Source organism: Marmota flaviventris, chromosome 9, assembly GCF_047511675.1.
Source record: "Marmota flaviventris isolate mMarFla1 chromosome 9, mMarFla1.hap1, whole genome shotgun sequence".
Lineage (NCBI taxonomy): Eukaryota > Metazoa > Chordata > Mammalia > Rodentia > Sciuridae > Marmota > Marmota flaviventris.
In genome coordinates this window covers 7,856,115-7,995,622 of record NC_092506.1, presented here as the reverse complement: position 1 = coordinate 7,995,622, position 139,508 = coordinate 7,856,115, and the positions used below count along the sequence as shown (strand labels likewise).

The 139,508-nt window shown below is 57.3% G+C and overlaps 3 protein-coding genes, 1 long non-coding RNA gene and 1 other non-coding gene across 18 annotated transcripts; 4 read left to right on the top strand and 1 right to left on the bottom strand.

Moving 5' to 3' along the window:
* The first annotated feature begins 183 nt into the window (after positions 1-183).
* Slc22a11 (solute carrier family 22 member 11) lies at positions 184-12,081 on the top strand. Of its 2 annotated transcripts, XM_027944035.2 has the most exons (10): positions 184-576; positions 1,459-1,562; positions 3,910-4,064; positions 4,143-4,311; positions 5,665-5,788; positions 7,195-7,310; positions 9,086-9,300; positions 10,400-10,508; positions 11,114-11,317; positions 12,018-12,081. In XM_027944035.2, exons 1-10 carry the CDS (start codon positions 184-186, stop codon positions 12,079-12,081), a joined length of 1,653 nt encoding a protein of 550 aa, XP_027799836.2. The 2 variants fall into 2 exon arrangements, with proteins under 2 accessions (XP_027799836.2, XP_027799837.2); XM_027944036.2 differs by lacking the exons at positions 9,086-9,300; positions 10,400-10,508.
* A 15,816-nt stretch (positions 12,082-27,897) lies between these two features.
* Slc22a12 (solute carrier family 22 member 12) lies at positions 27,898-33,000 on the top strand. Its single transcript, XM_071616908.1, has 10 exons — positions 27,898-28,299; positions 28,860-28,963; positions 29,312-29,466; positions 29,541-29,709; positions 30,928-31,051; positions 31,156-31,298; positions 31,521-31,699; positions 31,974-32,082; positions 32,302-32,505; positions 32,937-33,000. The coding sequence occupies exons 1-10, from the start codon at positions 27,898-27,900 to the stop codon at positions 32,998-33,000; spliced, it is 1,653 nt and encodes a 550-aa protein (XP_071473009.1).
* A 4,344-nt stretch (positions 33,001-37,344) lies between these two features.
* Nrxn2 (neurexin 2) lies at positions 37,345-133,469 on the bottom strand. 13 transcript variants are annotated; one of them, XM_027944038.3, is made up of 21 exons: positions 132,740-133,469; positions 121,008-121,025; positions 116,311-116,340; positions 114,068-114,139; positions 109,482-109,783; positions 93,989-94,150; positions 92,885-93,323; positions 87,748-88,134; positions 87,365-87,568; positions 81,802-81,828; positions 80,211-80,339; positions 79,443-79,824; positions 78,704-78,894; positions 77,122-77,295; positions 76,709-76,828; positions 64,473-64,654; positions 60,224-60,395; positions 56,709-56,798; positions 53,011-53,336; positions 50,798-50,876; positions 37,345-38,995 (listed from the first exon to the last, which is right to left on the bottom strand). In XM_027944038.3, the coding sequence occupies exons 1-21, from the start codon at positions 133,467-133,469 to the stop codon at positions 38,109-38,111; spliced, it is 5,103 nt and encodes a 1,700-aa protein (XP_027799839.1). In that variant the 3' UTR covers positions 37,345-38,108. The 13 variants fall into 13 exon arrangements, with proteins under 13 accessions (XP_027799839.1, XP_027799841.1, XP_027799840.1 ...); XM_027944040.3 differs by having other exon boundaries at positions 80,211-80,330; XM_027944039.3 differs by having other exon boundaries at positions 114,068-114,136.
* On the top strand, positions 89,725-89,827 carry LOC114100149 (U6 spliceosomal RNA). The gene has a single exon (XR_003583989.1). It is a non-coding gene; the product is annotated as a U6 spliceosomal RNA (small nuclear RNA).
* LOC114099669 (uncharacterized) lies at positions 133,181-134,252 on the top strand. Its single transcript, XR_003583940.2, has 2 exons — positions 133,181-133,265; positions 133,839-134,252. It is a non-coding gene; the product is annotated as an uncharacterized lncRNA (long non-coding RNA).
* Positions 134,253-139,508: the final 5,256 nt, after the last annotated feature.

The window sequence follows — 139,508 nt, the reverse complement described above, 5'->3', positions numbered from 1 at the left end:
AGGATAAGGAGGAATTCCCTCAAAGCCATTCCAGGACCTCTCCGGACTGGCTCAGCTAGTTACAGGACTACTGTCCCTCCCCGGCCTAGTCAGGGCGAGGGACCTGGATCTTGCATATGCAACTGGTCCCAAGCAGCAGGTCAGGCCCTTACCTGTCCACTGACCACCAGGGTCGGCTCTGCCATGGCATTTGAACAGCTCCTGGAGGGGACCGGGGGCATGGGCCTCTTCCAGGCCCTGCAGGTCTTGACCCTGCTGCTCCCGGCCATCTGGATGCCTTCCCAGCTGCTCATGGAGAACTTCTCCGCTGCCGTCCCGGACCACCGCTGCTGGGCCCGCGCCCTGGACAATGGCTCCGAGACCCCCACAAACCTCTCCCTTGAAGCCCTCCTGGCTGTCTCCATCCCACGGGGCCCCAACCAGCAGCCACACCAGTGTCTCCGCTTCCGCCAGCCACAGTGGCAGCTCCTGGACCCCAACGCCACGGCCACCAACTGGAGCGAGGCCGCCACAGAGCCGTGTGTGGACGGCTGGGTCTATGACCGCAGCAGCTTCACCTCCACCATTGTGACCAAGGTAAGGGACTCCCCACATCAGCCTGCTCAGCTTGCCTCCCGTGACAGCCACCCACCCATAGCTGAGGACCCAGTGGCCTGTGTCGCTGATGATACAGGACGTGCTACTCTTTCATGTTAAAGAGTTACTCGGTGATATTTGTTAAAGTGCCCGAAGGAAGACTTTACCCAGGACATTGTGATAGGGTCAGAGATTGGGCTCAGTCCAAATATAAATGGGCGACGTGTAGGCGAGGAACTGGGAGGACCAGTGGCTGAGGGGGGTTGTGGCTAAACCGACCTTGCAGGATTCCTGCCAAGTCAGGCCAGGCCGTCAGACGGCACTGGAGGGGGCGGAGGAGGCTGAAGAACCGCCAGATACTCAGAGTGGGATGTCCTTGCTAAACTCACTTGGCGGGTTCTTTGCTAAAATCAGATAGTGCAGGAAGTTCCCAGGTGGGCCTAGGAGAAGGTTCAGGAAAATGACCAGGGTTTGGCCAAGCGAAGAATTTTTCTCACTCCATCCGTATTTCCTGGCCGCCTGTGGTGACCCCCGTCTGGACCTGGGCTGGGTCACTGGTGGATGAGGAGGCCCCTGGGGGTGTCCCGTCGGCATTTCAACCAGGAGCGTGGGCAGAGCAGACCCTCCCGCTGCAGCTTTTAGGTGGCAGTCACTGTTCCCATGATTGTCTCTGGTCCCAACCTCCCCTCGGTCGTGGGGGGAGGGTCCTATGATGGCCTCTACCTGGCAAGCAAAGCTGTGAGGACCGTGCCGCTGTGCAGCTGGGTGACCCTGGAGCATTGAGGTCACTGCTAGCAGACCCGTCTCCCACGCCATGGCCTGCCACCAGGAGCTAGGGACCCATGGTGGGTGGCTGACAGTTGCCTCCTCCTCTTCTTCCAGTGGGACCTGGTGTGCAGCTCCCGGGGCCTGAAGCCCATGGGCCAGTCCGTCTACATGGCCGGGATCCTGGTGGGCTTCTTCTTCTGGGGCCTCCTTTCCCACCGGTGAGTCTCTCCTCCCCTCTGGCCTCCCTCAAAACAGAATCACAGAGGCCAAAGGCACAGAGGTACCAGATGAGAGTCCCTCTTCCCTAGGAGATGGAGCCCCTAGATCTGCCCTGTGTCCTGAGCTGCAGGGACAGAGACTCCCGAGAACCTGACATCTGAGCCTCCGTGCTGTAGCCTGGACGGTGGGACTCGACCCTCGGCCGCGGCACCCAGCTGCCCTGAGCAGCTACTGTGAGCCAGGGGCTGTGCGCCCTGCCCCCGGGAGCCAACGGCCTCCTGAGAGAAACAGGCTCCTCGTTTTCTGAACTCCGGGCTCATGACGTGCAGTGGAACAGAAATATGGGCAGGGGCCATGGGGACAGGACGGGGTGGACTCAGATGGGGGGTGGAGGGATTTCTAGAGGAAGTGGCATGGAGCAGAGGCCCGCAGGGCAGACTGACAGAGAGGAAGAAGCCAGAGGGCGTCAGTTGTGTCCAGGGCTGCATTGCCCAGTGGTCAGGGCCATGTCCTGTGTCACACAGGCCTGAAGAGGTGGACAAAGGCCAGAGCCGGGGGACCTGCAGGCCTGGTTGGGCTGCTCTCCTGCCTCTGAAGTGACCAGATCCTGCCCCTCACACCCCCCAACGGCATTGTCTTGCGTGTCCTGAGATGGGGTGTCCCCTCAGCCCTCCTCCCTCAGGCAACACGGGGACAGTTCTGGGCCCACATGCTCCTGGCTCCTGTGAGTGGGAGGCCAGCTCTGCATGGGGGTCCCTGTCCCTCACAGCTGCTCGTCACCCCCGCCCCTCCAGGTCTCCTCCTCCTGCCTCCTCAGTGCCTCCACTGCCTGGCCGTCCCTTCCAACCCAGAGGCTGCTCTAGGTGTCCCTTAGACCTTGGCCAGGCTCCCCGGAGTGAACCCTCTCCCATGTCCACTGCCCCACCCTCAGGTCAGCCAGCCACAGGCCTGCTGCCCACGGCCGCTCCCCTCCCCCACCGAGCGGCCCTCACCTCCCCACCAGCCTCTCCTCTGCCCCTTGGTCCTCCAGTCCCAAGGCCTCCCCTGGACATGTCACGTGGGCCAAGCACCTGCCAGGCACAGGGACACACTCGGTCTCCAGGAGAAATGGGTGGGGAAGGAGGCGGGGAGGGGAGCACTCAGCTTGTCCAGGACACAGATGAGTAAGTGAGTCACCACGGAAAGGTACCGCAGCTACAGAGCAGGCAGGAAAGAACCGGCCAGGACAGGGCAGATTTGCAGATGGACTGGAGCCTCCTCTGACCAGGTCACGTTTACACTCAGACCTGAGGCTGAGAGGAAAGCTCTCCTGGATGACCTTCCTTCTCTAAGCTTCCAGAACATCCACACTCCTGGTTTGCCACCCGCCTACCAGGGAGCTCAGCCTGTCCCTGCCCATCCATCCCTCCCCAGGTGGACACAAAGCTAGTCCAGCCACTTCCACTGCGCCCGCTGGGCCAGGCGCCCACTGCTGACCATACCTAATTGGCCCTCAATCTAGAGGTCTAGGAGGCAGCACAAAAGCTCAGGCACTATCCCCCCCAACACCCCGGCCCACCAAGGCACCGTCCTGTCCCCAGGGAGCCCAGCAGAGTTGTCATTACTGTGCTGTATTGTCCTGACCACGGCAGGACCCAGGCAGCCTGCGAGTGGTCCGGGTTCCACACTCAGGGACTCCATCCCAGGACTCGCTGTGTCCTGGGGGCCATCTATACTGGAAGCCAAGCTGGGATTGATCTGTGGGTCTCCTGGTCTGGGCCTGGTGTCCACGCTCCTGGGTGCTGTGCAGACACGCAAGGCCAAGGTCTGCCCCCAGCTCCACCTGCTCAGTGTGCACTGCAATTGCACTGAATGAGTCGCATCTGGGGCTGGGCTGGTCTGGAGGACACGGCGAGCCCGGGCACCAGGATGGGGGTCGGCCTGGTCTCCTGGGACTTCCTGTCCCCGTGGGCAGGTGAGGACCGGGCTGGCTTGCCTAGGGCCATGTGCACTTGGCCTCCTTACTCCTACAGCCCCCTTGCTTGGGTTTTGATTTTCACAACAAACCCATGAGGCACGTCATTATGAACATCCCAGTGTGTGCCCAGGTCACCCAGGAAGGGCAGCGCTGGACTCAAAGCCAGGCGCATCTGACACCAAAGCCCACGTTCTTGACCACGGGCCGCACTGCCCCTGAGGGCACAGCACCTGGTGTATGGAGACCAGTACTCCGTGTGCACTCCCAGCAGCTCCAGAAGCTTCCAGAAGGCTTTGCACCAGTCTCCTTGACCTCGGGGGGCCCTCAAAGGCAAGCGCTTTGCCGCGCATCCTCGTCCTCCAGGCCCTGCTTGCTTGTCTCCCCAACAGGTTCGGGCGGAAGCCGATGCTGAGCTGGTGCTGTCTGCAGGTGGCCGTGGCCAGCACCGGCACCGTCTTCTCCCCGAATTTCTTCATCTACTGCAGCCTCAGGTTCCTGAGCGCTTTCGGGCTAGCGGGCCTCATCCTGACGTTGTCAACACTGAGTGAGTCCCTTGGGGGTGCCCCTGCCCTGGGGTGGGGGGAGGGCACACCCTCACTTGTGCGTCTGCATCGCCTTCCAGTGGTGGAGTGGACCACAACCCACAAGAGGGCTGTTTCCATGACGATACTGGGATGCACCTTCAGCACGGGCCAGATGGCCCTGGCCGGCCTGGCCTTCGCCCTGCGGGACTGGAGGGACCTCCAGCTGGCCGTGTCCGTGCCCTTCTTTGCCATCTCCCTGATATCCTGGTCAGTGCAGGGTGGGGTGTCCTCCTGAGGGGGACCCGGGGTGGCAGGGAGTCCCTTCCTCCCACTCCACTGCCCTGGCTAGCTGCGGTCCTGACCTGTGGGGAGCCCTAGATGGCGATGACATGAGCTGGGCCCTCCCTGCTCACCAGGCAGTTTCCGGTGACATTTCAAAAAAGACAAATAATGTTTCTACCTTTTTTTTTTTTTGAAAATGGGAAGATCTGGGGCCACCGGCCCGGAGTCCCGCCAGAGTCCCAGAGCAGACTTTGCCTTTGGGCTGGGCTGCGGGTGGCGTGACTTCCTTGGCTCACACCCGTCCCCAACACCAGGTCAGTCCTTCCAATCACTTGGCATCAAGTCATGAGGACCGACGTTGGCTAGGAAAACACATCACTGTCACTGTGCTTCTTGGTGCTGCAGAAATCCCTGAGGTCTGGGAACACCTGCTTGTGTGGGGACTGGGGGAGGGGACTCAGGAGAACAAATACAAATTAGTGTCACCGTAAGTTCTCTTGAGCTGGAGCCCGGCAGAGCCGGGCCCTGATGAGCCTGCTGTGGGCGGGTAGAGGATGACACTCGCCCTCAAATATTTACTGAGCTCCTGCTGCAGGCCAGACATCAGACCAAAACAGACAAAAAGTCACCACTGTCATGGAGTTTGTATTCTGTAAACAGGATTGACAGGAAGGAAGGCGGCCATCCCATAATTGTACAGATTAGGTCACCTTGGTCACGTGGGGCCGGTGCCTACCTGGTGTGGCTCACAACACCAGGGGCGTATCAACACGTCTTCTAATAAGGAAGATGAAGTTATTGGATCGGAACCCTGGCAAGCTGCCTCTTGAAACCACGGTGTCAGACTCCCCCAGAAGTCCTTCTCAGCTACCCTGCACCCGAGCCCCGGTGCACGGGGCAAATCATTAGGGAAATGCTTCTCCCAGCCCATCTGTCCCTGAGGTTGGGGAAGGGCAGTCGCTCAGTTCTGCCTGGGGATGTTTCAAATGAGCCTTAAACAAAAATGAGCTCAGTACCACGTGGCCATTCTATTAGAGAAGTGGCCCCCAAATCACTGGACAGGTGGCCACCTCTGGGGACCTCCCCTGCCCAGGCATCCTGGCCAGACGCACAGCTCAAGTGGGAAGGTTCTCGGCATCTGAGGGTGGCCAGGCATTGGGACCCAATTCTGAGCCTCCTGGCCTGGCACTGGAAGCACCCAAGAGGAAAAACCTGTCTGTCTTTGGTACCATCCAGCTGGAGGCCCGGCCACCCACTGCCCCTCCCCCCATGACCCAGAGAGTCCCAGTGGGGACAGGGACAGTCAAGTCCCGACCAAAGCACCTGCTTCCTCAACAGGTGGCTGCCAGAGTCTGCCCGGTGGCTGATTATCAGGGGCAAACCAGAACAGGCGCTTCAGGAACTCAAGAAGGTGGCCAGGATAAACGGCCACAAGGAGGCCAAAAAGACGCTGACCATAGAGGTGAGATGCCGCTGTTTGTGACCCACAGTGTGAAACTCGACCTGGGAAAGGACATCCACTGAGGTGTCCCCCTGTGTTATCAGCACCATCCCACTACGATTTCCCAACGCCTCCACCCACTCCACCAACAGCACAGCCGTCAGCATCTCTACGAACACCGACCTCCACACCGTCATATTCCCATCTCCACAGCCATGCAAACACCATTACCACCGTCACCGTCACCACCGTCACCATGAATATCACCACCATCGCCATCATCACCGCTGTCACCACCACCAGCACCATCACCACCACCATCACCATTATCATCATCACTACCATCATCACCACAATCACCACTGTCACCACCATTACAATCACTACATCACCACTGTCACCATCACCACCATCACCATCATCACCACCATTACTATCATTGTCACCATCACCATCACCACCAGCACCATCACCACCATCACCATCACCACCATCACTATCACCATCACCATCACCATCACCACCATCACCATTGTCACCACCATCACCATCACCATCATCACCACTGTCACCACCATCACCACTGTCACCACCATTACAATCACTACATCACCATTGTCACCATCACCATCACCACCATCACCATCACCATCACCATCACCATCACCATCATCACCACTGTCACCACCATCACCACTGTCACCACTATCACCATCACTACCATCACCATTGTCACCATCACACCACCATCACCATCACCACCACCATCATCATCACCCCCATCACAACCACTGTTACCACCACCACCATCACCTTCACCACCGTCATCACTATCCTCACCATCATCACCCAAAACAAAACACCTCATTATCACCTGCACCACCCACCGCCAGCCCGCACGTGCTGCACACCTGCCTCCTGGCACTTCTTAGTGTATTTGGGGAGCAGGTTGTGCTTATTTAAAGGAGGCTCTTTCCAGAAAGCAGGTGTCAGATGGGGACATGCTGCAGAGACTAGAGGAACCCTGAGCTCTTGGGGGTGGGAGGACCGAGCAGGCTTCCAAGGAGGAAGTCATGGTGGGGCTGAGATGAAGACAGGGTGGGCAGGACCAGAGGCACAGGAGGACAGGGTGGACACTCGGGGAGCACTGAGGAGTGGCTTGGCTACAGCAAGCCTGCCCTGGAGCCAGCCAGGGGACGGAGATGGACAGGGGCCAGAGGCCCCTCCTCCGCTCAGGCAAGGTGGCCTTGGGAAACGTCAGGGGTCCAGAGGGAAAATTCTCTGCCCCATGGCACCCTAGCACTGGGCACACCAGTGTCCAGAAGCCAAGACCATCTGCCCACCCCTCCCCACACCTGGACACCACTCTAGGCGTGAGGCAGGCAGGGCCATTGTCCCAACACCACTGTGCCCTGTTCTCCCTGGAGGTGCTGATGTCCAGCATGGAAGAAGAGATGGCCTCTGCAGAGGACCATGGGTCAGTGCTGGACCTCTTCCGTGTGCCAATGCTCCGCTGGAGGACCTGTGCCATGCTGATGGTGAAGTACGCTGTCCTGGTCCCTTCTCCCAGAGACAGGACGGGGACATGGGCTGGTGTCCAGGCAACACAGTGTCCTCAGGCCTCACAGGAGTGCCCAGGAGGCCAGAGGCCTGGCAGGCAGGGAGGGTGGAAGGGACCCAGAGGCTGGTTTGGGTTTGGCCAGCTGTGGAGCCAGCACTGGTCAGGCTGCAGCCTGGGACCAACCGAGGCTGCTGTGGGCCTTGGAGACTTATCCCAGCAGCTGCACCCCCGGAGGGCCACCGGGCGGGCATCGCCTCTCCCCTCAGGGCACCCCACTCCACGGAGGGGGAAAGTGGAGGCCAGCAGGCTCAGTAACCCACCCAAGATGATGGAGCTGGCGCTAGAACCCAAACTGCGCGGCCTCCCTGCACATGGGCTCTGTCACCACCAGGCCCCCTCCAGGGAGGCCCCGCCTGGGGCCCAGGGCCACCTGGGACCTGCAAAAGCCCCTTAAATTCCTTTGAAGTGACGTCCAACAGCTTATTAAGAATGAAGATCAGGTTTGATTAGAATTTTATTTTGAAATAAGACTGAAGATAGGGAAAAAGTTTATTTTGTGCTGTATATAACTACATACGGGCTATTCCAGCAAGTGTTCACCACCTCGGACAAAGAATAGGATCAAATGCTTTTTAAACTCTTTTATTTTTAGCCTAATTTTTTCTGATAAATCAGGAGGAGGCCAACATCCAGGGCCACTCCCCACCCCCACCCCCTCCACCCCCGCTCAGAACACCTTGCAGGCTCCCTCCTTTCCGGCCAGTTTCCTCCGTTATGCAGACAGAGGCTGCGAGCCGAGACCCTCTTGGGTTTCAGCTGATAATCCAGCTGTTACCGAGGAAGGTTCCAGATCCCTGAGTGTCCTGGCCACTTTGGGCCCCATTCATGCTGGCCTCAAGTGACACTTGCATAGAAACCCTGAGCTCTGCCGGCTTTGGGTCGCAGTAGTCGTGGCCAGAAGGCAGGGCTGGGGGCAGCGGTCATCCTAAGAGGATGGGGACAGATTTTAAAAGGGGCTGGGGTTAATTTCACCTCACCGTGGGGCTGAGTGTAAATCTAAATCCCGCCTCCAGAGGGTGGAAACTCAGGTTCTGTGGTTCAGATGCCCGGGGACTCCAGGGCTGGGGCTGCCCCCAGGAGCCCACCGGAGAGGAGGGAGGCAGGCAGGGGTCTCGGGGAGCTTGGGGCTGGGTGGCTCTTCCAGCCTCTGGGGCTCTTGTGGGCCGCGGCCACCAGCTGAGGACAGCACTCCCGAGGGCTGGGAAACGGGACCTCTGCCCTGAAGGAGCCTTGGCTGCACAGTCCCCTGGGGACCCACCGGGTGAGTGTCCTGTCTTTCAAGACTTCAAGGATGTAGCATCTGGAGACCCGTCCGTGTGACTAGCTTCTAGAAACCAAGCCAGAGGGGCTGGGGGGCACTGAAGGGGCAGCACAGCTTGACCCATGGAGACCCTGAGACTGGCCTTGGGACCAACCAAGACAGCGTCAGGTCATCCAGCTGGTCAGTGGCCAGGGAGCCCCGGAGGCACCGCCCCAGCCCGTTGCCACCCTGTCCGGGTGTGGACTGGAGGCCGAGGCCTCCCTGCCTCTTTCTGGGCAAGCCTGGCCCTGGGAGACACGTCCCGCACTAGACAAGCTTTTTGCGCTCTGGCCATGGCAAGCTCTGATGGGCAGACCTCGTGGGTGGTGGGAGGTGACTCGGGGGCTGGGGTCCCTCTCCTCTGTGGGCCGGGACCCACCTCTGGCTCTGCCCGCAGCTTCTCCCTGCTGTTCTCCTACTACGGGCTGGTCCTGGACCTGCAGAGCCTGGGCAGGGACATCTTCCTCCTGCAGGCTCTCTTCGGAGCCGTGGACTTCCTGGGCCGGGCCACCACCATCCTCTCGCTCAGGTTCTTTGGCCGCCGCATAACGCTGGCGGGCTCCCAGGCCCTGGCCGGCGTCTCCATCCTGGCCAACATGCTGGTGCCACAAGGTGAGGCCCAGGGACCCGCTTCCCTGCCCACCCCACCGCACTGGCCATCTGGCCTCCTCCCCTCCCCCAGCCCCAGAGAGGAGCGTGTTTGTGGCCACAGTCACTGTCCGCCAGCTCTGACGGTCACACATCGCCGCCTTTGTTGCCGTGGCTCAGGAATCCAGTGCCCCCAGCCAGCCCTGCCCCCGAGGTTCAGAGAGGCCAAGCTGGTGCCCAAGGTCACTCAGCTAGCGAGACAGACGGGGGGCGGGTAGAGCTGTTGCTCACACTGAGGCGGAGAGAGCGCCGAGCACAGTGGGTGTGTGCGTTGTGCGAGCCGTGTGCGTGCGTGTGCGTGTGTGCACATGCATTTCTTCTCTCATTAAACAGCACGTCAGGCGTGTGCAGGGATCTGGGGAGCTGCCAAGGGCCCCGTCTTCCTTTCTTCTTTCTGAATGAGGCTGTGAAGCCCCAGAACTGGGAGGGAGGCAGAGGATGCTCGCGGCAGCCAGGAGGGTCTGATGGAGGAGGAGGGAGACGGTGTCCCACCCCGCAGGCCCCAGCAGGAGCCCGAGCGCCCAGTGACAGGCCGCACTGAGAACACATCCAAAGACCAAGCCTTTCCGTGGGATCTCACCGACAGTTTAGAAGATTTTCCTATTTTTTTTCCTTAGGTGCTGGGGATCAAACCCAGGGCCTCACCCATGCTAGTCCGCGCTCTGCCACAGAGCCACACCCAGCCCTCGAGGCCCTTCGTGACCAGGGGTGGGAGGGGAAGTCGAGGCCCTTGGCAGAGTGAGCCAGACCGGGACCTTCTTGCCAGGCTCGTGCCACACCCCGCCCTGGTGCCTGCAGACAGGCCAAGGCAGTGAGATGGCTTCTGGGGCCCGGCACACCCAGGACCTACCAGGGGCCTGGTGGCCTCTCCTACACAGCCAGCTGCCCCCAGAGGCCCAGCCCACGGCCAGGCGACCTCATTCTGCACTGTCCCCACCTGGCTCTGGTGGCTGGCCCGGCATCAGCCCTGCCGGGGGCTGGCAGGAGAACGCAGCCCCCTGCTTCCGCCAGCAGCTCTCGGGGTGCCCCTCGTGCAGACCCACTGCCCCCTTCCTCTGCGCAGACCTGCAGACCCTGCGCGTGGCCTTCGCTGTGCTGGGGAAAGGATGCTTTGGGATGAGCCTGACCTGCCTCACCGTCTACAGGACGGAGCTCTTCCCAACCCCGCTGCGGTAGGCTGGGCGTGCCTGGAAGGGCCGTCAGGGTTAGGGCAGGGCGAGAGAGGGACCCCAGGAGGGCCCTGGGAGGCACCCCGGGATCCACAGCCAGGGCCGGGAAGGACCTCCCAGGACAGGCGGACTGGGGCCTCCTGCCGGGGGCTTGCCATCCTCGGGTCCCCTCGGCAGACGGAGGCTGCAGGACCGGCCTCTGGAGCCTGCAGCAGCCCACGGTTGACAGTCGGGTAGACTGAGGCTGGGGTGACAGACTCGCCTGGCAGAGGGCGGGAGCAGCTCGTGGGGCCACTGGTGGTGCGCCCGTTCTCCCGGCTGCCCGTCCTCTCCTGAGCGTGCTTTGGATGAATATTTACTGAGTTTGTGGCTGTCGTGGGGAAACCTGAACTCAGTGGCCTCCCAGGAGCGCTGAGGTGAGCCCCGGTCACCTAAAGAAATGACAGACCCTGCAGAGTCTCCTAAAGGACCAGATGGGAAAATCCAGGTGGCCCGTGGAGGAGGCAGCATTTCGGGCGGCCTTGAGGAGCGCCACTCTGCAGCCCTTCCCCGGCACCCCGCTGCTGCAGTGGCAGCCGTGATGTGGCCCTGGGCCCTCTTCCCCACAGGATGACCGCGGATGGCTTCCTGCAGTCGGTAGGCCGCCTGGGAGCTATGGTGGGCCCGCTGGTCAGGATGGACCACCAGGCGCTGCCCCTGCTGCCCCCGATCTCCTACGGCGCCATCCCCATCGTGTCCAGCCTGCTTCTGTTCTCCCTCCCGGAGACCCAGGGACTGCCCCTCCCCGACACCATCCAGGACCTGGAGAGTCAGTGAGTGCCCGCGGCCACCCGGGGAGGGACTGGATGGAGCCGGGTTGGGGTTCAGCTCCACAGCCACCCTGCGGGGACGATGACAGGCTGCTCCCGCTGATGGGCAGAAAGGCAGGTGGGAGGGATGAAGTGACGGAGCCCAGGGTCCTGGCCTGGCTGCAGCTGCACCTTAGGCAGGAAAGGTGATGGCTAGGGACAGGCCCAGCCGCCAGCCAGCCTGGGGCGAGCGCCCAAGCAGGTTCCGGAACCTCTCACCAAAACCCACCCGAGAAGGCCCACAGCGTCTTCCCTGGTCCTGGTCCCCTGTTCCCACCAAGGCCAGGCCAGAGGGACGCACTGTGAGTGCTTTCCACGCCCCCGCCCCACCCTGCAGGAGCAGATCCTGCCACCTGCATACCTTCCTCCCGAGAATAGAAGGAGGGGACATTCCCCCACTCCGTCTTGTAGCCAGACCCCCCCCAGGGCCTGCCCAGAAGCCAGGTGGAGGTGCCGCAGCTCACTCCACGGAAGCAGGGCCTTGATTCATTCTTTGACTTACTTCAAAGATGGCCCTTGCCTATTGTTTGAGCACTGTCCTGGGTTGGGGGACACAGCACAGGAAAAGCCCTAAAGTCGCAGGCTCCCCTTCCCTAACCCGGCCCCACCCCGCCCTCCGGGCTGCAGCTGCTTCACCCCCACTCTCCTCTCTGGACTATTCTAGGGCATCAGCTGTGGCCAGGGGCGACCAGCAAGAAGTGGTCACTCTAGAAAGCACCTGGCTCTAGAAATCTGCCGTGTGGAGCCCTTTGGTAAAAAAACTTTTGGGGACAGAGTTGCCTCTTCTCCCATCCGAGGGTGGAAGCCAGGTGGTCTCGCCCAGCCTGGCTGCCTCGGTCAGCTCCATGGACGCCGCGGGTCCTGTCCCTTCCCTGCCACGCCCACACTTCACACACCTACTCAGCCACCCCGACTGGAGACGGGCTTCCACCCTCACCCCCACCACTTACAGAGCCCTCATCTGTGAAGGGGAAATGATTTTGGGGCCTCCCTCCCAGCATGGGCCGGAGCTGGCTAAATGAGCCTGCTAGAGGAGGTGCCAGGGACAGGTGCGCAGGTCGCGTCCTGCACCAGCACCCAGCCAAGAGGCAGGTGGGGTCTGAAATCCAGCCCAGCCACCCTGGACCAGCCGCCTGCCACACAGGGGCTGTGCCACTCTGAATAAGGAACTGTTTACCCATCCATCGGGGATCACAGGGGTGGCCAAACACGGGTCAGTTGGATTGACAGCACTTTATTAGTCACGCACCTTCACAGTCCAGGGAAGACGACTCCATACGGCACACAGAGGTCCTGCACCAAGGACAGCCGGGACTGTGGGAGGCCGGCATTGTCGTGCGGAGAGGGTGGGCTGCTCCTGGCTCCTATAAGTGGGTGTGATTGGCCTGTTTGCTGGTGGGCAGGGAACGGAACCCCCACTGGGGTAGAGGTGACAGGAACTGTACTCGGTGCCCGCATAAGGAGGGACCTCTCTCACATGCGACGCACACAGACCAATCAGTCTTACCTCCTCGCACTCCAAATCCATCTACTTCTCCTTCTCTGTGGCGACCACCTTGATCCATGCCTCCGTCGCCTCTGGTCCTGACTGGTCCCTGACATCCGCACCGTCCTCATACGCAGCCTCAATGCTTATTTAGAAACACAGTTCAAACCCCCTCTCTGCTTAAAACCCTCCAGTGACTCAGAATGCAGGTCACATGTCCCCCCCCCACAACAGGTCTCTCCTTGGGCAGCCCCTGAAGGTCCCCAACATGATCTCACACACAGTATAATTTAAAGACTTTAAATCAGATGAAAGATGTTTTGGGACCAGAAAGTCTCTTCAAACTATGTAACACAATTCTAAATAATCCATGAGTCAAAGAAGAAAGCACAAGTTTTAAGAAAGTAGAAAAAGAAAAAAAAAGTTGATTCAACCTAAATTAAGCAGAATAAACAAAATAACAAATAGGAGAAATCAGAGAAATAGAAAAATAATAAAGTCAATGAAACCTAAAGTTGGCTCTTTGAGAAAATCAATAAAATGTTTAGACTTCTAGCTATGCTCATCAGGAAAGAGATAGAAAAGATGTCTACTACCAACAAAAGGGAAAGCAAATCCTACAGACTTTACAATGATAATCACAGACTATTATTACCCTATATACATGTGTGATTGCACCACTGGTGGGACTCTGCACCGAGTTCAGCCAGAGGAAGAAGTTGAGCTCCATTTGTATACAATGTGTCAAAATGCATTCTACTGTGATGAACAACTAATTACAATGAATTTATTTTATTTTATTTTTATTTTTTATTTTTTATTTTTTGGTATTAGGGATTGAACTCAGGGTCTTTTGCATGCAAGTTGATTTAAAAAACAAAGAGAGACTATTATGGGAAATATTCTACCAATAGATTCAACCACTTAAGTGAAACTAACAGATTTCTTGAAAGACTCACCCCCAAACTCACTCCAGAGGAATATGTAACCTTGTTACCCCTGAATCTATTAAAGAAATTATATTTATGATTAAAACCTTCTCATGGAAAAAAAACTCCCCTCCTGGATGTTTTTCCTAGTGAATTCTGTCAAACATTTCAGCAAAAAATAATAGTCACTTGGGGGCTGGGTTGTAGCTCAGTGGCAGGGTGCTTGCCTAGCACATGTGAGACACTGGGTTTGATTCTCAGCACCACATCAAAATAAATAAAATAAAATAAAGGCATGGTGTCCATCTACAACTATAAGAACATTTTTAAAAAATAATAATAGTAACTCGACACAAATTCTTCCAGAAAATTGAAAAAGAGGTAACGCTTCCCAACTCATTCCATTAGCCTTGTATCACCCTGATGCTAAACCAGAAAAAGACAAGAAAACTGTGAACCAATATTGTCCATGGACACAGACACAGTCATCCTTCCTCCCCCCCCCCCTTTCTTTCTTTCTTTCTTTCTTTTTCCAGTTCTGGGATGAAAGGACCTCACTGGTGCAGGGCAAGCACTCTACCCCAGAGCCTCGCCTCCAGCCCAAGACACACAATGTCTTGACAGTGAGCAAGTTGGCTCCAATAACATACTGCAAAAAGGACATTATGGCCACGTGGACTTTACTCAGGAATGCAAAGTGGGTCTGACGTTTGAAAATCAAGGTTAACAAATTAAATTCTAACAAACTTTTTAGGTTCAATAGATGCAGTAATAATATTTGACAAAATTCAAAATCCATTCCTGATACACAACGCTCAGCAAATAGGCATGAGAGGGAACTTCCTCACCCTTAGAAAGGACATCTGTGGCCCTAAGGAAGGCACTCTGCTGCCCTAGAGGTAACACCACTTTTTTTTTTTTTTGTAGTACTGGGCATTGAACCCAGGGCTTCCTATGTGCCAGGCAAGTGCTCTGCCACTGAGCCACATCCCAGTGTCCACCTTTTCTGGGGGACAGTGTCTCACTAAGTTGCACAGGCTGGCCTTGAACTTGCCATCCTCCTGTCTCAGCCTCACAAGTAGCTGGAATTCCAGGCACAGGCCACCATACCCAGCTGGTAACCTCATATTTCTTTCCATAAGACTGAATGTGCGATCAGGAACGAGGCTAGGGGGTCCCCACCTCACCACCTCAGCTCAACACTGGCCTAGTGAAAGCAGCAAGGCAAGAAATGGAAATAAAAGGCATACAAATCCGACAGGAGACAAAACTGTCCTTATTTGCAGGTGACATAGTTGTCTAGCAGGGACTAAAAATCTCAGTGTGATCAAAATGTCGATTCTCCAAAATTTATAGATAGAAAGAAATCCCAAAGAAATTGACAGCAGACTATTTTGTTTATATTGACAGTCGCATTCTAACATTTATATGTAAATGCAAAGAATCTGGATTAGCCCAAAATAATTAAAAAGAAAGAAAGGGCTGTGGACAAACCTCAGTGATGGAGCTCACCTAGCGAGGGTGAGGCCCTGGGTCGGATCCCCAGCACCAGAAAGGTTTATTCATGTGACAGAGAGAGACCAGAAGCAGAGTCATGCACAAATGGTGAACTGACTTTCCAATTGTGTCCAAATCAATTAAATGAGGAAAGGATAATCTTTTCAACAAATGATTCTCAAACACTGGGTGGCCACATAGGTAAAGGGGGGAGGGAGGGGGGACTCGGCGCTAATTCACACCATAGCCAAAAATTAACCCTATCATAGACTTAAGTGTAAATATTAAAATTATAAAAATTTTTAGAAGAAAACTGGAGAAAATCTTAGCAACCTTGGGTTTGGCCAACATTCTTAAATACAACACAAAAAATATGAGAGGAAAAAATGATCCATGGAATTCCCTAAAAAGTAGAAACTCTGCTTTTTCGAAAGACATTGTTTCAAAAATAAATTGGCAGGCCACAAGCTGGGGGACACATCCGAACACCCTGTGACAAAGGACTTCCCTTCAAGAAGCTGGAGGAACACTTCCAATTCAACAACAAAACCATCCCATTTTTATAACATGCAAAAGTCCCGGGCAGATGCCTCCCAAAGAGGATGTATGGGCGCCCGCCAATAGGCACAGGAAAAGACGCGACATCGCTAGGAAAATGCAAATCCAACCGCAGCCAACACCGGCTCGCGCCCACCCAGCTGGCGAAAAATGGAAAGACCGAGTATTGGAGAAAACATGGAACAACTGTGGCCCCGTGAAGTAGAATGGCCACTTGGATAAAAAGAGAGGCCATTTCTTAAAGGTTTTAACCTCCAGGGCTGTGGCTGGGTGGAAGGGGGCTCGCCTCGCCTGCGTGAGGCCCTGGTTCCATTCCCAGCACACAAGAAAAATAAGATTTAACATCCACCAGCAGAGGACCCGGTCATTCCCATTCCCGAATATTTACGAGGATAAACTGAGCTTGGCCCAAGCAACAATTTGTATTGAATGTTCATAGCGACTTTATTTGCAATGACTGAGACCTGGAAGCAACAGGTATCCATCAACAGGTGACTAGAGAAACAAAGGTGGACACATCCACACGGTGGAATTCTATGCATATGTTTTTATGCTCACACACAATTGGGTGAAACGAAAACTGATCTTCAGCAATCAGTGTTAGAGGCGTGTTTAGTGTTCGGTGATCCATCAGTGTTTGCCAGGATTAGGGGAGGGGAAGGACAAACGGCCCAGGGAGCTGGACTGCGGAGGGAGATGTCTGTGGCTTTGCTCGTGGAGGTGGCTTCGCGGGTGTACACAGGTGTCACATGTATGGTTGATCATACTGGAGAAATTGATCCTTGGGCTGGAGCTGTGGCTCAGAGGTCGAGCACTCGCCTAGCATACATGAGGCACTGGGTTCGATCCTCAGCACCTCATAAAGTAAAATAAAGACATTGTGCTCACCTATAACTAAAAAATAAATATTTTTTTAAAAGAAATTTATACGTTAAAAAAATATGTTTTTGGTGCTGGGAGTGGAGCCCACGGCATTACACATGCTGAGCAGGTGCTCGACCTCTGAGCCGCACCCCCAGCTCTGTGTGGGTCTTTTTTCCAGCCAGATCTGGCTGCGGAGGAACAGGCGTGGGATTCAGGATGCCCACAGTGATGACGCTAATTAAGGTCCCCAAGAGGCTCGGCAGTATTGCTGTTGGTACCCTTCGATATTCATGCAGTGGAGCCTGAACCTCTGGATGTGATGATGGCCACCTTACTGACCTTCCCCAAAGCCCTTGAGAAAAACGTTGCAGAAATCCAAACGGAAGATCTTTCTACAAAATACCTGAGCACTGTTCTTCAAAACCGTCAAGGTCAGGATAAACAAGAGAAGATGGAGTACTGCCGCGGCCCAGAGAAGGAGTCACAGTGGGGCAGGAGAGGCAGTGCCGCAGCTGGGTCCAGCAAGGGAGCTAGGGAATTAGTGGGAAAGGACCAAGTCTGGTGTCCAACAGCAGCACTGCCGCAGGGTGGCGGTGCCAGGATCGGCCTGCAGGGGCAGTGTGGAGCTCAGCCCCTGCAGCAGAGGCAATGGCCACTATGGTCCAGCCCACTGTTGCCATGGAGCTTGTGAGCCCGGGGACTTTTAAGTCAAAGGAGATATGATTTTTATGTGAACTGTTCCAATGTTCAAGGTCAGCTGGACTGTAAATCCCAGCCTCTGGACCACATCAAATATGTCTGGAGGCTCCAAGCCGTGCTTACCTTCCAGCAGAGCCACATGAGGACACTCTGGCCAGAGCAGCTGGCCAGCCCCCAGCTGCTTCCTTTCCAGGACCCCTCCAGCAGCCTCCCAGGGTAAGGGACATCTCTGCAGCAGCAGGACCTCCCTGCACCAGCTGTGACCCAGCAGCCCCTAAGCTGCCTCCCTGGGGGTCAGCCTCCTCAAGGCCCAGGCTGAACCTGACCTTCCCCCAGACTCTAGGCCATTCCATCTGGGTCAGCGGCCTCGACTTCCACTCAGCCATTAAAGGTGGAGGCTAGGGGTTGTCCGTGAGCCCTCCCTCTCTCACGCCTGTGATGACTCTAATTAAGCTCACCAAGTCCCCCTGCTTCCCACCCCACCTTGGGTTCAATCCCAAATGCTAAAGAGACCCCTCAGGGCCCTGAGTGACCAGCGTCCACCCATGCCAGCTTCATCCTTGCTCACTGGACTCACAGTGTCATGGCCCCCATCACAGCAGGGTCCTTGCACATAGTGTCCCCTGTGGGGCTGCTCTCCCCTCCATGCTCCGCTCTTCCCCGGCCTCCGGTGTGAGCTGTGAGCCCTCGCCCCTTCCCCGGCCACGCCTTCCTGGCCATCGGCCCTCCCGTCTCTGCTGGTGACTCCTGAACCCAGGGTTGCTCTACCTGAGCTACATCCCCCAGCCCATTTTGTTTGTTTGTTTTGAGACAGGGTCTTGCTGAGTTGCTGAGGCTGGCCTCGAGCTTGAGTTCCTTCTGTCTCAGCCTCCCGAGCCACCAGGATTACAGGCACGCGCCACCACGCCCCGTCCCAAGCCTCCGTCTCCTCGAGTTAGCAGTCAGCCTGTGGTGCCCCCCACTCCACCCCAACGTGCAGGCAGGACGCTTGGTCTTGTCCTTCACCACGTCCCAGACTGGCTCGAGGTCTTCTTGGTAACTGCTGGATGAAGAGTGCAGAGGCCAAGCGAACCTGCCATCCCTCTGCCCCCATCTCAAAACCAAGTGTCCTCAAAACCAAGGGTGTGGGTGAATGGTGCCCACACACCTGTGGCCCTCGGCCTGTGTGTGTGCTTGTGTGTCCCCGTAGACCAAGGCCAGGGCTGACCTTCACAGACCAGGCCAGGAGAGAGACAGGAAGAGGCTGAGGCTGAGAGGGACCCCCGCAGGGACAGGAACCACCAGGAGCAAGAAGCCTCACTCCATGCCCCAAACCCTCCTGGGCTCTGCTCAGCAGCACTGACGGGGGCGAACCCATCGCAGGAAGCCCTCAGAGGCCCACCCTCCTGACATCTGCGACACGGGTGTTCTTGTGTTGAAAATAAGAAAAACAAGAGATCTTCCTAAAACCACCGAGCACGCAGGAGCCATATGTGAAAGGATGAGTCACATTTCGACCCAGATTTACACCGTCTCACTCTGTGGCGCACGGTCTGGGGCCTCGTCTTCCAAACACAGATCTGACCCCGGGCCAAACCTGGCTCCCTGGGAGCCCTTCTGAGGTTCAGCCTCAGGGGGCTCGTGTGTGCGGTTCCCCTGGGCCTCCTTGTCCAAAATCATTTAAAATAATGGAATAAAAATAGCAACGTGTCCACGGCCCTCACTGTTGTCGGAGACTGTTGTTGTAAGTTATTATTACGTTATCTACCTGTGCTCATTTCGTCCTCACAAGAACATAATGAGATCAGAACTATTATCATCCCCAAGAGAGGAAACTGAGACAGAGAGGTTCAGCAACTTTCCCGAGGCCACACAGCCTGGGCAGGGCAGGGATTCAAATTCAAGCAGCCTGACACCAGCCTGTGTGGATAACCACTGGACCACACTGCCTCTCACTTCAGGAGAATTTGTGGGGCTTGTTAAAGGCGAGGCCAGCACGGGTTACTCTGATCTCAGTGTGGCTTCTCCACCCACAGAAGCAGAGAACGCTCCTACTCACACTGTTGGCACACGCTGCCAGCCAAATCCTGCCACCGTGTTTTCCGGTGAGATAGAGGGTTTATGCCAAAATCCACATCACGCGTCCCCCCCGCCAGCTAGACTTGTCCTCAAATCCACTTCACATGGCTCCTCCGAACAACAGCCCCAAGAATACGGCTGTCACGCGTGAGCCCAGGAGGGACGCCGGGATTCCACCTGGCCAGCGGCTCCCGCGCCTGGCCAAGGCTGGGAAGCGGCCCAGCGGGTGGGGGCAGAATCTGCGCCCTGCCTTGTTCAAATGTGCCAGCAGGTCGCTGCGGGCTGTGGGCAGGACCCTCTGCAGAACACAGGGCGGCGCGAAGTTCAACCTGTTTGAGCAACTCCCGTCTTGACAGCCCGGTTCCGACGGCTGGTTAACATCTCTCCGTTGAATTTTAACATGAAGGATCTTTTTGACACAGCAAGGAGAGCGAAGTCCCTTTGGAGCAGGGAGGCCAGACTGGCAGGAGCCGCGGGGCACATGAAAGGGAAGGGAGCAGAGCCAGCTGCCCCGGCCCTCTCCTTGACCTATTTCCAGCGGATTTGCTCAACAGACCGTTAGAGCAGGCCACCCCGGCAGGGGCTTTGGGGACACGGGGAGAGGGTCTCCAGGTCCATGGCAGCACACACAGGGGGCCAATTAAAGCCACTAGTAGAAGACAGTCACCACAAGCCCCAAGCACCCACCCCGCTGGTACCAAGCCAGATGCCCTATGCCACCCTCCACACCCAACAGCCCCCGGGAAGGCGGCAGGCACACAGGTGGCCGGCCACCCCTGCTCCCAGGAGCCACCGGAGGAAAACGCATTTGGATTCCAGCAGGGTCCCAGCAATGCTGCAGAATGGCGACCCAGTGTCCCCTCGGTGCCAGGCAGGGGCAGCACACGGGCCACAGGGGTGGAGAAGTCAGCTGGGGGAGGAGGCTGCGTCTGTCTGGGAAAACCTGTTACTGGTCCAGAGGGAGGAGGGCCAAGCTGGCGGCCTGGGGGGCACAGGCGTCAAGGGTTCCGTGGCAGTGACCGACCCGGGGCTCTCTCTAGGGAGATGGGATGGGCCTTGGGGCCCAGGAGAGAGGACACGAGGGCCCCACCAAGGAGGGGGATTTGGTGCTGGAGCAGGGACCCTGTCTGTGGCTTCGGTGGCTCCCCACACTCTCGGTCCCATGAGCCTCCAGTCAAATTTGTTAGTTAAGGACTCAGACCCTCGGGCAGGACGGGGGCTGGGTCCCCATTCTGCCACCGGGGACCGGGAGACCTGGCTTCACCACTCTGCGACGCCATTCCTGCCTCTGTAAAAGGGGGTCTAAGAAGCCAGGCGTGTGGTGCAATCCCAGCGCCTCGGGAGGCTGAGGCAGGAGGATCGCAAAGAGCAAGACCTGTCTCAAAATTTAAAATTTAAAAAAGAAGAAAAAAGGCGGGGGGTGTAACTCAGGGGTAGAGCACCCCCGGGTTCAATCCCCAGTACCACGGAAAAAGAGGGGGTCCCGCCCCTCAGAGCCGCGGGAGAAGACTCGCGCGGCCTCTCCTGGGTGGCTGGAGACAGGATGCGCCTTCACGTCCTGAAGACAAATTGCAAAGGGGGTGCACGTGTCCCTTTCACACATGAGGAGCTCAGTGGGCGCAATGGGGCTGGTGCTGACCGCCACCCTGCACCTGCCTGGCCCTGGCCCTGCACCTGGCCTTGTTGGGGACTCGGGGCTCTAGAAGGCCTGCAACTGCGACCTGACTCCTGTCACCTGGCTCAAGGTGGGACTGGCAAGAGGTCCTCCAGGACAGGAGACTGTGGGACAGCCACCTGCTGGAGCCAGGGACAGGGACACATGGCAGACGCTCCGTGGGACAGAGCCCGGGCCGCAAAAGGAACAAAGAGCATTCCCAGGAGCCCCTTGGCCTCTCTGGACCTAGGGAGCCGCCTACAGCTCCCAGCAAGGACCTCAGGCCCCCGGCTGGCAGAGTCCTTCTCAGGGAGATCTCTTTCGCCCCAGAGAGGCGGGGAGGAGAGGAGGCGCCAACCTCACATGGAGGATCTGTCGGTCTGGGGAGCCTGGAGGGCACCGAGCCCGGGCAGGCGCCCCTGGAGGAACTCAGGCTGGTGGCCACCTCCTCCAGCAGCCTGCCAGGATTGGCCCAGGCCGGCTCGGGGCTTTGCTGAGTCACTGGCAGTCAGCACCCCTCCGGCCCTTTCTCCTGTCTGGCTTGGGACCAGAGGCAGCTGCTGTCACCACAGGACATTGGGGACTGGGAGGAATCACGAAAATCCTGCTGCACTATCCAGGAAGATGTCCCCTGTGCACACTCAGGAATGAAAAAGAAGGTCCACAAAGAGTTGCCTGAGCCTGTTCTCAGAAAGCCGGCCCTGGTGGTGGCGACCACACCCCAGCTCCCAGGCCAGCTCTGGGCCTCTCAGCAACGCTGTCTCCTCCACCCACGTTGCTCCAGGGCCTCCCTGTTCCTCGACCTCCCTTCCGTCCCCCGTGGGGTCCTTGGCACACACTATTACAACGCGATCCCAAACCCCAAAGAAAACTCTGGGTCTTTGAAGCAAAGACAAAGATTTCTTCTGGCCAGGGCCGGGGAGCCAGAAGCAGACAGTTCTGAAGCCCGAGGCACTGAACGCGGCGGAGGGGCCACCTAAAAACAGAAAAGCCACAGAGAAGGGGGGCGGGGGAGGCAGGTACAGTCCCAAGACCCATTCCATAAAGTGCCACCAAGTTCTCAGAACAGGCACCTCCCGTGGCCACTCAGGAAGGGGGTTTAAAGCCCTGTGGTCAGGGCGCAGGCGGGTCAGGGGTCAGCTTCCACGGGAGTGGGCTCCGGCAGAGAGGGGCCAATGGTACGCAGGGCCGGACGTCCGCGCAGAATGGGACCAACATGATTTCACTTTCAAGTCAGCCATCGCCACACGACAGACAAGAATTTCAGCTGGGGCCAGTCAGAGACCCGGAGGAGGGTTTATTTAGAAGTAGAGGCTCACTCAAGGGAGAAAGGGGGGCATCTGCAGTGAGCTGGCTTGGGGGTTCCTGGCTCTTCTTTTAAAGGAAACCTGGAGAAAGGTGGGCATGGGAAGGTGGCAGGACCCCGAGATGAGTCCCGGTGGTCTGGTCAGTCTTGGGAGCCTCCATTACCTATCACGGGGTAGCCAGCACCTCGCCAGGGGATTCTCCCCTGCTCAGGGGGATAAGCCTCCTGAGAAATGAAAGTCTAGAATGATCAGTGAAGAGCAAAAGACCGTGAGTCAGAAAGAGTTTTAAAGATGGAGCCCTGATGGGTCCAGTCCACACAGGAGCCGGAGATGGACAACTAGAAAAATGGCTCCCGGGGTTCACTCAAGGGGGCACACCAAAGGCAGGGGCAAGGCTTCTCGGGCGGAGTCTTGCGTCCTGACATCTTGCAGTCAGCAGGTTGATTGGCATCTGGGCAGGTCACCCCATCTCCGGGGGGCTGGGCGTCTGGGTGGTTGTAGCAGGTCACCCCATCTCCGGGGCTGGGCGGGGCCAGCAGAGCCAAATGGGGCTCACTATGTGTGTGGGCGGTCAACCAGAGGAAATGTCCACTGCAGGTTTCCTGACTCCAGATTAACCTGTTCACTAGGCTGCGACGCGCAATATCATCCACACCCAGTCCCCGGGTGGCTCTCGACCATCGCCCGATCAGTACGCAGTGCTGGGAAGGCCCCTACACTACAGAGTCCTCAAGATTGTCACCTCCCTTTGCTTAATCTATTTCCTGGGGGTCATTGACAGTGTACAGGTAAATTTACAGATCTCCCAGGAGTTGGGGAGTATCAGGCCTGGAAGAGAAGCAGGCTTAGGAGCAACAGACCTAGAAAAGTACGCAGAACTTCGGAATTATTATTATTATCTGTACAGGGGATTGAACCCAGGAGTGCTTAACCCCTGAACCACATCCCCAGCCCTTTCTTTTATATTTTATATAGCAGGGTCTCACTAAGTTGCTGAGGCTGGCTTTGAACTCGCGATCCTCCTGCCTCAGCCTCCCAAGCAGCTGGGATTACAGGTGTGCGCCACAGGCAAGCCCTGGAGAGGCTCTGTCCACCCGCACACTTGCTCCAGAGTCTTCAGCTGTGGCTGGGAGGCATCGGCCCAGCCAGGAACCACCTCCTCGCAGTCTGCCCTCGAGGTGAGTCCTTGGGACAGCTCTTACCAGTGGACGGGAACCTGACCAGCGTGCACCACTTCCGGGCTAGGACGGTCCGAGTGCGGGTGACTGGCTGTCCTCCCTTCTCCTCCATGGCTGGATACACATGAGCACCACAGACGGGAAGAGCCGGTGTCCCGGAAACCTCATGGAAGAAAGCTGCCCACTGAGCAGCAACACACAGTAGGGACTTTACACCATCGAGAGCTAAACTTCTAGGCTGGGCACATAGCTCAGTTGGTAGAGGGCTGCCTCGCAGGCACAAGACCCTGGGTTCACTTCCAAGAACCTAAAAAAAAACAAAAACAAAAACCACCACTAAACATCTAGCTGCTCACAGTGGTGCACAGTGAGCTCAGCTCAGGACACTGAGGCAGGAGGACCTCAAGTTTGAGGCCAGCACAGGCCACTTAGCATGACCTTGTCTCAAAATAAAAAAAGGACTCGGGGGGCTGGGATTGTGGCTCAGTGGTGGAGCGCTTGCCTAGTATGCATGAGGCACTGGGTTCGATCCTCAGCACCACATAAATGTAAAATAAAGATATTGTGTCCACCTAAAACTTAAGAATAATTTTTTTTAAAGGACTGGGATATAATTCAATGGTAGAGTGCCCCTGGATTCGATCCACAAAAATAACTAACTGATTAACAAAATAAATAAACCTCTGCGGAAATAGACCTCTATGGTGTCTGAGCCGTTATATATTTGGGGGTTGCTTGTTATAGCAGCTAGCATCAGTCTGCTCCATTCAAACCACTTCCCCGATTCCCAGCTTCTCCGTATACAAAGTTTCTTAATGTGTAACTGCATTCACTGATCCTGCTTCCTCTCCTCCAGTCCTCAAGGAACCCAGGCCGGTGGGGATTTCACTCCTAGTCCACAGCAAACCCTCAAGCCATGGTCACTGGAGAAGTCCACGCTGCGGCTCCCCGGCCGGTCCTCATCTCCCCCACCCCCAGACTTGACCTTGTGGATGACCCGGTCAAACGCTCTCCATCCAGCTCCTGGAACCCGGGTGTCCTGGTTTTCCACACCACACTGGTTTTGCCGCCTACACACACACACACACACACACACACACCTCTCTCTCTCTCTCTCTCTCTCTCTCTCTCTGGCCCCGCCTCTCTTATTGACCTCTCAAAACCAGAGACTGGAAGGCTCAGCCTCAAACCACCCCTCCTGGCTATGAAAGGTCACTCCCAAAGTGGACTCATCCAGCCCTGTGACCTGAAATGCCTTTCATGCCCTAGTAACTCCCAGTCACTCCGTGACACCCCCGCCCGGATGGCTCACGCCATGCCAAGCTCACAGCATCCCAACCCAGCATTTCCTTCCCCGGGGCTAGTGCGGACCTGAGCCCCTTACCAATACTGCTGGCCTGCCTGACCCCACGGCTCCTGGGGGCCCCTCCCCCACACGGCTCCTTCCTTCATGGAAGCCAGGGGTCTTTTAATACATATATCAGAGCTGTAGGAGCTGTGGGTTCTGATCCTGCAGCTGGTCGCCCCCAACTCCTCCCACTCTCTCTGCTCACTGCACCCTGACCACACTGACTCCCTTACTACTCCTTGAGTGTCCAAGAACATTCGTACCCCAGGGCCTTTGCCCAGGCTCACCCTCCGCCTTGAGTGTTCTCCAGCTGAGTGTCTTGTCTCTCACCTACTCAGGTCTCTTCCGATATCACCCCCAGAGAGAGGTCTCCCCTGATGGCACTGCTTAAAGTAGCCCCCTAAACTCTTTTTTAAAAAATATTTTTAGTTGTGGATGGACACAATGCCTTCATTTTGTTTATTTAGTTTTATGTGGTGCTGGGGATCGACACCAGAGTCTCACACAGGCTAGGCAAGCGCTCTACCACCGAGCCCCAGCCCCAGCCTGCCCCCTTCACTCTTTACCCTTTATGTGGCCTAGTAGCTCTCCGTGGCATACTCACTACTTTTCGTGTATTTCTTGGCCAGCTTCCCCTCCCCCACGGGCAGGCCTTCCCACAGAGCATGAGAGGAAGGCAGGGAATGATCTCCTGGGTTCCCTGCTCTATCCCCAGGGCTCCCTGCAGAAGCTGGCACCTCGTCAACATGCTGTGAAATCTACTCTGTGAATGGGTCTCCATAGCAACCAGAAAAGCTCATTCCGAATCCTCTTGGAGAGTGAGGAAATGAGGGTGCCCATGAAACAAGAAGTGGAAATTAGGAAACAAGAACAGGCAGAACCAAAATAATGGTAGAGTCAGAATAGGAAGAACCAAATAGGGATTTTGAAATGAAAATTACAAATTCTGAAAATAAAACGTCCATGATTGGAGGAATAAAAATCTTAATAGGAGGTTTAAAAAGCAAAATGAATTCAACTAAAGAGCAAGTTGGGAAGCTGGATCCTGAAACTGAGTAGCCCCCACAAGGAGGATACTGGTTCCAATGGATCCTGGATTACATTGGGATTATGTAAGTCAAGCATTTGCTCATTAATTAATTTACTCATTTAATCCACGCTTGAGTGCTAACTATGTGCCAAGTGATGGGATGAGCAGTGAACAAAATAGCCATTATCTGCACCTTCAAGGAGCTTCCATTCAAATGGTAGGAAGCTAAACAGAAACAAATGAATGAGTAACGTGTACTGTGACCCATGGTGGTAAGTATAGCGGAGACAAAAGATGTAAGAAACGGAACTGGGGGTGCCAAGGATGGGGGCAGATGAAGTTTAGTCAGGGAGTTCAGAGAAGTCCATGCTGAGAAGAAGCCTTCCTAACACAGACTTGAAGGAATCCTCAGGATTCCACGGGAATCTCTGGGAGAAGAGGGGCCCAGGCAAGAGGAACAGCAGGTGCAAAGGCCCTGAGGCAGACATGCATGTGGCACAAAGTACAGCAAGGAGGTCGTGGGAGCTGATGTGTGGAGAGCAAGGACTAGAGATGAGCTTGGAGAGGCAATGGCTGGCCCAACGGCGTCACTGTAAAGATTGGCTTTTACTCTGAGAGAGGTGAGGAGGTGCGGCCATGTTTTGAGCACAACCGTGATGTGGCCTGACTGGAGTGAACCAGAACCCCTGTTCTTCAGGCGGAGAATATTCCATAAAGGCTCAAAGGTGCAAGCAAGGAGTCTATGGAGAGGCCACTGCACTGACCCAGGAGCTTCACCCCGACAGGCCAAGATGGTCGCCGTGGAGCGGGTGGCATTCCTGAACGCTTTTTCCTTTGTACCGCGGATTGAACCCAGGGGCGCTTAACCACTGAGTCACATCCCAGCCCTTTTTATATTTCATTTAGAGACAGGGTCTTGCTAGGTTGCCTAGGGCCTCGCTAAGTTGCTGAGGCTGGCTTTGAACTCGCGATCCTCCTGCCTCAGCCTCCCAAGCTGCTGGGATCCCAGGAGAGCGTCACTGCACCTGGCCCCCGGACAAGTTTTGAAGGTGAACTGACGGGATTCCCCTGTGACCCCCTGGTGTCGTCCTGAGCAGCTGGAAGGATGGAGCCTCTAAAAGCTGAGACAGGGAAGCTGCCAGGGAGGCACCTGTGGGGACCTCAGCCTCGGCCATGCCAAGGTGGCTGTGGACACCCTGAGCTCAGGGCATCGGGTGAACTCAGAAAGCCCCACTGTGACTCAGGAGAGGGTAGCGGCAGAGGGGATGCAGGCCTCAGTGATGGCAGCCCACAGGCTAGGAGGCATGGGGACACATGTGTCCCCGAGCCCACGCCGCTGGAGGCTCCAAGAACAGGGGAATCCCGGGGCCACCTGCTCTTGGGCCAACCCATGGCCACAGCCACCCTGTGAGGCAGGCAGGGGCCCTGGGGGGTGGCACGCAGCCACGGGCGCAGAGCCCGGGTTCCCTGAGGCAGAGGGAGGCCAGCCCTGCCGATCCCCTGCGCCTGCGCCTCCCTCAGGGCCGGGTTAAACTTTGTCTGGGATGATTGCTAAACCCTCTGCCCTAAGCGGCCCCTGGTCACACTTTAATTCCAGCGTGGGTGGCTTCCGTCTCCAAGTCCCACTTTCCAAAGTCAGCTTTTTCCAGAGGCCCAGGGCAGCAGTGTCCCTGGGACATGTGGGTGGCCTCAGGGTCACAGCATGTGGCTCCAAGGCTCGGTGGGAGCCACCCCAAGTGACAGCCAGTGAGCGGATGCCAAGGAGCCCCAGGCCCAGCTCTGCAAAGCCGGTGGCCCCTGACATGCTCCCGGCTGCCCGGCTGGGGACGCTGGAGTGGTCACTGCTGTGGGAAGCGCAGGCCTGTGGCTCGTGGCCCTGGGCCCTGGACCAGCTTCTGTGAAGCGGGCGCCTCCCTGGGCCCCCTGGGCCGGCGCCATGGCATTTCCGGAACTCCTAGACCAAGTAGGTGGCACGGGCAGGTTCCAGATTCTCCAGCTGATGGCCCTGGTGGTCCCCGTCGTCCTGCTCACCATGCAGAACATGGCAGAGAACTTCTCGGCCGCCGTGCCCAGCCACCGCTGCTGGGTGCCCCTCCTGGACAACGGCACCAGCCAGGCCGGCGTCACAGGGGCCCTGAGTCCCCAGGCCCTCCTGGCTGTCTCCGTCCCACGGGGCCCCAACCAGCAGCCACACCAGTGTCTCCGCTTCCGCCAGCCGCAGTGGCAGCTCCTGGACCCCAACACCACGGCCACCAACTGGAGCGAGGCCGCCACAGAGCCGTGTGTGGACGGCTGGGTCTATGACCGCAGCAGCTTCACCTCCACCACCGTGACCACGGTAAGGGGCCACACCTGGCTCCTGGGGGTCAAAGCCACAGATCAGTAGTTGGACTCAAAACGGTCCAGTCCTAGGAAGGGCCACCTCCCCAGGCCTCCCTTGCTCCGGGGTCAGCTCTCAGCCGGGCCTCTGCCACACGGACGGGGACCTCCCAATGGGTCTGCTGACACTTGGCTGTCAGTCATGGGGCGCTTAGTGACCATTTGCTGGGTTCCTCCAGGACAAAGCACACAGGGCAAGCCCAGGTGCCTTCTCATAAGGGACATGAGACAAATCTGGGCCAGTGGAGAGGGGCAGCTGGTCCCAGCAAGCAGGAAGGGGCGTTTCTGTGAAGAAGCGGAGGAGTGTGGCCTCTGGACAGGGCAGGGGCAATAGGGAGCCACTGAGGGCTTGGTGGGGTGGCAGTGCACTCCTCAGGAAACCAAGCCACACTGTGGTGCCCTGGCAGAACCCGGGGGCCCTGCTCCACGCCCCCAGAGGGGGCCCCCTCCGTAGGAGCCACCCACTAGCTCCCCGGCCCCCGCCCCCCTGGGCTCACCCCTCCCCCGCTCTCCCACCAGTGGGACCTGGTGTGTGACTCTCAGTTCCTGAAGCCCGTGTCCCAGTCCATCTATCTGGCGGGGGTCCTGGTGGGAGCTGCGGTGTGTGGCCACGCCGCGGACAGGTGAGCCCCCCGGTCCTGGTGGGTCCCTTTTCCATGTCACCAGAGCAAGTCTGGTCGCTCCTCGGGCCACAGGGTCACTCGCCTTGCTCTGGGGCTGTAGAGTGTCATTGTGGCTCGTCACTCTGCGCGTGGCCACACCAGCCTTGGGTGCCTGGAGGGCCTCTGGTGACGGGCAGCCCTTCCCCACTGAGCACGCCTTCCGCTGACCTCCAGCGCTCCCTGACGCTCCCGAGGTCTGACCAAGGGCAGCTTCCCGGGCTCGGTGGGCACAGGGTGGGCTCCACAGGTCCAGATCCCGGTGACCCCGCCACACGCCCTGGATCCGCCACCCTGGTGTGTGTGCCGCAGGTTCGGGCGCAAGAGGGTGCTGACGTGGAACTACCTGCAGACTGCCGTGTCGGGGACGGTGGCTGCCTTCGCCCCCACCTTCCCCCTGTACTGCCTGTTCCGCTTCCTGGTGGCCTTCGCCGTGGCGGGCATCATGATGAACTCGGGCAGTCTCCGTAGGTCCCCCAACCTGGGGCCGTGCAGGGTAGGCTGTGACGGGCCTCCGGCTGACCCACGCCGTCTCCCGCAGTGATGGAGTGGACATCGGCCCGGGCCCGCCCCTTGGTGATGACCTTGAACTCCGTGGGCTTCAGCTTTGGCCAGATGCTGATGGCCGCGTTGGCCTATGGTGTGCGTGACTGGTCGCTGCTGCAGCTGGCCATCTCCGTGCCCTTCATCCTCAGCTTTGTGTACTCATGGTGGGTGCCGCACCCTCTCCCCTCCTGGAAGAGACCCTGCCCGCTCTTGAGGAGCCCAGTGTAGGAGACTCTCCGTTCCCTGGGGACAGAAGGCTGTCAGGGAGGGAGGCCAGGGTCACTTGGGCTGGAGGGAGCCTGCACACCACAAGCCTGTGACGCAAACTCACTCCAACCCGGGGTTCGCTCGCCCAGGATTACGTCCCGAGGCCTCCAGGAGCCCCCATACTCACTGTCTGTGGCCTAGGTGTTGCTACTTGGCCACCCCAAAGCACACAGTGGGTACGGCCCAGGGCCTCCCCCTCGAGGGTCTCAGCCAGCATCTCCAACCCCTCCAAGTGCTGCAGACCTCAAACTGCGCCCCACCCCAGCTTCAGCGTCAGCTCCAGGTGCCTGTGACACCTCCCTACCAACACCTGCTCTCCCCACGTTGGGGGCAGTCCCCCACCTGATGCTGGAGTCCAAAGGCCCCCAACACCTCTCCCTTCCTCCCTGTGCCCGAGTCTGACAAGCCACTGGGGCTCGTCGACCGTAGTCTGTACCCCCAGCCCCCTTCTGTCCCCTGTTCTGCAAATCCCAGACAAGCTCAGGACCCTGGTGGGTGTGAGGCAGGTGGCTCCCCACAGGACAGCTCACCTGGCTAAGGGACCTGGGCCTGCAGGAGGCTCCGTGGGGAGTGGTGGGCAGGCAACACATCGCAGGCCGGGGCAGGCGGCCGTGGGCGCAGCCAGACGTGAGGGGTCCAGAGGGGGTGACGGGGGCTGGCCAACGGGTGACATCACAGACCTGCTCCTGGCCTGCGCCTGGGGAGGAAGGTGAGACTTTGGCAGCAAGAAGGATGAACAGGGGGCTGCGTGACACCAGGGGCGCTGGAGCAGGAGACCCACTCTGTGGACTCGCAGCCCCTGGGGCCTGGGTGCAGCCCAGCCTGGCTCCTGAAGGAGGTGGGGGAGGGCTGTGGGGCAGGAGGAGGTGGGAAGGAACAAGGGTCACCCACCGGCAGCAGCTGGTCCAGGGACAGAGGGTGGGCCCCAACCCCAGCCCAGGGAGGAGGGAGGCGGAGGGCCACCTGCTGAACCCTGCTGTCCCCTGCAGCATGGACCCGACAGCTCTGAGCCTGAGGCTGTGGTGCCAGGGAGGCCCCTTCCAGCTGAGAGACAGGGGACAGAGAGGAGGAGGGGGAGGGGCAGGCAGTGACCCCCACACACCCCTGCACTCCAGGTGGCTGCCTGAATCCGCAAGATGGCTCCTCATCACGGGCAAGCTGGACTGGGGCCTGCAGGAGCTGCAGAGAGTGGCCGCCATCAACGGCAAGAGGGCGGCAGGGGACACACTGACCATGGAGGTGAGGACCTGGGCCTCAGTGCCTCTCCCTGCCCCAGCCAGGAGGCCAAGCATGGGCCAGCTCCCGGTGAGGGTATCCGGGAGGAAGGGCTGCAGGTGTCCCAGCACCGACACCTCTGCCCACCCCCCCCGGTCGTGCTCTCAGCCTTGCAGGAGGAGGTGAGCAGGGGCCAGGACCCCGTCAGCCTGGGCACCCTGTTCTGCACACCCGGGCTGCGCCTCCGGACCTGGGTCTCCCTGATGATCTGGTAGGTGCCTTGGACCCCCCCCACCAGGCCGGCCTCAGCTGCTGGCTGCCAGGGGAGCCCGGAGTCAGGGCTTGAGCCGGCAAGTGGCCAAGGGCCCTGCGGGCTCTCCTGTCTGGCCACTGGCCTGAGAGTGCCCCCAGGAGGCGTGGCAACCCGTCACCTGCCCCTCTGTAGTCAGGCTCCCGGCAGGACGCGCCCGGCTCACCTGCCCACGGCCCCCAGGTTCGCCTTTGCCTTCACCTTCTACGGCCTGGCCCTGAACCTGCAGGCCCTGGGCAGCGACATCTTCCTGCTCCAGCTGCTCATCGGGGCCGTGGACCTCCCGGCCAAGATGGGCACACTGCTGCTGCTGAGCCGCCTGGGCCGCCGCCCGCTGCAGGCCGGCTCCCTGGTGCCCCACGGTGAGCAGGCACAGCCCGGCTGACCCCCCAGGGAGGCAGGACCACGGGGCCAGAGCCAGGAACAGGGGTCCTCGGCCCCTTCCTCCGAGGGCCAGGACCAGAGCGGCAGCGCCCCGAGGAGGCTGCTGGGGCGCGAGGGCCTGGCTGGGCCGGAGCAGCGGAAGCAGCAGCAGAGTCCAGGGGACGGGATGGGACAAATGAGGACTCAGGGATGAGTTTCAGCAGGAAAGAACTAGGCCTGCCGCCCATCCTGCTAACCCGTCTGTGTCCACAGAGATGGGGGCCCTGCGCTCAGCCCTGGCCGTGCTGGGGCTGGGGGCGCTAGGGGCCAGCTTCACCTGCGTGAGCATCTTCCTTAGTGAACTCTTCCCCACGGTGCTCAGGTGAGGCCCCGGAGAGGGTGCCCTAGGCTGGGAGGGAGGTGGGGTGGCCGCCACAGACCCAGATGCTCCTGCCACGTGACTCCCTTCCATGTGGTCTCGGGCTGTCCAGGCAAGTCCTGGCCCAGCCTGAGTCCCTGGGCCACGTGGGGCTGGGCTGGGGCAGAAGGTCAAAGCTGCCTGCGGATACGGGGGCCGCTCACAGGAGCATCTGCGCGGCAGGATGACAGCGGTGGGCCTGGGCCAGATGGCCGCCCGTGGGGGAGCCATCCTGGGACCCCTGGTCTTGCTGCTGGGCATCTATGCCCCCTCACTGCCCCTGCTGGTTCACGGGACCGTGCCATTGTTGAGTGGCCTGGCTGCACTCCTGCTGCCCGAAACCCAGAACTTGCCGCTGCCCGACACCATCCATGATATACAGAACCAGTGAGTGGCCCAGCCCTGGGACGCCCTCCCTTTCTTCTTTCCCTTCTTCCAGAGAACCCCAGAACGGGCTGGCCTGGGCACTCACCCTCCTCACTGAACAGAGAAGTAGAGACCCAGGGAGATAGAGGGTTGGCCCAGAGTCACACAGCTTTGGGAGAGTGGAGGCAGCCAGGGCTGGGTCTGCCCCTGACTGTAAGGCTTTAGCCTCTGCCCTGCATTTCACCACAGGAGGTGTAAATGGCCCAGCTGTCCCCAGGCCACCCCAAGAGAGGCCACGGGGGAGGGGGGGTGTGGCCTTGTCAGGGGGATATCCAGAGGTGTGCTGAGGTCCTCACAAGTCCGGACTCCGTCGGCAAAGCCCTCTGATGGCTGCCCTCCCGCCCCCAGTGAGGTGCTCGAGTGACACACCCCTCTGCCTCCTTCCCGAACAGGGCACTAAAGAAAGCAAGACACAGCCCTCCGAGGTGTGTGGTCCTCAAGGCCACCCAGCTCTAGCTCCTGGGACGCCTGCAATGGACCATCAGAGGAGGCTTCTCGTGTCCTCCAGAGGTGGCAGAAGAGAGCAAGGCCTCCATTTCCAGAGCACAGAGGAGCCCCTCCCACACAGAAGGAGCAAAGGGCAGCTGGGTTGGCAGGAGGCCCTCCACCTGTCCTATCACGGGGCCTCCCTCTGGCTGCACAGACGAGAGGCCAGGGCCAGCGACACCCTGATGCTCGCCACCCCTCTTGTCCACCTGCCCCAGGGGTCAAAGGTGACCATCATCTCCCCTGATTTGGGGCAAGCAATGGAGTCCGAGCTCCTCGGCTTCACCCTGATGCCCTTGGCAGCCTGGCCTGGCCCACCCAGCCCCTCCCCATGCCTCACCACACTCCAGCCACACGCCGGGCTTTGTGCTCTGCGGCAGCCCCACCTTCACACCTTCACACCTTCAGAAATCCTCTTGGCCTCCCAGGCCCAGGACAGGGCCCTCCTTCCGGGGGCACAGCACTAGCCAACAGTGCTAGTGACACCCTGGCCCAAGGTCACATCCACACATCCAGCTCCTCCCACCAACCAACAGATGAGCTCAGGTGGTCCCACCCAGAGCTGGTCAGGGGGACAGTGGTATGTGGGATTGAATAAAGAATGAAAAAAGGAACAAATGAACGGCTGCCCTCCTGACTCCTGTGATGAGCCCCCAGGGTCTACCTGCCTGGGGGAGGGGGCAGGAGAGGTCTGGGGGCTCCTCGCCGGTCTGCCGGGCCCAGGCACTGCTGTGTCCAGCCCTTGCCATGGGTCGTGCTGGGCCTCTCGGCTCCATCTCCTTTCATCATCTTCTGAACTCCGTGAGGAAAAGCTGCCCCATTTTACAGATGGAATTACTGAGGCAGGTAGGAATCGGTTGCCCATGCCATACGGACAGGAGGAGGCAGAGCAGGACTCAGCCCCGGTCTGTAGGTCTCCAAGCCCAACTGTGGCCCTAGTGACCTTGACTCACTATCTGGGCCTGCAGAGACACTTCTCGAGGGCAGCAGCAGGACCTCATCATCCCTGCCAGGACCACCTGGACCCCACAGGGTCCTCTGGCTCCACAGGTGTGTGGCTGCAGGCAGAGGTCATGCGCTGCCCAGCATGATCCCCACCAGACAGGACCCCCAGCTACACCACCAGGGGACGTGCTGAGATCGTCTCTGAGTCCACCTGTGCCTGTGTGACCAGTCCTAACATCTGTGTGCACAAGCACGCACACACACACACACACACACCTCTATGCACACACACATGTGCACACACAGAAAGGTCAATGGGAAAACGAAGCAGCCTCTGGCCGCCGGGAGATGGAATCCGGCCTGGCCTGGTCTTGACTGTGACCCCTGGGCATCTGAGGCTCATGCCCTTTGGCCATCCTCCCTTGACTACCCCACAGTGAAGATCCCCAGGGCAAAAGCGCAGAAGTAGGGGTCCCTCCACACAGCTGGCGGGCCGGCCTGGCTTCATCTTTTGTCCGCCCGCTGAGAGCCAGCGCCTTTCTTAGGCTTGCTCAGCGTTCTTGGGGCCCTAGGGTGCCCATAAATTTCTGGGAGGCAGAACCCAGTGAGGAGGTGGCTCCCCCTCTCCCCAGTATGTCCCTCCTGCTCACCCCTCAGGTCAGAGCTGTCCCTCCATCCACAGAGTGCCACACTCCTGATCTTTCCAGATGATCACAGCTGCCAGGACCCGGGGTCCTCCCTTTACTAACTCAACAGGACTGTAGCTGGAGACCCAGGGCCCTGCCACTCTGGGGAGCCAGCAGCAGCACTGGCCAAGTGGGTGTCCTGCCCAGGAGGAGGCCTACACCCCCTGGGGGCTGCCCACCCAATGGCAGGCCTCCACTTGGGACATACCCTCTTTTTAAAGCTCAACCCGGGGGCTCCTGACCTCCAAATCCACTAGGGCACCCCACAGAGCAGGACAAGGGAACTGAATATGGGAAAGGGGTCCCCGATCACCCCAGCGTCTCATCTCATGGCAGCAGGGGCTTCACGCAGCAGGGACTGAGGAAAGGACTGAGGACCCCCTTTATCCATTCTCCTGGCCCCAACCAGACCTGAAGCTCCCCCAGGAAGCCTCGTGGAGGGCAGGGCTGGGCATGGGCTCCATACCCACCTCCAGGAAAGGGGCTTCCTCCCAAACCACTGGCACTAGGGTCCTCCCTGGGGGCATGGGTGGCTGGGTAGGTCTTCCAGGTCAAAGGGCATCAGCCAGACTTCCCCAGGAGCCTCTTCCGCAAGCCCCTGTCCTTGGTACCCACAAGGTGGCATCTCCTGATACATCCCTGCAAGGATCCCTCCGAGGAGCCAAGCTGTGTGGCTTTTCTGCCCCCAGATGTTGTTTGGGCCTCTCCTGGGGTCCCTGCCAGGCAAGCCAGGTCCCAAGGAGCGCAGTTAAGGCTCAAGTGCCACAGTCACCATCTGATGCACAGGACAAAGACACTGAGACTTGGGTGACTGTCCTATGAGTTGAAGGTCAAGTCTAATGAGTTGAATCTTTCCTTAGTGACAGGAGCTCTTCAGCTTCTTACGCAGAAAGGGAAAGACAGTCCCCAGTCACATGGCAACCAGCAGGACTAGGGCCATCCTTTCCTGGACTACCCCCTACCTCATCAGGGCCATTCTAAAAATTCCTGGAATAGGAATATTCCTTCCCTTCTCATTACCAAGGAACTCTTGCCGGCCTGACTGATTTATTTTTTATTAGCGCCGACAAGGACAGCAGAACCTAAGAGAGCCTTGCCCCTGAGCAGGGCACAGCGGCACAGAGCCTCAGGGGTGAGCCGTGGCCAGCAGAGGGACAGGATGTCCTGGCAGGACTGCCCACATCAGGGCCACCCCCAGACTCCCTGACCTCAGCATGTGACCTCAGGCTACAGGTGGGGGGGGGGAATCGGGGCTGCAGGCTCACCCCAAGGCGGCTGGTTCAGGAGGGCAAGGAGAGGCAAGGCCTTGGAAATCCACACCTGGGGGTGGGCGGGGACCCCTCCCTTGATAGAACTTTGGATGAGGACTCTCAAAAGGTCTGGGGGGGCATCAAGCTGGGGAAGGTCCTAAGGCAAGCTCCCCTCCAGGATGAAGGGGGAGATGACAGTGGGCAAGCTGGGCTTCTGAAGCCAGTTGGAGCCCCTTGGGCAGCATCTGCCACCCCGTCAGGGACATTCCCCTGCCCAGTAGGCTCCTGCGGGTACCCAGGTGCCCAGGCCTAAAGCTGGCCAGACTTTTGGACTGGAAATGCCTGGAGTCTGAGCTGGCCCCCAGCCAGGGCCGCCTGCTGCAGATCGGCAGTGATGGACGACATCGAGCCAAGCGCCCAGGAAGCAGAGCCAGGACAGGGACAAGAGCTACCGCGCAGAAGGCGCAGAAGGAGCCAACTGAGGGAGGAGCCCTGAGTGGCAGAAGCATGGCTGAGTCACATCTCGTGTGTCAAGTGGTGTGACCACCGCCACCGCCGCCCCCAGGATCCAGGCCCACTCACTCTCCCCTCCTGGACGCCACACATGTGGGTCCTACGTGGAATCCGAGTCTCCTGCGTCTGTTTCTTGCCCCTGAGAGGCTTAACATAGACCCATCCCTACCGTGGCCTTGCTTCATGGTCTCCGTGAAGGATGCTCTCCCTGACTGCAGGAGGCTCTGCTTCCGCCTCTCCCTCCAGGGGCTGCCAAGGGTCAGGCAGGTCTGTCCCTTACCAGGTCAGGCCCCTTGTACAGCCCCAGGGGTCTTGGCAACATTAAGCCTCTGGGGATTTGTCTCTGGGGCCACATGATGCCTCTGGGCAGCAGGGGCTGGGAAGACTGAGAAGGCAGGTCTAGGGAACCTTGGACACAGACCAGCATCTTCACAAGCCCAAGGGCTGAGTCCGGCCTGCAGTCCCACCCACAGGGGCTCAGGCACCAGACACAGACAAGTGGCACCAGGACCCCAAAGTTGTGCTCAGTTCAAAAGTGCAGGTGACTTACCAGCTCTCACGTGCCCCCACTTGGGCCCCTACCCCAGCCCAAAGCCAGGCCCAGGGTCCTAACAGCACCACCAGGAACAAACGGCACAGGACTGTTGGAATTTGGAAAGTTTTTGTTTTCTTTTTCCCACACATTTCCGGGGTTGGGGTGTTTCCAAGACTCAGACACATTTGTTAACAAAGAGAAAAAAACCGGGGGAGCAGGGAGCCCGTGGGCCGAGAGGTGACCCAGCAGTCCACAGATGCCACCTCGCTCCCTCCCTTCCCTGCGCCCCGCCCAGTGGGTGCCACAGGCTGCTGCCCTTGGTATGGAGTATTTGTCTTTAATATATATCTGCTTTTGCCTGGCCCTCCCCCCGCCCACCCCCACCCCTGCTCCTCGCAGCTTCCCCGTCAATGTCAATGCACGTTGCCCATCGCCGGCGGCACACACACCACTGGCCTGCAGCCAGGCCTCAGCCCCTCCCCTGGGCGGCCCCAGGCGGGTGCCTCTCCGGGTGAGGTGAGTTGGGACACTCGGGGACAACCCCACTGCCCCGCCCCTCCGCACCCACCCGCCGGGCCGCTGGGGGGCCACCCTCCCGCTCTTCTCCCACCGACTCTGGGAACCCAAAGGGAGGAAAGGGAGAAACCAGATACGCACACACAAAAAAAGGAGAAGTGGGAAAGGAGGGTGGGGACGGAGAGACACAGCAAGCCTGGGATGGGGACGACCGGAGGGCTTGGGAAGGGGAGGAAGGCAGGAGGGACGGAGGGAGGGAGGAAAGTCGAGGGAAATGAACAACGTGTAGTGGACACTTTACAAAACCCCAGCCTTCCTTCCCGCCCAACCCCACCAAAATAAAACTACCCCCCTTAAAAAAATAAATCAACCCAGGGCTGTGAGCACGTGCCCTGCCTGGCGGCGCGGAGCCGAGAGGGACAGACAGCCCCGGGGCTGACAGTGCCTTGCGCCGCGGACAGAGGAGGAAGGGGACGAGCACGGGGTTATTCCTTTTCTTTTTTGCGTTTCCTCTTTGAGAGAGAAGCCTGAGGCAGCCGGGAGAGGGTCCCCAGGCCCCGGCGGGGAGAGGCCGCACCCTCCTCCCGGGCCTCCCGGGAGGGGCAGCTGGCAGTGGGGCGCGGTGCCGGGCGCTCAGACGTAATACTCCTTGTCTTTGTTCTTCTTGGCCTTGCTGGGCGTCTTGGGGGCGGCCGGGGCCTTCTCCTTCACCACCGCCCCGTTGCTCTGGGCCGAGTTACTGATGTAGTTCCGGCTCTGGTCCACCTGGTAGGAGCCCTCGTCGCGGTTGCGGTACTTGTACATGGCGTAGAGGAGGATGAGGATGCAGAGCGCCGCCGCCGCCACGATGCCCACCACCATGCCCGTGGTGCTGCTGGACTCCCGGATCACCTCCACCGCGCCCGGCGGGCCCCGCTCCCCAGGCCCCGTGGGGTTGGCTGTGGGCAGATGAGGGAAGCCGGGGGCTGAGGTCCCGCCGGGGCGCAGGGGCGGGGGCCTCCGCGGCTCGAAGGACGTGGGGGCCCCGGGCCCCAGGGGCGGGTTCTCCAGCAAGGGCTGCAGCGGGTCTCGGTGGTTCATTTTGCCCGCCGGCAGGTTAGGGGCCGGGACGGAGGGGGCGAACAGCACCCCAGGGGCGCCCGTGGCCCCGTCTGTCCTGAGGTTGGGCCGGGGAGCGGGTTTGCGGGGCGACAGGAGGGTGGTGCGGTCCGTGACCAGGGGAAAGGTGGTGTAAAAGTCCTCGTCGTCCGTGGGCGGGAGGCTGGAGTCAAAGACCTCCCCCGAGGCGAAGCCCGAGGCCTCGATGGGCTCCTCGCAGTCGCTGTCGTCGCGCTCCGCCTGGCACGGGCCCCCGGGGGGCGGGCGGCGCGCGGCGGGCGGGGGCAGGGTGTCTTGGGTGGCGCCCACGCCCGTGAGGAAGGGGTAGAAGGTGGGGGGCGGGGGTACGAAGGGGGACCGGGTGGCCACGGGAGGGGGGTCTAAGGAGTCCTCCGTGATAATGGGCAAAATTAACTCTCCTCCTAGAACAAGAGAGAGAAGAGAGAAGGCAGGGCGTCAGCGCGGGCCGGGTCGCGGGCGGCCGGCACAGAGAGAGAAACAACAGCCTCACACCCAAATCGGTTCCAATTGGCTTTGGCGGAGACTAGAGCGGGCCGGGCCCGCCCGCCAGCCGGCCGGAGCACTGCGCGTTAAGCGGGCAGCGGCTCGGATGCCCTGGGCACCCCACGCACGGGCTCTGTGACTCTCTGGGTTTTGGTATTTTGTTTGTCTTAAGAAACCAAAAGGAACAGAAAGGAAAGGAAATCGAAAAGAAACGGAAAAAAAAAACAAAAATAAAAACAACTCTACTGGTTTAAGGCTTTAAAAACAGATACAACAGCAGCATTTAAACAAACCTAACGACAATATCTTTTAGGGTTTTTTTTTTCTAGATTTTTCTCTTTTTTTTTTTTTTGCTTTTGTTTTTAAAAAAGAAGATAGCATACCACGGAATTCAGGCAACTTACATCAACAAATAGGCCGTGTGATTTTAGCATGAAGAAAAAAATTACAAACAGAGCTGTGTAAGCGGGTTCTCCCGGAAAAAAAATAAGAAAAAACAACTTTTCCGTACAACGTTTCCTGTCTACCTGCTCGGTCTCCCTCCCTCGCTCTTCTCTCCCTGGACATCTCGCTTCCTCCTCAACACTGTCTCCTCCCTCACCTGTGCCCTCTCCCCCTCCGCTGAACACAAAGCTGAACTCCGCACGGTGCGGGCTGAGCACCTGGTGTCGGCTGGCGGGGGAGGGGTCAGTGGGAAGCGGGGGCAAGACAGGCCGCGGGCCGGAGGTAGGAACTGCTGCGTGGGGGAGAGGTCCTGGGAGGGGATGGCCACGGGAAGGGGCTTTGAGGGCTGACTGTGGGTGGGCGGTGGGGAAGGAGACTTTGAAAGGCGAGGATGAGGCCCAGCGGAAGAATGGGCAAGGAGGGGTCAGAAGCAGGTCACGCTGGGAGGGGTGGGGGCAAGCCAGGAGCCAGCAGGGAGTGGGGACATGTCACGTGAGTCCTGAGCTAAGCCTAACTCCCCATCTTTCTCTCTCCACCCTCCACCTCTGACCCCCACTGACTTCCCCCCCTCCCTCCACCCCAGAACCCCCATGAGCCGCCAGGACCTGGCCAGAGCTTGACTGCCTCTGACCCTCTTATTATTGTTAAAACAATAATAAAACAACGGAAAGAAGAAGAAAGCAAAAAAAGAAAAGAAAATACATACACAGCCATCTGGGAAGGGTGCACTTGCTAAAACAGGGCCCAGGGGGAACTAGTGGGAAGGGCACAGTTGGGGGGGTGGGGAGCCTCCTTCTTTCTAGTCTCTCAACTGGAGCCCCCTGGGCAAAATCCGCAATTCCCATCAGCCCTCAAAAGTGAGAACTACAACCCCATTAGCCCTTGGAGGGGTATTCCCATCAACCCTGGGTCAACAACTACAACTCCCATCAGCCTCCTGGGCCTCCTCTCAAAGCATAGCCACCCACTGGCCTGGGTTAGGAGGGACCTAGAGCAGGGCTCTCAATAGCTGGGACGAGAGCGCTGGCATCGGGTTGTTTCGCTTGCAGGGGCCTCTCCTGGGGCTGCAGGTTCCATCTCTGGCTCTTCCTCCAGCACACTCTAAGCGCCACCCACACCTGAGCAAGATCTCCCGGCCTCTGCACCCTCCCGGGTAAGCACGGCCTGGTCCTGCCCCACTGCAACTCCGTCTCCACCCACCCCCAGCCTACGGACCGCGCTGCGACTCACACACCTCTGCTGACCCCTCCCATCACCGCTCCAGCAATCTCACAGCTGTCTTGGCCACACAGGCCAGTCCTAGCCAAGACCTTGCCATTGACAGAAAAACTTGCCCAGCTCCCCAGGCTGCTCTTCCCACCAGGAAGACTCCAAGCTTCCCCTGGTCAGGGGCTCCCCTGAACCCCAAATTTTGAAGCCCCAGGGCTCCTGGCCCTCCATGGGCTCATCCCCAATAGAAAGAAAGCTAAGCCCAAAGCAGAGCAGCATGATGGGATTGTCCAATTCCAGCTTACAATGGATGTGGATGTGGAAGCCCGGGATGTGCCCAGTCCCTTCTGTGGTTCTCAGAGGCCAGGGAAGCCCAAATCCTCATCCCCCTGGAGACTGCCAGGGCTGCTCAACTCCTCCTCCTCCAGACACCTGTTCTGTCACTGAATTCTTATGTGACTGGGCAAGTTTCTTCCACCCACTGGGCCAGTTTCCTATCTACCAAAGGTGGGTTTGGGGCTCCAGGTCCAGAATGAGGCCAAGGCCTCGCTCTAAGGGTCCTCCAGCCTTTAGATCAAAAGAATGTGTCCTTCCATCCCCAGCTGAGCCTCACTCACCAAAGGATGGGCTAGCACCCTGGTCCCTGGTCCCCCTGGTTGCAGGAGTGCAGACAGCCCCTCATGTGGTGGCATCCTGGGCCCAAACATGCCAGACTCCCTTTCCCTGCATAGATCTTGAGCCTGTCTGGGGTCCTCCCTGCAGCTCAAGCCACCTGTCTCCCTGACCTTTGCCTTATATGCAAAGCACATTCCCCTACTGATAGCTCAGTCATCTGAGTCCAGCCCAACACCTGGTCCAGGCACAGTCCAGAGGATGCTCCTGCTTCTGGTGCCCCATCCCTGCTCCATCCTGGAAGCACAAGTTTGGACTCACTGCCAGGCGAGGTCCAAAGGCCCAAGCCTCATCTATCAATCTCCCTAGCACCCAGCAGAGGGCCTGGCATAGAGCTGGGGTAGTTATGATTTTCTAGGGAAAGAATATTCTTCAGGTATTTCCTGAGCCAGACCAGTGAAGCAGGTGGGTAGCAGAGCTCTGCACACCCTCCTGCCTCCACCATCTTGGGCAGCAGGCCCTCCTGAGAGCTCAGCCTGGCAGACCCCCCACTGCATGGGCCCAGTCCCACCCTCTGCCAGTCTCAACTTCAACTTTCTTTTAATGGTGCTGGAGATTGAACCCAGGTGCTCTACCACTGAGCCACATCCCAGCCTTTTTATTTTTTTACTTTAAGACAGGTCTCACTAAGTTGCTGAATGTCTTGCTAAATTGCTGAGACCAGACTCAAACTTGTGATCCTCCTGCCTCAGCCTCCTGGAGTTGCTGGGATTACCGTGCCCAACTGCCAGCCTCACCTTCTGTCTTAGATTGGGACACCTGTTAATCCTGGGAACTCCAGGTCAAGGTTTGCCCTAAGCGGACTTATGACCTTCCATCAGTTGGCCAGAGCTAGAACCCCAGCAAAGTACCAGGTCCAAGGCACAGGAAGGCCATGCTGGTGACATGCCCCACCCTAGAGTGATGATTAGGGTACAGACTTGGACTCTCTACCAGCCTGCAACCCCCACTGAGGCGAGGGTATGTGGGAGCTTCAGGCTTTGGACCACAGACAAGCTCTGCTGGGCCTAAGCCCCCACAGCCATTTGCCCCAACTTTCTAATCCTCAGGACACTCAGGCTTCCAAGTGCCCCTCCCCTAGGCCAGAGCTCTCCTAGGCTTCTCAGTCCTGTTTCTGTGGTTCCAGCTACTCTGGGGTTTCCTGGACCTTCTCTGCCCAAGCTTTGGCAGCACATCTCCCAAGACATCCTGCCACCCCATGTCCCCGCACGGCCGTGACTTTCCCTCAGTGTCCCACCCTACTCCGTCTCCAGTAGGCCATGGAGAACCCTCTCTCACCCCCAGCTGGGCTCTGGGTGCTCAGCCCTCCTGGTCTTCCTGGGGTCATGCGCGGACCTACCAGGAAGGATGAGGTGAGCCCACCCTTGGTGAGGACCCCTCAGACATGCGTCACAGGGCAGAGTCCCACTGCAGCCCCTCCAGACGACTGCCGAGGGAGGGGCAGAGACTCTCAATACTTGGTGGGGTCAGCTCTGTATCAAGGGTGCGTCCTGGGAGGCCCTTTGGAGCCATCGGAGTCCACTGAGAACCCCAGGCAGCCCCCGCCAGCCCCCAAGCTTTCGTGCAGCTGCAGCATTTGGAAACCACAGGTGCCCATTTATCCCAGATGCTGCCCACCCACTCTGCTTCTCTGCATTCTAAGAAAACAGAATTTCAGTGCATGTTAGGTCCATTTGCTAGAGAATTCCATCCTGACCCAGGACATCACCAGCCATTCCTGAGCACTTTCTCCCTCTCCACTCTCCTCTCTCCGGGGAAGCAGGCCCAGCAAGCTGGGCTCTATTTTTAGGGCACAGAAGTCCCCTGATTAGAAATTTACACCAAACCCCATTCCCACGGGTGCAAGATGTGCCCTCCCCAATGAGGGAGCCCAGAACTGAAGCTAAAAGTGTCCAAGACTAAACTGTCATCTGGCAAAGTGCAGCCACCAGCGCGGGTGTGGGGTGGGGTGTGGGGGCCTGCCCAGGCCTCCCACCTACAGGGCATTTCATGTGGATTAGGGAAAAAGGCAGCCCCACTATGCGGAATCAGCCTTTCTCCTCCATGCAGACACACCCTGCTCCAGGCCCAGGAGACGCAGCTGGGCAGCAGAGCACTGGCTAGATTCCAGTCCTTACTCACCTGTGTGCGCAGAGAACCACCCATGCCACTGTGGACAGGGCCCTGGAGAACAGTGCTCCCCACCATGAAACGCCAGCATGGTGAAGGCAGAGGTCGGGTAGGTCTCGGAGTCAGAGATGGGCTACATCCTGGGGGTGCACATGCCCATGAGCTCGCCCTCAGAGGCCAGAACCTCGATGGAGCAGACAGTGGGTTTGTCTGTACAGACAAGTGTGCATAAGTGGGTATTTGGCCCTGGCATGTATCTGCTGGCCTCTGAGCCTGGCTCTGGGCTCCACGTGCACATGGGAACGTGGGACTGCACCTCTCGGAGCATACACGCAACACCAAGGCTCCTCACCAAACTCATTTCCTCCTTCTCCTGAGCAGCTGGACTACGAGTCCCAGTATCCCTTGCAACTGGGCATGGCCACAGGGCTGAGCAGTGAGTCCTGCCAATAAGGGGCCCCTAGGAACCTCCCTGGGGTACCATCTTCCACACTTTATCCCCAGTGACCTTGGCAACCACATATTGAAAATGGAGGATCTACAGATGGAAGGAGGGTGGATTCCGAAAGCACCCTGGGGGCAGAGCTGCTTGCCCATAAGGAGCATCTAGGTAGGATGCACCTGAATGAGAGACTGCTCCTGAGTCACCCACTGAGATTCAGGGTTCATCTGTTACAGAAACAAATGTTCCCTTGACAAAACCCTGTGGCACTCAGGTGACAATCCAATGAAAGAGACATGAAAGTTGGAAAGATGAAGACCTATAAACGCGGTGGCAAGTGTTGGGTGCAAAGCACTGCTTGGGAACCAGAGAGGGCAGCCACACACCTGAAGCTCTGGCCCTGAGGGACAGAGCAGGAGAAGGCTGGGGGACGGTGCCAGCACTTAACTTTCTGCTTTTAGCAACATGTTACAAAAAGGAGGCAAACTTGGGCAAGAGCTGGTGGTGTGCAGGTGGGTCCTGCAATTGTCAGGAAAGCCACAGCTTCCAAGCCACAGCTTCCAAGCCCCAACCGCAAGAGAGAAGCCTGAAGCAGGCTGGAGGGACAACGGGCCAGTTGTGTCCCATCTGAATGAGGGACTCAGCCCTTCTCAGGATCAGAGTTAAAGTGCAGCCTCCCTCCTGCTGTTCATGTGGACCTTGTGGATCTGAGATGTGCGCTGACATCCGGGCTATGTGACGAGGGGCGCAGGGGCAGAGCACAGGGAAGCCTTGGCTGGAGAACTGCACCGAGGAAACTCTGGAGTGTGCTGCGACTGGCTCAGCCGTGAAATCACCCTGTGCCCCAGAGGAGTGGGCTGTGAGTGCTCTCGCATGCCCAAGGGGGACGTTTCTCCCAACACCCCCTCCTTGGAGGATGAGGGTGGGAAGGACCTCCAGGGAGGCAGAAACAGGGTCCAACCAAGGAGGCAGGGCTTGCTAGAGAAGCCCCCGGTGCAGCCTGCAGCCTGCCTACAGGAGGTCCTCCGAGCTCCCAGCACACGGGGGCCTGTGTGAACCTGGGGCTGGTTCCCATGCTGGGAACCAGGGGCTGCTGCGTGGCCCCCAGCCTTCCCTTTCTTGTATGGGGGATGTAATGTGGTTGTATTCTAGGCGCCTCTCGGGCAGGGCAGTGGAGGCAGTGAGGTGAATTGTCCTTCAGTTCATGGTCTCCAGGCTGCGTACAGGTATCCCCTTCAGGGGAGGCAGGCCTGGCATGGAGCGGGCCGCCTTCTCCCAGACATCCTTGCTCTGAGGCAAATGCCCTCCCTGGGTGAGACTTCTGGTTGTCTCCCTTGAGGAAAGGTGGGTGTATTCTGAGATGGGAGAAGAGTGAAACAGATCCTTGGTGACCCTAAAGGCCAGACTGTGGTACATAACTCACTAGCTGTACCCAAATCTGTCTGTGCTTCTTCCTGGAGGCACAGCAAGACCACACTCCTAGCCTTCCTGGAAGCTAGGCTGCGGCCCCGGGAGTGCACTGACAGCCAGCAGAACAAGAGCAGGAACAAGGGCAGGAGCAATGGCAGCTCTCCCAGGCCTGGCCCATGAAAACCTCCCCTGCCTGACTCCACGCTGTTCCCCTTCCCCATCTCCATCCTCGCCCCGTGGAAGTGTTAAGAATGGTGCAGCCTCAAGACAGAAGAGGCCGCCCTGAACTGGGACTTGGAGAAGAGCTGCCCACCATCAGGAGCACTGTGTGTAACTTCTGTTGTAAAGAAGACCTACCTTTCTGTGTGTTGAACTACAGGCACGTGCGGTTGATTGTTATGGTGACTAATGTAATGTTACTTCGAGAGCCTCTGGGAACCTGATCACCTTTATGCTTCTGAGGGTTTGAGCAAATATGAGTGTGACACTGTGGAATGAAGCCTGTGTGCCTGAGGGTCTCATTTATGTGTTCACCGGGGCGACTCCCCAGGAGGGGTGCACCTGGGGCAAGTGCATGAGGCTACTTCCATGCATCTGAGCATGCGTGGGCCTGAGCGAATCTGAGGAACTGTGTTTCTGTGCACCTGGGCTCACGTCCCTAAGCACGTGTGCATACCTGAGCCTCCACACATCTTAGCAAGTGAGTTTCCCTAATGGGTCTGAATGGCTGTGGGTGCTCACCTGATGTGTGCACACCCTAAGGGTCTAAAGATGCACGTGTGCCCTTCACGTGCCACTGCATGGGTACCACTGAGCACACTGTGCACCCGGCACTGTGAGTACCTGTGTGGGCCAATGCAGGCCTGAGTGTGTGTGTGTGGACCCTGGGACTGAGCACACACAGCCCGCCTCTGAGAACGTGCCCACATGCACCCCTTGGAACCAAATCTAGACATCAGCAGGCATGTGCACCTCTGTGAGGGAATGAACACACATGTTGGTGCATGAGCATCTCCCTGCAGATATCTACGTACATCTTGGTGAGGACACATGGATACAGCTGAAGAACACACGTGCTCTGTGCTCTTAAGCATGGGTGTGCACTTCTTCATGTGTGTCCATGTTCTTCAGTGGGTACAAGCACGTGTGTACGTACCTGACATGAACACGCACACAGATCTCTGTGGTTTTTCAATGTGAGCATCTGTAAGTCTGAACACGTGTGGAATCCTATGATCCCTGCATACATGTGAGTTACACAGATGGGTCTGTCCACCATGTGCTGTGCGAGCTGGGTAATTCCATGAGTCGCAGGACATGGTGCAAAGCATGAGCCTCAATGGGTCTGAACACAAATGAGCACACGCTAAGACCTAAACATGTATGTGTCTCAAGTGTCTGAAACACGTGAGTGCGTCTACATCTCTGCGCACGTGTGTATGATTTGGAACATTTGGCATTTGCATTGATAGATGTGAGCATGGCTGGCCACGATGGCACTTGCCTGTAATCCCAGCTATGGAAGGCTGAAGCAGGAGGGTTGCAAGTTCAAGGTCAGCCTCAGCAAACTTAAAGAGGCCTTGTCTCAAAATGAAAAATAAAAAGGACTGCAGATGCAGCTCATTGGTAGAACACCTGGGCTCGAACCCTGGTACCCCCTCACACACACATGCACACAAAATAGATGTGAGAGCACATAGCTCTGAGCACTCATAAGGACCCTGGTGGGTTTAAGACATGTCAGATGTGCCAGCACCTTTGTGCTCTGTGCACACGTGTAAGTGTAAACCTCTGGGGCCAAACAGGTGAGCACCTGGGTGGAGGTGCTCTTAATCATGGGTGTGTACTTCTGCATGTGTGTCCATGGACTTCAGTGGGTACAAGTACGTGTGTACATACCTGACCTGAACACGCACACAGATCTCTGTGGTTTTTCAATGTGGGCATCTGTAAGTCTGAACATGTGTGTGGAATCCTATGATCCCTGCATACATGTGAGTTACACAGATGGCATTCTGACCCTGCACACCTTGGCGTGTTCCACGAGGCAGTGCATGTGTGCCTGGGTTGTGTGTCTGTGGGTCTCAACAGGCGTGTGTCAGCATGTCGGGCCTGCAGTGGTCCGAGTGTGCACATGCTCTTTGGCTTTAAGCATGTGTATGCCTCCGTGGGTCTGAGCATGAATAGCAGGTGCTTTTCTAGCTAAAACCCTGTGTGTTCGGGGCTGGGGCTGGAGCTGGGGCTCAGTGGCACAGCCATGTGAAGCACTGGGTTTGATCCTCAGCACCACATAAAAATAAATAAACAAAATAAAGATATTGTGTCCATCTATAACTAAAAATGTTTTAAAAACACCTGTGTGTGGGGCTGGGATTGTGGCTCAGCGGTAGAACGCTCACCTAGCAAGGGCGGGACCCGAGTTCGATCCTCAGCACCACATAAAATAAATAAATAAATAAAGGCACTGTGTTTTGTCCATCTACACCTAAAAAATAAATATTAAAACAAAACAAAACACCTGTGTGTGTGTGTGTGTGTGTGTGTGTGGAAGTGGGAATGTGTAAGCGTGCTGCTGGGCCTGTTGATATGTGTGACATGTGTGTGCATGCCTCTGGTCACATCACATGTGTGTGCACATGGATGTGTGCTTCCATGGGTGTAAGCCTGTGTGTGTTCTTCCTGTAAGTTGGATTCCTACAGGGGCCAGACCTGGAATACAAGATGGGGGCCAGGCCACCTCAGACGACAGGGGTGGTGCGACACATGGCCAACTTTAGGTACATGTCCCCCAAGTACACCCTCATTCAAGATAATTCACTAAGCAGTGGAGGAGGTACGGGGCCTGGGGACTATACAGGGCCCCAAGTTAGTGAAAAGGGTGGAGAGGTGAGCAGGCTGAGCAGTAAGCTCCCAGAGCCCCTGTACCCAGGGATGAGGCTCTGGAAGGTGGGAGGGGGTTGGGCCCTGGACAGCCACTGTCTCCAGCCAGGCTGTCTTGACCTTCAACACTGACCTTAAAGCCAAGGGGCTTGGCCTTCTGCTCCAGAAAAGCCTCCTTCTCTGGGGCTCTGGAGAAGCTCTGGCTGAAGAGGCTGGTGGTGTGGGGGTTGGAGGGAGTCCTACACCAGCCTGGGATGGGAGACCCTGGAGTCCATCCTGGTCCCTGCCTGGCTTCCCATCAGGATAAAGAGGACCACATTTAAGCCTTGGACTGGCGAGTGCACTTGCACATGCCAGAGATCCCAGTCTGGGGAAGAGCCGGTGGACTTCCTCTGGGGTCTCCGCCGCACTCTGCCGCCCTCTTGGCTATTTCTAAAGCTGGATGCTGGGCTGGCCCCCAGCCCCTCCTTATCCCTGGCTTCCAGCCCTCCCCCACCCACAACCTCCCCTCATACTGTGGCTCTTTTCCTAAGAGGACAACCCAGTGGTCAGTGACCTCACAGAGCCTTATCGGGGGACCACAGAGCTGCCAACTTCAACTCCTCCTCACTCCCTTGTCCTAACAGAGCCTGAAAGATCTCGGCCACCAGTGCCCACACTGGGATTCACGCCCAGCCCCTGGCTGGAGTCTGGGCTGGAGGATAGAGCCCGCCCAGAAGGTGGCCCTGGGGCAGCACAGTGTGCACTCCTCGTACTTGTGGGGTGACTATCTAGCCCAAGACAGCCTGTGCAGGGTCCAAGGGGAGCAGAGACTCCTTCTGTCACCAGGAGTTTCCATCCCAGAGTATGGGGCCAGGCAGTGTCTCATGACCCACACAGTCCCCTGTCCCCAGAACCTCATCCCAGGCTCTCATGGTCCATTCATCACAGCCATTTACAGCAAGCCTGGGTCAGCCAATGGAGCCCCAGACAGTACCCAAGCAGGACAAGGGGGAGTGCCGTGCGCCACGCTGCCATAGGCCCAAAGCCTCCAGAACAATGGTAGGGTTGGAGCATGCATCCCTGGGCTGAGACCCTCTGGGGGACAGAGGGGCAGCCCCAGCAGAGACCTGCCACAGTGGGTGGCATCTGTTCCAGTAAGCACAGCCCTGGGCTGTGGACAGGGAGCCTTGCAGCCCAGCGGCCAGCATCTCCTCCAAGAGCCCCTGGGCCCAGGACCATATACGTCCCTCTCAGCTCAGCCCACTACTGGGCACAGAGGGCAAACATGGCTTCAGCTTCTGGGTCTGGGGTCCCTTGTCCTTGGTCTCTGAACCTCAGCCTCTGCCCTAAGGCTCCACACTCCATGCTTTGATCCTGTTCCCTTCTTGCTCAACCCACACTCCATCCAGAGTGGCAGCCCACACTCAGCTGGAATGTCTCTTCTGATGCTGACAGGATCCCAGGACCCCGCCCCAGGCCAGATTCACAGAATGTGCCAGGATATGCTGCCCACCTCCTGACCACAACCCTTCCCTGTCTCTGTGCACACATGCCCCAGCCTCCAGCCTGCTGTACCCACAGCCCAGGGCGCCACCATTGCAAGGTAACAGGGAGAAGTCTCCAAAAAGCCAAGCAAGAGATGTGGGTGGCCCCTCCACTCCCACAGGCTCATCTGGGCTACACTAAGACCCATGCTCCCCACTAGTCACATCCAGTACTTTCTGCCTTCCCACAGCCAGCCTTGAGCCTCCCTTCACCCCAGCTCCTCTTAGCCACTGCCAACCTTCTCAGATGAGCAGCCAGGCATCCACCGTGCCATCTCACTCCCACCCTCAACTGCACACAAGGCCACCCACCCTGCAGGGCTGCTCTCTGCAGCTGCAACCTTGGCTCCAGCCAGCAGCATCAAGCTGAGGCCTGGAGGGCTCCCTGTGCCCCCACCCTCCAGAGACTTCCCTCCCAGCCTGCTCTCCTACAGCTGCTCCCCCACCAAATCTCCCCAGGGAACCCCAAGTCTGGTCTAGGGAGCACCTCCCACCCAGCTTGCGGCCAGGCCTTGGCCTGGCATCCCTGGCAGTCTCCACCCTAGGCACCCTCTGGACCAGAACAACAGACATGTCCCCGAGACTGGGAGGATTCAGGACCCAGCAGAGGCTTCCCTCTGAATGACCAAGAGAGTGCCGGGCCTTGGGGCTGCTGGGAGTTGTAGTTCTGAACCTGAGAGCTGATGGGAGTTGTAGTGTGTCCCCCCCCACCCACCCCCGCCCCAGGACTCCTAGAGCTGCAGTTCTCATCTAAGGAAACCGCTCCCTCATTCCCCTCCAGCTCCCCTTTGCACTCAACCCCAGGACTCTACGCTAAGAGCCTCACTATCTCCAAGGGATGGGACACCAACAGGCACCTTGGCAAAGGGCATCTAAGGCACCTGGGGGCTATAAGGTGGGGAGGGGGAGTATGGAGAGAGCTAAGGCCTGCAGCAGGTCCTGGGCTGGGGTCAAGTGACAGGGACTGTCGCCCACCTCCCAGCAGCGTCGCAGGGGCCCGGGGCAGGGGAGGGGGGAAAGGCACTCACCAGTACTGGGCTCACACTCCTCCAGATCCTCATCATCGCTCGGACACTCAGCCGAGGCCACCAGGAGGTCATCTGTGTTCTGTGGGGCGAGAGGAGGGGTGGGGAAGAGAGGGTCCAGGTGAGTCAGCAGACCCCACAGTCACCTTTTGAGGTGTGTGGCACCACAGGAGCTGGGCCCTGGCTAAGGCCCAGTACTTCCATCACTTGCTGGTGACCTTGGCCCTGCATTTCCTCCTGTGCAAAGGGACACCAGACAGTACCAGCCCTGGAGCCCCTGCAGCTCCCAAGGATCAGAAGCACATGCTGTGCTTTTTATTTCTAGGAAGCAAGGCGATCCGATGCCAGATCTGGGGCTATAGGGTGGGCAGCAAGGGATCCAGGACACCTTGGGGTAGGGACAGGTGGGGCAGGAGGCAAGGCACAGGGGCCCTCTGGAAGCTGCATGAGCAGAGAGGGACAGGGCCTGGAAGGGTTTCCTGGCTCCAGCTTCACCCCCACCCCATCACCCCTCATCTGTCTCCCAGCCCCCTTTCCGGAGAGAACCGGGCTGCACACAATAATTAGGGCTATGGTTGCCATGACAACAGGAGTCGACTTTGTCAGCATTTTCTCTCCTCCTGATTGCAAAGAAAGAGAATCCCTGAGATGAGTGTGCGTGAGGGGGAGGGGGCACTTGGGGTGTTAGGGAAGAGACCCAGGGAGGAAACCCAAATCTAGGCAGGACGAGAGCCCAAGAGGCTGCGGACGCAGAGAAGATCAGGGGGAAGGCCAAAGATGGGAGGGGGAGAGGGTCACACCTTGCCTGGTCCCCAGACCCTCATCTTCCCTTCTACGTCCTTGTCCCCAGGCTCCAGCTGCTGTCATGGGAGCTTCTCCATCACCGCATCACCCCTGGGGTCGCCACCTTCCACAGATGGTCTGCCCCCCTCTTGCACTGAGACCAGATGGCCCTTCAGAGATCTGGAGGGCACTGGGTGTGGTGGTTGCCCAGCCTTGGGTAGAGCTCAGTCTTCCAGGCTCCCTACTCCTAGAAGCAGGGCCCTGGGGAACTGAGTCCCTTTAGATCTCTGGGTGGCATAGGAGAGAGGAAGGGACACATGTTTGTCTCTCCCACCTGGCTTTCTCCAGCTAGCTGGGTCCCAGCTCTTTGCAGCACAGGCTGTCAGGGAGGGACCTTGGAGCACTGAGCTCAGCGCTCAGAGGTAGAGGCTAAGACAGACTGGCGAAGTTAGGGACATGTCCTCATGGCCACCCCCAGATCCCTCCTAGCGGACAGAAGTCCCTCCATACCTGGAAACCCAGTAGCCCAGGCAGTGAGACAGGGTGATGGGAGGTGGAAGCACCATGGGGACAGGGTGGCTAAGCAAGACCAGCGCACCAGATGTGAGCCCTTGTCAGCTCAACCAACAATCAGCAGGATACTCCACGGGCCCCGGGGCTGCCTCTGTAACCCCCCAGGCTTTCTCAGCTTTGACACTCAGGAAAGCCAGGACCCCCCTGCTCCTTGGAGCCTCATTCCCCAGGTGTGGCCCACTTGAGTCCCCTTGGGTCTACCACTCTAGCCTGACCTGACCCTGGGCACCCCTGTGCCGGTGGGGTGAGCACTACAGGAGAGTGAAGCTCCAGGGAACTGTCTGCACCCTGCTCAGACTGGCAGGCACAGAGGAGGACACTGAGGCCCACTAGTGGGGGTGCCTTTCCAGGTCACAGGAAGAGGATGTGTGAAGGCAAGGGACCTGCAACCAGGGCCTGTCCCCCAGCAGGGACTACAGCAAACTAGGAGAGGCTGCTCCTGGCCTACCGCAGCCTCTGGAGAGGAGCCAACCACCCAGGGTGACTGCATCTGACTTCTCCAGTGTGTCCCCTTTGCCCAAGATGTTGACATCCTGGTAATGCCCATCTCCCACTACCTGCCCTCCCAACACTGGCCAGGGCCTTCGTGAGGACCAGAAGGGTCAGTTTGCCCCCATCTCCGGTGTAGATTTCCTGGCTCTTGGGTGGGGTGGGTGGTCTTCCCTGGTCAACTCCCCCCAACTCTGGGAATGAACCCCTTCTAGAAATAGTGGCCCTCACACCTTCAATGTCCCTGGTCACCAGGGTGAAAGCCACTTCCCTCAACTAAACCATCACCATGTCAACAAGGTCAGGGACATCAGCCTCCAGGATGCTACCAGACCCCTGAGACCTTCACCCAAAGTCAGAGAGGGCCTCACCTGGGTGGTGCTGTCCCTCAGCGTGGGGGAGCGGCCCCGGCGCGTGGTGGTAGTGGCCATAGTAGTAGTAGTCTCCATGATGGTGGTGGCCATGTCGGCCAGCAGGGTGGTGGCCGTGGTCTCCGCACTGAGCAGCACGGACGGCCCCTCCCCCACCAGGCGCAGATGGCCCTCAGTCCGCACGTTGGGGTCGCTCTCGGCGGCCAGCGCCAGCACCTTGAGCCCATTGTAGTAGAGGCCGGACACCTGGCCCTGGAAGGGGCGGCCCTGATCCCGGCCCCCGATCTTGATGGCAGCCTGGCTGTTGAAGATGGTCAGCTGGCGTCCTGGGGTAGGGGGCGATGGGAGAGTGACGGAGAGGGTGACAGACAGGAGGGGCAGGCAGTAGGGGGAGGCCAGGAAGGGATGGGAGAATGGAGGGGAGCCAAGGGAAGGCGAGAGGAACCAGGAGGAAACCGCAGGTGGGGTTGGGGAGAAATGAGGAAGGGGTAGACACCAAAGGGAAAGTCCTTGTCAGCCAAAGCCCCTAGCCCAGCCAGGAGGGACCCCAGCAGGGGAGGGTCCCCAGAGCACACATGAGCTGGGAAAGGGAGCCATCACCCTTCTACCCACCATGCGCATGCCTTCTCCACCTCCACCTGGCCCTCTCGGCTCCCCTTCCAAGGCCATCACCCGGCTTCTTCCTGCGCCCTCAATGCCGTCCCCATCTTCTCCCACTGCTTCCCCACACACCCCACCCGTGCCCAGCCCTGAGCCATGGAGCCCTCAGAAGTGGCAGATAGCGGAGACCAAGAGGCAGACACAGAGCGGGCGCTGCCCGGCCAGAGGAGGCGGATGAAGGGCGGCCAGTGAGTGGCCCCGCCCGGCCAGCTCCCGGCCGGCCCCGCCCACCTGCAGTCCCGGCCCCGCCTACCCGCAGCCCCGGCTCCGCCCACCCGCAGCCCCGGCTCCGCCCCTGCCAAGGCCCCGCCACTGCCCCGCACCGGGCGGCCAGCACAGCCCTTCCTCCCCGCCTGGGTGTGCAAGCACAGAAATGGAAAACGTTAAAGGGACCTTGCTTCGCTCGCTGACAGCCAAAAACCGCTCCAGCTCCAATCTCGCCCCGCACTCGGCCGTATTACACCTCAGAATTCCCACCTGCGTGGGGTTTGGCTGTTCACTTTGGTTTTAGTGGATCTGGGGGTCGGTTTAACCCTCTGAGTTTGTTTGTTTTGGTTTGGTTTTTAGAAAAGATATTTATTATGTTTAAGTTTAGATTTAACTTTGATTTTGGTGTTGCTTATTTTGGTGGGGAGGGATTGGACAGACGGACTGCTCCGTTGCCCCTTCTCCCCTGGACCTTCAGCTGCTGACTCTGGGGATTTTAAGTCCTGGCTTAGCCCTTGTTAGCCTCTGGTTAGTGCCTCGTTAAAGATCTGGTTTAGAGTTAGGTGTCTGTAAGCCCTGCCCCCAAAGCCTGGGCTGAGGATAGTCCAACTTGTGAAACCCACAGCTCTTTGGAAACACGGGCTCTCTGGGACACCCAAATCCCTGGAACCCCCAATCATCTGCCTGGCCTCTGGCCAATTATGGGCACTGGTGTGTTTCCTCAGCCTCCATGCTCAGCCTCTCCTCCTCCAGCACCCGCTCACTGCCCACGCAAGCAAGAACAGCCCTAGAGCATCACTGTTTCCTTACAAATAAGGGAGCCAGAACCCATAGACAAAGGGGACTGATGGAAGCAGCTCAGGACAGACCCTGAGAACCACCTTATTCAAGTTTATTCTTAGGCGTAAGAATAATAGAAAAACAGCCAGGCAGAGTGGCGCTTGCCTTGTAATCACAGCGGCTTAGGAGGCTGAGACAGGAGAATTACAAGTTTGAGACCAGCCTCAGAAACTTGGTAAGACCCTGTCTCAAAATTAAAAATAAAAAGGGCTAGGGATGTAGCTCAGTGATAGAGCCTCCGGGTTTCATCTCTAGTACTACCAAAAAAAAAAAAAAAGGAATTATAAGAAAAAGGAGAGGGTCATGGTGGTCAAATGAGTTTGAGAAGCAAACTAGTCATTAAACAGGGTCCTTTCTTGAAGGACCTCTCAGAGCCTTTATGAAACTAATGTACATGTGCATCTCTGAGAGGAAGAAACAGGACTTGGCAGTTTCCAAACTTATCTTACCACAGTCCCTTTCTTGTGAAGCATCTCATGGGACTGTTTCACAGGACATGTTTTGGAACTAGAAAATTGATTCATTCTATAAATATTTATTGAGCACCTACCATAAGCCAGGCCCTGACAATAAACATCCCCTCCAAGAACTCCTCGCCCTTGCCTCGGATACTTTCCTGAGGCTTCTCATTGCATGGCACACTTGCAATATGCTTGGGAGGTGGGCTGAGCAAGGACCAATGTCCTTTCTTATCAAGGAGGGTGCTAGCTTAGCTGAGGGAAGCACTGGGCCAAGGCCACACCCAAAGTGAGCTCCCTTTTCCACTCCTTGAGAAACTCAAATCTCTCACTTTCTAGAAAATAAATGCAAGCCTACAGAAAAGGTCAAGGATAGCTGGACCCCAAGTCCTACCCAGCCCCTAGCAGGGCCTATCCAGTTCTCCCTAACCTTTGGGGTCACAAGTTGCCCAGCCTCAGCCCAGGCTGATCCCTTGGCCTCTCTGATTCTGGGAGAAGGAGGTGGGTCACGGGAGAGGAAGCCACCTGACTTTAGCAAACTTGGTCCTGTGGCCCCTGCCCCTGCCCCCACCAGCCATGAATGCCTCAAAGGGTTAAAGTTCGCCCCGCTGGAGAGAGCAGCCCAGTGTGGCTGGGGGCTGTAGGTTTTAGCGATGTCTATTACAGTCCCTTTAACTTTTTGTCCTGTTATGGATTTATCACATCTGGTTATCAGCATTTTAGGCCCCTCTGGTGTGGGGGGCTGGAAGTTACATTTGGGGGTTTTATTGGGGAAGGCCCCAGTGGACATTTAAAGCACAGTTATCAGCTGGTTAAGTGGGGGTTTAACAGTTCTGCTTCCCCCTGGAGTTTAGCCTTAGAGGTACAGAGCTCGCCCCTCCTCCACTGGGACTGGGATGACTTTGCCATTGACCCCCAACTTCCCTTGAAGCCTTCTCCCCCTCACCCAGTGGCACCCCACCTGCCACCTTACTCTCAGCCCAGCAGGGAGAAGCCCCTGCAGGCCAAGGCCTCCCTCCCTCCCTCCTTTAGTCTCCCCCAGGTCTCCACTACTTCTGAGAGGTCCTGTGGGCCAAAGGGGCCCCTCCCAGAGAGTGGCCACAGGAGCTAGCTTCAGGGTCTTTCCAGAGGATCTGAGGCCCCAGGTCTTCCCGTTCTCCTCAGCTGGCCCCAGTTAGGCCTTCCCAGCCTTCTTCTGGAGCCCTGGATCAGCCTTTCCTTCTCTCCAAACCCTTCCTATCTCCAAGTGCCCCGCAGCCCTGCAGAAAAACCTCTGGGACCTGACCTACCAGCCCAGGGAGCTTCTGTTCTCCGGATTAGAAAGAGAAGGAAGCCTCTCTCTCCCTTAGAAAAACCCTTCGCCCAAAACAAAGGTGCTGACTACAAAGGGGCCAAAGCGCCCTGGCAGGACAGGACAATCGTCCCTTCACTTGGGCCCGGGCAAGGCAAGGGCGGGGAAGAGAGAGCTCTGCACCTCTAAGATAGTGTTTTAAAGTTAGTTAGTTAATTAATTAATTAATTCTGGTTAATTACCTTTGTCGAGCAGCCACTCATCTACTACTCGACCAAGCCGGTAGGGGATTCTCTGTCTAGCAATCGCCAGGCGCTCGTTATCAAAGTTTCCTTGGAAAAGTTTAGAAAGACAGTAGGTTTCTCAGGCGGCGAAGTCCAAAGGAGTTAGAAAAGTAATTATGCATTTCTCAGGAGACCCAGAGTAAGCAGCGACATCCAACAAAAAGAGGGGAGGCAGGAAAAGAAATGTGGGTCCCTCTTCTCCCGGGGGGGCCCCCTCCCTAGGCTCCCATCCAGAGCCAGCCCCACCCTGGGGGCGGGAGCAACCCAAAGAAAAAGAGGGAAGAGAAGAAAAGGCAAGGGAGGTACAGAAAAGGCAGCGGAAGGTCAAGTCAGAGATTAAACGGGTTTATCTGGTTCATCGGCTGAGGCCCTCTTCCTTCGCCATCCCAAAGTGGGCGGCGGGACAGGGGCAGGGCATTTAGCAGGTTTAAATTGGGGGGGGGGGAGGCCTCGTGGCCCAGGTGGCCCAACTGGCTACTGTGTTTAGAGGGTGGTTTAGAAGTGGGGGGGTGGGTTAAGCGGGGTTTATGCGGCATTTAAGGGGTCTCCCGGCACACGCATCCAACCGCGAGATTTAAAGCACTCTCCAAGCCACTGTGACTCTCTTCACCTCTGTGCTCAGTCCAGCTGCCCCTCACTTCCCCCTCCGTGCTACACCCTGGCCCCCACATTAACCCTGCTCCAGCTTGACCCCACCTCTGCTTCTCCTCATGCTAGTCCCAGCTCCCTCAGTACCTGGTGACCACTATAAGTGACCTCATAGGCCCCAACCTCTTCTCCCACAACTCTCTCACCCTCCCCCGCAGGCATCCAGCCCTCCTGGCTGGCTCCCCCTGGCTCCAAGCAGGCTTCCCGCTCCTTCCTGCCCTTCCCGCCAGCCTCAGCTGCACGCCTCTCCTTCCTCTGCAGGCTCTGCCCGCCCCTCAGCCTTCCTCCTTCAGACTTCTTCTCCCAATTCTAACCCCCTCTCCATCCTTGGCTGCCCATCTGGATACCCACCTGCTCCTCTCTCCACTCCCAATCTGCAGTCCCTGGAGACAGAGCGGGAGGGCGTGCATGAGCCTGTGTGCTCGTGCACACCTAGGTGGAAAGGGGTTGTCAGTGTGCCTCTGGGTATGTACGTGCTACTCCTGGGCTGTGGGTGATCCCAAGCCACAGCAAGAAGAGCAACCGATGGCCTTTGGGAAGCTGGCTACTCCTCCCATGTAAAACACTCCCATGCACTGTGAACACCTGGGCTGGGGGAAGAGGCTGCGCTCCCCTCCCCACTCCAAGGCTCTGGCTTGGATCTGCGTGTGCACACCCCCCCCCCCCATGAATGTGGATGTAGCTGGTGCCTCCTTAGGTTCTTATAAGACAATGAGACTCTGCCTTTCCTATAAATTAAAAATGGATAATTCGATCATCTGTGTGTATGTGTGTGTCCTGAAAGGGAGAATGTACATCTGACTTGTTGGAGGGCAGCTGAGTATATAAAAACTCTAACAAAAGCCTTGTTTATCAAGCATCTCTATCGGTTCTAGCACTTTCCTTGGATTTCACATGGAATCCTCACAGCATCACTATGAGGCAGGTATGATCCTCGTGGTTTGGAGGTGGAAGCTGAGTCTCAGAGAGGCTAGATGGCCCCAGGCAGCCTTTCCCCACCCACAGTCAGAGGTTCCTCAACAGAGCAGACAGGCATAACCTCTTTACCTGGCCTCCCAGGACTGCTGGGCTCCAAAGGGTAATGCTCTGGACAGGAGTCCTGGCCTACTACAGTGAGGCCTTCATGCCCCCAAGTCCAGCTCTGTCCAGCACAGGCCCATGTCATCCCTGCCCTGGTGCATGTGTGTCTGAGACGGAGTGAACTCTGATGGCCCAGAGCAATCATACCACACAGCCCTAGCAGTCAGGGTCTGCTTATGGCAGGGGCTGAGGCTTCCTATAGGAAGGTTGGTGTATCTGAGTGACCCCACACATGCTCAGGGCCTTGGCATAGACTAGCATCCCTCTGCAGAGCTGTTTTCTCATGGGTGTGTTTGACCTTATGAATGTCAGCAGTGGTTTGTATGCCTGGGGTTGGCCTATGTGTACATCAGCCTCTGAATTTATCAGAAGGGGCTCTGTGGGCCTCATTATCTCAGGAGCTACCCAAGAACGTGTGGGTGCAAGTCTGCATGACTGGAAGTCATGGGACTTACTGGCTCCTTGTTCCAGTCTGGGTGAGCCCAGAGGGTTTGCACCCTGGCCTGCCCATGCCCCTCCATCAGCATGGAGCAGCCTCTGCCTGGGCCTGGCTGTTGCTCTGAGTGATGGAGGCTGCAGATGTTCACTCTCTCCTCAGATGGGTCCTGTGTGTGATTCTGCAGTGCCAGCCAGCCTGTATCTCAGCATCTCTGTGTCCCTGCAGCTCTCCCTGCACTATTACTGTCCCCTTCCTCTTTGTCTCCTGTGCTGGGCTCTCCTGCACTCTGTCCACCTCTTCTCTCCATGGCTGGCTCTGCGGGTCAGTTTCCCCATCTCTCTCTGCTTATCTTCTGAAGTTGCCTCCATCTTTGCCTACGTTTTAGTGACTATTTCCAGGCCTCTCCACTGCTTCTTTTCTGTTTCCTCTCACTCTGGTATCTTACAGGGGCTCCAGTTTCTCCTTTTATGTCTTCATCCCTGTCCTTCCCCTGTGCTCCTCAGACCTTGGATTGTCCTTGAACAGCACAGCAGTCACCCTGCTGGACTGGGTTCATCTGCACCTCTGAGGGTCCCTGTGTCCTGATCACCTGTGTTCCCCAGGGCCAAGCACAGACCCTGACATGTAGTCAGTTGTCAATGAAGGTTGGTGAATGTATTCGACCCTGTTTTTCACTTCTGTCATTTGTTTCTCTCTCCCTTTTGCCATGTCCCTCACTCCTTGAGACACTGAGGTTTCTTTTTTCTGGGTCTCCCTAGCTTCTTCCCTTCTTCCCTTCTTTACCTACTCCATATATATATATATATATATAAACACCTTGCTTGGTTCTTTCCTTGGTTGTTTTTGGGAACAACCCTGCTTCCTGCCAAGACACCTTTTATGTTACTTCTGGATCTTGTCTCCTAGGTTTCTGCATCTGCCTCCCCATTTCCGCCTGTCTCTGCTTTCTGAAATCATCCTGTCCTCAAGCGCATCAGATCTCCCAGCGGCTATCTTTCTACCACTTCTCTGCACCCAAACTGGACTCTGGCCTTGCACTCCGCCCTCACACCAGATGCTGTAATCCCACCACTGCGGCCTATCCCAGCCCCCCAAATCCTGATGAGCCTTAGCCACGCCCCCGCCTTGGTCCCGCCCCCGCAAGCCTTGCCTTGCCGGTAGCCACGCCCCACAGCCAGAAGCCTGCTCCACTTAGTCCCGCCCCGGAACGCCCCGCGCTCCTACCTGAGGCCTCCGGCCTCCCGCCCCGCCCCGCCCCGCCCCACCCCGCCCCACCGCGCCTCCTCCGCGGGCCTGAGCCGCCTACCTGCTGGGTACCGCTCGTTGACCGGCCAGCTGTCCACCTGCAAGGTGGCGTTGCCACCGCTTCGAGTGAAACGCACCACATGGTATTTGCCGTCGCTCACGATGGCATTGGGCTCATCGATGGTAATGTCGTCCGTGCCCACGTTAAAAATCACCCCCACGGTGCCCTGGTCCTGGTAACAGGGAGGTAGAGGTCAGCTACAGACAGAAATCAACTATTCATGCCTCCTAGACATCCATCTGTGGATACCACCAGCCTAACTCCGCAACATTTCACAGCACAATACAACTTGCTCAGGTCTCAACAGTCCAAGGAGGTGGGCAGGCTTGAGCCCTCCACCCTCACTCACAACCAAGGGAGTTACCTAGGCTGAAGTTGGGGGCACCACCATGGGGTGCAAAGCCAAGACCTGGAGCCCTTTCCACTAATCACCTCGGTCTCTTGCCTTTTGATTCATCCAGAGCATTTGCAAAGAATATTTACAGAGCACCTATGCTATTCAAGTACCACTGAGCCCAGATTGGGATGATCAGCATGGGGCATCAGCATGCCACTTCTGAGCTTCTCAGGGCCCATGCAGTCAGACTGTGGCTGCAGGGGTAACCCAGACACAGACAGGTCTGCAGAAGGGGAGCAAAGAGGCTGAACAACCCTGCAGAGTTCTGCCGGTGGCTCCAGAATGAGAGAAGGAACTTTGCTGAGATCCCAAAAGTGACAGGCCTATGGGTACTGGGTGCATGTGTTCTGGTCATCCCCACACAATGCTCTGAGGAAGCTCATAGCACCCCATTTTATCCAGGAAGACACTGAGGGCCAGAGAGGTTAAATAACATCTCAAAATCTCATAATTCGCATGAAGGGACCCCCAGGTTTGGACTCCAGCTGTTCTATCTCCAAAGCCAGTGTTCTTACCACTTGCCCACTATTCTGAGATACTGACTCAAAGGGCCTGGGGTGGGGTGATCTGCTGAGGCCAGCTATCCACCTGCAAGGTCTGGCAAGCCAGCAGAAAGCACACATGGCCCTGTGTCTAAGCCCCTATTCCATTCCTCTGTGCCTCCTAGGCACCCTCCTAAACCCAGCCCTGGAGTCAGCCCAGAGCTCCACCCATAGGACTGACACAGGGCTCCCTAGGCCCCCTGGGTCATTCACAGGGTCTCAGCCCAGCATAGAAACACACTATACTTTTGGGGTCTTCCTGAAAGACGGCCAGTCCAACCTGGGCAAAAAGAACTTCCTATATCTAGCAGAGCTGAAAGGCCTGGTGACCCTGTGGATGGGGGCGGGGGGGCTCACAGATGGGGCAGGGGCTTGGGCAGAGAGAGAGCTGAGGGGCAGGATGTGCAGCTGTGGTTTCCTTGGAGACCCATGCGGTATCCTTTCCCCACTTATGGGGTGCAGCTCTCCCTCTCCTAGAACCTGGGAAAGTCACACACACAGGCAGGCATATACACGCACACGCCCCCAGTCACACACGCATGCAGCAGCTCTCCTCAAATGCATTACAACAGGGAAACTGAGGCCAGGCTTGCCTGACAAAGACTATTAGCAAGCCCCACCCATCCGCCACCCACAGACTGACAACATCCCCAGGGAGACGCTCATCATCGGCTCCCCACACACCCTGGAAGGGAGCAGCAGAGCCTCCCTCGTTACTATTGTTAGTAATAATATTACCCAGAATAGTAACAGCCCCTTGGATGCCTCTGAGGGTTCCTCCCCACGAGGCTCCGCCCAAGCAGTAATGGTCAAGGACACGTGCTGTCTGGAAGCCAGCAGCAGAGGGCCAGCCCGGGGAGCTGGAAGGCAGGACGCCTGGGTTCCCTAGGAGGCAGCCAAGCTCTCAGCCGTGTGCTCCGGGGGAGAGGCAGCTCCCCAGAGCCGCTCCCGATGTGAAGTCAGTTGTCACTTCTGTTAAAGTCATTAATTCCTAATTCCCCAATTACCTCATTAGGCGGCGGTGGGGAGAACGCGGCCGCTCCTACAGCAAATAATTATGGGAGTCAAAATTAATTTGGCAAAGTGGAGCGACGCTTTATTAGAAACGTCAAATTGCTTTTCTCTTATTTTGCTGCCGCCTCCCCACTCTCTGAGAGCTGCTAATGACGCTGTGGTGGGAGCTGATGTGTCACCAGGGGAGGAGGGGGCTTAGGGGCTCCCCTCAAGGGGCTCTGGACTATTTGGTGCCCAACAGAGTTGGCCTCTCTGGTGGCCCCTGCCCTTTCCAGGCTCCCCGACCCTAGCACGGGGCCTCCCTTCCTCCCAGGCCTCTGCAGCACCCAGACACCAGGCCTTGCTCCTCCTGGGCCCTGCACCAGGTGAGGCATAGGGGAGGGAAAGGGAGGATGTCCCTTCTCCCAGCCTGGACCACTCCCCTCTCCCCTCTGCCCTGGGACCAAGCAGGAGGCACAGAGCACACACAGACTCCATCCAGGTGGCACGTCACACATGACTGGGGTACAGAGGGCTGCGTGCAGGTGGGCGGGGCCATGCGTGCTCTACATGCAGGATGTCAGCGGAGCTGCCTGACATCCCTCTGCCCTCTTACTGTGCTGCACACCTGGGGGAACTGAGGCTTAAGAGTGCAGTGATTTGAACAAAAATAGAGCCAGGAAGGGCAGAGCTGGGATTCAAACCCAGACCATCTGCTCCAAAGCCACGCCTGGCCTCACACATGAACAGAGATAAAGGAACAGCCATCCATGCTCACAGAGGACATGGAACACGGTCACACCCTGCCACACAGGGTGACTGAAACCACAGCACACGCCACTCCTCGGGGAAATAGAAACGCATAGCTACATCCTCAACCAGAGACTGGCGGCACCCACAGTCACAGCCGTTCTGTCGACACACAACCATCACATACCCGGCACCGCACTGCCGTCCACAGCTGCACCGTCTCTCACAACAGGCTGCCACTCACTAAGTTAGAGACACTGTCTGTCTCGCTCACTCACAGGCACAGAACTCCCAGGCCTATCCCAGTGTCCCACTGGCCACTCTTCCCTCTGCACCCTTCCCAACAGGTCTGTGCCTGTCAGCTGCCGCTGCCACCCTAGCCATGCTCTGCCACAGGACTCCTCGGCCTCCTTGCTCCACACCCCAGTCAGGGGAGAGGTGACTTGGGATCTGATGAGCTGTCTGTGACGGGGGCCACAGTGCCCTCCTCAAGCAGATGGGAAGGGGCAGCGTCCACACAAGCCTTCTCCCCTGGCTTCCTCTGCCCTCCCACTCTGCCCTCCTTAAAGTGAGGGCAGCCTGCCCCACCCTCGCAGCTTAAGGGCCTGGCCAGGGCCAGCCTGTGGGATGCAGAGAGCCAATGAGGTGGCTGAAAGGGGCTACAAATATGGTGTTGGAGGGAAAGTCAGAGGCCCAGTACTAAAGACTGGGGAGGAGGCAGGGAGAGGCTAAGACCAGAAATGAAACGGAGCAAGGCCAGAGGTTCCAGGGAAGGTGGTGGGGCAAGGTCTGAGATGGGGTAAAGGGCCAGGAAGGACAGGGACCCAGCTGAAGACTGGAGTTAGAGGAGAACCTGGGAGGTGAGGATCAGCTGGTATGGAGGAGGCCCTGAGACGCCTGAGACATGCTGAGAAGGAATGGAGGTCACAGACAGGACAGCGAGGGGTGAGGTCCACGGTGCGGGTGGAGGGACAGAAAAAGGCAGAGCTGGGTGGGACCAGAGGTCAGGGCAGGGATGTAGGGCGGGGCCAAGAGGTCAGTGAAGAGTGAGCTTAGACCGTCAGGAAGGGGCTGCTGGGAGGGCAAAGGTCACAGAAACAGAGGTCAAGGGCTGGCCAGAGGCAGGAGCAAGGTTTGAAGGCAAGGTAAAGAGAAGGTAGGAAGTTGCAGGACAGGGAAATCTGAAGGAGGGGCAGAGCATGGTGGGCTGCTCTAGGTGGACTAGGAATGAGCAGGGGCAGTCACAGATGTAGGGACATTCTGCAAGCCTGAGAATGGCCTGGAAGGCCCTTGACTATATATATATATCCTGAAAGGAGAAAGTACACACAGACTCGGGGGTGGGGAGCTGGGCACCTACAAACCAGATGGGTGGCTCTAGGAGTCCTGGTGAATGACTGAGAGGTGGGCCAGGTCCCAGAAACAGAACTTCTGTGGGAAGCCCCAAGGATGAGGGAATGAGGCTCTGGAGGCTCCCCGTGAAGGGAATAGTGGAGGTGCTGACCCACAGCCATGAAGGACATAGTGTACGTGGAGCAGGGCAGGGTGAGACGGCCGGAGCACTTACGATGTGCAGCTGCAGGTAGTCTCCGAGGCCCGAGGCACTGTCCACCCGCACCAGCACAGCGCTCCGCTGATGGGTGCTGAAGCCCACGGCCAGGCGGTCCATCCTTGTGCTAGGCCGGTCATTGGGAGGCCAGGTATAGGTGATGAGCGCTCCCCCCTTCCCAAAGATGTATGTGGTCCCGGCTGCAGAGAAAGGGAAAGGGAGAGAGGGAGAAATGGCATCAGAAGGGTGAGCTCAGCAGGTCCCTGGAGTTGTGGCAGGGCATGGAGACACCAGGTCCAAGGTGTGGGTCTTCCATGGTGATGTCCACAGCAGCCACCAGCCCCACAGTCCTAGGGAACAGTTGGCAGGCGGGTGCCAGGGTGAGAACCTGTGCATGCACAGACAGATGTAGCTGCCTCATCAAGAATTCTAGCTTTAATTACAGCAAAACAGAGAGATAATAGAGTGAGTGACACAGAGAGAAAGTACCCAGAGAGAGGCTGCAAGGGGACCAAGATGACAAGAGTACCCTGGGCCGGAAACCCAGGGGCTTGATTCGGACCAGCGTACTTCTCCCAAGGCTGGCAGAGGTGACAGATTCAAGTATGTGTCTCTTTGGGGCCAGAGCTGAGCAGCACCAAGGCAAAAAGGAGCCCCAGGCGATGGCGGGAAGATGAGCAGGGCTGTGGGCAGCTCTGACTCATGGCCCATCTCTGGCTTACGGCCAACATCTCCCCCAACCAGTCCCCTCCAACCCCCTGGGAATCTTCCTGGTTTGTCCAGGACTCCCTGCCTCCACCCAGGGGTGCCTGGGTCCCAAAGCAGAGTCCTGGAGCCCTGCCCAGAAAGAAAGAGACAGTGGGGAGGGGGACCTGACAGCCAGAGGAGGAAGGAGGCAGAGACAGATGGACAGAGAAGGACAGAGAGGGATGTAGGTGAGAGAAGCAGGAGAGTGGGAGCCCAAGATGTAGGCTCCCTCTCCCCGCCCTCCCCCACCCCACCCTCTCTCCCCTTCTCCCTCTCCTCTTCACCATCCGGCTGCCGGGGGCGGGTGTGAGGTCCCTAACGATCTCAGCCCCAAAATAAACCCCATTAGTCGCCATGTTCCCTCCTGCGGGCTGACTGAGCTCCCTGGGGGTGGGGGTGGGGGGCTGGTCACCCAGTTTCCGGGAAAAGAGTCTTGTCTGGGAGGCCTGGAGGACTAGTACTCTGGGGCCTGCAGAGAAGGGAAGGGAAGAGAACAATCTTGCATTCTTCAGGACATAAATGGAGAAGATGAGATTCATAAAACGCTTAATTAAATAATTAGCCACCAATGATTCCTCTCAAAGCACTTCTTGGGGGGAAAGGGGTTCAAGGAAAAACTTAGCCAGAGAGGAAGAGAGCAGCAGCTGGGGTCTGAGGGCAAGAGCCTGGAGCAGACCGGGAGAGGTGTGTGGCCTTGCCCGTGCCTTACCGGTGGAGAGCTCTGCTCTGGGGTGGGAAGCTCCAGGTTCCTGGGAGGCAAGACATCCTGAAGGGTCTAAGACACTTCCAAGAAGCAAGCAGAAGCCTGCTCAGCCAAGATGGCAGCCCAGCTGGTAATACAGGGCCAGGTCCCCTCAAACACCCCAAGGCCTCTCACCTCAGGCACTAAGGAAGCCCCTTGTAGTTCAGGCAATCAGGTGAAAGGGGGCTCTATCCCCAGGAGCTCCTAGATCCCATGGGAGAGGGGGCTCTGGTGTGCCTTGGAAGGATGCACTATCCACAAACCCAGGAGGTCGATGAGGCGATAACAGGGGGCTGCTGCCTGGGTCCCAAAGAGGGAATCAGGGCTGGGGCAGCAGAAACTGTGAGACCCCCTGCTGCTTTCCAGAGCACCTACCATATTGCTCTCCACCTCCCCAGACAGGGCCAGAGTGAGACAGGACCCCAGGGCTGGGCAGGCATGAAAGAATCACCCGGTTGTCTGATAACTGACAGCTCACCCAGTCTATGGCCCAGAAAGCACCCAGGCAGACAGAGGGAGCTCACCTGGGCCCCTCCAGACACAGGTGTTCTTTCTACCTGGGGACCCTGGAGGCACAGTGGTAAAGGTTGAACCCTCAGGAGGGGCCCCACGTCTAGGGTGGAAAGCTGGCTGGGGGCGGAGAACACAGTGAGCCCCATCTCCACCCCTGTGCAGGTCACCTGCCTGGAAAGGGCTAGGCCTCAGCCGGTACAGTCTCTCCACTCCCAACACTGCAGCACTCCGGAAAATCGGCTGTTTCCATGGCAACCGTAATACCCAGGGTCCTCCCTCCCCCCTCCACTCACAAGCTGCACGTCGAATTTGGTGGGTGAGGAGGGCCAGGGGAGCTGAGATGCTGACCTTCCTCAGCACATGCGCCCGCCCTGACCAGAGGCTGAAGCCTGTTCACCCCTGGGCTGCAGGGCATTCCGGAGAGGGCAGTTTTATTGGAGTCCTTGGTCCCCTCACACCAGGAAAGGAAAGTCCATCTTCCTGCCCCCAAGCCCACCCCCTCCCGGTCTAGGGGAGAGCGGCAGACCCCTCCTCCAGGCTTTCCCGCTGGATAGCAAACAGCACAGCGCCATGGGCAGCACCACGGACAGCGCCATGGCCGGGGCCCGGCCTCCGAGGAGCCGGCACGCCGGACGCCTCTTTGGGCAGTGAGGCTGGTGGGATCAGAGGCACGTGCCACCGCCCAAGCCCCAGGCCCCACAGCAGGCACCTCCCCTGTGACTCACGCCCAGACCCCACACCCACACACAGGCCGCGACGCACCGGCAGCACACAAAGCCCCAGCGTGGAGAGGCAGACTCCAACCGAGACCGGCAGCCAGAAAGATGGCGGTAGGCGCACAAAGAAGGCCATGGCGGGCGGCGCAAGGGCAGGGGCCGGCCGGGCGCGGGAGAGGCCGCGGCGCCCGATGCCCGCGCCTCCCGGCCCGGCCTCCCCCGGGATTGATCACCCAGCTGTTCTCGCGCCGCAGCCAGTTTATTACGCTGGGCGGGCCTGTTAAAGCCTCCGGGCGTTTATTACACTGGGGGGACCAGGGCGGAGGGACACTTCTTGGGCAGAAGAGGTGAAGGATGAATGGTTTATTGGGCTGGGGCGGCAGTAATTACCCTGGGGAGACATTTCTTTCCCCAGCACCGCGGCTCCCGCCCGCGGGCGCAGAAGGCTCGGCAGGGAGGAGGCCCAGCAGAGGAGGCGGGGCCTCCACCGGTCCCGCCCCGGACAGCCGCGCTCGGAAAGCACCTCCCGCCGCTCACGCCACCGAGCAGTCCCCTGCCCTGCCCCAGCGCCCCCCCCCCCCCGCCCCAGCAGGCATGGCTGGCCTTCCAGCAGACATGGAGTCCAGGACATTCTCCCACACCTAGAACTCTGACAACCTCCAGGAAGGGTTCCGGAGTGAGAAGGGCCTAGGCTAAGGCCCCCATATGCCGCCCACGGGTGGTGCAGCCCAGTTGTTCTCACCTGCCTAGGAAATCACTAGCGGAATGGTCAGTTTGAGCCTTCAGACATTTCCGGGAGTACTACACCCCTGAAGCCCAAGACAAGAGAGTCTGGCCAGACACAAGGTCTCAAAGGCCAAGGTTGGCACTTTCTGCCCACACCCAACATAGTCTGCAGAAACTGACTGCTCCAGTAAAACACTAAGGCTGATCAGAATCCAGGAAAACACCAAGTGATCAGAATCTTCCATACAGTCCACACACACCTGCATTCTAGAAAAAAAGTCCAACTGACCATGAATAATGGTTAGTGAACCCACAACATTAATCATTCATTCCATGTAAAACCATCCCATACATTCCTGTCCCCAGGGCTAAAACTACATGTGCAGACCCCCTGTGTGCCTATGTCCCCACAGCAGTGGATGCCGTGACAGAAGCCTTTTGGAAGATCTAGACTTGTGAGAAGATAAACTGTCCTGCACAATCCAGAGAAGACCCAGACTAACGTAGGTGCTCACACCCAGTACCAGATCTTTCTGTAAAAACCTCCACAACCCAAAGGGAAGATCTTCACAAGTCCAAATCCCTGAGCTCAGCTTTCTCTTGGTTTAGAATCCCAGAACATATCCCTTCAATCCTTAACCTCATTCTTGGCCATAAACCATGCAGAATGAAATCCAAGCTAATACTCAAATCCAGAATCAAAATATATGCTGAACCCCTTTGTAAACTGGAGCAGTAAATCCAGAAGCTCTGGAAACTACAGACTCAAAACTGAGCTGGGATTGAGCCCTCCTTTCCTGGCACATGAGGGCACCAGAAATGAAGCTTGAGGATGAAAGCTCCTCAAGGATTTTGAAATAAGAATTCGGAGGGCATATGCCGGGCGCAGTGGTGCGCTCCAGCGGCTTGGGAGGTTGAGGCAGGAGGACTGCGAGTTCAAAGCCAGCCTCAGCAACTTAGCGAGGTCCTGAGCAACTCAGTGAGACCCTGTCTCTCAATAAAATATTTTAAAAGGGGTAGGGACGTGGCTCAGTGGTCAAGTGCCTCTGGATTCAATCCCTGGTGGTAAATAAATAAATATGGGGTGGTCAAGGACCAGAAGATTGTCACCTCCTCTTCACATTTTTAGGACCCAGGTACACTGGTCTTCCCTCATCCCATAGTAACATTGGGTGCAGAAGTGTCCATGGCATCTGGCAGGTGGGTAGGGGGTATTATGTAACAGGAGGGGCTGGAGCTGGGAGGGGAAATGGGAGAAAGAGGGAAGAGGAGATGAAGAAGGTGGGTCGAAGCCCAGCAGCACTCCCTGCAGGGAAGTGGAGGCGCAGAGGAGGAAAGAAGGGGCACCCCCACACAGGGGGTCTCTAGGAGCCTCTGGGCAGGAGGAAGGCTGAGCAGAGGTGGGATTTAGCCACAACAGGTGGCCTCCTTCCTTCCCTTGGACCTTTCTTGTGACCCTCCTTCTTGGCCACCCCACCTTCACAGCTGCCTGTTCTACCTGCAGCACTTTCCATGACTATCCCACTAAGCTCTTCCTTTACTTCCACATGGCCCTGGGCAGTCACTGGCCCTTTCCTTCCTCTGCCCAGAAAGAGGGTAGCCATCTCTGACACAATCTCAGTGCCAACATTCCATAGGGTCACACACACAGACACACACAGAGCTGTGCCTGTGTCCATGCAGCATCAGAAGCCAGGACAAAAAAAAAAAAAAGCCTTCTAGAAGATCTAGATTGTGAGAGGATAAAACATCATGCACAACCCAGGAAAGCCATGGCCCAAGCTCTTACGCTCGCTCTCTCCCTCTGCCCCACTCTTGCTCCTTGACTGAGCCTTGGACACTCCAGCTCCTGGGCCCTCCAGTCAGCCCATCACCCAGGGCCAACACCTCTCTCTCCTCTGCCTACCTCTTTCACCCCCTCTCCTCTTCACTCAGCGAAGCCCTTCCCCAGTGGACCTGGCTCCCTTCCTATCTTCCCCTTTATGCCTCACCTCCAGACCCGAAAGACCAAGGCCTCGGAGAGCAACACCAGCACCTGGCCTCAGAGGAGCAGAAGACAATGAAGAGGGGCAGGGTGTGGGAAGGCCAGAGTCTCGGGGAGGGAGAGGGACTTAAGATCAGGAGCAAGGTGTGTGGTGGGGACATGGAAGAAGAAATTGGGGAGCACTGCAAGGAGGAGCCCCCCCGAGGACAAAGATTAGATAAGGGACACCACCTTAGAGAATAGAGAAGAAAGGAGAGGGGTCCTCAGGAGCTGCTCTTGGGGAACTGGATGGAACAAGAGTAGAGAGAGCTACAGATGAAGAAGGAGAAGGGAAGGACCAGAAAGGGGCAGAAAGCCTGGAGACAGCAGGGCAGGAAGGACGGCAGCTGGAGGACAAGAGGAGGCAGAGGTGAGCAGGGAACAGGGAGGCAGGGGGCACAGATGGGAGGTGATGGGGGGGTAGAAGCCCAGGAAGGAACAAAAGTGAGAGAACTGATGAGGGTCCAGGCTGCCAAGGAAGGGAAGCGCAGAAATGGGAGGCCACCCTGACACAGTGAAGACTGCTGAAGGCCATGGTGGCCAAAGGTGGTTGGAAAATGGAGGTGTCAGAGTACCCAATTGGGAGGTGATGGGGACACAGAAGTGGAAGGTGAGAGTAAGGGGCACAGAGATGAGAAGTGATAGGCGTTCAGGAAGAGGTGATGAGCATACAGGGATGGGCTGGGACAGAGGTACAGAAAAGGGAAATGATGGAGGAATGAAGGTGGAAGAAAAGGTGAAAGGTGATGAGGGATGTGACATGGAGGTGAGAGGTAGAGATGGAGGTGATGAGGGTACCCCATAGAGGAACAAAGTTCAGAAGTGGGAGGTGAGGTGGAGTACAGAGGAGGGAAGTGATAAAGGAGATAGCAGGTGACAGGGACCGAGATGGGGAGAGGTGGCATACAGAGAATCTTTGGGGCCTAAGATGTGAAGTGACAAGGACCCGAGATGGGACGGGAGGAAGGGTGGAAATGAGAAGTGGGTAAGGCAGGAGCAGAGGGGATGGGACCTGAGAAGGAAGGGAAGGGCTTGGAGATGGAAGGTTGCGAGGGGCTGGGAGAAGCTGTGGTAAGTGGACAGTGACAGAGGGGTGACAGGAGAGGGGAGGGGGTCTGGGAACACAGAAGTGCTAGGGCTGCAGAGGGAGAGACGCTGGGGGTCAGAGGTGGAAGCGGAACTGAGATGAGGAAGCCGGGAGTAGACACCAGAGATGAAGGGGACAGGGATGGGCGGACATAGGACAGTGTTGGGGTTGCCTGCCCCAGAGGCAATGGAAGGCGGGTAATGGGAAAAGAAGGGAAGGTTGCTGAAGGGACAGAGGGGGACAGAGACAGATACGAAAGGCAAGGGCAGAAGCAATGGGACATGTCAGAGGCAAAGACGACAGATGGGACAGAGGCAGGTGGGAGGGGGAAGCGACAGACCAGCAATGGGAAGGTGAAAGTGAGGCAGAGGTGGAGGTAAGACAGATGGAGAGGTGACAGGGGCAGGATGGAGGTGATGAAGAGGGAGATGGAAAGGATGGAGGAACAGGCGGGGAGGCGATGGGGGGCACGCTGGAGACGGCCAACGTGGGGACAGGCGGTGCAGGTGAGGAGCGGAACCGAGCACTGAAGGGAACCGAGGGGCAGTGGAGAGCTGGAGGGGAGGGTGGGGCCGAGACCGGGGAGCCAGAGATGGGCGCCGAGGGCTGGCGGGCGCGCGGCCGGGGTGAGGCCCGCTGGGGTCTGGGCGGTGCACCCGGAGGCCGGATCGCGGCGTCACTTACCGTGCCCGCCGCGGGTGAGGAAGGGCATGCGGTTGATGGCGATGGGCACGGTGCCGTGCTTGCTGTGGAAGTGGTGGACGTGGTGGGTGGTGCTGAGGCTGGACGAGACCCGGGCCCCCTCGGCCGCCCCCAGCAGCAGCAGCAGCAGCAGCGGCAGCAGCAGCGGCGGCAGAGGTGGCGGCGGCGGCGGCGGCGGCAGGGGCCCGGCCAGGGCGGGGGGGCGGCGCGGGCACCCCCCCGGCCCGCTCCCCCCGGGGGGCATCTCGGCCCGGGGGCGGCCGCCTCACAGCCCCATGGCCGGGGGCGGGGACGCGGGGCTGCGCGGCCCCGCGCAGCCCCCCTCCGGCTCCGAGCTCCGGGAGGGGGGTGGGGGCGAAGAGAAGGAAAACCCGAGCCCGAGCCTCAGTCCGGAGCCAATGAAATCAACTGGATCCCGCCGGGGAATCCGGGGTCCGCGGAGCGGCGGTGCCAAGGTCCAGGACGCCTGGGTCCATCGCGAGGAGCTAGGGGTCTCCCCGCATGCCGGCGGGGTCGGCGCGGCGCAGGGGGCCGTCAGAGACCCGCGGGAGGGGGCATGGTGCCGGGCGGAGAGGGACGGGAGAGCGGGGGCCACGCAGGGAGGGGAAAGGGGGGAAATCCTGCGGAAAAACCGAGCAGGGCGGGGGAGGGTGCGGGCTGGAGGAGAGAAGAGGGACGGGGCCGGCTCCCCGGAAAGCGCGAGGCCGACGGAGACTCCCGGCCGCGCCGCCGCTGCCGCTGCCGCCCGGCGGAGGCCGGGGGAGAGGAGGGAGCGGCCGGGGAGGGGGGCGGGAGAACGGGGAAGGGAAGCAAATCCGGGTGAGGGGGGTGAAGGGAGAGGAGAGGAGGGGAGAGGAGAGGAGGGAGCGGGGCTGAGCAGAGGAAAGGCGCGAGCCTGCGAGATTCCGGCGGAGAGATGGAGGCAGCGGAGTGTTGCTGCAGAGGCTGCGAGGGCTGGAAGGGAGAGGGAGGGAGGGCGAGAGGGAAGGAGGGAGGAGGGGCGGGGAGGGGAGGGGGAGCGCGGGAGGAGGAGGGGGCAGGGCGGAGGGACCCGAGCGGCTCCCGATCTGCGGGCGGCGCTGGGCAGCTCCGCGGCGTGGCACCTGGCTAGCCCGCTCGGCGCTCGCCTCTCCTCTGCGCGCGCCCCGCCCCTCCCCCGCGCCCGGGCGCGCGCTCTCCACCCGCACCGCCCCCCTCCCGGAGAAGGGGCCCTGCTGAATAATTGAACAGGACTGAGGCTAGCAAGAGAGGCCGCTCTCTTCCTCCTCCTCCCCTCCCCACCCCCCACCTGGACGAGCCCCAGTAGTGCTCTCTGGTCCAGCACGGAGATGTGGCCAGAGCCACCTCTTCACGCAGCCCTCCGAACACACGTGCACGCTGGGATGTAGACGGGCTTGGATATGGAAACACCCACGTGTCCATACAGGCACCAGTGTGCGGGCAGGCACACGGTTCAGACACACATATGCCTGCATGGGCTCGTGGACACTGGCACACCAAATCATGCTCACAGAGGCATCTGCGCACACACACATACATGTTTGATAGCAGTCAATGAATGGCCAGCACATACACATACATCCCTACCCCTGGAGCTCACCCTCCAAACCAGGTCATTCATACCCTTACAATGTACCCAGAGCCCCAAGGGCTCTCAAGAGTAAGACACCACCACACATCCAGTCTGCTCCCCACCCGTCCCAAAAGGGTGCTCCCCAGCCCCTACAGAGGCTCTCCCCCACTCCTCCAACCTTTCCTGTCCTGGCTTGATGCCCCTCCCCCACTCTCAATCTCTCCCTTCACTGGGGTCTCCAGGACACCTGTCCACCGATTGTCCCACTTATCACAAAACCCTTCCTGGGCCATTTTTGTCCCAAAAGTGACTGAGGAAGCCACTTCTCCTACAGGGTACCTCTCATACTGGGGTCTGCCTCCCAAAAAAACTTTGGGGGGGTCTTTGGGAAGCATTCATCATAGCTCTTGAGGTAAGTTCAGGGAGACTCACTTCCCTCCATCTGGATATCACCTCCATATCTACCTCAACCTGCTTGGACAGGGACAGGGTGCCATGGGGAAGCAGGAGGAGGGAAAGAGGAGAGGTGGGGTAGAGGTGACCCTGAGCAGGAGCCGAAGACGTGCTGTAGCAGAGTGAGAAGTGGGCAGGAGGGAGGAGCAGATGAGGTGGGAGAGGGGAGGGCCGGGACGCTGGCTCCTGCTTATTGAGTCTGAATTTTGTTTGGGAGCAGAATTATCAACGTGAAATTTGTACACTGCCCTTGTTCCTGGGTACAGTCAGGACCTGGGACAGCTATACCCATTGCCGCTGCCACCCTGAACTCTTGCTAGATGCCAGAGCCCCGTACAGCCCCCAGCCCTTCAAAAGTAAAGAAAGAGGTCTGCAGAGGTCCCCCAGATGAGGCTTCCAGATGGTGTGTGGCCCCATGAGGAAGGAGACACGGTAGGCTGGGGCTCCCAGAGGATGTGCCTTCCTGTCCTCTGGCCCCTTCTTGTGCTCTGGAATATAGACTGACACAGCTCTGAGCAGGCAGAAAATTTATGGCCCCAAAGGGAGGGAGGGAGGAGCTGGTGTCGAGAGGAGAGGAAGGGAAACCGCCTAGAGGCCAATCAATATCGGTGAGTGGGAACTGGAGAGAGTTGGAGGGGGAGATGCTGGAGAGGGGGAGACATGGAGGGTAAAAAGGCAGAGAGAGACAGAGGTGTGCGAGAGATCAATAGAAGCTGTAGAGACTGAGCAGAGACAGGGAAGCAGAGATGTGAGGAGCCGACCCCCTGGGAGAGGCAGGAGACAGTCTCTAAGACACAGCACAAGCCCAGGGGCTTTGGGAAAGAAGTACCGCCCCCCTCTTCTCATATCCTGTTTTCAGCCTCTCCACTTTCCTGTCTTTCATCACAGAGATGTGTTCTTTCTCTCTGATCTTCTCTTTTCAGTCTTCCCAGAGCAGAATCTCCTGAGCCTTAGAGGAACAGAGGTCCCTTCCCCTCTGGGAGTAGTCCCCATGTCACAGATGGAGAGACTGAGGCAATAAATGGAGAAAGGCTGTCCTGAAGGTCGTGACTCCTAGTGTCTCCCTCACCAGACAGCTGCACACCAGGGCCAGGATGCTCAGAGGCCTGGCTCTGCCTCTCCACCTTGGTCACGTCTTCCCTCCTCCCTCTCTTCAGGCCCTGGCCCCGCTGGGCCCCCAGGGCTTCCCAGGGCTCTTATTCCCAGGGACCTCTCCACTGGGTCCCTGCCTGACCTTGTGCACACAGGTCCCCAAGAAGACCAACCACACAGAAGGCCCGAAAAGCCAGACAGAAGAGCGGCCCCAGGAGAAAAGGGGTATGGCTGGAAAGCCTTGCAAAGACCACACTCCCCAGATTCTTGTCCTGTCCTTAGGGTGGGGACAGATCTCAGAGGCACCCCAGGGCCAGTTGTAGCTCACTGGGAGGAGCAGCATGCAGGCTCCCAGGTTGTACCCACCTTGTCTTTAGCTCCACAGCTTTGCTCAGGCTATGCCGCCACACCAGTGCTTGGGGACGGTGACATTTCCCAAGATGGGCCCTGCTCCCCAGCCCCAACTCTCCCTCCCTTCCACCAGACAGGAAACCAGAGAAGTTGCTCTTCCCATCTCTGCCCAAATGTGGCACAGCTCCCTAGACCTCCGCCATCCATGATTATACCCCCTTTCTGGAAGCTTCCACTGTGTGGGAGCGAGGAGTGCTGATGAGTAGCAGCGCTTTTTGATCAGATTTCCTCCATCCCTAGCAAGAAATGGCACAACCACCATCCGCAGAACTTGAGCAGCAGGGGCAACAGAGGCAGGACACACGGTCTACCTGAGCTGGGCCTCCAATGCCCTTTGATGTGAGGCTAGGTTTCCTCCCCAGTCAAAAGGCAAGGATGGTCTCCAGCCCATGGCCTTCTCTGAAGATCAAACTGAAGAGCTTTGTCGGTGACACCAAACTATCCGTTACTATGTCTGCAGATGTGTGCCAAGCTGAGCTACCCGGAGGGGAGAGGCCTGACCACAGCATGGCAGCCAGGCCCCAAGTGCCCCTGAGCGGGTTGTCTGGAAGGCTTTGGCAGACACAGAGAACAGCAGGTCAGATGAGAGAAATCCGAGGGACAGAGTGGGGACAAAGGTCCCAGGGCTGGCCATGCCTGAGAACACCAGGAAGGTGCTGAGGGAGACATGTTTTCAAAGGGGAAGGCAAACGACCTCCTGTCAAGAGCCCCTGTCCCTGGAACAAGTAGGTTTCCCATGTGGAATTCATGAAAAGCCGGCAGTGTGGTGACCGAGGCAAGGGCACTGTGACTACCTCCACAGATCTACTGTCCCTCCCCAGGCTCCACTCCCTGTGCCTAACGTAGAGAAACACAGTTTTCTTGAGTGTGTTTGCATGTGTGAGCGTACGCCCATGCGTGAGTGTGCCTGTTTGGTCTCTCGGCATAGCTCCCCACCAAAGCCCTCTCAAGCGATGTCTGCTCAGCCCTGTGTCCCCGGCCCAGTCATTAGAGAGAGACTCCAAACCCCTCCAAAAGTCAAAGGCTGTCCTCCTCTGCCAGGTTCCAACCAGCTACCAGCCACCAACCACTGGGACTGAAAGTGCTGCTAACCCTGCCCTCTCTGGGAAAGGACCTCAGACAACATGCACATTGACAGGCAGATGCCCAGGGAGCGAAAAGAACCAAGTGAGGACACCAGGGAGTGTCCTTGTGGCTCCAGGGGACAGCCTGCAGTTGGGATTCTTGAGGGAGAAAAAAGGAATAGCAGGGCCCATGTCCAGGGAAATCAGCTGTCCCACCAGGTCAGAACCAGGAGAGGTCACCTATCAATAGATGACCCCAGAGATTCAGCCAGCAGCTCCCCCTGGGCTCCAAGGCAAGTGAGAAGAAGCAAGCGGCACAGAGCCCTCTTGGGCTCTGAGGGACCCTCCTTCCTCCCAGATGGGCAAGGGCCTGCTCCCTGCACCGCCCATCCCCCAGGCACTCACGGTCATTGCAGACGGGGCCTCCGTAGGAGGTCATGGTGCAGTCACAGGTGAAGCCATCCCATTGCTGCAGGCAGACGCCCTGGTTGGCACAGGACTCCTCGGTGCAGGTGGTGCTGGGGCCTGGAGCGGGCAGGAGGAAGGACACCCCAGCTCAGCCAAGCCCCTCCCTCCCCCAGGGGGTGCAGAGCCTCAGCTGTGCCAGGCTGAAAGGGCCCAGGTCTGACCAGGGGGATGGGGTGGGAATGGGAGGCTCGAAGACTGGCCTTGAACCACACTGAGTGCCCGGAGTGGGAGGCAAAAGGGAGGGCCAGCTATCCCCTGCCCCAGAGCTCTGGGGACAGGTTCCCACAAAGCCTAAGAAGGAAGCCACCTGCTGAGCATGGGGCACCTGCTAGCCACTCCTCTGCACTCACCATCACAGCCCCTCTCCACCTGCCCGATGCGGTGCAGGGCATCAGCGATGAGGTCTGGGAGGCGCCCGTTGAGGTCCACAGAGGCCAGGCAGCCCTGAAAGCCGTCCCGGGAAGCCACCAGCTTAGGCAGGTTGCTGAACATATTCTTGCTCAGGCCGCCAATGTACAGCTCCCCTGCGAAGGGAGTGGGGTCAGCATGCTGGCACCCAGCGCCATTTCCCTCCCAGGACACTGGCATCCTGTCTCAGGTCCTCCCAGCCCTCTAGGAGGCTCATGGTGTCCCTAACAGAGTGACGGCGACCTGCAGATACCCACCCCCCACCTCTTCCTCCTTCCTCTCCATTTTGCCATCTGTCTGCGCCCCTCCCAGAGAAACCCAGATGCTGGGAGAGTGGGGGGTGGGGGACAGCTGGAGGAACCTGATCGTGCTCTCCCACACGTTCGGTTCCAGTTCCGGCCTGTAATCAGGGCCTTTCATAGATGTGCAGCCCCATCCCCTCCACCCCCGCTCCCCCCTCCCAAGCCTCCTGTTCCCAGAACTCCTCAGGCCTCTCCCAACTTGGAGTTCTCTCCTAGGCAGTTCTAAGCCTCCCCCCTCCCCCAACCGCTAGAGCTCTGGAAAGAAGTTCTCCTTGGGGCCATCTGATCCCAAAAAGGGGCCCGGATTCCCTGGAAGCCTTGGGCAGCACATAGCAGGGCTTGGGCCCACACACTGGTCATTCTACATCCTGGCCAGGGCTGGCTGCATCACAAGCCCGCCCAAGGCTGCACTTCAGATTCTCTGTGACACATCGCCCTCTCCTGGGAGCAGAGAGAATTGTCAGCCCTGTGCCACCAGATCTGGCAGACCTGGGATCTGGCTAGGGGAGGGAATTCACTGGCTTCTGGTGCCTCCCCAAGCTCAGACAGTTTGAGTCTCATGGACATCCAGGGGTCCCTCTGGGACCTGTGCAATAAGGTAGCTCATATTGACCCCAGCGGGATTGAGCAGCCACAGGCCTCATCCCTCCTGTCCCAATGTCCAGCCTCCTAATTCATCCTCCTCTTCCCATCCTCTCAACTGCCTATCCTGGGGACAGGTAATGACCATTTCGATGACTACTGAAGAGACACTGGAGAATGTGGAACACTAGTGTGACCCAAAGTGAGCCCAGCCAATGCCCAAGATGCAGGAGCTGGGGACCCCGGGTCCTGCTGCGTGCTCTGTCCTCCGTCCCCACCCTGGAGCCGCACTTGACAGGTCAACAAGCACCCTATTCTCTCTCCAGCCTTCAACTGAGGCAGGATTCTCAGCCTTGGGGGTCCGAGAGGTCCTTGCAAGGTCTGGGCTACATACTACTCGCTCTAGAGTCAGGGCACCAGGGACCCCAGGAGACACATCTTATGACCAGGGCTATGTTGCAAGGTGGACTCGCAGGAAAGCTGAGCGGGACTTCGGCCACATATGGTCAGCCGGACATGGTGGAGGCTGAGAGGCAGGGAGTCTGGGGGTGAGGGAAGCAGCATTGCAGGAGGGGAGCCCTTGCTGGGGCCACGGGCATCTGGGCTAGGGCCAGGCCTCCTCCAGAGGCCCCAGCCCCACCTTTGAGATCGAGGTTTCGGGCGCCATTGGAGTGCTGCGTGACAGTGCGGGAGTCAATCTTGAGCGTGTGCACGTTGCCTGGGTCCCTGGACACCACCACGTTGTGCCACTGGTTGTCATTGACTGGTTTGTCTGAGTTCCCCTTCATCAAGGACGGGCCATTCCCCAGGTCAAACACGTAGTGGACGTACCTGCCCCACGGTAGGGAGGAGACACTGGGTCAGGGCGGGGCGATGCTGGGAAGGCGGGGTTCAGAGGAGCTACCGCTGGCAGGGGTCTTCCCTGGGGGCCATGGGAAGAAGGAGGGACCCCCCAGGAGGGAACCAAAGCAATGGCAAGAGGACAATATGTGAAGTCCTGTCACAGAAGGCCCCTGAGGAGTTGGTTCCTGACACAGGCTCAGGGGAGCTAGTAGATGGGGAGGTTTAGTGGGGCAGCAGGGACCCCCGGGAGCAGGGACCGAGCTGCTCTGGGGTGGGATCCTCCAAGGCTGAGGGGCTGGGCTGACTGGCGTGTGAAGAGGCTGTGGAGGAGGGGAAGATGGGGAACCCTGGTGGGGAAGGAGCTGGGGAGTCAGCACCTGGAAGGGGGGGCTTCTTCTCCATCCTGGCTGAGTAGTTGGGAACCTGAATCTCGACCTGTGGTTTGGGGACACTGGATACCCGCAGTGGTCCAGGGAGCTGTATCTGGGTCAGTAAGGGGAGAGGACCGTTTCCCTAAGCAATGCCTGGCCCCTCACCCCTTGACCAGCTCGATGACAATGAAGTCATTGCCGTTGCCCGAGTTGAAGAGGAGAAGGCCGTCGGGGGCCGTGGTCTTGAACTGGAAGAAGAGGTGCATGGAGGCGTAGGCCTGGAGCGTGGCAAGGGCCAGGTAGCTGCTGCGACTCTTGAAGGTGACGGGATCCGCCACGATGGCACGCAGGCCAAAGCGGGCGTTGAGCTCGCAGTAGGTGATGTCGCCGTCCTTGCACTGGTCCATGTAGGGCTGGCCGTTGAACACCAGCCCGCTCAAGTGCCCGATGAAGTTGGAGGGCACCACGGAGATGAACCGCCGCTCCGTCATGATGCCCGTCTCAATGTTGTGGAACTCCAGCCGCGTGTGGGCTCCTGCCATCTGTCCTGCTCGGGACAGGAGGTCGAGGTGAGGGGGACGGCCTTGGAGCACACACCACAGGATCACTTGTGAGACTGGGCCTCAGGTTCCCAGGAGCATCTCCACGTGAGGCCACACGTAAGGGACATGACCAGAGTTGCCCTCGGCCAGCACTAGTGGCAGACACAGCTCCAGGAGGAGCTGGGGGACCCATAGGTGGGTGGCCCACGGGCTTTCAGGAAATGCTGCCTGCTGGGAGTTGAAATGGCCCCTGGGGTCCAAACCCCCATAATCAACCACCCCTAAGGGGGAAGTGGCAGAGGAGCTTCACCAGAAATATACCCTGGGACCAGAAGTCCAGTCAGAGGTCTCCAAGAACCCAGCACAGGTCCCCAGAGATGTGTCCACCTACCCTCCACGGTCACGTTGTCCACAGACAGCTGCAGGCTCTTGCCACGCCGCACCACCCTCACTGTGTGCCACTCATTGTCATTGAGCTTGTGCCCCGCAAAGAGCGTCTCGGGCCCTTTACCTGCAGCACCAAGGGGGGAGTGAGCACGGCACTCAACGGGCCCACAGGCAGCTTCCCGGACCACCCCCGATGACAGCCCTACACACACCTGTGCACTGTGCACACACACGACCCACGGCACAGAGCCATCGCGCACACACCCGTGCACACAAGTTCACACACTCCTGGCCTCACCACATCCCCAGAGTGCACGCGCACACAGAGCTTTCACACTCAGATGCACTCGGCCACTTGGGGCGATTTCAGAGGGTGCCATTCGCATAGAAGAGGAGGTGAATGGTGCCCCTGGAGTTACCCCGACACCCCGCACTCTGAGGCTCAGACCTACAATCAACAGTTTCCAGACTCTGAGGACCTGCCATGCGTGTCACCAGCAGCTAAATTTCCGTGTATGAGCACAAGGCCTGACACTTCCAAAAAGCCACACAGCCTGACCACACACCCCAATGGAAATGGCTCCCACAGCTCGTCATCCACCCTGATGCCCAGCTCCCCCATCTGCAGGGGGACCCAGGGGGACCCTTCTGCCTGGTGAACTCTACACACCGGGACATGTGGCCACATGTGCAGCAGGTAAGAGCCAGCACAGCCAGAGGGGGGTGCTCTGTTTCTTAGGAATTATGACCATTTATTCAAGGCCAAGATTATCTGCTCCCCAAGTCTAAGATTAAACGTACTCATCTTTCAAATGTAGCTGGATTGTGCAGCATTCCCAGGTCATCCCTGGGCCCCTGGTGCTCACTCCTGCTGAGGCTGAGCATGCTGACATTAAAGGATCTCTGGTCCTCACACAGCATGTGACACACACATTCAGCAAGGGACCAGGAGCACACAGTCTCTCTTCCTGTGCCTTCCATGCACACATGCTCCCTCAGTGACCTCATCTCAGAGCACACAGCCCAATCACACCAGCCTCCTGTCCACCCTTGCTGGCAACTCTCACTGCCACCTTCGAAAGAGCCCCTATTTGGCAGGATTACGCCCTTCAGGGAACACAGGCCACGTGTTGGGCTGAACTCTAAGGCCCTGGGTGCTCCTGGCTGGCCCTCACCTTCTTTCCCGTGTGCCTCGCCTGCCCCCTTGTGGCCATCGCTGGAGATGCAGCAGCATATCCCCAGCGCTCCAGCTCCTTTGCGCCTGTAGGATGGGGGAGCTCCCAGAGGCAGGTGCCACCTGGGCCTCTGTTTCCACCTCCTCCCCACACTCCTGTAGACTTCCCTTTCCCATAACCTACCGAGCACCCTGACCATGGACCCTTTGCCAACTGTCCCTGGTCCACTTCATTCTGCCTGTTCTGCCCTCTGGAACCCCCTGCGCTCGGCCCCCAGGCCTGCTCCCCACCCCTCACCCATGCCAGCATCCACACAAGCCAGCGATGCAGAATTCGCCTCCCCGCCCTTCCTCCCTCCCTAAGTCCCAGTGTCCAGCATCCCAGCCCCTTGGGTCTCTGCAGGAGAGGGAAGCCACTTACTGGGTGCGCAGCCGACGCGCAGGCAGTCTGGGGGGGCCATGGGGCGGGCAGAGGGGGAGGGGAGACAAAAAGGCAGAACAAGGTTTTTTTTTTTTTACATCCTTCACAGGGAGGGGTATCTGCGGGCAGGGGTTCCCCCCGGGGCCACTTTCCGGGGACCACGCGTGCCCAGGTGCCCTTTTCCCCTCCTCAGTTGAACCCCAGTCCCTCCTGCCCCCAAGAGGGCTCCAACCCTCCCCAGAGCTGGGAGGCAGGGCAGTCAGGTGATGGGAAGAGGGCTTGTGTCCCCTTCTTGGAGGGGCCCAGGCCTCTCGTGCCTGAGGGAGACGGGCACCTTGGGAATCCCAGTCGTACAGGGGATCGCCAGGGGCTGAGGGCTTGACCAGCCCCACATCTCCCCAGCCTCTGGGAGGGAGATGGGTGGGGAGGGCCAAGGTCCCTGCACCCCCTGCTCTGGAACGACTCCCTGCTCAGAGCCCAGGCGTGACAGCACGGCTTGTGCTCTAAGCTCAACGGAGGGGTCTGCCCCAGGGCCCCCTTCCCCAGGCCATGTACCTCCCAAAGCCCCAGGGGCTGGCACCGCCCCTACAGGAACCTTCCTTCTCCCCACCCCATCCTAGCAGAGACTGGCTGCCACTAGGGATCGGGGTGCTCCTCACCCTGAAGAACTAGTACTTCATGTCTTCCTAGGGAGGGGCTCGAGGCCACACAGTCCAAAATCTGACCTCTCTTAGGAAAAAGCAAGTCAGGGCCAAGCAGACACCGTAAACAAAGCCCCTGCCTCTGCCCAGCCCTGCACTGCTGTGCCCTGATTTCGAGAATGGAAGGGGCCCTCGTAGTTGGCAAGGCCACAGAACCTGCAACCAGGGCCCCAGATCCTCTGGCCATCCCCCTGGTTGGGCACATGGCCCACAAGGTGGAAAAGCCAGCCCTGGCAGAAGGACAGAGCTCCAGGTCCTATGAAGTCCAGGTCTTAGGCCCTTAGGTTGCCTGTCCTGCTTTGTGAGACCCAGACCCCTCTTGGCCTGAGGGAGCTGCTGGCCAGAGCACAGAAAGCCCTGCGCCTCGAGGCCAGGGAGCCGGGTCTTCGCCTCATCCTCACACTAACTCACTGTGATCTCGGGCAAAGGGGTTCCCTCTGAGCCTCGGCTTCCCTTCCTGTGAGCTAGGGCTGGGACGGGAAGATCTGCAGCAGGGATCAGGTGACAGCCCTCGCCTTGCAGGGAGCCCTCAATGAACAGCAATGTCCTGGCCTCCCTCCTGTCGCTCCTCCGAAGAAAGGCCCTGCCCACATACCCCATGGTCAGGATGCCCCTGGCATCCCCTGGGCCCCTGAAGGTTCCTGCAGTGGAGGTAATCAGATGGCCCCTGTGGCCCTGGGGGTCATGGGCCTGTCAGGCAGTACAGCTGAGCTCCACACGCGTTGTCAACCGCAGCAGAAGAGTGGGGGGAGCAGCCGGGACCCTGAGCCACAGCCTGGCACCAAGAGAGGGGCAGAGGAAGGTCAAAGGGCAGACACAGGGAAGTGAGAAGTGACAGGAGGCGGGGGGTGCAGAGAGAAAAGCGGAAGATCTGGGGGAGCAGAGGGAAGGAGAGGCTGGACAGCGGGGAAGTGGAGTGGCCGAGGGCGGGAGGTGCCAGGCCCTGGAGTCAGGTCCCGGGGGCTCTCTCAGGGCCAGCAGAGTCTTCACCAATGAAGGGTCCAAAAAAGAAAAAAGGGGGCTGGAAGGGCAGGCTGATCCCCCACTGGAGAACAGACCCCAGGAAGGAGTTGACTGTTTCCCTTCCCCAGCAGAGGAGTCTCAGGAGAGGAGGGGGTCCCTCTGTCCAGAGAAGAGGTGGTGGCTACACCCACCCCACAGTGACTCCACCCTCAGGAGCCCCCGCTCCAGTGAGGCATGAGAAGGGTGAGCCCACCTGAAGGTGGACACCCAGGGGAGCCAGGACCCTCCCAGGGGAAAGCCAGAGGGGGAGCAGCGGCTGGAGAAGCAGGCCCCCCTGCCCACGCTCACCCAAGCACAGCTCAGAGCAAGAAAACCCGTAACCTGCTACAGGCCGGGGCCTGTGCCTCGAGAGCAGGCAAAGGACGGACACGATTGGTCTGCACAGACCCACCAAGGCCCCAGCTGGACAGAGAGCAGGGTGGAGGTATGACTTGTGACAGGACAGGGGAGAAAGCAATCCACACGGAAAAGGATGCAGAGAAAGACACAGCCCCCCAGCACCAGGCCCCAGAATGGAGATGTGGGCCCCCAGCCTCTGGAGCATCTCCTCTAGGCAGCGACATTGCAGAGTGGCAGCATCAGCTCCTGGTGCAGCCTCAGGCTTGGCCAGTCCCCCCGCAGCTTGGCTCTCAGAAGGAGCTACTGAGCAGCCCCTCCCACAGCGCCAGGGTGAAAGGGCGTGGGGTGCCATGAGCATCTAGCCTGAGAATGTGAGCCAGAGCTAGGCACAGCTCACGAGGTCTGAACTAGAGGAGATTTAGAGCAAGGGGGATTTCAGAAGAGCATGGTGACATTAAGGAAGAAGAGCCCAACACCAGAATGGCCATCTCAGAGGTGGGCAGCTCCAGACACCGCAGGCAACGGAACAGAGGTGGAGGCCTCCCGCAGGCAGTGCGCACGCACCGAGGGCCACACACTTCACGTCAGCCACAATGGCACAGCTGGGACACCATGGGCACACTTGGTAGAGGACAACTGCAGGAAGGGGGAGAGGGCAGACTAGGTGGGTACTGGCCCCAGTGATCAAACCCAGGGCAGAAGGCAGGGACCCAGGCCACACTGGAACAAGGCAAAGAACCCAGGTGACATTACCATCTTCTAGGGACAGAGAGCAACTGCCCCCCTCAGGGGCTGAAGAAATGTGATCATTGTCTACAGACACAGTGGGGCGCGGGACTGGGGCAGGATGCACAGTTCAGTTCCTCAACCCTCTGCCTGGAAGGAGGCAGCCTTTTGACCCTGTCTTGTCTATCAAGGTCCCCATCTCCGGAGCTGGCCCAGAGGACCCCTCCAGTCATCCCAAGGGTTTGCTGGCAGGCTCCACTCCTTCTTCAGGCCCAGCACGGAGCCCGGCTCCTTCCAAGAGTGCCACATGAGCCACGTAGCTACCTCTGTACCTCTGACCTCCCTCCCTCCAGATGAGGCCAGAGACCAAAACCGCCCGGCTTCTGCAGTGTAGCCCAGGACCAGGGCCTTGGTGCTGCCCCATCTGTGGGGCCCTGTAGGCCCTGGGGAGTAGCAAGATGCAGATGGAAATGGGGCTCTTGAGGCGGGAGCAGACTGGGTGACACTATGTGGAAGCAGCCTGCCAGGCCCACGTCCAAGCTTGGGCCCCTGTCCCAGTGTGGTTTTTCTTTGAGAAGGCCGGACAGTCCCTACAGATGTCTTCACTCACATTATTCCATTTGAGCCTCAAAACCACCCCAGAGAGCAGACAGAGTGAGGATTCTTATCCCCATTTAACAGAGAAGAAAACAGAGACTCAGAGAAGAGAAATGACTTACCCAATATTAAAAGATCCCAAGGCTGGACCCCAAACCCAGAACTCCTCCCGTCCCAGCCCTAGGCTGGGTGGCTGGGTAGCTGTCATCTGGGACCATGTCTGTCTCCAGTGGCTACACAGTGGCCATATGCCCATGGCCACACACCAGGGGGTATGTGAAGGCAGATGCATCTGCACCAAGCGTTGGGTCAGTCTGTCATGAGCTAAGGTAGAGATGGCATCTCAGCCCACACATCTCTGTGGATGGGGCAGGAGCACAGCCAGAGGTGACAGGGAGACAGGACAGCCCTGTTGGCTGTTGGTGTGAGAAGCCCATTCTTAACACTATGGGTCTTCCAGAAGGGCCGGCTTGTTATCTGACTTCTGAGATTTATTTATATGGCTCAGAGAAGCATGCCCATGGGAAGAGGGTGGATCCCAACGGTGCAAGGTCCCAGGGGTCACCAGGGCAAGGTTTCAAGGCCAGGGATGCTGCCTCCTCTCTAGACTGCTGGGCAGACCTGAGGAACATTGGCCAAAGGGCGTCTCCCAGCCCACTTTCCTGCAGAGTGGCTGCAGGGTGGGTGGTGAGAGCAGAGCTGTAGGGGTCCCCTCAAACCAGCTCAAGGCCATCTGCACAGCTCCCCACCTCAGGCCCTGCCTTGCAGACAGATCCTTGACCCAGGAATACACAGGCCAGGTGACACAGTATAAGTACACTAGCCAGATGACAAGCCCCGAAAGGTCAGTGTCTCCCAGAAATGCCCTGGAGACTAAGGTTAGGATGAGATTCCAGGTCAGTATTTCAAAGCTCCAACCTCTTTATTCTCCCCAGTTGAGGATTCTAATCTACTCAGAAGAGCCCTACTTCTCTTCCAGGCCCAGGATATACCAGGTGACCCTCATGGCCTGAAGTCTTCTGCGAGTCAGATCCCTGGGCACTGCATCCTCACGGGCCTCAAGAGGCCAGTCTGAGATGGACAGATGTGACCCCAGCCTGGTCGGCTCAGGACCCCTCACCTCCAGAGCTCCCCTGCAAGAAAAGTTCCAGAAGAACCGGGGCCTTGCTTATTCCCTGCTGTAGGACCTGGCTTGGAAGACAGCTGGCATTTGTAAGATGTCCCCTAGATACCAGCCGAATGAGTAAAGCCGCTGGTCTCTCCTGGTCCTGACCACGAAAGCTGAAGCCCATGGACTCCCCCGCAGGGAGCCTTTCAGTCCCATGCAGATACTGGGGACAGGCAGGTGACCTGGAACCAAGCCAGCCCTCACCCATGAGCACAGGAAGAGGCAGTGGACAGTGTGTTGCAGAGGGCCAGAACCCGACAGCCCTGCCACCACAGCCCTGATGGAGATGTCAGGGAAAGCAAGGCACCTGAAGGCCAAGGACGAGGGTTTGGGACGGGCTCCTCCCTATGACGCTGGGCTCCATCCCTTTGGGATGCCGGGTGAGAGTTTCATGATCTGTAAGGCAGGGACTGCCATGCCAGCCTGGCAGCCTGATGCCATCATGAGGTGGCCATGGGCCTCAGCTGTGGAAGCCCATGGTGCTAGACAAGGGCAGAAGGGCATGTCCCTGTGTGTCCAGTGTGTGCACGGGCACCTACCCACGCCCCTCTACTCCACGCAAAGAGGCCGAGGGTGGCTGTGTGCAGGGGCCACTGCACGGGGCTCAGGCTCAGTCCCCGCAGGCTTCAGCAAGTGTCTCCCAAATGAGTGGACCAGTGAATGAGCAGGGGTGCACCCAACGCAAGAATGAGCTGCTTCATCACGCGTGCGTGCAAGACAGGCACCACCAAGACTCCTCGAGCGTGCTCTGGGAGGACGGCATCACACCCAGGCACGTTCGGGCGGGTGTGTGGCCAGGCTCTGGTCTCCAGCCCCTACAGTGCTGTCGAGCATGAAGCATTGGTCTAGGCTGTGCGTCCTCACCAGGACCCAGGCTGTCACCTCCCACCTCCAAACTCTGCTGGGGGCACCTAGCACTGGTGCCACCACCAGCTTCTCCAGACAGAGGGGGGTGTTGGTCAGAGGCAGGCCAGGGAGGGGACCAGCAGGCATGGGGCAGGGTGGTTACCGAGGTTGACAGTGAGCTTCATCTGCCCCCCGTCCAGCTCAAGGCGCAGGGTGTCGGCAGACTCCCTGGAGGTGGTGGCCATCATGAGTCCGTAGGCCCGCTGGGACATGAAGCGCAGGGACACGTCCTCGGCCTCCGTGTGCACGGCGTTAGGCAGCGTGATCTTCATGTACATCGAGCCATCATAGCTCAGGACCGTGGCCTCTGCCCAGGAGTGGGGAAGGACAGCAGAGGAGGCCGACAAAGGCCAGGGGAGAGAGAAACAAGACCAGAGAATCATCACAAGACGGCAGGCTGGGACTGGCCGTGAGGGGCACAGGCGCGGGAAGTGGGGGTCTCCCCGAGGAGGAGGATGGGGCACCTGGGGTGATGGCTAGCCTCACCTCTCTCACAGACCCGCCCCAGGAAGCCGGTCCCGATGCAGTCACAGACGAAGCGGTTCCAGCCCTCTCGACAGATGCCCCCGTTGCGACAGGGAGCGGATGCACACTGCTTCAGCGTCTCCCGGGAGCAGAAGGGGACAACGCCCACGGCCCCCTGCGCCTCGGCCAGGCCCCGGAGGTCTCGGCTACGTCCATCTATGAAGAGGTCCCGCACGCAGCCCACGTAGCCAGCCCGGAGCGCCGCTGTCCACACCTCCGGGGGCAGGGGCAGGTCCACACGGCCTCCCTCAGGGAGACCGCCCAGGTACAGCTCACTCTCCAGGTCCAGGATCTCGCTGTCCCCAGTGGCCAAGAATGGTGTGCTGCGGCTGTTCACCGAGATGGAGCCTGGGGAGCAAGGGAGGGTGGGCCTGAGTGGGGAAGGCAGGAGGGAGACGGCCATGGGCCAGAAAGGGCTGTCGCAGCTCTGCCAAGGAGGCCCAGCGCCTGCAGCCTGCCGTGGGCCCAGAAGGACAAGCAGCAGCTGACCTGGAGGTCCGGCTCACTTGTCCTGCTGCCAAAACTGCCTGACAAAGGTCTCCAAGTTCAGGGGCTCTTTCCACCCAGCCCTAGCCCAGCTAGCGTGCTGGGGGCCTCAGAGGAGGTGCAGGAGGTGGACACACCCAGAGTCTGAGCTCCAAGGGGCTGGATCAGTGAGCCACTGGGCCATCCCGCCAGCCAAGCTCTCCCACAGGGAGCTGGAGGCAGAGAACTTGGAGGACAAGGCAAGATTTGAATCCAAAGGGTTTTTTCCCCCTGCTAACATTTACTGAGCTCTTCCGACCGCTTGCCAGGCACCTAGCACTTGAGACATATTAGATCACCGAGTCTCACAATGACTCTATGAAATTGATCCTTTACGATCCCATTTTGAAAGGGCGGAGGAGGCTTCCAGAGATCAGGGAGCCTGCCCAAGTGCCACGGTGGGGAAGGAGCTCAGTCCAAGTCCTGTCCAGGCAGCAGGACCTCAGAGCACGTTCTCCACCCCACCCCTCCCGTGGCCTGAGCACCCCGGCCTGGAACCCGCCCTGTGGCCAGCAGACAGGCAGGCCAGCTCCTGGGCCTGTGAGCAGGCTGGAAGCCAGAGGGAAGCCAGGCGCAGAGCTACTGAGTTAGAAGGTTCTTTGTAAGGAGTGGGTGATGCTACAGTTTAGACACGGTTACTCAGGTTGAGACTTGACTACTATTGTGGCGGGGCTGGGCAGTGGGCCCTGCAGGGGTGATTAGGTCACTGATTAATGCCTTTCTCCAAGGGATGGTATTAATTTGGGAGTGAGTTCATTCTCAGGAAAGCAGTTTGTCATAAAACAAGGCTGCCTCAGATTCTGTCCCCTTCATATGCACATGCTTCCCCTCAGCTCTTCTGCCATGTTAAATAAACTTCTTGTCTTTATAAATTATCCAGTCTCAGGTACTCTGATAGAGCAACAGAAAACAGGCTAAAACAAGTGAACATCTTAGAAAAAGACTGAGGTCAGGTGAGAACTTCAAAGCCTTGACTGAGATCTTAAGCTGCAGAAATTTATATAGTAGAGATTTCATTCTGCTTGTAATTTTTATTCCACAAGTTTTCTTTCCTCCTTTTCAAATTTGGAAGAATGGGGGAGGTGCTGGGGATTGAACCCAGAGTGGCTCTACCCCTGAGCTACATTCCCAGCCCTTTTTAATTTTTATTTTGGAGACAGAATTTCACTTAGTTGCCCAGGCAGGCTTCTAATTTGCAATGCTCCTGCCTCAGCCTCCCAAGTTGCTGGGATTACAAGTGTGTGCCACCACACCTGTAAGTTTTTTTTTTTTTTAAGTTCTTCCAAGTTGGGCACAGTAGGGCACTCCTGCAATCCCAGCAACTTGGGAGGCTGAAGCAGGAGGATCACAAATTCGAGGCCAACCTGGGCAATTTAGCAAGACCCTGTCTCCAAAAAAAGCAAACAAAAAAAGGTGCTTGCTTTGGCAGCATATATACTAAAAGTTAGAAGGATAGAGATCAGCATGGCCCCTGTGCAAGGATGACGTGCAGATTTGTGAAGCATTTCATATTTTTAAACAGCAAATCCTACACCACGTACCAGTGTGATGCACCCAAAAAAAAAAAAAAAAAAGTTGAAAACAAAATAAAACAAAAAAGGGGACGCAGCTCACTGGTCAAGGCCCCTGGGTTCAATCCCCAGAACTGGGGAGGGGTGAGTTTGCCAATCTTAACAGGGCTAGAGAGAGGTCAGGGGCTAAATGTGGAAGGATGGGGGGTTGGCAGTGCAGGAGGAAGTCGGGGTTGAACTTGGCTGCAGGGGGCCGCTGTGCCCTGCAGACACGTTTATTCAAAGCATGCTCTCTGTCCACCACCTCACCTAACTCAGACATGTCGCTCCCTGGCACCCCCTTTTTCTAAATATTTACTTTTAGTTGTAGATGGACACAATACCTTTATCTTATTTGTTTTCACGTGGTGCTGAGGAGCCTCGCACGTACTAGGTGCGCCCTCTGCTGCTGAGCCACGACCCAGCCCCTTTGGTCCCCTTGTAATCACATAATCTTTTCTTCTGCCATGATGTCTCCTGTTCCAGGTCCCCAAGAGTTAGGAGCCCCCTCCCCTGACAGACCCCAAACATGGCCCACCGGATCACCTACACCCCTGTTTCCGGCCAGAGTCCCTTGGCACCGACTCAGCCACCCGCCATGGGAACTCCCGGGCTCTACACCACCCAACTGGCCTCCCAGCAAATAAACCGGGCGTGGGAAAGGGGGAGGCAGGGAAGGGGTGTATGATGGAGAGTCGGGGAGAGGAAACCTAAGCAGGTGCAGCCTGCACTTCCAAGCCACTCTAAGACATGCAACAGGAGCAAGTCAATCCATCACCACCGGAAGAAAGGGCGAACACAAAGTGTATCTACAGACAACGGGAGGCTATTCAGCCTGAAAAAGGAGGAAAATTCTGACTCATGCAACAACATGGAGGAACCCTGAAGGCACCGAGCTAAGCAAAATCACCAAACGAAAAAGGACAAAAGCTGTCTGATTTAATTTGTAGGAGGTCCTAGAGTAGCCAGACTCGTAGAGACAGAATGCAAGACGGTGGGTGCCAGGGTGGGGGCGGGGAGTGGAATTTGGTGCATAATAGGGACAAAGTGTCCACTGGGAAAGATGAACACGTCCTGGAGATGGATGGTGGTGGTGGGCGCAGAACAGTGGAAACAGCGGTGCCACTGAGTTAGACACTTAAAATGATCACGATGGCAACGTTTATGTTAGGTACAATTCCAATAATGAAGTTAGAAAAAAAAAAAAAAAAGAAAGAAACAGGGAAAGTTCTAGGAGACCTCTGTTGGAATCGATGCACACAGTCTGAGCTTGTGTGCACCTGCGAGCACAGGCCATCGGAAATGTCTGGAGATTGAGCTGGGAATGGTGGCACACATCTGTGAACCCAACTACTCAGGAGGCTGAGGCAGGAGGATCGCAAGTTTGAGGCTAATCTTGGCAATTTAGCAAGACTCTGTCTCAGAATAAAACATTGAAAGGGCTGGTGATATAGTCCAGGGGTAGAGCACACCTGGGTTCAATCCCCAGTACTGCAAAGAAAGAAATGTCCAGAGCTGTTCAACACAGAGATCAAAGGCCCAGACAGACCTAGGCTGGTATCTGGGCTCTAGAGATGGGTGGGGGGCTCACAGGACCACTCCCTGAGGGCACAGAGGAGCAGAGTGAGCCCTGCAAGACCTGGTCAGACTTCCAACCTGGGAAGGACTGGTCGTCTGCCTGGAAACCCCAAAAGACTGTGATTGTAAAGACCCCCTGAGGCTGTTGAGAGACACCGGGATGAAGCCACTTCACAGGCGCTGTCTGGGGACGAAGGACAGCAGGCCCACGAGAAGCCAACATTTCCAGAAACCCTAGCAGCCCCCTCCTCCCTGTGTGCAGAGGACCGGTCACTCCACCCAGACCTGCAGGCTGGGGGTGGTGACAGCCTGACGAACACAAAAATTTAGCTGACGTTGATAAGTGCTTAAATTGGATAACATGTCAGGTCTCATTTACATCAATTCTCCCTCTCTTGGGTAATTCTCTGATGCTCAACAAGATGGAGAAGAGCGAAGAAGAGAGAATTAGCAGGCAGAAGACAAGAGGATGGGAAAGGAAGACTGAGAAGGGAGTGGGGGAGGGGAGGGGGGCTGGACGAGACAGAAGGTTGGACCGTAGGCCCTTGGTGCCGGCCACCTGCTGCCTCGCTGTGCTAGCACCTCCCTGCCTCACGCGGGTGTCAGGCTGTGGACTGTGTCTCTCCTGGCCAGGCACAGAGGACAGTCTGTTCAGTTCTGGCCGTCCAAACCTCCAGCACCGTGGACAGCACCCAGCACAGAGCAAGTGCTCATTAAATCCAGCCAGCCTCTCGCCATATCCTCAGGCTCCACATCCACCCATCCAACCAAACACAGGTGGGAAATATTTGAGAGGAAAAAAGATGTGTCTGTATTGAACATGAACAGATCTTCTTGTCATTATTCCCCGAATAATACAGCAAAAGGACTACTAGACAACATTTGCACTGTATTAGTGTTGTAAGAAATCTAGAGATGACGTAAAATGCACACAGGGGTGTGCGCCATTGATATGTAGTATTATGTCATTTTACGTAAGAAACTTAGCGTCACAGGTTTCGGTATGGGAACGTCCTGGAGCCAATCCCCGCAGACACTGAGGGATGGTTGTAAGTGTCGTGTGGTTAATAAAAGGCACTTCCGGGACTCTGGATACAAGGGAGCTATTTTCTTGAAGGCAGACAGACACCCACTGTGTTAGGGGCTGTGCTAATCCTATTTTTTCCTCTCAATGATCCTGTGTAATTGTCCCTTTCACAGATAAGGAAACTGAGCCCACACGCAGCGAGTGGCAGAGCTGAGGGGTGTCTGGGTCGGCTGCCAAGGAACACGGTGCTCTTTCTGCTGTGAGGGAAGGGACAGGGTGGGGGAGGACTGGAGGAGGGTGCAAGGAGCCGCCGCTGGGAGCAGGACATGATGCAGGACAGAGACCAGCTGGAGGGGGAAAGAGGCAGCAGGGCAGGTGGTCGGTGGCCAGGGAGGGGAAGGTCCAGAGGCCTCCTGACCTTTGCGCCCGTCCCTCTGGAAGTCCACGTGGCACCACTCGCCGTCGTTGACCTTGCGGCTAGATGCCCGGAGCTTGATGCCCCCTGAGCCCATGTCCAGCAGCAGATAGAGGTAGCCATCCAGCAGCTCCATGGCAAAGTAGTCGGCCCGCTGGGCAGAGCTGTGGCCGCCCGCCCCGGCCCCCGGCCGCCGGCCCTGGCTGAAGAGCAGCAGCCCGTTGGGCTCAGTGGTGCGGAAGTCCAGAGAGATGGAGCCAGTGCGCTTGGCGCTCCAGCGGGGCAGTGCCACAAAGGCCTCGGGACTCTCAAAGGTCACGGGGTCCAGAGCAGCCACATCCTCGCAGCGGAATGACAAGTCCCCCTGCAGCTTCATCTTGGGGTCCCCTTCCTTGGCCAGGCGGGACAGTTCCAGCTTGAAGTCATTGTTCTTATAGACCACCTGCAGGAAGGGCGGGAAAGGCGCTCAGGGCCTGGCCTCTCCTGCCCAGGGGACCCCAGCACCCCACCCCCGCGGCCCCTGCACAGTGCCCCCAGAGCACTCGGCTTGGCCTCTGTTCTAGAACTCAAACACAGAGGCTGCACCCAGCACACCCCCTTGCCCCATTTCCTTCCTCGGCCCCGGCACTGGCCAGAAGCTCACCCTGGGGCTCTCAGGGCCCACGGACTGCCGCTCACAATCATGCAAGGCAGCAGTGACCGCTCCCAGCAGTGACCACTTCCTAACCAACGAAGCTCTGGCACTGACACTCTCATCTGCTCCTCACAACCACCTTAGGAAGCAGGTACCACCATGCGTCTGGACACAGGGCAACTGGGATTCGGGCTTGGCCAAGGTCACAGAGCTAGAGAGTGGAAGACTGGAGACTGGAACAGCCTCCAGCCTTCACAGCCGGCCTTCCCTCAGTTCCACAGCTGGCTTTGAGGGTCCTCTAGGGGCTGGGGCCGGGGGGCCTTCCAAGGACATGAGAGGAGATGTGCCTCTTGACCCAGTCCACGGGCCTTGGGTTTTGAAGAGGGGACGTGTCAGAGATCCCAGGCAGCTGGCCGGGCCAGAGGAGCCACGCAGTTCCTGGGCCGGCCACAGCCCTCCCTAGACCTACTCACGTCCTTGAGACAGCCCATGAAGTTGTTGCTGACGGGCGAGCCCGGCAGGTCGGCAGTGTTGGGGCTGCCCCCAATGTAGAAGAAGTCATCCGAGCCCAGCATGGTGTAGTCCTCCTGCGTGTAGCCTGTGGTGGTCAGGATCCCGTCCACCGAGATGGTCACCTGCCCAGCCCAGGGAGGGGAGAGACAGGAGACAACCGGCATCAACTCCCTGGGAAGAGCGGAAGGCCGGGCAAGGGAGGGGCCAGGGGGCGGCGGGGGAGGGGGACCCCCATTTTTATGTCTGCTTGTCTGGGAGGAGGAACAGTGGGGGAGAGAAGGCGGGGGGGGGAGGAGAGGCAGCACAAGATTTGATGGTCCAGGTGGGCCAAGGCCTGGCCGGATGCCCGTGACTCCAGCTCAGCAGGCAGGAGCCCCAGGAAACTGTAGCGCCCACAAGGCACCAGGAGCAGCTCCGGGAAGGTGCTCAGAACAGGAGAGGGGACTCCAGGACAGGGCCCCACTCCAGGGAGTGGGGGGAAGGCAAATGGCACCCCCATTCTTCTCCTCTCCACAGCATGCTCTGGACACAGGTGTGAATTCAGAGCTCCTTTTAGGAGAGGCTGGCGGGATCCAGGAGGCTGAGACTCACCTGCAGCCCTCCCCTCAGGGTGCCGCGTTCCTTCGTTCCTTTGGTCCTAGCCCCAGTGACAGTGGAGACTGCAGTGGGAACCCCGGCTCAGATAAGCCTGGGGAGTCCTGGGACTGGGTTGCATGACGTCCTTTGGGGCCGACTGTCACCCCAGCCACCCAAGTTCCCAGGTTCCCACTTCTCAAGGCTCTTTACAACTTGTGCACCCCGATATTTAGGTCAATCTCTTTCCTCCAAAGGAAAGGGCAGCCCTGTACCTATTCCTCACCCCCTTCCTTTCTTTGTGTCCGCTGTCTTCCCTGACACCCTGGTCACTCCATCCTAGGGAGCAGAGCAGGACAGGGCTAAGTGCCCTGTCCCAGGGTGGGAAACCCAGCAAGAAAGCAAGATGGCGGGCGGGGGGCGGGGGGGGGCACTTGGTGCTCCAAGGAGGCATCTGGCATTGCCTGGGGAAGGCAGATGTGACCTTGGGGGAAGGGCCAAGTACAGACAGCTCTGTCCCTTTCCCAGGCAAATGCGCACCTGGCCCCTGCAGAGTCACAGGAGCAGCCTGCAGACACCCAGCAGGGCTGCAGGACCTGAGCCCTTCTCCAGGAAGCCTGCCTCGGAGGGATCTTGGGGAGCCATAGCTCACCCCTTCTCTGGCCCGCAAGTGTGCTTCAGAATCCCCTTTCCAGGCAAAGTCTGCATATTGGGGCCTTTCAGTCACATTTTGTGATGTCCCCAATGACACCAGTCCATACGCACGTGCCACCAGCCACCTTCCAGCAGCTGGTCTTCAGGTTCCTTTGTCTCAGTTGGGGGCGGGGTAGGAACTCCTGAGGGACAGGGAAGGACCTGGGCAGGGGGAGCTCCCCGTCCTCCCCAGGACCCTGGAGTCCCCCTGGCGCTTGCCTGGAGCCTCAAGGTGGTGGTGGGGCTGAGCAGAGCCAGGGCTGAAGAGGCACCTCCTGGGAACCATCAAACCTTGTGCAGGGGTGGGAGCTAGCAGGTCCAGGACAGAGCGGGAAGTGTCTGTCAGGGGCAGTCTGAAAGCGTCTGAGTCTGGTTTTGAGGGGAGGGCTGGTGGGGATCATTTATTCCCTCTCCCCTCCACCTGGCCCTGAGGCTGGGAAGGGGGTGGGTCTGGGTAGAAAAGGGAGGGTCAAAGTATTAGTCACAAAAACATGCACACGAGTTTAGACTGGGTGGAGAGGGGCTGGTGGAATGAAGAGGGGCAGGATGAAGGGCGGTACGTGACAGGAGGGCAGGACGAGGGAACAGGCCTCTCTGGGGCAAATCCACCCAGCCACCACCTCCACCGCTCCTGATGCAGGACTGAAAGGCCCGGAAGTGGGCGGCTACAGTTCCTGAGGCTGTGACTCCCGCAGGGGAAGCACCGGGCCTGACGTGCCCCTGTAACCTCACTAACCCCAGCACAGTCCAGGGGACGAAGCACGAGGTCACTAAGGGACACATCACCTGTTCTCCACCTATAGACCCAACCCCTCTAAAGCCTGTGACTTTGGTGACAGAGCCTCCCGCTCCCAGCCAGTGTGCTCAGTCTGTGTACCCCTGCTTCTGTCCAAAGCCCCTCAGAAAATCGCTTCAGGCCCCTGACTGGGTCCTCCCTCCCTGGCCTCAGAAGCCAAGGCACCACCATCACGTGGGTCTCACCCCACTTCATTTGCCAAGGTCAAAGCTGCCCTCTCTGAGCTAGAAGAGCTTGACTTGAGCCAGGTGGGGAGGCCCATGAACACCCTCCCCAACAGGCTGGGAGCATATCTCACCTGGCCCAGTGGCTCTATGCAAATCACTCCCATGTGGTGGCCCTATTGGAAAAGGGCCACCCTGACCACCCTGTTATGGCCAGGGGTGGGGGGAGGGTAGCAGAGGCCAGGGAACAGGAAGGTGCACTGAGGAAGGGGATCAGCCTGGTGGGGTGAGGGGAGATAGAGGGGGAGAGGCCGTGGGGGAAGAGGAAGCCGAGGGTGGAGGGAATGGAGGGAGGTGTCTCGGGGAGGACAGGGAGGAGATGGCTTGGATTAGTAAAACCCAACTGTTCCCTCAGACAAATCAAAGTCCAGACACAAAAATGGCAGGTTCGTTAGTAAAAGCAGGAAACAGGGGAATCATTCCCCCGTCCCCCTCCCCCCGGGGGGTTCTCGATGCCCCTGCCCCCCAACCCCCCCACGCAGCTTCTGAAAGGGGTGGGGCCAGCAGGGAGGAAAGGGGGGGCTGTGCGACACAGAACAGCCCTGCAGCCGGGACCCATGCAGGTTAGAGGAGCAGGTGGGGGCCAGGCCCAGCAGGACAGGCCAGAGAAGGGCAGCCGCAGGTGAGCAGGCATGCAGGGCAGGGGAGCTCGGGGGCGCAGAGATGGAGGCGACAGAGCTGTCGGGGTGCGGGAAGGAGAAGCTTCCTTCCACCGAGGGAGAGAGAGGAGCAACCGCTAGGACAGAGACACTTAAGGGTTAAGAAAGAAAGAGAGGGACGTCCTCCTCAGCCTCCTCACCAGCTGGCCACCCACTCTCACCACTGCCCATTCGCCAGTCCCAGACACACCTGCACACACACCTCATCCACTGAAGGCCACAGGGAAGCTGTCCAGAGAGCATCATCGGGACCACAGCTAGGACCCCAAGACACCACAGGCTCCACACCCAACCCACACCAGCCCAGGAGGTTCTGAGGAGGCCAAGGGGATGAGCCAGCACATGGGTCCTGGAAGAGGGCAGGGTCCCAGAAGCACAGGAGCCCCCAGCCCAGGCCCTCTGCACGCCAGGACCTTTGCACACCCCACTTAATTACACTGGGTAGGAAGGAAAATCAGGTCCTGGTCATCCATATCCCCATAAGGGCGGATACCCCACATCCACTGTGCCCCAGGAAGAAAGGCTGAGGAGGAAGGGAACCTCTGCCGTTATCCAGAGCCTTCCCAGTTGCCTACCATGGTCTCAGGGACACTGACCTCCCTACTCTGGGGAGAATGAGACAAGGACAGGTGTTTTAAGTTGCAGACAACCGAATGGGCTTCTCTGACTCCCCTTGACAGCAAATGTGAAGTTGCATGGATGGGCTTTATCACCTCCTGTGAGATTCACAGTGGTCACCAAATTCTCAGAGGGGCCCGTGAGCCTAAGTTAAGAAAAACTGGTCCACAGAAAAGTTCCTGGAATCCCTCTTAGGATGGAGTTGGGTAGGAGTGGGGGCTGGAGACAGGGGGAAGAAGGAGACTAGGAGCTGAGTGTCACAGCTCTGCTAAGCATTTAGTTTGGCCACCTGTTTGGGGGTGACGGGAGTGGCTAAGGACAGAAGCCATTGGAAAGACACACACAGACATAAACAGCCCTAAGTGAACCTGAGGTCTGGATTCCAGAGAGCCTGGGAGCAGAGGGGAAAGAGTTCAGGTCAGAAACCCTGAGCACTCGGTTAGCCTGTACCATTTTCCAGAACCATCTCATTTTACGTCTCTGACTCCCCTGTCTTCCAGGCTCGCTCTGAGCGTACACTGAGAGCTAGGTGAAAGGGTCAACTGCATGGGCCCCAGTGAGGTGCTTTCTCTGGGCCCCAGATTCCTCATCTGTTAGGTGGGAACGATCCCTACCTCCAGCCTATAATCCAGACGTTCATCAAGTCTAAACGATATGCAAAATGTGAAAGTTAATCAAAGACCCTAGTGTGCAAAGAACCATTAGTATTATTACAAGCAGAGTCCACTGGCCTAACCATACTCAGCCCACACCTTTCTATTAGATGGTCCTTTTCTGCCTCCCTACTCTGTTCTCAAGGAGAAGGGCCCAAATAACCAGAGTCCCTGTGAAAGGGTTAGTAAAAATAGATACAAAACTCTACAAAACCCCCTTCTGAGGGAATCAGAGCCTGCTGGTCCCCGTCTCTATTGGTGCTCTGCTCTCTGCCTCCAGCCTGGGTCCTTAGAGCCAGCTTGTGAGGCCACCAGAGGCAATGGGCTCTGTTCATCACTCAGTGCTGTCCAGGCAGGGAGGTGGGGATTTTGGAGACTCAGAATTTAGCAGGGGTTTTCCTTGCCAGGACAGACGCCAAGCAGGGTTGTGACTTCTTAACCAACTTAACCAAGTCATTCATCTGCCCTCCTCCTCCCAGCCCGGTTCCTGACGCATTCGGAGGTTTCTTGCTGTTATTCTGGGAACGTTTCCTAATGAGGGAAGGACGGTAATAGGATCTCGGGCGGGGCAGAGATGCTGTATTCTCTGGGGGCTGCTATGGAGAGGGAATCACTTCTTCCCACAACATCCCTGACCTGGAGACACTGAGAAGATCAGCTAACACTTCACAAAGCTCAATACGATTTTTATAACTCCCTTCGTAGAGCACAGTATTTTTTATGGGCACTGCCCCCACTTGATCTTCACACTGACCCCATGAGATGAGCAATGCACATCTGTGGTCATCCCATTTGACAGATGAGGAAATTGAGCTTTTGCAGCTTCAGCCTGTGTGGCCAATTTTCACCAAATTGAGACTAGACAAAGGATCGCCGAGTCCCATTCTAGGATGGTATTCCCCAGGTGCTTGGAGCGTATCACGTGGATGGACCATGCCTCTCTCTGTCCCCAAAGCCACAGGTTGGTTATCCAGTGCAGCTCTACATAGAAAGTTTGAAATATCCACTTGTGACAGGTAAAGGCCTGAGCAGGAGGGCAGCAGAGAACTCCTAGAAGCAGTAGCTGGAGGAACAGAGGGGAGGGCCAGCGCTGGCCCTGCCACAAAGCTCCATCTGAACTCTGGGACACCTGGGAGAGGCCACAGGAGGTCTTAAATGGGGGAGGGTTGGGGTGGGGCACTAGCCTATGTGGTCGTGGGAAAACCCAAACCTACAGAAGTGTCAGGAAAGGCCAGAAACAGCCTCAGAGGTGGTGCCTCCCGGGAGGCAGGGGCAGTCAGGCGGGGAACCCCAACCCTGACGCCTCCCCCCTCCAGCCAGTCAGCCATGCAGACCTGGGAGGCTGGGCAGCCAGGCAGCTGCCCCAAGCAGCGTCCGCCCCTCGGGAGCAGACACGTCCATCTGCAGGGTCCCCAGCCTGGTGCTCAATCACTCTGCATTATTAATAGGCGATGACTAACCGGCCGCCGTGGCAGAATCGGAACTGGGCAGACAGGAGGGAATCCCAGGGGATCACACGCTCAGAGGCAGCCTGCGGGCACACACTCAGAGGCAGGCTGGCAAGGAGCACGCAGCCAGGCCTGCCCACCGTGGCACCCACACTCAAGGGCCAGTCCCCACAGCCCACCCCCACACAGAATCCCTCAAAACCCACCAGGATGCAGCCCCGGTTCACACCCTCGCTTACGCATGCAGACACCAGCAATCGCCCAACACAGCGCAGCTTCCCACTAACACCCCTAAATGTCACACCAACATTTACACACAGTCACACCCACACACCAGCACACACCAGCTGCCTTTACACTGACACCCACACCAGCATTCACGGGGACCAAGCCCAACCCAAACACAGGCGCTTGGCAAGGACCTGGGCAGCCCACGCAGCCCCGCTTGCCCCTGCGGGACCTCCTCTCACTGCCCTCACCAGGGAAGGAAGCCAGCCCTGTCAGAGGCCATGCGGGAGAGGCAGGGCACAGAGGGCCGGGCCGGGAGGAAGACAGTGTGGAACACAGTGTTAGTCAGAGCCACGGAGCATGGGGACGGGACGCTATCCCTGGTCGGGGGAAGAGACCATTCATGCCATGCAAAATGTGGGGAGAACAACCGAACCGGGGGCCCTCAAGGCTGAGAAGTGAGGGAAGGGATGTCACCTCTCCCCTGGCAGCCAGCGGGGGACAGTCCCAAACTGGTGAACTGAATGAGGTCTGGACTGGTCCCAGAGCCAGTGCTGTGTCTCCCAAGGCCGACCCCCTCCCCTGGGGAGCCTGCCCAGCTGGCTGCACGGTGGGTGGCACCCCCAGCCCCTCCCTCAGCCTGAGGGGCCCGTTGGAGCCACGGTGAGCAGAGCGTAGCATGTCATGGGATGGTGTTTTCCATGGATTTTCAGGAGACCAAGAAAGAAACGAAATCAAAGAGAAAATACAAGGGAGGGGAGAAAAAAGAACAAAAGAAAGCAATCGAAATAAGCCGCTGGGCATCGGGGCTGGTCTAACCAGAGCCGATGGTGGGTGCTCTGGGCCTGCCCCAGGTCGGTGCCTGGAGTCTGAATTCGGGACGGAGGGATCATATGGGCAGGGCCAGGCCAAATTCCTTGATGTCCATTTGTCTTTTGGATTTGAGTTTGGACCAAAAAAAGAAAGAAAAGGGAAAAAGGGAAACTCAAAGAGAGAGAAGCAAAACCTAAAGATTGTCCAGGACGCAAAAAAAAAAAAAAAAAATCAAAAGAGCAAAACAACCAAAAAAACCAAACGAGGAGAGGAAACAAAAAGTGGGAGAATCCAACAGTTAAAAAAACCCACGGCAAACCAAACGGTAAGACAATTAGAGTGATATCTACCAGATAATGCAGTTTGTTTACCATAGCGTGTCCAATCCCTGCGTGCTTCACCGGAGATGGGGGAGGGGTGTCAAAAAAAAACAACAGAGACAACAACGAAAGAACAGAACGAAAAGAAAAGGAAAAAAAAAATGACCAACTGTGAAACTCAAGGAAGGAGGAAAAATATATATCCATATATATTTGGTTGCTCAAACCCTCCCGCCTCAGGCTCAGCAGTGTTCAGTTCAAAGAAAATCAAATTAAAATGGGAGGGGGAGAAAACACACACACACAAAACCACACCCCTTCCTCTCCCCGCCCCGCCCCCACGTCTCTGGATTCCCCCCCAGCCCCTCCCGAAGAGCCCGTCTGCAGAGAAGGGGAACAGTTAGAGACCTGGGTTAGTAGAGAAAACAACGAAAGAACTGGACCAAGAAAGCAAAGACTCAGAGATGGCCGACATTCCGGATGAGACAGGAAGGTTAGTTAGGTTCGTCACTCATACCTTGCCCCACCTGTCCCTGCCCGTCCCTTGGTCCCCTGGGTTATAAGCGTGTTAGTAACACACACAGAGTCGGCAACGGGGTTTTCCAACAGAGGGGAGGGAGGCAGGGTTAAGAAGCAGAACCAGTGATGCGGTATTAGTAGGTCCTGTTGGCTGAGATGTCAGGGATCAGGGAAGGCGGGGAGGGAGCGAGGGTGCGAGGGGTGGGCTGCTGACTCGGGTAATGGACGATGGGTTTGTTGGCTGACTGGTCAACCAGATGGTCTTCCAGAGACCTGGCTAAGGAGTGAGCTGGTGCTGGCCAACTGGCTGACCGGTGGCCGTGTCGGGTTAATGGGTTAACTGGTTGGTGATGGGCCAGCTGGCTGTCAGGCTGGGAGAAGAGTGGGCAGTGCCCCCAGAGAATCAAAGGGCTGGCAAGAATGAGAGGCAGTTTCATTTGGAGGCCAAAGGAAGCGGTTCCCAAGGAGCACAGGAGGGGACATGGGTGTCTGCTTTTCCTGGGGACAGGGAAGGTGAATAGATCCGGGGAGTTGCTGGGGGAGAGGGGCGTCTTCTCCCTTTCTCTATTATTTGGTTATTGTTATTTTTTTCTTGCTTTTCTTCCTTGAGAAAGGAAGACAGTGAGTCGCCATCAGAGGAGAGGAAAGGATACCCTGCCCACCGTGGGCTGGCAGAGGCCCCACGCCCCAAACCCACCTCCCTTGCCTTCCCGGCCCCCACCCGTGCTGACTCTCCCTGCCTGCCCACCTGAACTTTCCCAGAGCCCATCTCCCTTCCTTCCTGCCCCCAAAGCCCTCCAGGTCTTCAGTTGTCCCACCACCCCCTCTCACTCTCCTCTGTGAGGCCAACTCCCCAAAATTAAAAGCCCACCATCACCACCCCGCCAGCCCCTGGAACTGGTGGGGCCATCCCAGCAGCCAGCCTTCTTCCCTGGAGACCCTCAGCTTCACAGAGCCAGCACCGGGACGTCACTCCCTCACACCCACAGAAGGGAACAGAGCCCCCCTATCTCCAAAACCCCTGACTCCTCCCTGAACTGTAAGCTGCACCTTCTATTCTGGTCTCTGAAGTCCCCCAACCCCTATCTGCTTCTGAGCTTGTCTTCTCTTCCCATTGCCAAGGACTGGAGCATCAACCACCTTCAAAATACTCTGGTCCTTGGTGAGGAGATGTCCAAGAGGCTGAGGCAGCTTGACTAAGGAGCATCGGAGATGCGGGATGCTGTTCCATTAATACCCAGCTACACACCAGAGACTGACTGCAGGAGACGGGGGGTGTTCTAGGCACAGATCCATTAGTTAAAGGGTTGTTATAACCAGTGGGCACAAGCCTCATTCAGTAAGACAATTAATAAGGGCCTGGTATAATTAAAAATAACAGAATCCGATATTGAGCAGCTAGAGGTGTTGGATAACCAATATTAATTATTACTGATTGGAAGCAGTTTACGTAACACAAGAGTGGAATTGCGGGTGTGGGACTGGAGGACAAATCAAGTGCGGTGGAGGATTAGCACTGCTGGTTGGTAGGACTGTCATGGAATGAAGAAGCCAGCTGGTCAGAACAAGGGACAGTTAGCTTCAGGGCACCTAAGCCCATAGGGCCCAAGAGGGTTGGAGTTGTCTGACATCACTATCAGCTGGACAAAGCAGGGGCGGGATGGGTAAAAATCCAAGTACTGGTGGTGCACACCTGTAATCCCAGCAGCTCCAGAGGCTGAGGCAGGAGGATCAAGAGCTCAAAGCCAGCCTCAGCAACTTAGCAAGGCCCTAAGTAACTTAGTGAGACACTGTCTCAGAATAAAATATCAAAGGGCTGGGGATGTGGCTCAGTGGTTGAGTGCCCCTAGGCCCTGGTAGTACATGCATACATACATACATACATTAATAAAATCCAAGTACCATTCTTTTTGAAGTAGAACTGGTTGTGAAGGGGCTGGGGTTGTGGCTCAGAGGTAGAGCGCTCTGCTAGCATGCATGAGGCACTAGGTTCGATCCTCAGCACCACATAAAAAATTTTAAAAAGATACTGTGTCCACCTGTAACTCAAAACTAAATATTAAAAAAAAAAAGAACTGGTTGTGAAGAATAAAATACAAAAAATAATTTTTTGATATTCACAAAGAAAGTTCTTTTCTGGAGGGCGGGTGCACGGAAATAAGAATTGAACCCAGGGGTGCTTTACCACTGGGCCACAGCCCAAGTCCTTTTCTTTCGGAATCTGAAGATCGCATCTCACTAAGTCACTGAGGGTCTTGCTAAATTGCTGAGGCTGGCCTCAAACTTGGGACCCTCCTGCTGGGACTCTGGACTTTCTGGGACTACAGTTGTGTACGACTACACCCAGCAAGAAGGTCCCACTGTGAGAAGTAGAATACAAATTAAAACCAGGATTGAGAGGGAAGAGACATGAGTTCAAAGCCTGGGACTTCCACTAGTTTGTCAAAAGATCCAGGCTTCCTCTGAAAAATAGCAGAGTTGGAGTGATGAGGCAGGGTCCCCCTAGACCTAGAGATTCAGGATCCAGAACTCTGTTCGCCACATAGTGATCATGATCAATGGGTAAATGTGATCAGGTACCAGACTGGAGTTTCCACTGGCTCCCATTCCTGGTGGCCTGTGACATAGCAGGGGGAAGGGAGACACAGCACCCCAGGCCTTTCCAGAGGCCAGGACCTCGAGAGCTGAGCCTTCAGATTCGCAGATGGGCACAGGAGGCCCTGTCCTCTCACAGAGCCCAGGAGGACAGGGATGGCAAGGTCTGATGAGTGAGGAGGGCATCACAGTCACAAGGGGAGAAGTTAGTCACCCTAGCGAGTGGTGACTTTCCATGACCAAGGGCCACTCTATCTCCTCCTTGACTCTGAGGGTAGCTCCAGCCCCCTCAAGAAAGCTAAGAGGGGATTACATGCGTGAATCGCAGAAATCTGGGATGAAGACAGTCTCTGTGGAGCACAAGCAAGAGAAACTTGAGACAAAGAAGAGGAACCCGCTGCACTCAGAGGTAAGGGGAGGCCATTTCTCAAAGACAGGAGCTGAACATTCTAATGGTTTTGAGATTTGGGAACATTTGAGAACGACAGTACTACAAGAGGAGCTATAACCTCCTTTGCATTTCGCACCAGTGCCCACCACCAGGCCCTCCCTGGGAGGCAGAGAAACAAAGAGGCTTCAAAGTCAGACAGAATTCCAATTCCACCATTTCCGCCCAAGTCTCGGTTTCCTCATCAGTACAACGGGGATAATATCTGCACTCACGGAATTGCTATAAAAACCAAGTGAGATACAAAAAAGGAATGGGACTCTTGAACTTGAGGGTTAGAGGAAGAGAGAGGTTCTGGTGTGACCTGAGAAATGCTTTGACAGAGGATGAAGCCCTGAGGAACTTGGAGCAGTGAGACAGGCTTTCTCCTGGTCTTGTGAAGCACATGGGAGTTTCCTCCAGGAGGACAAGAGGTATGTGAAGTAGTCAGATCTGCTCATTTTGGACCCGGTCCTCATGTCCACGATCTCATCCACCAGCTGAATCAGGAAAAGGACTAGAAAACGAGGAACCACAATAGTGGCTGGAATTAAGCCCTCGGTTTGCAGAGATAAGACATGAACACACCTAATGACACACAGTCAGAATGTGACAAGAGGGCGAGGACACCAGGTTCCCAGGTCTCAAAGAACAAGGGAAGAAGGGAGCCTGGCTGGGGGATGGATCAAGGAAGGTTTCACGAAGAAGGCGGCATTTAAGCTGGGTCTGAAGGACTGGCAGGGTGCGGTGGGGGGACCCAGCTCATGATCTTGGCAGCCGTGAGCCCTTCAGTGCGTAAATCATGCCAGTCACGTGCTAGAGGCGTCGAGGCATTACTTCAGCCACGGGAAGACTCCTTCCCACTTTGCCTGTGAGGAACTGCAGCTCAGACATTGTATTACTCACCTGAAGTCACTTAAAACAAGTGGCAGAGCTGGGATTTGAACCCAGTCTGTCAGACTCAAACCCCAGCCCTAGAATTTTGTCAGGCAGAGGGGAGGGTGAATGGGTGGTGTCCTTGGCAGAGCTGAGTAAAGAAAGGGACGAGCTAGGAAAGTCAGAGTAGTGGGGCATGGAGAGGAGCAGAGCTGGGCCCCAAACAGGCTGTGTGCCGTGCCAGAGAGGACTTGGAAGGAGAGGAGTCTCTAACACCAGATGGGCTCCACTTAGGGGACTATGTCCTTGGGGAACTCGATTCTTAGGGAACTCTATGTTTGGGGATTCCATCACTGGGGATCCAACCTTGGGGATTCTGTCCTTAGGGACTCCATGCAGGGGTACTCCATCCCTGAGGATGGGCTCCTTCCTTGGGGGATGTTAGACATAGGAATTCCCTCCTTCAGAAACTGCATTGCTTGGGCTCCATCCTTTGGGATTCCAAACTTAAGGGATCCGTCCTTGAAGGACTCCATCCCTGGCCCAGAGGTGCTCCTGAAAGTCTCTGTACTGAGAAGAGGCGTCATCCAAGCTGGGCAAGTGGCAGCACCATGTGATACTTTGGTAACCATCTTGTCTTCCAACTTTGGTTCCAGCGAAGGATGAACGGATTTGCACATTTTACTTACATGGTGGTGGGAGGCAGTTGGGAGGCATACTGGGGATAGAAGCAGATTGGGGCCCAGGATTAAAAATAGGCCTCAGGGAATTCTCAGAGGTAATCATTCCTGCCAAGATCCCCCAAGAGAACTGACTGTCACAGTGGCTTCAAAAGCTAGGTTTGAAAGGAAAGGAAGATGCTCTCTGAGTAGGGCCCCTTCTGGTCCTAATTACTATGTTCTAAGAATGTCTAGATGATTCCAGGGATTATAACATGATCCAGGAGTACAAGGAGGAAATTTTGGCCTCCTCCCTGTCTTTGGAGTTGACCTTTGACCCATTTCCATAGCTGCAGAAGCAGAAGGAAAGACAGAGCCCTGGGTGTGATCCTGGGGTGTCCTCCAGGAGGCCTTCTCACCAGAATTCTAATCACAACGGGAAAATAATGTGGAAGCCACAGGGTTCTCAGATTCTGGCTACCCACCCCACAGACCTGGAGGCAGCTGTCATTCCCTAAATTACCTCTCTGTCCTGGGCTTCTGGCCCATAAAACTTAAGGGAGACAGAACATTGGTGCAAGCCACCCCACCCCACATCGCCCTTCTGATCACAGAAGGATTTTTCCAATGCCAGGATGTCATCCAGACACAGCGCAGACTTGCTTGAACAGGGTTTCTCCCCAGCAGGTCCTGATATTTGGGGTCAGATGATTCCTTGTTGCCAGGGGCTGTCCTGTGAATTGTATGATGTTAGCAGAGTCCTGGCCTCTACCCACAACATGCCAGTAGCACCCCCTGAGTTACAATAATCTAAAAGGTCTCCAGATACTGGCAAATGTCTCCTGGGGACAGTGTGATTAAACAATTGAGAGAATGTTGCTGTAGGAGCAACAGAACCAAAAAAAAATTATTATTGGTTGTTATTGTTAGTAGTATTTTGAGTGCAAGAGAATGGGCTTTATTCATGTGGGAAGAAAAGAAACAGAGCTCTCACGGGCGAGAGGGGACCAATAGAGGTTGCCCAAGAGTCACTTTTGGAAGTCCTGAAAAACAGGGAGGGGAAGTCCAGGGCAAGGATGCAGTTGGCCACAGGCTAAACTGGGGCCAAGTTTGGGGCACCAGAGTGTGGCCCGGGGGCTGGCCAGGAGGGCTGCCCGAATGCAGTTCTTGTACCTCTCACTCACGGGTGGGGTCTGGGTCCAGCAGTTCAATCAAATCCCCCAAACCCTTCTTCAAGAGGCTCTCAATCAAGTCTTTAAGCAGACACCCTGTGTGGCCTGGAGGCCCTGCTTTTGGGTCCGTGTGACCTGCGGCTCTGAGCCACCTGGTAGAACAATTTAGGGCCACTCGGGGATTTCCATCAGTCATCAGCTCGGACCCATGACTGCACATCGCAGGAAGGGGTGACCCTGGGTTACTGTCAACACTCAAGAATGCAGAGGCCACGTATCACCCGGTGGGTTTCCTACCTCCCCTGGCCATGGACCCCTCCCTCCCCGGGTATTCGAGTTTCCAGACTGTTGAAGCTGCTGCTGCCCCCCCTGGCCTCGCGCAGTCTCGCTCTGTTAGCCCTCAACAGTTGCATCCTGTCCCCTCAAGAGCTGAGGTCCCAGAAGGGCAAGAACCAGGTCTTCTCCCCTCTACCCTGTGTGATGTACCATATTTGTTGACCAAGTGACATGCGCATAGGAACTGTGGGTGTGCAGAGTCTTGCCAAAGGCAAGGTGACAGCACTGGTCCCAGGGAGGGCTAGTGAGCAAGCAGCACCAAAGACGGCTTCCTGCTCCCGATAAAATGCATGTGGCACCGGAAAGCATCACAAATGCATGTGACACACTAAGGTGTGCTCGGATGCGTGTGACAAGCCAGGACAGCCTCCGACTGGATAATGGATGATATGACACGAGGGGCACTGGACGGAAGAGGAGTGACTCCACCAAGAATGTCGCCCTTCAGAACGCAGGGCCACTGAGGACAGGTGCATCAATAGGAGCTGGACTGCGACAGGTCGCAGCAGGCTCCCAAAAGAGCAGTGGGATTAGTCACAGCCCTTGTGGCAGCAAGAGGGAGCAGCATGAAGGAGGAGGAATCCCCATTAGATCATCATCCCATGTCAAACAGGAATAGGTCAGAGGAGGAGGAGGAGGACTGCCGGAGCTCTGAGTCCCCCTGCAGAGCCTTTCTATGTGGAGGGGGGGACACAGTCATGACAAGGAAGAGCAGGAGGGAAGGTGAGCCACCATCCAGCTAGAACCAGGAAGTCCAAAGAAGATGGGGGCCAGAGACAGGCCACAGAGCAGCAGGATGGGGCCTGGGCAGGCGGCGCTGGTGCAGATCCCGTTGCACTTGGTCCTCAAGAGAGGGGGCTAGAAGAGCTTCGCTGCCTGTAGCCGTGAGACTGAGAGACCCAGACAGTGCACAAGACCCAGGACCCAGGACGTGAGTAAGCAGGGGACAGCCAGGAGTGGAGACAGAGCCCCGTAGGAGGCTCCCTGGCTTCTGCTCAGGAGCAAGAGCCAGTCTGAACCAGAATGGAGGCAGGAACTTTCTGGGGCAGGAAACTAGCTGTGAGGCTCCTGTCAAGCAGAGCCTGGCCAGAGAGATGGCCTCACCTGCAACGGTCACCACGGGCCCTGTGAGAGATGGAAAGGCAGGTCCTGAGAGCACCTGTCCTGTGGGTGAGTCTGGGAACAGAAGCCGAGGACACCTGCCCACACTGTCCTGTAAGCAGGGCTGACCCGGAAGGCTCTCCTCCGAGCACCAGGAGCCAGAGACAGAGGCCAGCACGGCCGCTCGGAGAGCCTGGTTCCTTGCAAGAGAGGAAGGGCAGGTCCCGTTCCCTCATCCCTCACGGGCTGCCTCATCCCACTCTCCTCTGGCTCTGGCTCTGCCCTAGGGAAGCCTCGGCCCCAGCCTAAAGCTGGGTCACACACTTGCTCCACCAGGTCAGAGCCTGCTCACCCAGAGGACCCCTCCCTGCCCCATGATCCCCCGCCCCTCAGTCAGGCCTAGCTCACACCTCGTCTCCTGACATGCCCTCCTGCCCATCACCTGACTCCTGAGCCCCAGTCCTGGAGACCCCAGCTGCTCCCACCAACCAGAGCCCAGCCCTCGCCCCGGCCTAAGGACCCTGCCCAGGATCCTCAGTTGGACTCCCTACTGCTGAGTCTCTGAAGCCTGCCACACAGCTATGGCCACACTCTGGGCCCCCACAGCCCCAAGTCCTGCTCTTCTCCAGAACCACGCCTTCCTGCCCAGTCCTGGTCCCTCCCACCACACCCTCGCAGCCTTCTCTCCACCTGTGTTCTGTCCCAGATGCAGCTGACCCTGGCCTTCTTCTTGCTCCCCCTACCTGGCGCAGGTTTCGGGTGACCCTGACGTCGTGCCAGGCGTTGTCGTTGAACTTGCCGTTGACGGGTTCCACAAGGGCCTCAAAGGCACCCGAGCCTAGGTTGATGACCAGCCAGACAGCCCCGGACTTGAGGGACAGGTTGACATAGTCGGCCGACTTGCCCGTGTGCAGCATCAGCCCGTTGCGCTGCAGGGTACGGAAGGCCAGCGTGATCTCGTCAGTGCTGCTCTGGATCGGGTTGTGTGACAGGTCATAGCAGAAGAACTCATTGCCTTTGAAGGTCGCCACAAACTCCTCCTTGCCTGGACGCAGTGGTTGGGAAAAGGGGAGAAGGCTGAGTGAAGCCGGCTCTGCCAGAGGCACCATCTTCCCCTCCAGCCACCCACACTCCAGTCCTGGGCACCGGGAGTCCTGTAGTCCCACCTCTGAGCTCTAGGCCCCTTCCCCCTCCTCAGCTTCCCAACCCTCCTCCCTGGGCCTGGCCATCTTTGCTGTCAAAAACCAACTTCCCCCCAGGTCCATTTCCAAAGCCAGAGGCTGCTAAGTGGCTCTTACACTGACAGCTGACAATTAAGCTGCCACAGGGCCAGGCAGAGCGGACAGTCCTCACCATCTCCCCACATCAACCCTCCCATCGGCCACCCCCTTAGCAAAGAGATGTCGGACAGAGACAAGAGGCTCTATCTGGTTCCTCCCTAGGACTGGGACACCAAGGGTCCCCCGAATGCAGCCCACCTCCCCTTCCTGCCTCCCCAGGTGACGGACATTCTCAGTGCCCAGGGATGGTTTCAGGCCTTACCATGTGGGATGGGGCTGGTAAGCCTACTGTGCAGCACTGAGCAGACAGGAGGACAGGAAATAGTGGGAAGGGAAAGGACAGGGGTAAGACACAGGAAGACAATGCAGGTGACAGGGGTATGCACCAGGCAGCTGCACTGTGCAGAGCACCCATGGTGGCCACCATGCCAGCTCTCACTCCACCCCCAGCGTCCTACTCCAACCTGAGAACAGCCTCTGAAGGGCCCTATAGTGCTGGACATGCTGGGTGGGCCAGGCAGGCAGCAGACGCAGGACTGCAAGGCTTGGCTGGGATTTCACGCGTGGGGACGTGTGGGGTGTGTGCGTGCACCTGTGTGCTTGTGAGGTGTGCGTGGACATAGCACCCAGCCCAGGCACTTTTTAAGCAGCAGCAACTTCTAAGAGGCCCTTAGGAATTGCTAGTGCCCTGCAAGTAGGTGACAAGCAAGAGGTCACTGACTCTGGGACCAGGAAGTTGGGGTCAAGCTAGAACACAAGCAGAGGGAAGAGAACCTGAGTAGAGTCAGGCCAGACCAGAGGCCCTGGACTCAGGCAGTGGCTTATGTCTCCTTGCCAATCAACAGTGACACCTTTGCTCCGTCACACCTTCCCAGGTGGGTGAGGAGCAAACAGGGCTGTGTCCTAAGGGTCTATGCAGAGACTGAGCTACTGGAGTGCAGGGGTCTCAGTAGACATTCCCAAGGCCCAGGAAAGAACAGTCACCATGCCGGGGGTATGCAGGGCCACCAGGAGGCAGCTGCCCTCCCATGGCTCAGCAGCAGCGCCATGTGTGGCTGCAGGGTCTCTGGGTGCAGATCCAGCAGAGCCCCTGCCCTGCTCACACAGCCTGCCTCCCTCTCTGGGCAGCCTGCCCACAGACTCTGCCCTCACTGTCTCCGGATGCCAAGGCACCAGCTGCTGTCCCAGCGCCTGGCACAGCCCTCACTGCAGCTGGCAAGGCCCAGTGTCCTGAGGCCACAGGGCAGCAAGGCTGGGGGAGGGGCATGGGACACACTGGGACAGCCTGAATCCCTCCCTCTGTCTGCCTAGGGGACCAGAGGCAATGGTGAGGATCCAGTAGGACAAGAAGGGGCAGGAGGGTGCTGTAGAGGGCGGCAGTGCGGAGAGGAGAAAGATGGGCCATCGAGGACCAGAGGAGAGATACAAGCTCAGGGCTGGAAGGGAACCAGAGGTGATGCGAAGCTCCATGGGTAAAGAAAAGGACAGGCCCTGGGGGACAGGCAGGGAGACAGGGAGAGGGCCAACAAGGAAAGAGAACAGGGACCTCCAGGGAATGAAAGCCAAGGCTATCTGGGACCTTACTGTTTCCATAGTAACCAAGCCTGCTGCTCAGATAGTGGCAGAGCCAGGGGGCTCGAGGACCAGAAAAGGGAATGTGTTTGACCTTGGGTTTGCCACAAGTACTGGTCAGGCCCGCCCAGAGGCCTGGCCTCCCCTCCCACTCCCTCACCTTCACCACAATCAAAGAAAATACCATTACAGAGCCAGTCAGACCGAAGGAAAAGAAAGAACAAGGCGGTCACAGGACAAAGTGATTGGGACAGAACAAAAGAAGCCAGAAAAAAAGAGAGAGGCAGGACTGGGCTGGATGGACCAGGCTGCCAAGACAGAGCAGAGAAATAGGCCATTCCTCGACTCCTCAGCTCGGCCCCAGGCCTCCCGGGTGAGAAGGCAAAACTGACTCCGCTGCAGCTTCTGCCTACTATAGGCTCCAGTCCCTGGAGACACCAGAGGACTGTCAGGCAGGCCCAGAGATGGGAAGAGACCCGGAGCGGCCAAGGGGAGCATGGAGAGCGGAGGGACAGAGAGAGGTAAGAAAATGCAGCAGAGAAAACCAGAGGGCTAAGAGGAGAGAGAACCTTGGGGAGCCCGTGGGGCAGGACCTCAAGGGATGGTGGGGTGATACTCCTGAGGTCAGGATGTAGGGTAGCAGAGGGTGCGCTGCAGAGCACATACCGGATCTGAGCCCTTGAAGCGCCAGGGGGCGCTCCACCCCATCTCCAGCACCGCGGCCGGGACTACAACTCCCAGCAGCACCTGACAATTAAAGCTCCCAAGCTCCGGGTGCAGGGAGCCAGTAAGAGCTGATACTTGTTAACCTCCCTCCACGAGGAGTCTGTGGTCCCACAAGTGTTCCCAGTGGACCTGAGTAAGGCCAGAGACTAGCTGTTGTGATCCTGGGTTTCCAAACGCCATGAAAATGGGGGACGCAGCAGCCGCCTCTCTTCCGGGCCCAGCTCAAGGGCCTCCACTGGGAAGGTCTCCAGCGCCCCTCGCCCCTCCCTGCGCCGGAGCACTACAGCTGTCTGTTCTGCGCGTTTGGCACTTACTGCCTAGTAACATCTTGTACTGCTCCCTGGGGAGGAAGTGTGATGTGAGAAAGAAGACCTGGGCGCTAGTGCTGGCTCCGCCACCAGCTTTGTGACCTTGGCCAAGATACAAGAGCTCTAAGCCGAGCTTTTCTCCTCTGGAAGAGAGCTAATCATCAGCCCACCGCACAGGCTGCTGCGGGCATCTAGAAAGAACAGACAGGGGCCGCTTCCTAAACGTAAGCCAGCCCACAGATCAACTCTTGTGCTGAGATCTAACTTCTGTGGATGTGCGCAGGCGCAGGTGCGCACTCTCCCTCCCTCCCTCCCTCCCTCCCTCTTTCTCTCTGAATAAATTAATTCCTCTGAACAAAGTCTGCACTTTTCTATTCTTTGCGTGGACCACGCTGTATTGTAGTTACTTGTTAGAACGTCAATGAGACTCCTGGGGCCAGAGACCATTCGCTCATTTAGAACAGTGCGCTGGGCTCCAGCCTACGCATGTGGGGAAACTGTGCAGAGCCTGGGGGGCCGGGGTCGGGGGATACAAATGAAAATCCCCAATCCTCTGCGAGCTCAGTGCAGTGGGGGTGACAGTTACGAGGCAGTGTGACCGACTCTAACGGAGGTGTAGAAGAAGGGTACTCGGGGAGATGTCCAGGTTGGCCTGGGAGCTAAGGGTACTTCGGGAGATGTCCAGGTTGACCTGGGAGCTGAGGAAGACTCAGTGTGAGTGGCTGAAAGAGACGGCAAGGAGCTGGAGGCAGGCAGGGACAGCGGGAACCCAGGCAGACAGAAGAACACTGAAGGACACATATGGGATGTGACAGCACCAGGCTTTGGACCCACCACAGTTCCTTGAGGGCTGTCAAACTGGCCTGTAAATTTCTTGGGAAAGAGATTCTCCCAAGAGAGGCAGCCACAGCGTGGAAAAAAAGGAGCTGAGATCTTAGAGCCCCAAGATGCAGAAGGGCCCCGTGCTGGCCTTGGGGGCTTTGGCCAGTGTCAGTTTCCCTATTTGTAAAAAATGAAAGCAACGATCCCTGCCACCAAGAGTCACGAGGGACCTCTGAGGCCATGTTCATGATACACACAGATCACAGCAGCCACATCTCCCACCCAGAATCCCCCTGGGCAGGTTTTCAGAATTTGATGGTTAAATGGGGGGTTGCCCTGCTCCCAGAGAAACAGATATTTTCTAGGGACAGGCCTGACAACTGCCATAGAAAAGGACATTTGTGTTCTAGAAAGCCATCAGGACAACAGGCTGTGGGAAAGAAATGGAGGTTGGGCCCTCTGCCCCAGGGCAGGGGCCTCAGGACTGGCATTGCAGTACAGGCCCAGGGAAGGCCTCCTGGGTACCCAGTGGGGCACCTGTGCCAACTCGGCTCTCCTAAAAGTGTAGTTAGTCTTCAGTGGGTGAGGACTGGGCTCCCTGGAGACGGTGGGGTCACTGACCTTTGGTAGGCTGGTGCACATCTCCGGCTCCTCCTCTCCCGGCCCCCCCCTCGGAGAACAGTAAGGACCCTACTGGAGAAGCAGAATTGGGGGGTCAGGCACAGGGGGCATCCCAGCCAGGCCCACCCCAACCCTGAGTGACGCAGGGCCCTGTTCAGGGCAAAGGTGCTACTTGCATGCACCAGGGGGCTTCTCTGGGCACTAGCTTGTCTCCAGGACCTCTCAGGAAGGAGCCGGTTGACAAACCAAGAACCACTCTCTCCATAGACCCCATTAGACTCATGACCACCAGTTTCTAGTCTTCGCCCAGGGATAGGGAGTCTGGGCAGAGGAGCAGAGGAAGGAGCAAACAGACCAGCCCATCCCCAGAGGCCCTGAGCTCTGGTTTCCCACCTCTGGCTGGTCCCTGGCCACTGCGCCTCCCCTAGGCTCACGCTCCTCCCCACAGGGCATCTCTGCTCACGTCCCTTTTGCTGGCTCAGAGTTCACAGTCATCATCTCCAGACACAGGCAGCCCTGCTCCAAAAGCCTCCCCAGTTCACACTGCTGTACCTACCCTCTCACTGGCCACCTACATTGACCTGAGTCCCCGCAGTGACAAGAGTTAAACCCTGGGGCTTCCCAAGGATTTCCTGGGGAGAGGGGCTTCCCATAATTCCTGTTGACTCATCCTCCCTGCACTGTGCCCACAGAAGGGCTGTGCCCACCAAGGCAGGGCCTGGCTGGGCAGAGCTCACCACAGCTGCGGGCAGCCTCTCTGGGGGGCCAGTTCTCACTCCCCACCACCCTATTCACCACCACCACCGAAGGCACAGTTGCCATGTCTGGGCTCCAGACCCGCTGAAGCTCTCACCCAGCTCTGTCAGAGAACATGCCCCCAGTGCCCGGCTCCCTGGCACCCACCCTATTGCCAGATCTACAGGATGGCTTCAGGATAAGGGGGTCCCAGGGATGAAGGAGAACAACTCCTATCTGGGCTCTAACTGACTCCAATCCCAAATCCCCAAAACTCAAACTGTATTAGCATCTGTGCTATGGAACTTTCTGGAGGTGGGGAGGGCCTTCTGGGATCACTGATAACTAGGTAAGCCACAGCCAGCACCCCAAAAACAAGCACTGAGAGGCAAGAAGAATGTGCATGGGCCAGCCAGGGCACCTCCTCCTGCCTCCCCACACTTCTTGCCATAGTTCCCCATCCCTGCAAGGAGCCTAGGCCCCCACCTACCCAGACCTAAACCCATCCCCAATCTCAGATCTACAGAAGTCTCTCCCTGCAGTCCAGTTGTGGTCCTGTGGGTCCCCCTGCCCACAGTTAAGGACTTCGCCCTGTCCTTGTGAAGGATGACCCTCAAAAGAGAGCTACATTGGGTGCGCACGGCAATGCCCAAGCACCTGGAAGGTCAAATTCCTGTGCTCTTAAAGAATCAATGACAGGGAGGACGGAGGAGGCCAGAGATGGAAGGCACCAGTCAGGACTCTTAGGTTCTGTCCCCAGGTTTTCTTGACACCAGGGCTTTGAAAGGGGGCAGGGACTTGGCTGAAGGGAGGCTCAAATTAAATGACGAGTCCCAGCGTCCTACCAACTGGGGCTGTGCAATCACTAGCAAGTCACTTTATCTCTGGTCCTCAAGGTTCTCATGCGTCCAATAGGGTCACGAGCCATTCAAAAGGCAGGAGAGGAAGGTGGACATGGGACACTGTGGAAGACAGGGGTCCTACACCTCCAGCCCCCCCCTCTTCCTCCCCATTCTGGAGACAGGGGCCTCCCGCAGCAGCAGCAGGGGAAGAGGAACATGGGACATGGCTGCACACCTCTGTCCGCAGCCCAGGCCCTTCTCTGTTTACTTGGGTTCATAGAAAAGAAAGGATGATCAGAATGAGTGGAAGGAAATAAAACAGCACCATGAGAAAGAAAACAAGCGAGATACACTACCAGGAAAACGCAAAGAGGGACTGGAGACAACGGCAGGAGTTCAAACATCTCTTGATGTCAGAAACCAAGGTGGGATGAGGGCGCATGGAGGAGTCGGGCAGGCGGAGAGGGGAGCGCACAGACGGGGATCGCCCCGCCCCCACCCGCACCCCCCAGTAACACAGAGGAATGGCAGAGGAGCGGGTAGGAAAGGAAGGAAGGAGGCAGGACAGGTGGAGGAGGGAGGGGAAGGAAGAAGAACAGAAAAATCCAGGCGCAGGTTGGGGGCCATCCAATCCAATCCAAACCAAACCAAAACTTCAGACCATACCTTCGCTGTTTAACGTCAGGTGAGCCGGACCTTGGAAAGGGGAAGGAGAGAAAGAAAGAAAGAAAAAAAAGAAGAAAAAAAGAAAGGGAAGGGAAAGAAACAAAGAAAACACGAGTCATCAAAATCAGCCAGAGAGAAGGGAGGAAAAAAGCTTTTGCTGCCACAATTTAAAAACCCCTTTTTAACTTGTGACAGACATCGGGACAGAGCCCCCAGCCCAGAAGCTGAGGGAAGGGGCCCGATGCGGAGACAGAGGGGGAGGGCAGGAGGGGGAGAGAGAAAGAGAGAGAGGGGCGTGGGGGAGGGTGAGCGGTGAGCCAGGGGGGCGGGGGGGGGGGGGCGCTGCGGGGGGGCGGGGGGGGATTTTGGTTTCTTTTTTTTTCTTCTTGCCGGAAAAAAAAAAAGGAAAAGGAGGAGAAGCATGAGGCTGGGAGGACTGCTTTTTCCTTTTTCTTTTTTTCTTTTTTTTTTTTCTTCCGGGAGGCGGAGAGAAAAAAAAACGGTCAACGAGAAAAACGATTCAGATGGAAGAGAAAATAAAACACGACACAAAAATCAAAGCCACCTGGAGAGAGAGAGAGTGTCCTGTTAGCGTGGGATTGAGCGGGCAAGGGGGCCTCCACCCCCCTCACACATGGACCCATCCCCACGACCCCTGTGACCTTGGCAGAGAAGGGGGAAAGGCGGTGGGTAGGAGGAAGCTTGGCCTAAAGGAATCTCCCACCCAAGCGGGGTTTGCAGAGACCTGTCACCAGGCCTAACCTTCCCTCCCTCCCATCTATTGCTATATGGGGAACAGGGACCCCCACACCTGGGTTCTAAGAGGAAACTAGAGCTCAGAGGACAAGGTTAGAGCAGAAAGAGGTTGAGTCTGGGAAAACCCTGGAGCAAAGAGGGGAGGTATGGATTCTTCCACAGGAAGGCCTGGGAGACAGGCCGAACTCTTAGACAGCAAGGTCCAAAGAGGACACCAAGCCCCTGGGCAGGAGGCCCAGCCCTCTGAGAGGTCAAAGCACCTCTTTCCTAAATTACTCCATGGATCCCCGTCTCTGGCCAGGGCCTCTCTGAGATAATCCAAAAGCTGAATTTTGAAAATGGACTGAGCAAGATAACTAGGATTTCCACCAGGATGACCGTGGCTCCTTGGAAGAGCTCTACCAGCCCCACCCCAGGCACCCTCCTCAGGCAGAGTGTCGAGAACCCAACCCGCTGGACCAGGACCCCAGGCCCTGGACAGGCTGTCAGAACCAGGCCCCATGGCTTCCTGAGATGACCAGCCAGCCCGCCAAACCTCAGCTCCTTCCCAACCCTGCCTCCCAGCAGTGGGGTCTGGTCAAGAGAGTGGGGGAGGGAACAGCCTGCAGCTCCCCTGTCACCCCAAGAAGCCACCCCAGCTGCTATGGCAATGAGATGTGCACCTTACAAAAACGGGCCAGGATGGACGCATCTAGGCCACAGGGCTACAGGTGTCTCTGGGGCAGAGCTGAGGACCAGTACCCTGGGGTCCAGGAGGCCAAGAGGGGCACAGCAGGACCAAAGACTTGGCCCCTGCATGGTTTGTGCTGCCTCTTCCCCACCTCTCTGGGGTGGTGCTCATTTATTCCCGTGGTGTGAAGCCAGCTGGGGAAGGAGGCCACAGCTGCTGGGGGTGGCCTGAGGACAAAACAGCTCTTGGCAGGGGGGACACAGGTTACATCCATAGCACAGGTGGGGACCCCAGGATTTGGACTGTCTTATTCCTTGCTCTGAAGTCCCCCTACCCTGCCACTGACTCTGTCCCCAAGAAGTACCAGCAACTTCTTCCAAACCCCCTAAATCCAGGTCCCAGGCCCTGAACCCTTCTCCCTCTCCGTCAACAGCAGCCTCACCCCTGGTCCCACTCTTGGAACTCCAGGCTTCTGCCCAACCCCATCCAGGGGTCAGGGGCCCTGGAAACCCACCCTCTGTCCCCTGCAGGCCTGACTACTGCTGGGGGGAGCGGGGTCTCTCCCCTCCAAGACCCTTCCGCTGCCCAGCTCCTCGCCAGCCTCATTAGCATGCGGCACTCTCCCTCTGTCACCACGGCAACCAGCTGCTCGGCTCCCTCAGGCGTGACAGAGCCAGCCATCTTGGTGAGGGGAGGCCGGTTCCCTTCCCGTCTACCCCTGGCTCAGCCCCAGCTGGCCCGAGGGTTCCCTCCCTAAAGTCTGTCTCCTCCCCCACCCCATCTGCATCTGCTCCCTCCTGCTGGCCCCGGGCTCCACCAGGGTATTCTGCCCATGTCCACCTGTAGCATCAGCCCCTCCTCCACCGCTGGAGAAGAGGCCAGCAGTGATGGATGGCATTGCCCTAGGTCTCTTCCTAGGGCACTATCTGGCTGCTTCTGGGTCTCCTCTCCCTGCTGCAAAAGGCTAGGAGGAGAGAGGAGGCTGGTGGGGGCTGCGGAGCAGGACGCCTGGCTCCTGAAGGAAGCTAAGCCTCCAGGCACAGTGTCACAGCATGGAGGGATGGAGAAGAGGCAGGGGCACAGAGGACCCCTGAGAGCCACAAAGGGGGGCTGCAGGGTCCAGAGTGCAGTGTCGCAGAGGAGGTCCCCAGCTTGCCCCTGGGAACTACCACCAACCTGCCCAACCCCTTCCCCACTTTCAGTCTCACCCTGATTCCCCCAACACACCCCTGAGTGGACGGCCATCAAGAGAAAGATGGCCACAGGGCAAGATCAGGACACACGAACAGGCACAGACATAGCAGAGAACACAGAGGCCACACTCCCGTGTGCGCACGCGCAAACCCACACACACGCAGCCTCCCATACACACCTGCACGGCCCTGGCACGCAGCCCCATACAGTACCACACCTAAACCAGCAGACTGCCAGGCACCCCAAGGAAATGTCTAGGTGTCACCACAGGTCTCACTCCCACTGTCCCCAAGCCCAGCTTCCTTCTGGCCCCTACCTAAATATTCCCTTTCCTCTGCCCCCATCTTCGGGCCACTTCTGAGCAGCCTGCCACTCCATCCAGGTCCCTCTCCTCTGCCTCTCCCTCCACAAGCCCTCATCCCACCTCCTCACTTAGCCGCCCGCTCTCCCTGGCTCTCAGCTCCGACCTTCCTCCCCGCTTTCTTCTCTCTTCCTCCCTCCATCTCTCCCTTTGTTCCGGAGCAGACATGACATCAAGAGCAAGTAAAAGTCACATCAGCACTAAATCTTATCTCCAGCCCTCAGAAGGCTGCGTCCACCCAGACACGCGGACTCTCACACACACACACACACACACACACAGCACACAGAGTAAACACTGACACACAGATGCAGACACGGATGGGGACCACAGAGCCACGGATGCTCCAACAGGCACAGAAAGATGCAGGCCACAGCACAAAGACGCAACGTGTGGGTGTGCAGCATGCTCACACAAGGACACAACTGTGCCACATGCACACGGGCACATGTTCACAGACATGCAGAGACACCCAGGGGCACAGTGACCAGCAGAGTTGTATGAATGTGCACACACAGGTGCCTGCTGCTGCCACCAGAGGACCTAAGGAGCCCCGAGAAGACGAGACACCAGGAGAGACAAGCCAAACCGTAGGCACCACGAGGACAAATGGATGCCACTCACACCCAGGCCAAGGGCCTGGCCACCTTCCTTCCCAGGAACCCGCATCCTGGCAGTTGCCCTGCTCCTCCCACAGGGTCCGGGTCCAGCGATTTTGGCACATCCCCCCACTCCTGCTTTCCCAGGACAGAAGAGTGTGGAGCAGGGTGGGGACTGGGAGGTGGCCTCACCTTGCACCCCCCTGCTGCCCTCCCCAGTGGTCCACATGACTTCCCTGCAGCCCAGCCCTCAGGCCCAGACCACTCAACATTGCCTTCCCGCTCCCAGATCTGAGTCCACCCCAAAGAGGAAAAGAAACAGAGAGAAACCAAAGCTAGAAGGAAAGGTTGAGAGAAAGACAGAAACCTGGAAAGAGCTGTGGGAAGGACAGACACAGAGAGAAGTCCAGGGACGGGGCCCTGGAGAAAGAGATAAAGACGAAAAAGAAGGTCAAATAGAAGAAGGCAGGGAAAGAATGGACACAGACCCAGGGAGGAGCCTGCACCACCCTTGCCCTGGGACTGGGCAGGACGAAGGGGCCCCTGTCCTCACCTCCCAGTGGCGATCGGGGTTTATCGGAGCAGAGGAGCTGCCCCTGGCCACATGCCCTGACCAGTGGCAGGCCCCCACCCAGCCTGCAGTCTCGACAGACCACACTCTGGCCCTCCTGAGCTGTGCAGCAGAGGGGCGGATTCTCCCACGCAAGGGCTTCCGGGGCAGAGGCGGCTCCGTCACCCCATCCCTGGTGGCAAGGCCTTTCTGTGCTTCCTGAGCAGGGCAGGGCAAGCAGGATTCCCACCCTGCACTCTTCTGATCCACAGCCCTCCACCCCCGTGCCCAGCTCTTCCCAAAGATCCCTTGCCCTTTCCTGCAAGGAAGAAGAAAGGCCAGTGGTCAGAATGAAGTGACACGGGCCAGGGAAGGGCCTGCGGCTACCTGGCAGCCCCCCACCAGCAGAAGTGGAGCCCAGGCAGAAGGGAGGACCCAGACAGCCTTCCTCCAAGGGGCCCAAGCACAGGCAGGGGAGGGAGCCCTTGAGTGACCGACGACACCCCTTCACATGGGACCCCCATGGTGACAGATGTGCTACCCCAGTGACCGAGAGGCTTCACTCACCTTCCATAGGGTGCTCCTCTACAGCCAGCCAGGTTCAGAGAAGGGGGAGGCAGAGAGAGAAGAAAAAGGAGGGCTGTTAGCACGCAGGCCTCACCACCAACAGCAGCTCCCAGGGCAGCCAGGGGCCCAGGTCCTGAAGCCCACCCAGGTCCCGACACAGGCCACCCAACCCAGAAGGTCTGGGGATGGGGCAGGAGCAGAGCCGCCCTCCGAGTCCATCACACACAGAGTCAGCCAGTCCAGGAGGGTCGGGAGCTCCCACATGCCTCACACCCGACCCTTGTGCTGCATTTCAGAAAACCGAGGCCCAGGCCAGGGCAGTGGCCACTCAAGGTCACATGGAGGGTGGGAGGCTGGGCAGGAGCAGCAGCGGGCTTCTTCCCGAGGCAGACTCCTCCCCACCCTCCACTGCTTCTCAGAGACAGATGGGGACACGCTCACACCAGTAACCGTCTCGCTGGGTTCGCCCGGGACACACTCACGCTCGGTGACACACTGACACACATAAGCACTTAGCAATCCAGTGACACATTCAGCTCTCACGCTACTCACACCTGAAGGCTTTTCACACAAGAATCCAACCACCCCACAGCCCCCCAGAGCCCAGGGGAGAAAAGGCGACAGTCCATGGTCAGGAACCAGCTCTGCCCCAAAGTGCCATGTGACCTCCATCCCGTCACTCAGTCACTCAGCCTCTCCAAGCCCCTCCCCCCTCCTGCAGAGGAGAGGCCAGGCTGCAGTTTCCGAGACCCCTCTGGCTCTGGCTCTGGCTCTGGCTCTGGCTCCACTGTTAGCACAAATGCCTTCCCAACAGCGGGAGGCAGACCCAGGCGGCATGGCCACCTCAGGGGTCGGAGGTCAAGTGGGCCACACTGCCCCCCCGCACCGACCTGGCCTGGCCTGAGGTGCATCAGATGGGTAAAGAGAAGGTGGGAGGGAGGATGGAAGTAGCTCCTCAAGCAGACCACGCCCAGCCTGCTTCGGAAGGGGACCCGGGCGCCCCGACTCCTGACACTGCTACCTGCCCACCAGCTCCTGGGAGCACCCAGAGAGAGCAAAAGGCAGAGGAGAGAAACAGCAGAACCTGCAAACACAACCCGCGGGGAAAGATGCACACGCACGAAGGCCCCAGGGCAGTCACGGAGACACACAGTGTAGGTGCACACACGTGCACACCGGTGCAGGCAGGCGCACACACACACAATCTCCTCCCACTTCCAAGCCCATTTTGTGCTATTTGCTCATGCCCTCTGAGGGGGGCAGCTGTATCACAAAAACAAACAGTGTTGTTTATCCTTCCTGATACCACGCCCACAACACACACACACACACACACACACACAAAGCTGAATGCAAATATCAATACCTGCACAGCAATCTAATACATAACAGGGCTGCATCCACCCACCACCACTCCACACTCCCTCCAGTTGACTGCGACACACACCCTGGGAGGAACGCCACTCCCTTTCTATCCCAGTGTCTCTCCCTGTCTCTCACCCATTTCACACACGGGCACACACAAGCCTCCACGTGCCACAAACACATTTCTATATGACAAAGAGCTTCTTTGCCTGACACGTACATCCTCGGATGCTCTGTATATAATGATTTTCTTAAATAAACAGCCACATCACATTTGTGGGGAGAGCTGGCTGGTGAAGGGGACCCTCAGGAAACCCCGGGGCCCCTTGAGGACTGCTGCATAGGGCTTCTCCGGTCTCAGCGGCTACGGCCCCGTCCAGTCAGCACAACCAGCTCACCAGCACCTGGGCAAACACGGAGGTGGGCAGGTTTCTAGATAATCCACCATGGCAGATCTTCCAAAAGGTATTTCCACCTGCCAGAAACGTGACATGGACACGCCATGCTCGGGAAGCTGAAACCAGGCAGCTTGGTTTCTCCTGGCCCCCGCGGTCAGCACTGAGAGACCTTCTCTCCTAGCTCGCTGTGCCAGGCTCTGTCCCCTGACCTCACTCTTCTTCCCGCTCTCCTTGGGGACAGCTCATTTTGGTGGCTGAGGGGCTCCCATGGGGCATTTGCAGCCCCAATCCCTTCGGAGTGACCGTCCCACATCCCCACCTGTTGCCTCCACAGCTCTGCGGCCTCTAAACTCTACCACCGAGGCCATGCTCATGACCCCAGCCCCAAACCAAGCATCTGTGCCGTGTTTTGTCCTGCCTCCAACCAACTCTCCTTGAACTCCCACGGTGAGCCTCACGCTGCCAGGCTTCAGAGAGATCAGGTAACCGCGAGCCAGGCGCCCACCCACCGACCCTCACGACCCTCACGTGGGACTTTCCATAACCGCCTCACCACACTCCTGATGAGCCTGCGGCTCATCCGTCTCCTCTCTACAAAAGAGGAGGCCACCCAGCGGCAGCTCTCCACGGCAGTCCCGGGGACAGCTGCCCCTCATGGCTGGCTGTCTGCAACAGCTTTTTCCTGGTCGGTCCCCCTTCCTGTCCCCACCGCGCTCTCTCAGCACAGGGACCAGACACACACACTCAGACTTGATGAGGCTCCGGGTCAAGCCTTTCTTCTGTGCTCTCAGCCCACGTACCCATCTGCCTTCGGACGGCTCCCTGAGTGTCTCACAGGCCTCGGAACCCTCCCCCTCTCCTCCTGCCTCCATGCCCGGATCCCCCGAGGCACCCAGGAAACAGCCCTGCTCTTTCCCCAGACTGATCACCAGAACTTGGGGGTTCCACCTTCTGAAACCCTGCAGCCCTGGCACAGCCCCCAGGCCAGCCCTTCATCTGCTCTTCTCCTGGGAACATTAATGAGCCTCTGAGATGATTCCCCTTCAACCAGTCTTTTCACCCTGTAGTTCATACCCTCCACACGGCCACAGTGGTCCCACCATGTCACAACCCTGCTAAAAACTCTTCACAGCCGGCTTCTCATTGGACTTCACAAGATAACGGTCTAGTCTTGGTAGGAAAGTCCCTTCAAAGCCTGAGCGTGCCCCCCGGGCTCCTTTCCTGCACCAACCCAGGCTCTGGCCACACTGAGCCTCTCCCCACTTTCCTCACAAGCACCGGCTTTCTTGCTTTCAATGAGGGTCACACACCTGCCTAATAGACATGTTTCCCCACGTCCTGTTTCCTGGGCTTGAAATGCTCTTCCCTCCCACAGCTGCCTGAGAAAGTCGACTCTTCCTTGAATCAACACGCATCTGTGTGTTCCGAACACAGGAGAGCAGCCAGTCACCCTCTTCTGTGCCAGCTCCAGACGTGTACATTCCATTATTGTTGCACTTATCGAGGCTATATTGCAATTGTGTTTCGTGTCTGCTTCCTGACTGGACTGTGAAAATACCCACAGGACAATGTTTCTTTCATCTCTATCTCCAGCTGCTTGCACAGTTCCTGGCTCAGAGAAAGGCATTTCTGTGTTTGTTGAGTGAATAATAAAATAAGACTTCTCATGTGCAGAGCCCTGAAGTGTGCCTGGCTCTTGGCAGGTACTGTTTCCTCTACCCAGCTCATGGAAGTGCATATCACTAGAAGTCCCTCTTAGAGATGAGGAAAACACCTCCCAAAGTAGAAGCAAGCCCGGTGTGGTGGTACATGTCTGTAATCCCAGCTACTCAGGAGGCTGAGACAGAAGGATAACAAGTTCAAGGGCAGCCTCAGCAACTTAGTGAGACCCTATCTCAAAATAAAAAGGGATGGGGAGGGGCTGGGGATGTGGCTCAAGTGGTAGCACGCTCACCTGCCATTCACAGGGAGCTGGGTTCAATCCTCAGCACCACATAAAAATAAAATAAAAATGTTGTGTCCACCAAAAACTAAAAAATATATATATACATATATATATATATATGTGTGTGTGTGTGTGTGTGCGTGTGTCTATGTGTGTGTGTATGTATATACATATAATATATATATATATATATTCTCTCTCTCTCTAAAAAAAAAAAAATGGGCTGGGGACAGGGCACAGTGGCAAATGCCTGTAATCCCAGCGGCTTGGAAGGGTGAGGCAGGAGGATCATGAGTTCAAAGCCAGCCCCAGTAATTTATCAAGGAAGTAACTTAGTGAGACCCTGTCTCTAAATAAAATATAAAAGGGGCTATGGATATGTCTCCATGGTTGAGCGCCCCTGGGTTCAGTCCCTAGTACCAAAAAAGTGGGGGTGCGGGGCTTGGGTATAGCTCAGTGGCACAGTATCCCTGGGGTTCAATTCCCAGTACTATTAAAAAAAAAAAAAGTAGAATAACTTGTCCAAGGTCACACTGCTGTCGAGGGGCAGAGTCAAACTTTGAACCCAAATTTGCCTGGCTCTAAAACTTCCAATGGGCTACATTCTGGAAGTCAAGATTGCTAGAAGCTTCTAGCTAACCTACAGTTCTGATTTTATCTCCCATAAAGCACAACCAACCTGGTCTCCAATACACCACTCAATGCAACCACTCCGGGTTCAGGCAATACTTCCGTCAGGAAAGCTGGTCCCTATCCTTTCCACCAGTCATCCTTTAAGGTCCAACCAAGTCCCACCTCCTCCATGAAGCCTTCCCTGACCACTAGGGTTAGGAACCATAGTAACTATCTGTGCTTACAACATTATTGCTTCCATTTTGCAGAGTAAGACACTGAAGAACAAGGTGGATCAGTAAAACGCATCCCTAGCAAGTAGTGAGGAGGGGACTAGAAACCAGGCAGTGCATGTTCTTCCCTGATTGCCACCTTCCCTTGGGAGCACCTCTCTCTCCTCTGAGTTCTCAGGGCAGCCACTGTCTACCACTCTCTAGAGAAATCCATCCCACTGAGCCTGGAGCCCCTTCTACCCACAGAGAGCATCAGGGCCAAAGCACAACAGTCAGGCAGGATTTCAGGCAGGGGCAAGCCTCAGGGAAGGAGCCATTGTGTGTCAGTCCTGTGTAACACCTGAGGAGAATCGTGACTTCCCTGAGTCCCTAGGGAAAGCTAAAGCACACGCAAGCACTGTGCTTGGGAAGGCAGAGAGGTATGGGTCAGATTTTGAAAAGATTCCCATGAAACGTGTTGGAGAGTTGGTGTTTCAGTGGGATAATCCCCTGCTCTGCAGGGGTGGTTCCTCCCAGAAGGCACAGAAGACTGACATTCTCCTGATCCATACCCACCTGTTGCCCTGTCTCTGCAGGGTACAGCTGCCTGCAACCGCAGGGACACCCTCTGCCCACCTGGTATAAGGGAGAAGTTGGTGCCCAGGATTTGGGATTTTTTTTTTTTTTTTTAGTTGTCAACGGACCTTTATTATTTATTTATTTATTGAACTGAACCCAGTGCCTCACACGTGCTAGGCAAGTGCTCTGCCACTGAGCCACCACCCAAGCCCAGGATTTAGGATTATTACTGGCTTCTGACAAGATACTGCCACTAAGTAGCTCCAATAACCAGACTCAGATAATCAAGGGACACAGCACTCCTTTTTGGAGGCAGCGTGGAGACAGGTGAGGAGCCACTGTCCCTGGAGTCTGCTCAGGGCTCAGATCCCAGCTCCGCATCTCTGAGCCTCCCTTTGGCCTGCTGTAAAATGGAGATTCACCCTCACGCAGGGATCATGAGGATGAACTGAGGTAAAACAGCTGAGGGCCCAGCAAGGGCTCCTGAGCTGCAGGCCCCTCCCTCCTCCCTCAGGTCTCCTTCCAGTTCTAACTTGCTCCTTTGCTGGTTCCACTGCCCCATCCCGCTGTATGTCCTCTTAGGCTTCTCCTTGGCCACCTCATCCGATCCCAGAGCCTCAAATACTCTCCCCCCACATGGGACTCCTAGGGCTCCATTTGCAGCCCTCACTTTACCTCAAAGAGCTGGTCTCACCTTTCCAACCACCTGGACATCTCTGTCTAGGAACGCCCAGGGGCACCCAAACCAAGACTTTCATGATTAGTGTCCCAAACCTGTTCCCTGTCCCGGCTGCCCTCTTCCCTCTCACCCCACCCCACAACCAAAAGGCAGAGTCCCTGCCACAGCTTCAGCCTCAGGAATGGCACTCCAGCACTGCAGCTGCCAGGACAGACACCACAGCTGTCACGGCTCCTTGGCCACTCTCCATGACAATGAAGGTTCAGGGCCCCAAAACCTCTTGCCTCAACTACCTTCCAGCTGATCTCTCCCCCACCTAACTTCCCTCTCTAATCCTGCCGCACTCTACCCCCAGCTTCCATGCCGCTCTTATCTTCATATACTTGATCATATACTAGATCAAAACCCTTTTGTGGCTCACTTACCGCCACATGGTGCCCAGTCAGTACCCGCTAAGAGATAGCTGAATGACTTTAGCCAAATCTTCCAGCCCTGGGCCTCCTCCTGCTTCTCCTGCTGTAGATTCCACTCTGTCTCCTTCACTCCTTGGCGTCCCTCTGCAGACTCAAGGTACATTTGCCCCCCCACACACTTCCACACCTCTGTCCTTGCCAATTCCTTGGCTTGGAGTGACTTCCTCCAAGACATGCTTGCTAATCAGTGTCCAAGACCAACCCTAGACAGCATGCTGTCCACAAACCATTACCGATCCAACTTGTTAACTTATAACTTCATTCACTACCCTGCACTCTCTATCTAAATCTTGCTTAACATAAAACAACTTCTGAAAATACGCAACCTTTTTTTTTTTTTTTGGTGGTGGTGGTGCTGGGGATTGAACATAGGGCCTTGTGCACCCCCAGCCCTGCAACCTAACTCTTGCCCCCAACTAATAATTTGATGGTGTCCCCCCAACTTTTGATGTGTCCACAAGTATTTATTATTTATTGTAAATATCCTTATGCCATAATAAAAAAATAGTATTTTGCTTATAATAATTACCACTGACCACTAATTATGTACCACTCAATTATCACAACAAACCTATGAGATACACATGTTTACCCCCATTTTACAGATCAAGAAAAATGAGTCTAAAGTTTAGATACTTGTCTGATATCACAGGATTAGTGGGTAGAGAAGACAGATCTAAACCCAGATCTGAGCCCCAGAAGCCTGTGGTTTAACCAATAAGCTACACTGCCTCGCTGCCTCTCAGGGAACACACTACAGTATTGTGTGTTGTTTTTTGTTCTTTGTTTTTTGGGTTTTTTTTTTTTTTTTTTTTTTTTTTTGCATTTTGTTTATTTGTTGCCATTGCAGGTTGAATATCCTTGATCTGAAATGCCTAGGAAGAATTTCCAATTTGGGATTTTTTTTTTTTCCAGATTTGGAATATTTGCATATCATGAGATATCTTGGATGGACCCAACTCCAAACACGAAATTCGTTTGCTTCCCACTCAGCCCGTGCACATGGCCTGAAGGTTCTTTCACACAACATTGTTCCTGTGACCCACCACAGTCTAATTTTTCACTTGTGGCATCTGTCAGTGCTCAAATACTACCAGCTTTTGGAGTACTTCAGATTTCAGATTTTTCAGATTAAATATATTCAACCTGTATTTATGGAGCATTTTCTATCTTCCAGATACTGTTCTATGCACTTTACCTGAATTAGCAAACTTCATTTTCATAGCAACTCTCTATGGTAGGTACTATGGTTATTCCTCTTACAGATAAGGAAGCTCACGCCTAAGTTCCCTGCCCAGGGGCTCTGGATGCGAATCTCACTCTTGACCATTCACAGGACTGCCTTCTTATCTGCTTCCTCAGGGAAACAGTGACTGCCTGGAGCAGAGAGTCCATCTTCCTCCTCTCTGATTCCCCTGCAGCCTCCAACACACAGCCTCTCACAGAGAAGCCCTTCATCACCACCCATTGAATTAGATCACTAACAAACGCCCAGGACACTTGTCTACCTTCCTGCAGACGCACGTTACCACCAGTTTCCTACTTCCCTTTCTTGAGCCAGGGATATACCTGACAGTCAGCCCTAACATGGGTGCCCCAACTCCACCGGGTCTCCCACACACACACCTCTGCACCCCTTCTTCCACACATATAGATGACACGAGGAAGCACAGACGTGCAAACTCCCTGCAAAATACCAGCCGACTCTACCCGCCTTTGGCAGATAACCTACAGCAGGGACACAGACTCCCAGCCACTCACACTTAAGAGTCTTCAGTTACATGTAGTCAGACCTCCCGCCCCCTGAGAAAAAAAGCAAATTCCTGGCCAGGAGATTTTCAATCAGTGGGTAAGCTTAGACCCGGGGAAGGCACGCAAAGCTTCCACAAGAATCCACAAATCCATATGTCCACCGAACATCTGAAGGCAGTTTGGTACATCTTGCATATAAAGCTAAAACTATTTTTCTAATGTATATTTTATTAACTGCAATGGCAAATAAAACATCAAAGTCATCTAAAAGCTTTTCTGAATTCATAGGAGCTTTGAGTCATTTGTTTTCCCAATAAACAGAAATAAAAATGATAACTGCTATTTGGAAGGAATAGTGTGAATTACTGACTTTTAGAAATGTCCTCAATTTCAGAAAAAGTTGGAAACCACTCAAAGCAGATAAAAACGAAGTGACAGCAACTTCCAGGGAAGCTTGAGACTTAGAACTGCTCAGAGATCAGGAACCGGACCTGATCCCCTCAAAGTTTTCCTCTCCCACCCCAATCACCATGGTGGGATCCCATACCATCTTTCTTGGCTGAATAAGAATGTACTAGAAGAAGTGTAATGAGCACGGGATGTTATGAAATCTGCCTAGGAAACAAGGAACAAATACAAGGAGAAAAAAAATGAGGTTTAGGGTTGGGGGAAGAAGGAGGGGAGTTTGTAGGGTTGTGCTGTGCCTGTCACCTCCAGACACAACCGTGTCTACAACCCTCATAGCCACCCACACATACACGTGAAAACAAACACACATATATGATACACATGTATCTGCATGTACATATGGCCTTACCTCAAGCCTTTGTTCTCTCAAATACTTATTAATAGCTCTTCATTCATTCCACAAATCTTTATCAAACTCCCACTAAGTGCCTGGTGCTATATTAGGTGCAGTGAATACAGAATGAATAAAGACATATCCTGCCCTTTATCCCTACACACCCCTCTCTCAACAGACCACACACAGACATACCCATACCACATACACACAGCAACTCTGCCCCTGCTAGCTGTCAGACACCCACCCAATACCTCCCTTTCCTATTTCTTACATCATACACACACACACACACACACACACACACAGTGGGTCAGGCACACAGCCAGCTCTCTCAGCTGCAACACAGCTAACACAAACATTAGTCTGATGCACACCCATTTGATACTCAAGAACCATTCCTTTCACTCAAACACATCTTCTGCACACATACACACCTGCATTCAGTGGCACACACCTTTTTTGTTGCACTGGAAGCCTCTGAAGCCAACGAAAGGCTTTCAAAGAATGGATTGACCATTCTGGGTACAGTTTTCATATACCCAAGCCCAGTTCAGACACAGTGAAATCATGGACCTGTTACTGTAACTTCCCCACAGCTCAAATGGTTCATCTTAGCCAGGCACAGAGGTGCACACCTACTATCCCAGCAAATCAGGAGGCTGAGGCCAGAGGATCACAAGTCCTAGAGTAGCCTCAGCAACTTAGCAAGGCCCTGTCTCAAAATAAAGAATGAAAAGGGCTGGTCATGTAGTTAAGTGGTAGAGCACCCCAGGTTCAATCCCCAGTACCACCAAAAAAAAAAAAAAAAAAAGAGAGAGAAGATTCCTCCTATTGCTTAGGAGGCCTTGGTGGAGAGGGATCATAGGAATTAAAAAATGAATTTAAGGACCTGGACAGAATTCTCATAGATTTCTATGACAGAATTTCATAGACATAGACATAGATTTCATAGACAGAATTCTCATAGATGCTGAGGTCTTGCATTTCAACCCAGGTACATGGGTACCTGCACATGAGCACACATCCTTACAGCTGTGTACCACTCACCCTACTAGGCCTTCGCTTCCTATCAATAAGCACTACAGTTCAAACAGATCCATTCACACATATAATATACATTGCCAGACTCTTAGGCCTCTGCACACAAGACACACAATTTCACAGTTTAGGGAGCACCTGAGCTCCTTGGAGAAAAGGTGAGAAGGTGTCAGATTAACTTATACACACAGTTCCTGAAGATTTATCTCACAACCTTGTACAAATAGCCCCACAAAAACAATCCAACCCTTCCTTACCTATTTGTCTACCACAACTTATAAATACATAAACTACTGTCCAAAGTCAAGACTTCTCATACCCAGGGCCTCGCCTGCATGTGCTGCTCTTCCATAGGCTGTCCACATGCACATAGCCACAGGGACACCCATTTTCTGAGCCACACACTCCCCAAAAGACTCTACCTTTTGGAAGGCAGAAACACACACACACACACACACACACACACACACAACGTTAGAGTGGCCCACACCTTCTAGAGGCACTGGGGGAGAAGAAAGCATGTCTGGCTCACACACCTGCTGGGAAAGGCACCCCCAAACAGATGGGGAAATCTCTCCCCCACCACCCAGCCAGACCAAAGTAAAAGAGGCTCCTGAAAGTTCCCTTCTTCCCTCATCCCCACTAAAATCACAGCTCAGACCCAGGCCAGGCTCAACCCAAGACCCTTGTCCTCCACTGCCTGCCAGGCATCCCTCTTGCAGCTGGGGTGCTGGCAGAACCCCCTCCCGAACGCCTCCCTTCCAAGTCCCCATTCCACATTCTATCAAGAATCATTCTATCAAATATCATTCTATGCTCAAAGTCAGCAACCCCTCAACAGTCGTAATCTCCCACTGGAACCCCATGCTCCAAGGGCTCCAATGTCTGACACAGAAGCCTCGCCTCCTGCTCTCTCACCTGGGACACACAACCTGCCACCTTGGCCCCTCACGCAAACCGTCAACTCCTAGTCAAGAGCCTCACCGTTATCTCACCTCACGCTTTTCCCTTCACTGTCCAAGGGGCTCAGGTGATTCTGGGATGGAAAAGAAATTCGGTTCCTGCCTTCCTGGCGGGTGCGGGCACAGCATGGCAATCCCCGGGATCCCTCACCCGCCTTGTTGTCTGGTCTGCGGACTCGGGACCTTCACAGACTGTGGCTGTCCCTAACCCCAAGCTTCCCGCAAGTCCCGCCCACACGGGCCCACTCACGCAGGCCCCGCCCACTGGCTCTCAGGGACGGCCCATGCAGGCCCTGCCCACTCTCCCTCAGGACCCACCCAACTGGTCCTGCACCAAGGCCTCACCGTCCCACACAAGGTCCTACTAGGTCCCCAATGGCCCCACCCAACAGGCCAGCCCACACACCTCCCAGCCTCAAAGCCCCTCCACACTCCCCAGCCTGCACACATAGGCCCCATTCACAACCCTCCCACACCCACGAAGGACTTGCCCACCATGCAGGCCAAACTCTTTGTCCCAGGTCCCCGCACACAAGGCCCCACCTCTCATAGGCTTCGCCCAGCACACCACCCGCCACCAGCCCTTACAGCCCCTCACAGCCGCTCACAGAACCTGCCCACACGACCTCCACCGGCTCCTACGGCACTGGAGGACTCACACGGGTCACGCCCACACTGGCCACGCCCATAGGCTCGGGTCTCTCCCCGCCCACTGATTAACCGCACACGCCCTCGCGCGGACAGGCAGGCTCTCACGACCCTCGGGTGCTAGTACACTCTCACACGCCCTCCGCACGAGCCCAGGCAACAAGCCCAGATCCTCGGACCCCGCCCTCCCAACCACCTCATCCCGGCACCTCCAGCCTTCCACTCCCTCGCCCACGCGCCCTGCGGCGACTCCCCCGGGCTCACCTTCGCTGCAGAACTTGCCACCGAAGCCCGTATGGCTGCAGTCGCAGCCCACCTCGCCGGGGGCCAGTACAGTGCAGAGGCCGCCGTTGGCGCAGGGGTTGCGCGCGGGCGCGCACAGCGGATCGGCAGCCGCGCCGCGCAGGCCTTGGCTGCCCAGCAGCGCCGGGGGCCGCTCACCCAGCTTCAGGTTGGCCAGGAGGCCGCGGAAGGGTGGCTCGTACTTGACGGTGCTGAGCGTGAGTGCCGAGAGGCGCACGTCGGGAGGGATTCCACCCACGAACAGGTCGCTGGCCACCTGCATCTCGCGCCGCTTGGAGCGCACCTCTGCCGCGCGGGCCTCGCCATCCACCGCTAGCGCCGTGCGGCGCGCGTCGCGGGTCAACAACACCATGTGCCAGCGGTCGTCCGCCACCGGCGTGTCCAGCTGCAGCGTGGCGGGCTCGGCGCACGAAAGCGTGAAGCGCAGCCGCAGGCGCCCGTCCACCAGCAGCAGCTCCAAAAAGTCGCAGTCGCCGCCGTCGTCCAGGTAGAGCAACAGCGCGCGCGTGGCGTTGGTGCGCAGGCTGAAACTGAGCTCGCCGCTGCTCGCTGCGCCTGCCCAGCGCGCGTAGCGAGCCCACTGCCCGGGGCCGCCGCCGAACTCCAGGCTGCCGGCGCCCGCCGCCAGCGCCAGCAGCAGCAGCAGCAGCGGTGGCGGCGGTGGCGGTCGCCACCGGCTCCCGGGCGCCATGCCTCCGGCGGCCCCGGCGCCGCCCGGCCCCCGGCCCCGCTCAGGCTTCAGAGCCGCGGGCGCATGGGGCGGGGAGGGGGCCGGGAGCCCCCGGCACCGAGCGGGGCTCCCTCGCCGGCTCACAGTGCCATGGGCCTGGCGGTGGGGCGATGTGCGTAGAGGCCCAGGTGCCGACTTCCCCCCGGCGGCGGCGACAGCGGCGGCGGGGGCCCCTCCCCTGCTGCGGACTTGAACGGAAGTTGGGGGAGGGACGCCTGCAGGGAAACAGAGAAGAAAGCTTTAAAGGGGGGTTTCGGGGGGATCAGGGCCCGGCCCGTCGGTGTCTGGCTCCCGCCTCAAACCAACAGATGCCCACCTGTTTTTCTTTAGGACTTGAGCTGGCCCTGACCTGGAGAGTGTCTTGAAGCAAGAAACATAATCGCGGATGGAAGTACTGGGAACCCAACACTTGGGGAGATACAGCACTCGGAAGGGACATTATTGGCTTGAGATGTGGACGGGTGGGAAAGTGACACCTTGGAATTCAGTAGGAGTCCAATCCTGCTGGCCTCACACTGACCCCTCAAAAGACCCAGGCGTCAGGACCAAGGCCAGCTCCTGGGAGTGAGACCTAGGATCTCTCCAACAGGTGACCCCACCCCCTTCTTTTTTAAATCACCCAACCTCTGTGCGGTGGCTCCCACCTCTAGCCAGGGATCACTCGCTCTCTCTCATCAGCTCTTGATGCTGGATAATGAAGTTGCTAAATAATTCATTGAGATTAATTAAATGCCAATTCGTCAATGGTGTCACAGGGTAACCAGCCTGGGAAGGGGGCAAAGGATAGAAGCCAGGCGTCGCTCAGATACCCACACCCCAAAGCCTTTTCATCCCTGCAAGGACACAGGCATCCAATTCTGAGTCTCCAGTTCCCCCCAAATCACACTCACCCCTCCCGGGGCCCCAACCTCACTGCTCACCAGCTCAGGTCCTTCTGAGGCTAAGTATGTGTCACCCTCAACCTCCAGCTTCCAATCCTCAGCCCCAGGACTGGCCCCACTATTTGGGATCTCTTCACCCCTCAGTTCTTCCCGGTCCCCCACCCAGGGCTGGGGGAGCTACCAGGAGGCAGGCAGGCTCATTTGCATAAAATTGCCTTTCTGAAATGATTACCCTTGTAACTGGCTGTCAGAGAGCAATTTATACCCCACAACGGGGAGGGGAATTTGCATCTCGTTAAACTCTGAGTCGTAATTATTTATATCCAACAACCCTCCTGAATATTGCATTGATTTTATTTTGGGGAGGGAGGGAGGGAAGGAGGTGGGGAGAAGCCTAGAAGAGAAACAGGGAGGGGCCAGAGTTTAGGAGGAGACAGGGAAAGGTGGGGTGGAGGGAGAAAGAGGAAGGAGAAGAGCTCAGGAAAAGTGGCAGAGATGGAAGAATAATGGAAGAGAAGGGAGGCCTGACGAGGAGAAAAGAAAGAGAAGATTGAGAAAATTAAACTCCAAATTCAAACAGCATTCATCAAGGACCCAGATCCTGGGCATTTTTATAAATGTCATCTTACTTAATCACTCTGAGAAGTCCCATTATTCCCATTAACCCTTGGGGAAGCCCTTGTAGAGAAGTCTGGGTAATTGCCCAAGGTCATGCAGCTGGTCAGCAGGGAACTCGGCCTCAGATCCAAGACTGTCAACTCCAGCATGCCCATGAAGGAGACAAAGGGCAGGACAGCCACAGGTGCAACCCAGGTGGGAACAAAAAGAAGGCTGGATTGGAGAGGGGGTGGGTGCAGGGGCAGGGCCAGGAGCCACAGCTGGGAGAGGAAGCTCAGGCCCCCCTAAAAGACCATAGTGAAGGAGGAGCTGAGTCCCAGGAGGGTAGGGCTGGCTAGAGTGACCTGCAAGCAGAAGGAAGATGGGCAGAGAAGGCTCGAAAGCCATCAGTGGTGTCTGGAGAGACATCTCTAAGAGACCTACAAGACCCTTCCATTGGCCTCCTGACGGCTGTCCTCCCAACCTTACAGGCTCCCATGGGGGACCCACATGTCCTGCCCCAGCTTCCCTCCAAGGACTGCCCCTTCCCAGGCAGGGAAGGCGATACAGGCCTGTAGCCCCCACTCCCCACAAACACTGTGGGGTTATATATAGCTTGCCGCTGCCTCTCCTCATTGGGTAATGGAGATAATTAACATGTGCGGGCTAATTAGCCAATCAAATTAAATGCAGCACCTGCTCCCAGCCTGATTGACGCCCTCACCCCCCCACACACATATGCACCCCCACCTCAGCCCAGGGCAGGGGAGGGGGTCCTTGAGGCTCAGAGGACAGGAAATACTCCCCCTTTTCTCCAGAAGGGGCAGAGGCCTAGCCCCAGTGACCAGAACACTGGCCATCCCCCTACCTCCTCGTTTGGGGTCTCAGTCAGTCTTGCCTGGCCTAGCCTCTGTCTGCCTCCCTCCTGGCCCCCACCCCCACCTCCGGACACTATTTTGGGGAGGGAATTAATTAGCTATTGATTTCCACTAGCAGAGGGAATGGGATTGTGTGCTGCTGTCCACCCCCCAGCCCCCCCCAGCCCAGGGAGGAGGTGATCCCTTCAAAGCCCTGCCCTTCCCCCCACCACAGGCCCCTGTCACACTCACAGTCCCTATCCTCCAGGGAGATGGCAGTGGGGTCCTTGTGAAAAGGCCTAGGGTCAGGGTCTCCCTCCATTCTGGAAAACTGGAGGACAGATAGAGGGAGCCTCCCAAGGCTGGGCAGCAGACACCTGGGCTCTGAGCTGAGGTCTGGTCACCTAGTTGGGGGTGGGTGCAAAGTGGCTGAGAGTCCAGGAGGGGGCGAGTCCATGGCTGGGTGTGGTGGGAGAGTGGGGGTTGCCGCTGGCAGGCACGTGTTTGTGGGTAGCTGTGGGGGCAGAGGCTGGGCTTATGTGGTACATCCCGGGAGGGACAAGGGCAGGGGCTGGGCTGCGGCCCCTCGGGCTCATTACTCATTCTCCCCACAGCCCACAGCTCTGCAGCACAGGCAGGCCTGGCTCTGTGCCGGGGGCACAGGGGCTGCAGGGCCAACCAGGAGGAAGCCCAGCTCTCCCCAAGTCCTCTCTCCAGGGACCCAAAGGCCCTTGAGGAAGCTTCAGGGGCAGCTTCAGGTTTTCGAAGCAGAGAAAACCCCAAGGGGAGCATGAGCTAAGTGGACACCTGGGTCCTTCCCACCCCACCCCACCCTGCAGTGCACAGGACACCTGCTGCTCTCTGCTACTCCCCCAGCCTCCCCCACACAGGACCAGGTTTCTGCCGACCCCACCTCCAGCTCACGGGGTCCTGGAGGAACTAGGAGGCACCTGCTCAGCCCCTGCTCCTGGGCTCCCCAGCCTCAGCAGTAGCCTTACTTCCAGGGACCTGCTCCCCATGGGCCAGGGCCATTGCCTTGCACAACTACATCAGGTAAACTGTGTCCCCAGGAGTTGTGCAAGGCAAGGCCTCTCTCGCAGGCTTTGAAATGGAGGCTGTCAACACCCATCAAACACTGGTCCCCAAGACCCACACTTCTCGAGTGCCCACTACCAGTGCAAGGACACTGGCAGGGTGGGCCCCTGCTCATAGATGACAGTATGGTTTTTGCTGCCAGCCCCCACTCTCCCTGGTCACTGTTCCTCAGGGGACTGACCTCTCCCATGGAATCCCAAGATTCTGCACCCAGTCAGCACCCAGCACCCCCTACTTTCAGATACCCTCAGCAGCCATGGGCAAAAGGTGATGGCCCAGGAGGGGCTGGGAGGGCGACCTTGGGCCTCTGAATACCTCCCCTCATGGCCCTCTCCCGCCATCTCATGGCCTTGTCCTCAGTGCCACTGTGGCATTGGGCTGCAACTTTGGGGCTCCCCAGGCTGGACACTCACTGCCACCATCTTATTTTCCCCAGGGTTTTAAGAAGCAGTTTTGTCACCTTGTCCCACTGAGCTCAGAAGGATGAAATTCACTGGCCCAATAGATCAAGGGTCTGCTGGCTCCTGAGTCCATGGCTGTTCTGCTCTGCACCGCCCATAGCTGTAGAGCACTGAGACTCAAAGACCACCCACTCCTGGTCTGGCCTCCACAGGGGACACTGCCCTCAGAGGCACCCCAGACTCCAAGCCCAACCCCAGGACTGAAGACAGAGGCCTCGAGCCACTGGGGTTCACTCCTCTCGTTTTTTTCCTGAGGCAGAAACTGAATCCCAGAGAGGAACAGAAACTGACCAGGGATCACACAGAAAAGCAAGACCCAAGGTCATTAGCCTTGCCTTCTGGAAACTCCCCCTGTATCAGCTGATCAGACCTCGGCCCTCCTGCCTGACCAGTGCAAAATGGCAAATGAATGAGACTTCCGGAGTGAGCTGGTCCAAGCCCACTCGGGCAGAACCCTAGTGTGGGCCCTTTCCAAGCATCCATTCAGCCCCCTTCAGGCCTGGTCCACAGCACACACGCACACAAGCACGCACACCTCCCACCATGGGAATGCTAGCCCCCCTCTGGCTCTCCTCTCCTCACGCCAACATCCTCTCATGCCAGTTGGGATTGAGACAGCAGGGGCCTCCCCCAGGCGCCAGGGGGGAAGAGCTGGGTTTACACACATTCTGGTGGCCCCAGAAGGCAGCCCGTGGACAGGTGGGAGAAGTGCGTGTTATGGGGGGAGTAGATTTTGGCTCAAGCTAAAGAGAAACTTGCTGGTGATCCAAAGTTGTGTGCAACGGTGGAGTAGGCTGCCTCCGGAGGGCGAGCTCCTCCTGCGGAGGTGTGGGAGATGACTACTGCCAGCACGCTCAGGAGGGGGCTCTTGAATCACAGGGTGGGGGCATCAGACTGCTTCAACCCTAAGGACCCTCAGGTTAGCATGTTTCTTAGAAGGTGCCCTCTCCCTCCTGAAACAGCAGGCAAGACGGACACAGAGTTCCTATTCCCCTTCCTGCTCCTTCCTTCCAGTTCTGATAGTCTAGGAGAGACAAGGGAAGACCTGGGCATGCCCACACCCAGCCACAGCCTCGGCATGGAGAAGAACAAGCTAGTACGCTAGTCAGAGGCATGGGCTGTGGAGCCTGGTTGCCAATGCCAACTCTCTCTTTCTCTAGCTGTGTGATCTTTAGCGAGTTACTTAGCTTTTCTGTGCTTCCGTTTCTTTACATGTAAAACAGGGGTGGTAATAGTGTTGGCAGAATTAGAATTAATATGTGTAAAGCACTTAGAACAGCACCTCACAGAGACTGAAGCGTGAGGGTGTGTTATGTTAATGATTACTTCTAAAACTCTTCATCTCAGCCTTTTACAATTTACAAAACTACACATCTAATGTTTCCTTTGATTCTCACCAGAACCTGATGGGGGTGTAAGCTAGGCAGGTATTATCACTGCCCCCTTTTCCACAGCTCATAAGCGGCAGGGTTGGGACTCAGGTTTGGTTCTATCCAACCTCTGGGCCCCTAGGCTCTTTTCTACTCTGCCGGGAACCTCAACCTGCCTGGGAAGGAAGAAGAAGGGATGAAGAGGTGGGTAGACAAGAGGGAGACGGACACCAGTAGGGGCCGAGAGTGAGCAGATGTTTTTGCAAGGTCCACTGAGCAGGTCTCTGTGTGCTTGGGGGGAGTAGAAAGGGTCTGGGGATAAGGGTGGCAGTTCAAAGTGTACAGAGGAGGCTCTGCCAAGAGAGCGGGGCTGGAGAAAGGGTGGGCAGGGGATGGAGGTGCAGAGGAATGACTTGGCAGAGTGGGCGATAGAGCCTCGGGGCTTAGCAGATTCCGTATCAGATGAAATAAAGTTCACAGAACCAGGCACAGAGTAGGTGCACATTACATAGTCGTTACTAATACCATCATATCATCTCATCTAGTCCTGGTAACATTCCTGCAGTGTAGGTACGAGAGCACCCATTTAACAGATGAGGAAGCTGAGGCTCACCCAGGGGCAGAGTGGAGTCCATGCAGCCTCACCCTTGCTGCCTCCCCCATGTTCAATGGTGGTGGCAATGGAAGAACAGCTTTGAAAATGACAGTAAGATGCCATGTACACTGGATTCTTTGTTGA

Coding starts and splice junctions, on each gene's coding strand:
- Slc22a11 (XM_027944035.2), top strand. CDS start 184: ATGGCATTTGAACAGCTCCTGGAGGGGACCGGGGGCATGGGCCTCTTC. Junction 10,509..11,113: donor CTCTTCCCAACCCCGCTGCG/GTAGGCTGGGCG, acceptor TCTTCCCCACAG/GATGACCGCGGATGGCTTCC. Junction 11,318..12,017: donor ATCCAGGACCTGGAGAGTCA/GTGAGTGCCCGC, acceptor GGACTATTCTAG/GGCATCAGCTGTGGCCAGGG.
- Slc22a12 (XM_071616908.1), top strand. CDS start 27,898: ATGGCATTTCCGGAACTCCTAGACCAAGTAGGTGGCACGGGCAGGTTC. Junction 28,964..29,311: donor TGTGGCCACGCCGCGGACAG/GTGAGCCCCCCG, acceptor TGTGTGCCGCAG/GTTCGGGCGCAAGAGGGTGC. Junction 31,052..31,155: donor GGGACACACTGACCATGGAG/GTGAGGACCTGG, acceptor CAGGTGTCCCAG/CACCGACACCTCTGCCCACC.
- Nrxn2 (XM_027944038.3), bottom strand. CDS start 133,469: ATGGCGCCCGGGAGCCGGTGGCGACCGCCACCGCCGCCACCGCTGCTG. Junction 88,135..92,884: donor CCAGAGGGACGGGCGCAAAG/GTCAGGAGGCCT, acceptor CTTGCTCCCCAG/GCTCCATCTCGGTGAACAGC. Junction 87,569..87,747: donor GGGGCGGGTCTGTGAGAGAG/GTGAGGCTAGCC, acceptor ACTCCTGGGCAG/AGGCCACGGTCCTGAGCTAT.